Source organism: Gasterosteus aculeatus, chromosome 16, assembly GCF_964276395.1.
Source record: "Gasterosteus aculeatus chromosome 16, fGasAcu3.hap1.1, whole genome shotgun sequence".
In the NCBI taxonomy this organism is placed as follows: Eukaryota; Metazoa; Chordata; class Actinopteri; order Perciformes; family Gasterosteidae; genus Gasterosteus; species Gasterosteus aculeatus.
In genome coordinates this window covers 16,061,629-16,205,807 of record NC_135704.1, presented here as the reverse complement: position 1 = coordinate 16,205,807, position 144,179 = coordinate 16,061,629, and the positions used below count along the sequence as shown (strand labels likewise).

The following is a 144,179-nucleotide window of genomic DNA, read 5'->3' as shown; positions in this document are numbered from 1 at the left end:
GTGACACCATTTGGCAATAAGGCACAAATCACGACAAATTCATGATACTTATTTTAATTTACCCAGTATCACACATTATACAAAGAGACTATGTCAGTGCTCAGGCCCTAATAACAATAATGAACATTTTAAGAACAATTAGGTATAAAAAACAATAACAAATATACATTTGTACTATATACACACAATATATACACCCAATAAAGTTGAAGTTATTCATGAACCAACTTCTTTTTATTGGCCTGAACAAGTCCTTCAAGTACTCGTTTGCGCTGCTTAGCCATGTGCCTTTTTCTTGCAGTCTTGCGTGAAAGCTTTACTCCACTCAGCGCTATCTTGTCTGAAGCTAGCACCTGAGCCAGCTTCACCATCACAGGGGCAAAGGTAAATGGCAGGGAATGTTCCGCTAGAGTAGCGAGAACCATCGCCTATACAAAAAAAAAGTGATTTGTTTTTATTGGCAAAACATATTAATGGACTTCCACTATTACTGTGCAGCTGTTAGAATTGTGACCTATCTTCTATTCACAATTAATATGCATTCAATCCAGTGAAATTAAAATGATAATCTAATCTGGCTAAAGTAGTTTATCAACATTTTATCCAAAGCGACATACAATAAGTGCATTCAACCATAGGGTACAAACTCAGGAGAACAAGAAACAAGAAAGTGCAATTTCCTCAAATAAGCCAATTTACAATTTGCTATAGATGAGTGACGTTACAAGTACAATTTAAGTGCTACAATTTGTTAGTCTTTAGTCGAGGTAGAAGAGGCCTAGTCTGAAGAGGTGTGTCTTTAGTTTGCGGCGGAAGATGTGAAGGCTCTCTGCGGTCCTGGTGTCTTCAGAGAGCTCGTTCCACCATTTCGGCGCAAGGACAGCGAAGAGTCGAGATCTAGTCGAGTGTTTTGCTCTCAGTGAGGGAGGGACGAGTAGTTTTGCAGATGCAGAGCGGAGAGTGCGGGTTGGGATGTAGGGTTTGACCATGTCCTGGATGTAAGCTGGACCCGATCCATTCACAGCACGGTAGGTGAGCACCAATGTTTTGAACTGGATGCGGGCGGCCACCGGTAGCCAGTGAAGAGAGCGGAGGAGTGGAGTAGTGTGGGAGAATTTCGGAAGGTTGAAGACCAGTCGAGCTGCTGCATTCTGAACGAGCTGCAGAGGTCGAATGGCGGTGGCAGGGAGACCAGCCAGGAGGGAGTTGCAGTAGTCCAGGCGAGAGATGACAAGAGCCTGAATCAGTACCTGCGCTGCCTTCTGAGTGAGAAGGGGACGTATTCTCCTGATGTTGTAATTAATCAAGAGTGAAATAACAGCTGTGATTTAACTGCAAGCTTCCAATCTAGTACACACCTTTACATTTGCAATCCGTTGAAATGAAGGGACAGGCCCCTTTAACTCTCTCTCTCATTCCTTCAGGGCCCTTGGGAGCAACTGTTCTTGTGACTGTAGGGACTGTTGGGTGTAGGATATTAGAAATAAACTGACAGCACCGTTCAAAAAATTAATAAAATGCATATAGTGCACACCAAAATACCGCCATGATTCTGAAACTGTGTAATCAATAAAGTAATGACAATATTGTAAAACCACTGTAATTCTGCAACTGTAATAGAATAATACCAATGTACAATGTACTCGTTTTATTCCCAAAAGGGATTTTGAGGGAGTTTTTGTTCTGTGCCAGGTACAAGTTAACAAGGTGTGTCCAGATGCACATCTTATGATTGGAATGTGTAAGATCATGCGTATCATATTGTGTCAGATTATGCTTAAACAAATGATGCCCCTATTCAGAAACAGAGACGACACATCTGACAAAACTGAGGAATTTGATGAACCCCTGTTTAGTTTTTACACCAAAATTGGTGTAAAGGGATGGATTGTAGGATATTCGAAATAAGCTGACAGCACGGTTCATAAAATTAATAAAATGCATATAGTGTACACCAGAATACAGCCATGATTCTGAAACTGTGTAATCAATAGAGTAATGACAATATTGTAAAACCACTGTAATTCTGCAACTGTAATACTGTAGAATAATACCAATGTACAGTTATGATTGTATTTAATGTAATGTAATTAACTGGAATGCATGCATGTAATACTTGCACAACAAATGATATTGACTAAGGGCCATTCGAAATCCGAGTTACATTGAACTCACCAGACGACCAGGTGTGGACACTAACTTTCACACCTTTAAGCATTGGTATATGCTATGTATATACTTGTAACATCACTCATCTATAGCAAATTGTAAATTGGCTTATTTGAGGAAATTGCACTTTCTTGTTTCTTGTTCTCCTGAGTTTGTACCCTATGGTTGAATGCACTTATTTTACGTCGCTTTGGATAAAAGCGTCCGCTAAATGACATGTAATGTAATATAATGTAATGTATAAATACCTGTAGGCAACCATTATTCTCGAGTTCGCTGGTGGAGGCAACAGATGGGCACTTGGGATGGGTCAAAAGGACTGACCTGGGGGCTATTGGTTGCAAAGACCAGCGGCTCCTCAGCTGAGATGTTCTTTTTACCACAACACCATCTCCTTTATTAAATACATTTGATTTTAACGTTTCGATCAGCGAAGCCCTCCGGCGTTTCTTCATTTTTGAACACAGCAAGGGACTGGAAGTACACTGGCTGTGGTCATTATTAGTTAAAACCTTTTGCCGGTGCACTTATGTCTGGCAGTGTGATGAGAGGGCATGTGAGCCCTTCTTACTGTAGTTGATCTCTTTGGAGCACAGGCTGCATTTCGTATACCCTGCTTTATCAATTTTGATAAAATACTGGGACCATGGGAAGCTGTACTGCACTCCTCTAACGTCTGTTTTGACCTCCACCTTCAGCCAGGCCCAGCTCCACTTGCATCTCAGCCCTGCATCGAGCTGCGCTACATATATTGCATCCTCTCCCTTCAACTCTTTCATTCTGAAACGGACCACATTATCTTATCAATATCTGGGCCTCGTATGACCACGAAATCACGTTGTTGTCTAAGTCAAACTACGTGATTTACTTCATTCCAATTTGAGTTTAAAAAGTGACTGCGTTAACTGAACTAGACCGTTAGCTAATGTCATATCAAGCTGACATGCTAGCTTTAGATTAACGAAACAAAGGGGATGAAAAGATGAAAAGTTGGAGGGTGTCACCGTATGGTTTTATTTCCTGTCTTATTTTGTAGTTTTCTGCTTCTTGTCTCCCTGGGTAACTTCACTTCCTGCCTTGTCCTGTCATGGTCTGTGATTGTCTGATCGTTTCCACCAGTGTCGAATCACCTGCACCTCCCTAGTGTATTTAAGCAGTGTGTCTCTTGTGTCACTTGTCGCGTCATTGTCTATCGTCCTGGATATTCCGAGTTCCTGCCTGCCTTTTTCCCCTGGTACTTGTATGCCTTTTTCGCCCCTTGGCCTTTTGTTTGTTGCCTTTTGACTAATAAAGTCTTCTTTTGTTACTTGACGTCTGCGTTTGAGTCCTGCCTCCCCACGCATCCCTGACAGAGGGAAAGTAGACGCTGTAGACAACGCTGATTGGCCAAGACTCGACACAAAGATGTTTTCTTTGCGAAGATCACTCACGACATATACTTTTCTCGGTGTCTCACTCCGATCTCAGAAATGCTGCCCGCCAGATGACCACCCCCCCCCTTAAACTCCTTAATACGCCATCTCCAAGTCCACAAAACACATGTAGACTGGATGAGCATACTCCCAAACCCCCTCCATGATCCTGGAAAGAGTAAAGAGTTGGTCCGTCGTTCCACGACCAGGACGAAAACCGCATTGTTCCTCTTCAATCCTTGGTTCGACTATCAAGCAAACCCTCCTTTCCAGCACCTTGGAGTAGACTTTACCCGGGAGGCTGAGTAGTGTGACTCTGTAATTGGCACACACTCCCTGGTCCCCCTTTGTGACGGGCTTTAATATCCTTACTCCTTATTGGATGAAACCACAACTTACTAACAAATAAAATCACTCGTGATTGGCAGCAAAACCACACGTGGGCAGACCAGGCTTGAGTTTCCTTGTTCATGATTGGATGAAAACAACTTTCAATCACTCGTGATTGGTTGGCAGGTCTGTCGCTATTGGTCACCCGCCTCATTTTATTTATATATTCATATTATGATGTATATTCATTTCATGGTTATCCTATGTAGGCTACTACACTATTATTAGGATACCAACCAGGACATCAATGAATTTAGAGAGAAAATGAACATTTGCCACATGTTTATGCAAAGAAAAAGCTTTATTAACAACACACAAACAACAACTACATACAAAGTGAGGATCTGCCCGCACTTGGGTAACAGCGGTTTAAAAACTACAGCTCAGTAAACTGTCCGTTTGCCTCCTCGGGGTTGTTGACCGTCACTGGCGCCGTGTTTTCCGAGGCAGGTCTGTTGTGCAGGCGGCTCGTGTGCGTGTGGCGACCGTACAATCCACCCGAGACCCCGCCAACAACGCCGTCCTCTCCGTCCGACGTGAGCTCCACGGTGGCGGAACTCCAGGGTTCCACCTCGTCATCAGCCAGCGCACTTTGTCTCGATTCCAGCAGCTGTAAAAACAACAATGAATCAGTACTGTGCGATGCGTACGGACACAACACGTCGATCAATGCACCTGAAACAAGTCAGCAAATAAACTCTGACCCTCTTTCTTCTCGCTCGACTCCGCGCTGAATCCTTCGCAGCTTAATCCCGCATTGAGTGTTCCGGCCGAACCTGAAGCTCCTGCGTCCCGTCTCAAAAATGATCGGTATCTATACGTATATATTTCCTTATACCGCAGAATGAAAGCATATTCTTTAAATCTGACCCTTGCTCCGGTTCGTGGCGCCTGTAGTTCGTCTCGGAGTTGTGAAGACGGCGCACCGCTTCCTGTAAACGACACGGCAAAGAAAATACACTTTAATAAAGCTGTTTCTGCTCACTTGTAAGGCTACTCTTAGCTTAGCTTGAGGCTACGCTACTTTTAGCTTAGCCTGCAGTCATCGAACGTATTCTTACCCTATCGTGGGATCGCGCGCCCGTCTCCTCTTCTTTGAGTCGGTTCCTCTCCTCCATGGACAGAAACCCGCAGAGTCCCGAACGCTCCAGTGGAGCGAACCGCTCGTTGATATCGGTGGTTTGTTGTTGGAGTTGACGAGACGATCCACTGAGAGCTTTCAGCAGCTTCTTCTCGTCTGTCTGCGGACTGGCCGAAAGTTGGTGACCGCGGAGAGGAGTTGAAGGCGAGTTGAACGCGAGACGTCGTGCCGCCATTATTCACGAACCAGCAAAAACCAAACAAAGGAACTGGAGATACAGTTCTTCTGAATATAGTAACACACACGTGTCTGTTTGTATGCTCGTCTTGCAGGTACTGCTGTCTGAGTCATGCCTATGACCTCACACGTGATTGGACGAGGAGTCTAAGGGTCCTCCAATCACATACGAGGTTATTGTTATACGGAAGGACCAGTATTTTAGGAAGACAAATGGTTGGGACTTTGAAACAGCTGATATGCTTCATGTAAAGCAGTGTTTTGGTGTCAGCAGAACGACTTTCCCTAGAAATCTGTACAGTGGTGCCTCTTTCTCCATTCCACCAGACAATCTGGGATGAGTCTGACAGACATGCAATGTTGACAATGTATCATCAGATGTACCCTTATGTCACTGAGGTTGAATGTTTTGCCATGACATGTAAACGGGTAACATATATGAATGTAACTTACTCAATCGATAGATGTAGAGCATAAAGGTCAGCATGTGTTCATGCTAAGTGGTGTGGAAACACTAACAGTTTTGAGGAACCCGTCCTTGACCCTCTAGCAGAACTACGACCAGCCATTATAAAGCAGTTTATAGTTGTTAATGTTGTGTCAAAGGGTACGGCATTTAGACATGTCCTTGCACAAGTTTCCTGGCTTCATCTCCACCCGGACAGACATTTTTATGGAAAGCCAATAGAAGTTTGGGGCTTGCAGGGAACAGGCATGTCATACCCAGCATCATTTCTGCCAGTTGAGCGCATTGCTAGAAGATGTGTGGTTAATACATCCTCTGTGCATTTAAGTAAGACCAAAGAAAAGGTCACTGTAGTCCTGCCACTATGCACTGTAGTTGAGCTCTAGGAGACTGTGATCTCTGCAGACCCCTCATGCTGATTCAAATGTTGTTTGAATGGAATGCTCATTTTACCTTGATTAAAACAATTTTTTTAAAGAAGTTATTTTGTGTATCTTTTTTACATAACATTTGCCATTGCTAATGGCGTACACAGTAATCTAGCATATTTGAATTAAATAAATCAATTCAAGCCAAAATGTAAGAGTCTATAATTAGGCTACTGAGCCTGATCTATTTGTACCAGAGATTTTCTTACCTTTTAAAAAAATGTCACCTGGGCTAAAACTCCCTCTGCGACCCTGATTTGCATTTGTATAGCTCACAGCATTTTCATTTACATGTCAAAGCCTCCCCTAGAAATAGGAGGAGGGGGTCATGGGGGGACAACTGCCAAGGGAGGCCCACGTCAATTTCTGACAATTTACGGCAGTTTTCGGCGTTGCCCGCAAATTGCCGCAAACCTGAAATTCCACGACAATTTACAGTGCCGCATACTGCCGAAAATCCCACTTTTCATGCAGTGCCTTGCCCCCCCCTCCTCCTAATTCTCACACAGGTGGAAACAATCATGACATGACAGAAAATCACAGAGGAGGACAGGACAAGGCAGGAAGTGACATGACCCAGGGAGAACAGAGGCAAGAAACTACAAAATAAAACCAGACATTAACCCAAACCGTGACAACACCTCTCTATCTGGACCGGATTACTTTCCCTGATCTCAGGGTTAACTTACTCTGAGTTTTCACAGTACCCTCTTTCTGGAATACCCCCCTGAAAAAAGGCAAATTTCTGCGGTTGCTGTATTTTTATGTCAACTGTTGGCTCGTTAATTACTGTTGAATGAAGCCTAATTGAGGAAGCCTGTTTTCCTGTCCTACGGCGTCTCACCGCGTGAGTAAAGGTGAGCGCACCTTTGACTAGAATGTCCAGTAATTCCTCCGAAGAAAGAAGAGAAGTTGGAAGTTCCTCAGATGTTCATGAGCTCATCTCTAGAGAAAGATCTCTGGGAATCCCACCCGAATACAGAAATAACAAAAACAACAAAAAACAAACAGCATCGACGCTCAAAGCAAAATTCAAGATGAAAGACATGGAAAAACACGTTCTTGGCATGTGTTTTTACCAGGGTGCTACTTTTACAAGATATATGGAGTAACTTGAATCGTGTGATTAAATGTTTCTTTACTTGGTTGAACAAAATATCTATGGCATCAGGCATCTAGAATCAAGTTGTTTACAAAGTTCATCCATTGGAGAGTTCAATGAGATCCATGGAGGATGAAGTAGTAATAAACCTCCCACCGACTCTCACAGATCACTTTTCAGTCCGCGTGTTTGCTGGATCACACCAGAGCATATCAAGGTCAGGTACTAAAGACTGAGAGACAATCTAGTGCTGTTTACGTCATATTAAGATTGTTTGTTATCATCTCACTGCATACATTATCAATGGATTATAGATCAAATGTGACATATATAACTTTTGGTGGGCATGTGGAAGTGCAAAAATATAGATATCTTTATTTTGTGATCATGTTTACGATGTATATTTTAATAATTAGCTGTAATGTCATAATTGTGTGCATCATAATGATTCACAAAAACCTGCATGAGCCAATGTACATTTTCATTGCAGCTTTGTTAATCAACTCTGTTCTTTTCAGCACTGTTATCTACCCAAAGCTTTTGATTGACTTCTTATCAGAAAAACAGATCATATCTTATCCAGCATGTCTCTTCCAGTGGTTTTCATATTACTGGTTAGCTGCTTCAGATATCTTGCTCTTGTCCATCATGGCCTATGACAGATATGTGTCCATATGTAACCCTCTGAAATATACAACCATCATGCAAAAAAAAACTGTTAACATCTTTCTTATTTCGGCTTGGGTTCTGCCTGTTTGTTTGTTGTCAGTAGGACTATTACTAATTGCTAAAAAAGAAATCTGTACATTTAATTTGAAAGGAATACTTTGCAACAGCACAGTTCAAACACTTCACTGTGTTAGATCAAGAATACTGAATATATATGGCTTGGTTAATTTGGTTACTGTTTTAATTCTCCCTGTTCTCTTCATACTCTTCACATACAGCAGGATACTTGTAGTATTGTATCGATGTAGAGGAGTCAGGAGAAGAGCTGCACAGACCTGTTTACCCCATCTGCTGGTTCTAATCAACTTTTCCTGTTTAACTGCATATGATGTACTTCTTCTTCGACTGGAACTCAATTCGCCCAAAATTGTACGTTTAATAATGACTTTACAAGCTGTAATATATCACCCCCTTTTTAATCCAATCATTTATGGACTAACAATTACGAGGATTTATGATAACCTTAAAAGGCTCTTCTGCTGAATGGTGTAGTGTCTTCACACTGATGACTGTCATTGTTTTCTTTTCCTAATACAGATACTTTTAAAGACTTTTTTCTAAAACAATCATGAACAGATAATTTTTCATTTCCTAATGCCATGATCTTCACTGAGCAATATACTGTGGTTGTCCTACCTGCAATGATCAAGTTGAACAGATAACCACAGTGTTAGGATTCTTTTGTCAGTTTGATTATAGTTACATTACTTTTGTCTTCAAGTTTATTTTTGAAGTGTATAATAGCTTTAAAATAAGCATGAGATAAACCCTTGGAGGGAAACACAGCACAAAACCGAAATAAAAAGAAGTGTCGAAATATAACATGTGCGGCAATGTTGTGATCTGACACTTAATCCGGAGTATTAGACTGTCTCTCTGTCAGTGCATTTCAGGGTGAGGTATCTGCGAATGAATAAGTCCAGTAGAGGCTGAATGTAAAAAAAATGTTCTAGTTACTACATGATCCAAAAAATTTCTGTACCTTTTATTTTTGACATTATTGTACAATGAATACATATAATTATTGATGGACTCGTGACAAATACAGATATCTTCATTTAGTGATTATATTTACAGCATATAGTTTTTTTAATCATCGTTTGTCCATTGTGTACCTTATCTGGTATATTTTTATATATATATATATATATACATATATATCATAGCTGCAAAAACAATGAGGGGTGAAAAAGGTGACACCACTACTTATTTTAATTTACCCAGTATCACACATTATACAAAGAGACTATGTCAGTGCTCAGGCCCTAATAACAATAACGAACATTTTAAGAACAATTAGGTTTAAAAAATAATAACCAATATACATTTGTACTATATACACACAATATATACACCCAATAAAGTTGAAGTTATTCATGAACCAACTTCTTTTTATTGGCCTGAACAAGTCCTTCAAGTACTCGTTTGCGCTGCTTAGCCATGTGCCTTTTTCTTGCAGTCTTGCGTGAAAGCTTTACTCCACTCAGCGCTATCTTGTCTGAAGCTAGCGCCTGAGCCAGCTTCACCATCACAGGGGCAAAGGTAAATGGCAGGGAATGTTCCGCTAGAGTAGCGAGAACCATCGCCTATACAAAAAAAAAGTGATTTGTTTTCATTGGTAAAACATATTAATGGGCTTCCACTATTACTGTGCAGCTGTTAGAAATGTGACCTATCTTCTATTCACAATTAATATGCATTCAATCCAGTGAAATTAAAATGATAATCTAATCTGGCCAAAGTAGTTTATCAAGAGTGAAATAACAGCTGTGATTTAACTGCAAGCTTCCAATCTAGTACACACCTTTACATTTGCAATCCGTTGAAATGAAGGGACAGGCCCCTTTAACTCTCTCTCTCATTCCTTCAGGGCCCTTGGGAGCAACTGTTCTTGTGACTGTAGGGACTGTAGGGTGTAGGATATTAGAAATAAACTGACAGCACGGTTCAAAAAATTAATAAAATGCATATAGTGTACACCAGAATACCGCCATGATTCTGAAACTGTGTAATCAATAAAGTAATGACAATATTGTAAAACCACTGTAATTCTGCAACTGTAATAGAATAATACCAACGTACAATGTACTCGTTTTATTCCCAAAAGGCTTTTTGAGGGAGTTTTTGTTCTGTGCCAGGTATAAGTTAACAAGGTGTGTCCAGATGCACATCTTATGATTGGAATGTGTAAGATCAAGCGTATCATATTGTGTCAGATTATGCTTAAATAAATTATGCCCCTATTCAGAAACAGAGACGACACATTTGACAAAACTGAGGAATTTGATGAACCCCTGTTGAGTTTTTACACCAAAATTGGTATAAAGGGATGGATTGTAGGATATTAGAAATAAGCTGACAGCACAGATCATAAAATTAATAAAATGCATATAGTGTACACCAGAATACAGCCATGATTCTGAAACTGTGTAATCAATAAAGTAATGACAATATTGTAAAACCACTGTAATTCTGCAACTGTAATACTGTAGAATAATACCAATGTACAGTTATGATTGTATTTAATGTAATGTAATCAACTGGAATGCATGCATGTAATACTTGCACAACAACTGATATTGACTAAGGGCCATTCGAAATCAGAGTTACATTGAACTCACCAGACAACCAGGTGTGGACACTAAATTTCACACCTTTAAGCATTGGTATAAATACCTGTAAGCAACCATTGTTCTCAAGTTCGCTGGTGGAGGCAACAGATGGGCACTTGGGATGGGTCAAAAGGACTGACCTGGGGCCTATTGGTTGCAAAGACCAGCGGCTCCTCAGCTGAGATGTTCTTTTTACCACAACACCATCTCCTTTATTAAATACATTTGATTTTAATGTTTCCATCAGCGAAGCCCTCTGTCGTCCGGCGTTTCTTCATTTTTGAACACAGCAAGGGACTGGAAGTACACTGGCTGTGGTCATTATTAGTTAAAACCTTTTGCCGGTGCACTTCTGTCTGGCAGTGTGATGAGAGGGCATGTGAGCCCTTCTTACTGTAGTTGATCTCCTTGGAGCACAGGCTGCATTTCGTATACCATGCTTTATCAATTTTGATAAAATACTGGGACCATGGGAAGCTGTACTGCACTCCTCTAACGTCTGTTTTGACCTCCACCTTCAGCCAGGCCCAGCTCCACTTGCATCTCAGCCCTGCATCGAGCTGCGCTACATATATTGCATCCTCTCCCTTCAACTCTTTCATTCTGAAACGGACCACATTATCTTATCAATATCTGGGCCTCTTATGACCACAAAATCACGTTGTTGTCTAAGTCAAACTACGTGATTTACTTCATTCCAATTTGAGTTTAAAAAGTGACTGCGTTAACTGAACTAGACCGTTAGCTAATGTCATATCAAGCTGACATGCTAGCTTTAGATTAACGAAACAAAGGGGATGAAAAGATGAAAAGTTGGAAGGTGTCACGGTGTGGTTTTATTTCATGTCTTATTTTGTAGTTTTCTGCTTCTTGTCTCCCTGGGTAACTTCACTTCCTGCCTTGTTCTGTCATGGTCTGTGATTGTCTGATCGTTTCCACCTGTGTCGAATCACCTGCACCTCCCTAGTGTATTTAAGCAGTGTGTCTCTTGTGTCACTTGTCGCGTCATTGTCTATCGTCCTGGATATTCCGAGTTCCTGCCTGCCTTTTTCCCCTGGTACTTGAAAAATACCAGAAATATTGGATGGCCCCAAGCAAGGACCCCCTCACCCCGTACTCCCGCAGCACCTCCCACATTTTTCACTCGGGGACCCGGTAATACGCCATCTCCAAGTCCACAAAACACATGTAGACTGGATGAGCATACTCCCAAACCCCCTCCATGATCCTGGAAAGAGTAAAGAGCTGGTCCGTCGTTCCACGACCAGGACGAAAACCGCATTGTTCCTCTTCAATCCTTGGTTCGACTATCAAGCAAACCCTCCTTTCCAGCACCTTGGAGTAGACTTTACCCGGGAGGCTGAGTAGTGTGACTCTGTAATTGGCACACACTCCCTGGTCCCCCTTTTTGAAGAGGGGTACCACCACCCCGACTGCAGAACTCTGACGCTAAACGCTGTTGGAGTTGTAATAAATATGTTATGAGATTAAGAAGAAATGAATACACGCTTATAACAAATAGCTGCTGCAGAGTTCAGCTTGAAGTACACTGCATGAAAAGTGGGATTTTCGGCAGTATGCGGCACTGTAAATTGTCGTGGAATTTTAGGTTTACGGCAATTTGAGATCACAGTCTCCTAGAGCTCAACTACAGTGCATAGTGGCAGGACTACAGTGACCTTTTCTTTGGTCTTGCTTAAATGCACAGAGGATGTATTAACCACACATCTTCTAGCAATGCGCTCAACTGGCAGAAATGATGCTGGGTATGACGTGTCTGTTCCCTGAATAATCTGGCCATCACATGGACCCCGCAGAGAGCCGTGGAGAAATTCAGACTGGCACTTTAATCCTAAGGGAGTCGAGTGGGGCAGCATGAGGCAGCCTTAAACGAGGTAATGGAGACGCTCAACAGGCTTACCTCCACAGTGGCGCAAATCGGCAGCCGAATGGACCAAGGGTCTACTCACCTCTCCACGCTGACTGCTTCGTCTCCCGCTCCAGCTCCGGTCCCGGCCCTTGCCCCACCACCTCCTGCGGCTCCGCCGAGCTCTTCCTCCACTCAACCCCGGGAACCCATCATCTCCACACCCGCTAGGTTTTCGGGTCAGTCAGGGTCCGGTAGAGAATTCCTTTTTCAATGTAATCTCGTTTTTGAACAACAGCCCTTCACTTACGCTACCGACAAATCGCAGGTAGTGTTTGTTATGAGTTTCCTATCTGAGAAAGATGCGGCTTGGGCTGTAGCGCTCTCGTTTAGCCAGTCTCCGGTTTGTTTTTCCTCCTTCTCAGGAGTTTCTTAAAGTGTTTGACCACCCGCTGCATAGCAAGGAGGCTAGCAGCGGGCTCCTGTCGCTACGACAGGGAGGAGACTCCGTATCTAAGCATTCGGTGAATTTCCGGATTCTAGCGCTTGAGGCCGGGTGGGATGAAAGAGCGTTGCAGGGGGGTTTTCTCCGGGGATTGAGAGAGGAGTTGAGTGACGAATTGGCTGCTCGGGATGAGACATCCTCTCTAGATGAGTTAATTTGTTAGCTATTCGTTTAGATTCTCGTCTTCATGAGCGCCGCAGGGAGAGACTAGGGAAAGTTAGTCTCCCCCTTCCCGTGACTCAGCGTGAGCCCTCCCCAGTGGGGGCTTGTGCCTCCTCCTTGTCCCGACAGGAGGTTTTCCCGGACCGCGTCTGCTCCCTCCATGCAGCTTGGAAGGACCAGACTCACTCCACGGAAGTATCAACGTCGCCGGCGCCATGGTCTCTGTCTTTGCTGCGGGCAGGATGGACATCTGCAAATGCACTGCCCGCTGCTGCCAAAGGGGGGGCTCACCAATTTCTGGAGGAGCGTTGGTGAGCCTGTCCTCTGTTTGTTAGTCTCCTTCCTGTTTGACAATTAAAGGGACTGTGTCTTGGGATCAGTCCTCCCGTTCCTTGTCCATTTTAGTGGACTCAGAGGCCGATGACAATTTTATTGACTCTAGTTTTGCTTCTCAGGCAGGTATCCCCTGCAAGCTGCTTTCTCACCCTAAGAGGGTTTTTGCTTTAGATGGCAGGCTGTTCGCTCAGGTCACCCACCGCAAGGCGCCCGTGAACCTGATGCTATCCGGTAACCACCGGGAGATTATTATTTTTTTTTAATTCCATCTCCGGCTTCCCCTGTAGTGCTAGGGCTTCCTTGGTTGAAGTTGCATAACCCTCAGATTGACTGGTCCTCCGTCTCCATTTTCAACTGGAGTCTATTCGGTCATTCTCATTGTTTACATTCTGCCATCCCGTCAACCATGTCTTCAACACCGCCACCCCCCAAATCAGTGGACGTCAGCTCTGTTCCCTCAGTTTATCACCACCTCCGGGAGGCGTTTAATAAGGACCACGCTCACACTCTCCCCCCCTCACAGACATTATGACTGCTCCATTGATTTAGTTCCGGAGGCTCCTTATCCTTCCAGTAAGCTGTATAACCTATCTAAGCCGGAAAGAGTGGCCATGGAGACATATATTACTGACTCCTTGGCCACAGGACTATTTCGACCTTAGTCTTCTCCGCTAGGGGCAGGGTTTTTTTTTTGTTGAAAAGAAGGACAAGTCGCTGCGCCCTTGTATTGACTTTCGGGGCCTAAATGACATTACTGTTAAGAACAGATACCCCCTCCCGCTTATAGACTCGGCGTTCAGACCCCGTCATGAGGCCTCTATCTTTACAAAGTTGGACCTCCGAAACGCTTATCACCTAGTGAGGATCAAGAAAGGAGACTAGTGGAAGACTGGTTTTAACACACCTCTGGGACATTTCGAATACTTGTGGATGCCCTTTGGTCTCACAAATGCACCTGCGGTTTTCCAAAACCTGATCAATGACGTGCTACGGGACATGTTGAACTGTTTTGCATTTGTTTATTTAGACGATATTTTGATTTTCTCTCTCAATCTCCAGGAACATGTGCAACGTGTTAGTTTAGTCCTGAAGAGACTCCTGGAGAATCGTTCATATGTTAAGGCGGAGAAGTGTGAGTTTCATGTGTCTTCTGTGAGTTTCATTGTGGAGAAGGGGCAAATGAAGACCGACCCTGCCAAGGGTATGGCAGTGGCCGACTGGCCTACTTCTACATCAAGGAAGCAACTACAGAAGTTTCTCAGGTTTGCCAATTTCTACCACAGGTTCATCCGGGACTATAGTAGAGTTGCCACACCCCTTACGCAATTGACTTCTGTTAAAGTGCCATTTGTGTGGTCCCCTGTGGCCGAGGCTTCATTTGCGAAATTGAAATAGTTATTTTCTCCTGCACCTGTCCTTATTCACCCTTACCCCGCGCTACGGTTTATTGTGGAGGTGGATGCTTCCGACTCCGGGGTGGGAGCTGTACTTTCACAGCGCTCCTCGGCTGATCAACAGCAGCACCCTTGTGCCTTTTTCTCCCGCCCTCCTAACTCTGCAGGAGTGGAGACACTGGCTGGAGGGATCCACTCACTCTTTCATTGTGTGGTCGGATCACAAGAACCTCTCCTACCTCAGATCGGCTCAGAGGCTCAACTCACGCCAGGCCCGATGGGCTTTGTTCCTGGGGCGGTTTCAATTCACCCTCACCTATCATCCAGGATCCAAGAACATCAAACCGGACCCACTGTCACGTCAGTTTGCTCCCCCGGTTGAGGACACCGCTGGAAGCACCATCCTGCCGTCGGCCTGTGTGGTTGGAGCAGCTGGGTGGGAGATCGAGGGTGTGGTCCAGGGGGCCCAGAGGGACCAGCCGGTTTCACAGGGTTGTCCTCCAGGCAGGTGGTTTGTTCCAGAGGTGGTGAGGTCTCCTGTCCTGCAATGGGGACACGCCTCCCGGATTGCCTGCCATCCTGGTTTACGTAGAACACTGGCTCTCCTACAACAACGGTTCTGGTGGCCTTCCATGACAACGGATACCAGGGGATTCGTCGCTGCCTGTTCCGTCTGCGCCCGGAGTAAGGCCTCACACCAGGCCCCCGCCGGATTGCTGCACCCCCTTCCCATCCCTCACCGCCCGTGGTCTCATGTGGCGGTCGACTTCATCACTGGCTTACCCCCCTCGGAAGGCAACACAGTTATACTGACCGTGGTTGACCGGTTCTCCAAGGCAGCCCACTTCGTCCCCCTTTCCAAGCTACCTTCCGCACTGGAGACCGCCAACCTGCTGGTTACCCACGTCTTCCGCCTTCATGGCATCCCGACGGATATAGTCTTTGACAGAGGTCCGCAGTTTTCCGCCAGAACGTGGAGGGCGTTCTGCCAGGCGCTGGGGGCATCAGCCAGCCTTTCTTCGGGTTACCATCCTCAGTCCAATGGCCAGACGGAACGGGCAAACCGGGATCTGGGGGCGGCCCTGCGTTGTGTCACTGCTCGACATCCTGCTTCCTGGGCCACACACTTCCCCTGGACTGAATATGCTCACAACTCCCTGGTCTGCTCCGCCACAGGTATGTCCCCTTTCATGGCAGCTAATGGTTTCAAGCCTCCTCTGTTCCCTTCTCAGGAGACTGATCTGGCAGTGCCATCCATGGTGGAACATCTCCGGCGTGTTCGTCGGGTCTGGCGCGAGGCCCAGGCAGGCCTCGTCCGCACTGCGGCCCGCAATCAGCGAGTGGCGGATCGGCACCGCACACCGGCCCCGGACTACCAGCCGGGACAGATGGTCTGGCTATCATCCCGTGATCTGCCCCTCCAGACTGAGTCTCGTAAACTGACTCCGAGGCATATTGGGCCATTCGAGGTTGACCGGATCATTAACCCTTCGGCTATAAGACTCAAACTCCCCCTGTCGCTACGGATTCACCTCACTTTTCATGTCTCTCCTCAAACCAGTGTCCACCAGTCCATTAAGTCCCCCCACCCACCCTTGACATTGATGACCACCCGGCGTACACAGTAAATAAGGTTTTGGACGTACGCCGGCGTGGTCGAGGCTACCAGTACCTCGTGGACTGGGAGGGTTACGGTCCAGAGGAGAGACAGTGGATTTCTCGTTACCTCATCCTTGACCAGTCTATTTTGGATGACTTTTATGAACAGTTCCTGGGCAAGCCGGGTCGGCCGCCAGGTGGCGTCCCTTGAGTTGACATGTTCAGATTATTAGCTCCGTCAATCACTGTTTTCCCACCAACTTTTAAACATTTAAAAAAAAAAAAATTGAACATTGGTCTCCAAAGGAGGCTCCGACAATATTTGCTTTTATGCTTTTTCTCCCCATATCTAATCTCAATTAATACTGACCCACAATGGATCCTCCTTCAGCGTGGGAACCGGCCGTGCTAGAGGCGGCCGACCAACATCCCTCAGACACTTGGATAAACTGCCAGGAGGTCTTTGGCCCGGGGTAATGGCGGCCTCAAGCTTCGGTGGGCAGTGGTAGCAGACCCACGCCAATGTCCGGGGTGGCAGACCCTTCAGATGTGCTCATGAACTACTTACAGGCACGTTGTAATTGTCTCTTTGCGTTCCATTTATGTTCACAACACTCATGATCTGGCTGGAAGTTGTGCATGATCAAGCACCCACACTGACATGACTGAAACTACTGACTTACACACCTCATATTTGCTTTACTTTTGGTTTTGCCTCTTTACTTAATTAATATACTTTTATATCTGCTTTGCACTGTGTCTCTCCCGTTTTTGTCATCTCAGTTGATCTGGGTCATGACAACTCCCGCATGGCTTCCTTCTCCGGGCCAGAGAGTAAAGTATAGGCGGCCCTTGGGAATGATGGAGCCCAAAAGCAGTTATATGGCACAGTCATATGGCGGATGTGGAGGAAGAGACATGGCTTTGGTTTTGCTAAAAACCTCCCGAAGACGGTGATAACAGGAGGGCACGGTGGTCATGTCCAGGTACTGAGGTCTGTGGGGTTTTTAGCGGAGGCAACGTTAAACATTGCAACATCTTTTCCCGGAGTAGAGACATCAAGGCAGTCAAACACAGGCCTCTCTCCACCCTATAATTTCTCCCGTTCTCCAGTTCACATGGAGGTTGTGGTGAAACAGCCATGGCTGTCCCTAAACCAGTGCCTGAGAAGGTGATTTGAATAAATAAAAATAAATGTCTTTATGACAGTTTGTGTAATTTGAGAGGTTCAGAGATGTGAGTGACTGAACAGTTCCATTCCGTTAAGAGCCTTGGCTTTGATAGGCTTTACCAAGAGTTCAGATTTGATACCCAGTTTCTCTGCTAATCCCCAGTCCAACAATCTCTCATCAGCCCCTGAGTCTAAGAGCGCATCAAGCTCTGTGGCGGTGCAGTGCATTACCTTAACTACTGTAAGAGTTCGTGAAGCGGAGCCTGAAGCAGAGAATTGTCTTACCACTGTGGGTCTCTTGGCTGAGCAGGCCACGATGAGATTACCCGCATCAAAAGCACCGCCCTTCTTGTGCCGTCGCTCTTCTGTAGTTAGCCGGCCTTCCCAGCTGCATGGGCTCTCCCTCTTCTTCCGTTGCGGAAAGCCAACGTTGGTCAGGCGGAGAACAGTGGGGAGCCGGTCAGCCCGGTGCGCGGGGATCTTGTTGTTGCAGATCTGTTGCTCCGCTGTTGTCAGAGTTGGCGGAGCCGGTTATCCGTCCGGATGGCGAGCGCAATCAGTCTAAATCTGGGGGTAGATCAAAGAGAACCAGAAGGTCTTGAATAGGGGCAGCCAGGGGGCTGTAACATCCACCCGCTCTCCGCAGCAAAGCTGTGGAAATGGATGACATAGTCACAGACAGAGCCACTGCCTTGCCTCAACCTGCTCAGCTCCTGAGCCTTTTCGTGATCGGTCGACACTGGGTCAAAAACCCTGTGTAACCCTGTGTAGGGCTGCTTTAAAGACTGTGAAGGAAAAGCAGAACCCACTCTGCCGAGGCCCATGCTTTGGCTCTGGACGGAACCCTGCGACAAGGTTCCGACACAGATCCTCTCCAGGTTACCCGGTAGGTGCGGCCGTCGAGGTAGGACGAGAGAAGGGAGAGAGCAGAGCCTGAGACACCAAGTTCCTGAAGGGAGGAAATAAGGATCTGGTGGTTGACTGTGTCAAATGCAGCAGAGAGGTCCAGAAGGATGAGGACCGAGGAGAGAGAGGCGGCTCTAGCAGTGTGGAGTTGCTCTGAGACAGCAAGGAGAGCAGTCTCTGTGGAATGGCCTGCCTTGAAGCCTGACTGTTGGGGGTCAAGGAGGTTGTTATGGTGGAGATAGGAGAGTTGGTTAAAGATCGCACGAGTTTTGGACAAAAAGGTAAGAAGAGAGACCGGCCAGGAGAGGGTTAACTCTTGCCTCCTTCAGAGAATTGGGAAAACAGCCAGATAACAGCATTGTTGATGAGGCAGGTGAGGAAAGGAAGAAGGTCAGGTGCGATAGATTGTAGAAGATGAGATGGAATGGGGTCAAGAGGGCAGGTGGTCGGACGGGCAGAGGTCACTAGGGTAAGAATTTGGTTAGGAGACAGGGGGGTAAAAGAGGAAAGTGCGGGTGATAGAGGTGAAGCCAGTGGGATGCAAGAAGTAGGTGGGTTTGAGAAAGAGGAGCGAATGTCAGCTATTTTCTTGGTAAAGTAGTTGACAAAGTCACCCGGAAGAAGGGCGGAGGGGGGAGGAGGACTAGGGGTTTCGAGGAGGTTGGAGAAGATCGAAAAGAGATTTTTGGGGTTAGAAAATGAAGATTCGATTCTGGATTGGTAGAAAGAGCTTGAGAGATGAGATTGAAATTCAAGCAGGTCGTTTATATTTACGCCATCTCCTTTCCGATGCTCGCATGGTGGCTCTCATGGCACGCACCGGTTGAGACAGCCATGGAGCCGGAGGGGATTTGCCAGTCAGTTGGGTCGTCAGAGGGCAGAGAGAGTCTAGAGAGGAGTTGAGGAGAGTCTCCGCAGCAGCGTTCGGATGCAAGAGTGAGAAGGAGTCGGTGGAGAGCTGATGGAACAGAGGATGCTAGGGAGGAGGGAGAGAGGGGGCGAATGTTGCGACGAACAGGTACGGAGTCAGTCAATGGGGCAGGGTCGAGAGTGGGAGAGAGTAAGCCGGCTTTGTGAGTAGGAGGAGAGGGACTGAGTGACAGAGCGAAAGAAGAAAGTAGGTGTAAGAGGTCAGATGACTTCTCTGTCTGGATGTTGAAGTCACCCAGGAGGATGAGCGGAGGGCCATTTTCAGGGAAGTTGGACAGGAGAATGTCCAGTTCTTCCAAGAAATGACCCAAGGAGCCTGGCGGGCGGTAAAGGACAACAATGGTTAATAGCACCGGGTGAGTAACTGTTACAGCATAGAATTCGGAAGACAGTGGGGTGGATGGTGGAAGAGAAAAGCTCCATTTTGGTGAAATGAGTAGACCTGTGCCACCACCCCTACCAGTGAGAGTGAGAGAGCGGCTGGGGTGGATGCGTTCTCAGGTGTGATCGAGGTCTCGGTGAGAGCGAGGAAGTCAAGCAACTGCTAGATAGCGAAGACGGAGATGAAGTCTGCCTTGTGAGTAGCTGTGTGCTCCCTGGTGGCTCGACCTGGAGCGCAACAGGTCAAGGAAAGTGAGGCGCTAGCCACACAAAATCCAATACACAAAATGCAACAAAAAAGTATTTCTTTTTCAAAAGAGAAACACAGGGATCAACAAGGAGTGTCAGTGGCACCAAAGAAGAGAACATAAACACCCCCCTGCCCCCTCCCATTGACCGGTGCTTAGCACCAAAAAATACAGTGGGTGGTGCTCACTCTAGCCTAGGGTACTAACAACAGGTACACCTACGTGTATGCAATATGTAAACCCCGGAGCCAAGATAACCTCAAACAGAGAGAACTGGCAGTAAAACGGCAAGAACTAAAGCAAATCAGCAATGAAATTAACTTAAGACACTAGAATCAACAACAAATTTAGCAGACTAGCTTGGTTTAAAGAAAAAGATACTTAGTCCGATTGCAGGTCGCCTGGATGTCTGATGGCCTTGAAGAAGAGATGCAATCGTCTGATCCAATTGGGTCCAACTAAACCCACGTGGAAATGACCGACAGCTGCCATAGCAACTCAGACGCCCAAATGGGTAGAACGTAAAATGACGCTCGAGAGTGAGGATTGCCAAAAAATATTCCGCCTAGCAGAAAGCGCTGAAACTGCTTGTGGTGTACATTCTTTGGTAGATGGCAAAGCTTGTAGAATTAAAACCGAATTAATTTCATAATTTTGTTCAAAACGTCAAAGGTAAGGGACACCATCTTCAGCACCGTCCCGGCTTGCTCTTCAGTGTGCCAAATTCCATCTTTTGCATGTGGATTCACTGAAAAATGCACCGCCGAGTGCAGATTTTCTGAAGTAATTATCATAAAAATGAATAGAATTCTGAATAAAATTAGATGTAGTTTTTTCATGTCGACTGTTGGCTTGTCAGTATTTGTAGAATGAAGCTTGATTGAGGGAACTCACACAGGGTGATGTCGACTGAAGCTGTGTCAAACAAGGACATCCAATAGCAGGGTACGGCAGCTTGTGTCCCCAAAAGTTACTTTAGTTTAGCATAGAAAACATTGATGACTTCAGCCCTCTAGAATCAAGTTGTTTATAGAGTTCATCCTTTGGAGAGTTCAATGAGATCCATGGAGGATGAAGTAGTCTGATAAAAAACCTCCCACCGACTCTCACAGATCACTTTCCAGTGCGTGTGTTTGTCAAGGTCAGGTACTGAAGACTGAGAGACAATCTAGTGCGGTTTATGTCATAATATTATTTGTTATCATCTCACTGCATGAATTATTAATGGATTATAGATTAAATGTGACTTATATAACTTTTGGTGGGCATGTGGAAGTGCAAAAATATGGATATCTTTATTTTGTGATCATGTTTACGGTGTATATTTTAATAATTAGCAGTAATGTCACTATTGTGGGCATCATAATGATTCACAAAAACCTGCATGAGCCAATGTACATTTTCATTGCAGCTTTGTTAATCAACTCTGTTCTTTTCAGCACTGTTATCTACCCAAAGCTTTTGATTGACTTTTTATCGGATGAACAGATCATATCTTATCCAGCATGTCTCTTCCAGTGGTTTTTATATTACTGGTTAGCCGCTTCAGATTTCTTTTTCTTGTCGTTCATGGCCTATGACAGATATGTGTCTATATGTAACCCTCTGAAATATACAACCATTATGCAAAAAACAACTGTTAATATTTTCCTGTCTTCAGCTTGGATTCTGCCTGCTGGTTTGTTTTCAGTAACCATAATACTAAGTGCTAAAGCAGAAATCTGTCCGATTAATTTGAAAGGAATACTTTGCAACAGCACTGTTCTAACACTTCAGTGTGTGAGATCAAGAATACTGCATATATATGGCTTGTTTCTTTTTGTTACTTTTTTATTTCTCCCTTTGCTCTTCATACTTTTTACATACGCCAGGATACTTGTAGTATCGTATCGATGTAAAGGAGTCAGGAGAAGAGCTGCACAGACCTGTTTACCCCATCTGCTGGTTCTAATCAACTTTTCCTGTTTGACTGCATATGATGTACTTCTTCCTCGACTGGAACTTGATTCTCCAAAAATAGTACGTTTTACTATGACTGTACAATTAGTAATATATCACCCTCTTTTTAATCCAATCATGTATGGACTAAAAATGAGGAGAATTAATGGTCACCTTAAGAATCTCTTCTAAAGAATATTGTAGTGTCTTCAGCTGTTAGGTTAAACAGATACCATGTAAGTGTCCCTTTTTCAGTTTGATGTTTACTACACATTTGTGGACGTGACCTTTGTCGAAAAGTGTTTTGCTCAAATTCATAGAAACCCCTAAATAAGCATGAATTTCAATGATAAGCCTGTATAAATCCTTACAGAGAAATAATATATACATACAGATGATAGAAATAAAAAAGAGAAACAAAATAAAGTGGTGCAGTGACTTGTGATCAGACAAAGGTTGTTATATTATGGAGGAGGGTGGGGGGGGTTTGATGAAATGAATCCATGTCAATATTCTAAACAAAAGACAAAAGCAAAAGCTCGAGCATTTTTCTGATTCAATTCAAGTTATTGTTCTTCTTTATTACTGCATCAGGACTAATAGGCAGTCTCTGTCATGAATCAGACATTCCAATGGAGGCTGAATGTTAATATTATTTACTAGTTACTTGATCCACACGTTCTATTTCTGTAATATTTCGTTTTTGACAAAATTATGAACATATTACATAAATCATTTTTGATGGGCTTGTGGAAGTGCACAAATAGATATCTTCCTTTTGTGATCATGTTTACAGCATATATATTTAATAATCATCTTTAATTTCACCATGGTGTACCTTATCTGAATACACAAAAACCTTCATAAGCTTATGTACATTTTAATTGCGGCCTTGCTACTGAACTCTGTGGTTTTAAGCAGCGCTTTTTACCCAAAGTAGTTTGACTGTTTATGTGAAATACACATTTCATATTTACCTTGTCTCCTTCAATTCTTTTTGTGCCACACCTTAAGTAGTACATACTTCTCTCTGATGTTAGCCATGTCTTATGACAGGCATGTAAACCCCTGCAATACGTAGCTTTACCAACAGTGTTTTTCTGTTTTTAGCTTGTTTTCCGCCTGCTTGTCAGACTATGGACCAAATCATTGAGTGCTGATAACTTTAATTTGTAAAAATGAACTTTACAGTTAGCATAAGTTAAAAAGCTCAGACTGTCAGCCCGGGAGGAAGATAGGAAGCAGGCGCAGGGTTCTCAGGTAGGAAAGGAGATCTTTATTTATGCAGCGAAGGTCCTCCAGACAGAGTCTAAAGCGGGCTATGAAATTATCCTAGGTCACACTTCTTCCGATAAAATAAACCAGGAAGAAGTGTGGCTATAAAACTATCAAAAACAAAATCACTCCGCTCTAGGAGGAAAACAGAAGGCTTTTAAATTTATCAAAGTAACCAACGCACTCTATTGACGGAGGCAACGTCTCAAAACAAAATCACTCCTTATAGGAGGAAAAACAAAGAACTATGAAAGATTAATGTTGCATCTAACCTAGGAATACAAAACTTAAGCAAAACCAAAAAACAACCTGCGTGGAGGTGAAGGCACTGGGCCGATCGAAGATCCTGAATAACAACAAAAAGGAACCTGTGACGTGGCAGAACGAGGTATAACACATGGGTAATGACGAACACACTGGCACAGGACAAAGGGAGACGCAGACTATTAATACACATGGAGGGGAATGGGGAACAGGTGGACACAATCAGGAATCAGGGAAGACAATCAGACTGGTGACACATGAGGAAGGGTAAGTGACCTGAAACGAGAGGAGTTATTATTTCAAAATAAAACCGTAAATGACAAGACAAAATGCCCCACAGAGTAAAACAACAGACAATTTCACCGCGGTGTGACACAGACAATATATTGCTTTGTTGCTCTGATAAACCTCTTGTTTTTCATACTTTTTACATACTCCAAGATACTTGATATCATATATAAGTTGTAGAGGCAAAAGCTGCACTCACTTGCTTACCTCACTCACCTTTTTTAAACTTTAATCTTTGCATTTGATATCAAAAAAGTTTGCCTGGGTTCTGATTCTCCAAAAATGCACTTCTACATTGTTAGAAAGTACACAAATAAATTTATGATCGCCTTAAGAAGCTCTTCTGCTGAATGGTTTGGTTTCTTTAGCTGTTGAGAGGTAACCACAGTGTAAGCATCCCTTTTTACAATTAAATTGTAGGGGTTTTTGAAGCGAGATGACAATTACAAAAATTACCCTGTCTCTCGCCTGAAGTTAGATGGGATTGACTCCAGCCCCCCCACAACCCTGAATGACGGATAAGTGGTGTGAAGATGGATGGAAAAAATACAGATATATTTATTTAGTGATCATGTTTAGAGCATATATTTGAATTATCTTTAATTTAACCTTAATTGGATACACAAAGGCCTCCATGAGCCTTTTTACATTTTAATTAGGCCATTCCTCTGGAACTAATTTGTCTATCTAAGTTATTTTTTGCTGGTAGGGGCACACACCGGTAACACCTGTGGGTTTATTCTGATGTGTAAATATCAGTATATACAGTGCATCCGGAAAGTATTCACAGCGCTTCACTTTTTCCACATTATAATGTTACAGCCTCATTCCAAAATGAATTAAATTCATTATTTTACTCAACATTCTACACACAACAACCCATAATGACAAAGTGAAAACTGTTTTTTGCAAATCTGTTAAAAATAAAGAACGAAAACATAACATGTACATAAGTATTCACAGCCTTTGCTCAATACTTTGTTGAAGCACCTTTGGCAGCAATTACAGCCTCAAGTCTTCTTGGGTATGATTCCACAAGCGTGGCACACCTATTTCTGGGCAGTTTCTCCCATTCTTCTTTGCAGAACCTCTCAAGTTCCATCAGGTTGGATGGGGAACGTCAGTGCACAGCCATTTTCAGATCTCTCCAGAGATGTTCAATTGGGTTCAAGTCAGGGCTCTGGCTGGGCCACTCAAGGACCATCACAGAGTTGTGCCGAAGCCACTCCTTTGTGATCTTGGCTGTGTGCTTCGGGTCGTTGTCCTGTTGGAAGATGAACCGTCGCCCCAGTCTGAGGTCCAGAGCGCTTTGGAGCATGTTTTCATCGAGCATGTCTCTGTACATTGCTGCATTCATCTTTCCCTCAATCCTGACTAGTCTCCCAGTTCCTCCCGCTGAAAAACAACCCCACAGCATGATGCTGCCACCACCGTGCTTCACTGTAGGGATGGTATTGGCCAGGTGATTAGCAGTGCCTGGTTTCCTCCAGACGTGACGCTTGGCATTCAGGCCAAAGAGTTCAATCTTTGTTTCATCAGACCAGAGAATTTTGTTTCTCATGGTCTGAGAGTCCTCCAGGCGGGCTGTCATGTGCTTTTTACTGAGGAGTGGCTTCCGTCTGGCCACTCTACCAAACAGGCCTGATTTGTGGAGAGCTGCAGAGATGGTTGTCCTTCTGTAAGGTTCTCCTCTCTTCATAGCACAACGCTGGAGCTCTGTCAGAGTGACCATCGGGTTCCTGGTCACCTCCCTGAATAAGGCCCTTCTCCCCTGATTGCTCAGTCTGGCTGGGTGGCCAACTCTAGTCCTGGTGGTTCCAAACGTCTTCCATTTCCGGATGATGGAGGCCACTGTGCTCATTGGGACTTTCAATGCTGCAGAAATCTTTCTGTACCCTTCGCCAGATCTGCACCTCGATACAATTCTGTCCCGGCGGTCTACAGATAATTCCTTGGACTTCATGGCTTGGTTTATGCTCTGATATGCACTGTCAACTGTGATACCTCATGTAGACAGGTGTGTGCCTTTCTCAATCATGTCGAATCAACTGAATTTAGCACAAGTGGACTCCAATCAAGTTGTAGAAACATCTCAACGATGATCAGTGGAAACAGGATGCACCTGAGCTAAATTTTGAGTGTCATGGCAAAGGCTGTGAATACTTATATACATGTTATGTTTTCATTCTTTATTTTTAACAGATTTGCAAAAAACAGTTTTCACTTTGTCATTATGGGTTGTTGTGTGTAGAATGTTGAGGAAAATAATTAAATTAATCCATTTTGGAATAAGGCTGTAACATAACAAAATGTGGGAAAAGTGAAGCGCTGTGAATACTTTCCGAATGCATTGTATGTTACCGGCAAGGAAATATATGAGGAAGGCCGACAAAAAAAAATTCTAATTTTAAGGATCACTTGAAAGAAAATTACTTACCCAAATTACCCAAACCTATAAAACAGGGATCCCAAAACCTCCGGACCACTTGTTACCGGGCCGCCGAGAAAGACATTTTTTTTTTGTTTTTTTATTTTGAAAAATGACCAGATTCTCTCACAATTACAATCGCTTTTTCCATCTTTACACAATTCCCAAGTGCCATCCAAGAGTTTTCTTCCTCGCCCCTCTGTCGGCCGGTTATTTCGTTGTGTTTATCCGCCGAATCTTGGACATGGAACCAGTCTGTGAGGCCAAAAAAGGTTGGGGGCCCCCCTGCTATAAAACATGGAGATACCAGGCTAGAAACTCATGCAAGTCACAGCCCAGTGTGTTGAAAGTTTAACTTTGATAGTGATGCAAAATACCATGTAGATCCAATTTTGCAAGTTTTAATTTCATATCTTTGTTAAAAACGGCAAAGTTGAGGAGCATTTATGAATAATACGATTCGGGTGCTGGGTTTACCATAACCTTTGTGTGGCGAGTGGAACTCTTTTGGTGTGGAGCGCCTTTTTGGCCCGCTCAACACTGATGACACCGGCAACGCCACCCGTGGAATTTCACCCCGAGAATAGGATTTTACTATTGTTAAGTCACCAAAATACAGAAAGCACACAGGTTTGATTTATGCATGAAGCCAGAGACGTAAACATCAAATTTAAAATACCAGACCTACTAAATATGGCAAGTAAGTGCTGAGGCCTTACCGGTAGGAGGGACAGGGTCAATGGGGTGTGGGGTCTCAGGGAAGGATCACCCCAATCACACGTGAACACACACACACACTGCGGCGAACAAAACTCAAATTTAACCAAACTGGGGAAAACACAGCACACAGGAGAGAGACACCACCACCTTCGGCACTCCGCAACTATGGGAGAAGAACATCCAATTATTGGGAGGGAAAATAAATCAATAAACCAAAAATAAATGAGAAAAACTTCAATCTCAGGCAAATCTAGGCAGCAAAGGGGTCTTAAATGGCTGCCTAGAGCCTACCAACCAAAATAACAAAAATTAATAGATAATAGAATTAACAAAAATTAGTCTTTTTATCAGAACTTCAACAAAAGAAATATAAACAAATCACTTAAATCATATTTTAAGAAATAAACCCATAAACATAAACCCCAATCTCCATACATAGTAGCAAGCACGGGAAAACCAAAAAAACAAACTATCATCCGGGTCGCAATCAGACAGCCGTGTCAGACACTTGTAAGCAACAGATCTGGGCACTGTGAGGCGCGTAGAGATGTTCAACGCCTGGAGTAAGATTACAACCCGTTGAACGTAGTTGGAACACAAAGTCAGCGGAGACAAAACAGCAGTGTGGCAGGGAAGGGAGGGGCTGGTGCAGATACCAGCGCACGCGAAGCAATTTTACAACCGCGTCAGGGAGCTTCGCACCAATACACCTGCAGTGCCGAAAGTACAGCTACACAGAGCCAGCAGCAACACTCAACCCGATTCCGTTAAAGGAAAGATTGGGTTTGTAACAGGGAGACACTGTTGCACAACCGTGACTGCACCGCGAACGTGAGAGGACCCAGAGCGGAAATGTACCTCCAGCAACAAAGAGTAATGGGGTCAAGATGTCAAACCCCCCGCCTATATAGCATGCAGTTACTTCCTGATTGGTGCAGAGAGAGTGAAGTGATTGAAACCACCTGCGACCAGTCAACCTGCTACAATTGGCATGGTTTGGGCATTGCGTAATTGGTGTGAAATGCGCTTGCATTCATGAAATGCTGTTTTGTTAGCTGCTAACTTTGACCGATAAGTGTACTTTTGCTGCATTTATCGCTCTATGCACAATTTTTGGATTAATTTGCATGAAATATTTTCTTCTAGGGCACGTTGCAGGTGTGTTTGAAGCATTTTCAAACGGTTACGTTTATGTTGTAGCTAAGACTCCACTCCACTTTGTCAGTGTGCGAAATTGTTATATTTGTTGGTGATGAGTATCTCTTTGCTGGCAGAATTCTCCAGTTGGTCCTGAATCCTATCTGTTGTTAGCCATTTGTTATGAGAGTGCTTCTATGTAAACCTTTGCAATATCCAGCTATATTGACAAAAAACACTGAATGTTTCCCTTTGTTTTGCTTGGCTTCAGCCTGCTCATCATATCGCAGTCCCAAAAATTCGGAGAGCTAACACAAAACATTGTAGTTTTACTTCAAAAATATTTTGTAACAATGAAATTTATGGACTACAATGCGACAGACTAAGAATAATCAAGCTTTCTTTTTATTAGATCTTGTGATTGTGTTTTCCTTGGCCACATCTACCAGCTCTGACTGGGGGATTTCAAGGTGTTCCCAGGCCAGTATGGAGATATAATCTCTCCACCTAGTCCCGGGTCTTCCCCGGGGTCTCTTCCCAGCTGGCTGTGCCTGTAAAACCTCCCTAGGGAGGCGCTCAGGGGACATCCTCACCAGATGCCCAAACCACCTCAACTGGCTCCTTTCCACGCAAAGCAGCACAGCAGCAGTGGCTCTACTCAGTGCTCCTCACGGATGGCTGAGCTGCTCACACCATCTCTAAGGAAGACTGAGGAAACCCATTTTGACCGCTTGTACCTGCGACCTAGTTTTTTCGGTCATTACTTATCATTCATGAATATATGTGAGGATAGGAACAAACACTGACCGGTAGATTGAGAGCAGCTTCAAGACGTTGTTTTTCCCAAGCTAATAGATAACCCTTGCACTTGAGTCTGAGTACTGCCTCTCAGGCCCTTTGTGGCCATCAGGACTACATCTGCAAAAAGCAACTCTGAGATCAGCAGCACCCCGATCTGTAAACCCCCTTCCCCTAACTGCTCCTTGATATTCTGTCCATGAATACCACAACCTGGATTGGTGACATGGTGTATCCTTGGTGAAGGGCAACCCCCCAAACGGAAACAACTTGGACTTACTGTCGAGAACCGAAACACAGCTCATACTCTTGGCATATAGGGATTGGACGGCCCCAAGGAGGAACCCTGTAATCCCTTATTCCAAAACAGCCCATGAACACCCATAGCCTTCACCATCTCTGGACGGATCTCATCAATCACTGGGGCTTTGCCACCACAGACTTGTTTGACTATGGTAGCGACTTCCACCAAGCAAATTGATAATGATCCTTCCTCAGCCTCCAGCTCCGCCTTTACCAAAGAGGACATAGTATTTGGATTCAGGACTTCCTAAAAGTGCTCTTTCAACAGGCCAATAACCTCCTCGTGTCCAGCCAACAGGGTCTCATTCTTAGTCTAAAGAGAGTAAAAAACTAACTTTGTTTTCCACTCCTGAGGTGCGGGCGGGATGGTTTTACAGAAGCACTTTGGTACAGACCGAAAGTCCTTCTCCATAGCTACCCAAAACTCCAACAATCAAAGATTTGCTTCCTTTCGAGCCTCTCAGGGTACTTGTTGAGATGCGTTACTCACATTCTTGCAGCTAACGTTGCATTTGGAGGAAAAGAGCGGACGATTCTGATGAGCCATCTTTAGCCATCTTCGGCACATTTATTTCACGAGCTGCCGCTGACACATCAGTCTCACGGTCAGACAGCCTTCATTACTTCTTCATATAAAACAGCAAAACAGTTTGGGACAAACAAAACAGCAATACAAACGAGTGCCCCCTTGTGGCTCATGCACAACACAGATCAGCACTGTGCTACACCATCACCACAACTGAGGACATAATGAACATATCCCAACAGTACTGCAGCTGAATCTGGGTTCCACCGGATTTCATAGCCCGAAAGAACTCTGTGGTGGTGGGGTGGGGTTAGCTCAGCTGGAGAGGGGGGAACCTAGCGAGGGGGTGGTCCAGGAACGGTGCCGGGATGAGGTATAATCAGCTTCAGCTGGGCTTAACCTGTGTGTGTGGGTGTGTCTCTCTCTTCAATAAAGTGCAGTGACCTCTGCTCTACGCTCAGCCTTGGACTAAGTGATAAGAATTGATGGTCAGCTGGTGCACCCTGACGCAGCACAGTCATATAAGCACTTCTCATTGATTATAGACAGACTGTAGAGTAAGTTGTGACACTAGGATGGGGCAGGAAAACACCCAGTTGGTGGGCTCAATATACTGTAACCCGATGGCGGGTCACATGAGATATGAGAAAACACTTGACCGTATTTTATTAGCCAGGCATCCAGGGGGCGCCTCTGGTGTGCGTCCCTTTATCGGGCCATTTCACCGGAGCGCACGTGGACATCGCTTTGTGTTAGTCCTTGTGGATTACGCAACACGTTATCCAGAGGCAGTGCCGTTGCGCAATATCTTTGCAGAGAGTGTCGCGCAGGCTGTTTCAGGTCATCTCGTAGTCAGAATCTCGAAAGAGATTCTGACAGACCAAGGTACTTTGTTCATGCCGCTTTTTACGGGTGACTGGGTATTAAGTCTATTCGGACCAGTGTGTACCACCCACAGACCGATGGTCTGGTGGAGGTGGAGCGTCTGAATAAGACTGAAGTCCATGATCCGTGAATTTATTAGCGAAGATGAACATAATTGGGATAACTTCCTTGATCCTCTGTTGTTTGCAGTGCGGGGGGTTCCCGAGGCCTCCACAAGTTTTTCTCCCTTTGAACTGTTGTTTTGCAGGACACCGCAGCGGGTGCTGGACCTAATTAAAGAAAACTGTGAGGAAGGTCCGAGCCCCTGCAAAAACAATCTCCAGCACGTCCTGGACCTATGAGCAAAGCGCCACACACTGGGTAGGATGTCATATGAGAAGTGTCTCCAGGCCCAGGGACGTCAACAACGGCTGTACGACAGAGGAGCCATGCTGCGACAATTCACACCAGGAGAAAAGGTACTTGTATTGCTCCCTTCATCCAGCTCTAAACTCCTCGTCAAGTTGCAATGGCCCATTTGTGGTCACACGGCGGATGGGGGATGTCACCTATGAGGTGGTGGGTTCTGACAGGGGTGGAGCTACACAGATATACCACCTCAACAACTTAAAAGCATGGAGGGAGGCGGAGCCTTTGTCTGGTGTCCGCATCTGAGAGAGAGGAGCTGGGGCCTGAGGTCCCAAAATCGGCTAATTGGCCTCGCTCCTTTTATGAAGACCATCTCTCCCGCCAGGTCGCACCAACCTCATTGTGTGTGTGTGTGTGTGTGTGTGTGTGTGTGTGTGTGTGCGCGTGGGTGAGTCTCTCTCCTCAATAAAGGGCAATAGGGACTGAGAAGCAGGAGGAAGGATAGTGAAAAGCGTGACCTGGGTTGTACACTGTAACCACAAATTGCTTCCTAATAAAACTGGTTAACAATCTGTGTCGCTGCTTATCTCCGTCCTAAACTCACAGGGTAACGCAAAAATCGTTGTAGACTGTTTCCCTGACCACCGGCGTGCACCTCGGTGTTCAAAGGTTACTGGCTTTTAATGTATCCAAGACCTTGAGGGCACAACTCATCACCAGTTAATTACATAGACCATTCTTGTTCAATGCCCCTAACCTCCACAGGAATTCAATAGAAGCTTTTAACCCGCGCTACACATTTGGGTAACCAGGTCTAGTCTTCCCCATTCTCTGACCCAACTCACTTTCGTACGGTGATCGGATCATTTATTATGAGCTTTAGAATCAGCAAAAACACCACAAGTGCAACAACAAAAAGGTAAATGAACAAGGACATACAACTTGAAAATCTTAGATGTTTCTTTAATTTAGCATTGAAAACATCTATGACTTCAGCCCTCCAGAATCAAGTTGTTTACAGAGTTCATCCTTTGGAGAGTTCAATGAGATCCATGGAGGATGAAGTAGTCTGATAAAAAACCTCCCACCGACTCTCACAGATCACTTTGCAGTCCGTGTGTTTGTCGGATCACACCAGAGCATATCAAGGTCAGGTACTGAAGACTGAGAGACAATCTAGTGCTGTTTATGTCAGATTCATATTTTTTGTTATAATCTCACTGCATACATTCTCAATGGATTATAGATTAAATGTGACTTATATAACTTTTGGTGGGCATGTGGAAGTGCACAAATATAGATATCTTTATTTTGTGATCATGTTTACGGTGTATATTTTAATAATTAGCAGTAATGTCACTATTGTTTGCATTATAATGATTCAGAAAAACCTGCATGAGCCAATGTACATTTTCATTGCAGCTTTGTTAATCAATTCTGTTCTTTTCAGCAATGCTATCTACCCAAAGCTTTTGATTGACTTTTTATCAGAAAAACAGATCATATCTTATACAGCATGTCTCCTCCAGTGGTTTTTATACTACTGGTTAGCCGCTTCAGATTTCTTTCTCTTGTCCATCATGGCCTATGACAGATATGTGTCTATATGTAACCCTCTGCAATATACAACAATCATGCAAAAAACAACTGTTAACATGTTCCTGTTTTCAGCTTGGATTCTGCCTGCTTGTCAAGTTTCAGTAACAATATTAGTAAGTGCTAAAAAGGAAATCTGTACATTTCATTTGAAAGGAATACTTTGCAACAGCACAGTTCTAACACTTCACTGTGTGAGATCAAGAACACTGAATGTATATGGCTTGGTTAATTTTGTTATTGTTTTACTTCTCCCTGTACTCTTTATACTCTTCACATACAGCAGGATACTTGTAGTGTCGTATCGATGTAGAGGAGTCAGGAGAAGAGCTGCACAGACCTGTTTACCCCATCTGCTGGTTCTAATCAACTTTTCCTGTTTCACTGCATATGATATACTTCTTGCTCGACTGGAACTTGATTCTCCAAAAATTGTACGTTTAATAATGGCTTTACAAGTTTTAATATATCACCCTCTTTTAAATCCTCTAATTTATGGACTAAAAATGAGAATAATTTATGATCACCTTAAGAAGCTTTTCTGCACAACAGAGTAGTGTCTTCAGCTGTTACGTTGAACAGATAACTGTATTGGTAAAATATAATGATGACATAATGTTTTATTAGATTAATGTCTAAAGCTAATGACTTGACTTTAATTCTGAGGAGGTTCCACAACACCAGCTGTGTGAGAACTGTCTTAGCAGAAGAGTCTCCGAACACCTTTCCTCTTTGATCCCATTTGTCTTTGCATAACATGCTGGGGAGGAAGGAGAAGGTGTGAATTTCTCCGGTCCTAGTCCTAAATCTAATCAAACATGTGTTGTAACTGCCTTGGGTTTTCGCTCAAGTCTGGGACCTCGTTGCCTGCCTCCATCCCTTCAGCATAACAAAACCAAGGTGTTAACCCTGTCAATGTATAAATATATTTTTATTGCTCTCAAACATCAAGAAGCTTGCCAATGCCTGTCCATGTATAGCTGTTGTAGACTTCTTCTTTCTTGCAAGAAATAAATGGAAAATAGATTCTCAAGAGACTTTATAACTAATTCCTAATTGTATAAGAAAATCTCCCACCACATAACCACAGTGTAACCATACATTTTCAGTTTGATTTTACTTACACAATTGTCTTCAAGTGTATTGCTCAAATCATAGTATCCCAGTAAGATAAGCCTTTATCATCCTTGGAGGGCAACCCAGCACAATACAGATACACATACAGATGCCAGAAATAAAAAGATGTATTAAAATATAGAAAGTTGTGCAGTGAGTTGTGATCCGACAGAGGTGGTTTTATTATGGAGGAGTGTGGGGGGTTCTGAAATGAATTCATGTCAATATTTTAAACAAACAACTATTAAAGCAAGAGCATGATCCTGTTTGTGATTCAAGTCAATTGTTCAAGTTATTGTTTCCTATTCATTACTTCCTCTTGAGTAATAGGCTGTCTCTCTGTCAGTGTATTTCATGGTGAGGTATCTGTGAATGAATAAGACAGTCTAATAGAATGTTAATATCATTTGCTAGTTACTTGATGTTCTGTTTAATATTTTTGACAACATTAATAGTTGATAAACATTATGTACCAAATATAATTATTGATGGACTCGTAAAAGTGTACAAATACAAATATCTTTATTCTATGATCATGTTAATCATACATTATAATAATTATCTTAACCTTTTTCTGCCTTATCTGCATACACGAAAACCTTTCCATTTTAACTGCGGCTTTGCTACTGAACTCTCTCTTCGCTAACTCACTTTTTTTCAACAGTGCTACGTCATGTAGTGAGGCGCTTTTCAGTCTGCTCGGGATGACAAACACAGGACTTGCGGCGTTTGTGTCTCTCTGCGGCGCGTTGATGTACCGTCATCTAGGTGGTTTTGTGTTCAAAAGTCTTCAGACTGAGATTAAGAACTTCAGGATTCATTGAGTTATAAGGTTTCTATGGTTTTAGTCAAATAGAGGTTCCCATAGCTTTTGCAGTCCACAGACCACCACTGGCTTTGCTACAGCTCAAAGCACACTGAATGAAGGAGTACATAAAGGTTATATAGGTTTCATCACACACAAAAGTTACTTCTTATTGGCTTTAACTTGCTGCAAAGGAGTTTTCACACCATTTTTACCTTGATGTCCCCACCCCATTCCGTTGCTTAAAATAAAGTTTCATGTCAAAAGGTTAACTGTGCTTTACATTTTGGGAATTTCACAGAGGTTTTTCTCCCGGATCCTCCTCTTACTCGTGTCTGTTCTTTAAAATGGCAGATCTATTACAGTTCGCACAAACCCTTTTAACCCTCTTAGTACGGACCCAAGACGCCGCCGTCATACCACAAACATCAATAATAGGCACTCATCATGAACCAATAATAACGCCACACACCGCTGGACAGTTTACAGTCTGGGCTACAAAGTCAAGCAAATCCAAAATTTGGCCAAACACAACTCTGACAAGTATTACCGAGTTATAAAATAACGTTTCCAAATTTTGGCCAAAACTGAACAAGTGCACATCTCTGCACTTCAATCAATCTAAGCTAGAAGCTAACGGTGAAGCCGAGACACAAAACAACACCGCCGTTCCACCCTGAATCCGCTGATATAATTTACATTTCTCTCAGTGAAAAACCTTTCCAGAGCTAGGGGAAAGCCTGCATTAGGACTTTTCAATCATAAATTACCTCACCATGGGAGGTTTTAAATAAATGAACGCATAGCGAATGTTTGTGTCTCTTTCAAAGCTCAGGGTCTGATTTCATGGGAGTGGGGGGGGACTTTTGACTTCACCCTCAGAGCGGAGCACCATTTCTTGTTCTACTAGTTTCCTCCTTTTACTGGCTAAGAAAGCTGCCGCTCTATTTCACGTGGGTCTGGCACCAAGAATCTTCAAGACAAACCTTTTTGGTTTCATTAATAAGTGAGTTTTAGTGTATAAAAGCATGAGGACAAAAAACGGCTAGTACCTAGAAGGTTAAACGTTTTTAAAAAGGCATCCGTTCCCAATCCTTTTCCCATACGGTTGCATGTTAAAACAGGCGCTGGGAATAAAAAAAAAATAAAGTTTGAACACGCGCTGAGGTGTTTTTTTTGGCCTCTGCTCCGAAAATGGCATACCCATAACAAATAATGTAATAACTGTAATAACTACTTTGTCTCCCTGAACAATTTCTCTTCTGTGGGGATGAAGGGGAACACCTGTGAAAGTTCTGATCTGTAAAAATCAGTTCATATGTTTGTTGGGCTCAACCACTATGTAAAAACAAGGCTGACTTTCGAATGCAGTGTTCTGCTGCAGGACAAAAAAACCCGAAAGGAATCTGCCTTCACACCTAGGTGTGATTTCTTCCTCTGGGTGAAACAGCCCTGAGATCTGATTGGCCAAGCCACAGACACCACAGGGGTCCCCCTGGTGTGTTCTGTGAGTTCTCTCTCTCCAACTTTCTTTCTAGCCTGACCTCAGGTCGGTGTGAGGTTAAAGGCAGCCTCTCCTGAATGTTTTCTTTGCGAACCGGCCTTTGCCAGTGTAGGATATTAGAAACAAATTGAAGATCCGGTTCATAAAACTAATAAAATGCATATAGTGTACACCAGAATACAGCCATGATTCTGAAACTGTGTGATCCATAAAGTAATGACAATATTGTAAAACCACTGTAATTCTGCAACTGTAATAGAATAATACCAATGTACAGTTATGATTGTATTTGATGTAATGTGATCAACTGGAATGCATGCATGTAATACTTGAACAACAACTGATATTGACTAAGGATCATCCGAAATCCGAGTTACACTGAACTCACCAGAAGACCACTCCCAGAGGTGTGGACACTGACTTTCACACCTTTAAGCATTGTTATTAATACCTGTAGGAACCATTGTTCTGGAGTTCACTGGTGGAGGCGACAGACGGGCACTAGGGATGGTCAAAAGGACTGACCTGGGGCCTGTTGGTCGCTGAGACCAGCGGCTCCTCAGCTGAGATGTTCTTTTTACCGCAACGCCATCTCCTTTATTAAATACATTTGATTTGAACCTTTTGATCAGCGATGACCTCTGTCCGTCCGGCGTTTCTTCATTTTTGAGCACAACACCAGTTAAAGACAGTATCTCTCTAAAAATCCCTTTCCTAACTGACTCTGGTCAGTGCAAGAATGAGACAGAGCCTCTTCAATTTCTCAAATCTATTTTCCCAATCGGTTGGCGTCGAGGACAGGATTTAGGCCTCTCTACCCTAAACCATTTTCTAGTTGCTCCAGAGAAGTTAGGCTGCCCTGGTCTCTACTTCCGGCCCAAGCGGCTCCCCAAGAAGACACTACGCTACCGCCAACGGAGGGTTGAAGAGGAACCAACACGACTCGGACCGATTTATTTTATTTTATTTTATTTTTGCGTGAGAGATTGGATGTGTGGCGGGAGTGCGTGACTAAAGACCGAAATGAGTGAAATGTGGGAAAATGTGAAGAGGTCCAGTTAGAAAAAATTTGTAGTAGCAAAGGTCCGGAAGATCATGTGACTACTTATTGTGATTAAATAGAGGATTAGAGTTGTATCAACATTTGCATTTAATCAATACAGGAACAAATCAAATGAATTCAGGACGATTTAAAAACTCTTTTGACAATATTTATTGTCACGTAACAAAGAACTGAACATATATGTGTTACTGCTAATATAAACAAGGTTCTCTCAATTAACTAAATAAAGGTTTCTGCAAGTTCAAATGAAGTGCTTTGATTCACAAAAAAAAAATCACGGGAAGAAAAGCTTGAAGTTCACCTTTTCTGCTTCATATTTGGACTTGACAATCTCGATTGGTCGAGGAGTATCACGTTGGTCTGTGCTTTAAGCCACCATCGTAAATACGACCAAAGCTGCACGGTCGAAAAGTGCGCCTGCACGTTTAAATCACAACCGTCTTCTTTTAGCCTTTGGTCCGGTTCTGGATGGGACGGCTTCTGGGTCTGAATCCGGCAGCCTGATATCCAAAACCTGTTCGTAAAAATGTATACGAAAATCTTGAAGATACAAATTCGTAGTGATACATACTAAATAAATACGGACTGGCAACTGATGACGTCACCCTATTCAAAGTGAATGGGGACCTGCACCCCGTAAACACACTTCGTAAAGTCTAACGATGTAAAATAAACATGTTATGATTGCATTTTTAACGAGAAATCAATGTTAAATTGTAAGAATACAATACTAACCCTAACCCCCTCAAAAAATCCAACATGGCGGAGAGACGTTCACTCAAGAATCCAACATGGTCTGCCATGTTGTTCACTAAGGGGCGTCGTTAACCACCACCAGTTAGTATGTATTGTTACGAATTTCTATGTCAAATATTTCGTATACATTTTTCCGAACAGGTTTTGGAGATCACGTTGGGATCCGGACCGCGGTCCGCCAGTTAGTGACCTCTGCCCTACGCCGTGCCCAAATAATGGGGCCTCGCGTAAGGCTATTATATACACACAAAAAACTTTAGAATTTTCAAATTCGCCTTGTATTACGATCCAAGATGGCGCCGTTGATGGCCGCCACAGTGCTTCGGTGCGCTTCGTTTTTTGTTGTTTTTGGTGTTAATTACGTTTGCTGCTGCGATTCCCGGAGCTCTTTCACCAGAGATGAGCTCTTGAACATCCGTGGAACAACTCCAGCGGAGTTACTTCCAACTTTCCTGCTTTCTTCTGTGGAATTACTGGACATTCTAGTCAAAGGTGCGCTCACCTTTCGTCACGCGGTGAGACGCCGTAGGAAAGGAAAACGGGCCGGCTCGCTGGTGAGACTCCGTAAGTGTGGTTCTCGCACACCGCTGCCAGGCATCTTCCTCTCCAACGTGCGCTCACGGTGCAACAAACTGGACGAAATTCAGCTGCTGGTGAGGAGAGACATCTCTACATCCTCCGTCTTGTGCTTCACGGAGACGTGGCTCTGCGGATCGATACCGGACTCCGCGCTCCAGCTGGCAGGCTTCCAGCTGCTACGAGCGGACCGCGACACGGAGCTCTCCGGCAAGACAAAGGGTGGAGGAATCTGCTTCTACTTCAACAACAGCTGGTGCAACGACGTAACGGTGATCCTTAAACACTGTTCTCCTGATCTGGAAACTTTCTTCATCAACTGCAAACCCTTTTATTCCCCCCGTGAGTTCGCTTCATTCATCCTGGTCGGTAATTACATGCCGCCGGTGGGAAACGTGCACGAGGCACAGCGGACACTCACCGACCAGATACGGCGTGTGGAGCGGACCAACCTGGAATCTTTAGTTATTGTCCTCGGGGACTTTGACAAAGGTAATCTCACCCATAAACTTCCTAAATACAGACAGTTTATTAAATGCCCCACCAGAGAGGAGAACACGCTGGATCACTGTTACACCACAGTAAGCAGGGCTTATCACGCCGTCCCTCGTGCTGCACTGGGACACTCTGATTCCTGCATACAGGCAGAAACTAAAGCTCTGCAAACCTGTGGTGAGGGAATTCAAGAAGTGGACCAGTGAGGCACTGGAGGATCTTCGGGCGTGCTTTGACTGCACAGACTGGGATGTTTTCAGGACTGCTACTGACAGTCTGGATGAGTTCACAGAGGCTGTAACTTCCTACATCGGCTTCTGTGAGGACAGCTGTGTACCATCATGCACCAGGGTGAGTTACAACAACGACAAACCCTGGTTCACAGCGGAATTCAGAACACTACGCCTGCAGAAGGATCAGGCATTTAGGAGCGGGGACAAAGACTTGTACACAGAGGCAAAATACAACTTTAGCAAGGCGGTGAGAGATGCTAAACGACTGTACTCTGAGACCCTCCAACAACAGTTCTCAGCAAGTGACTCTGCTTCGGTTTAGAGAGGCCTCAAACACTTCACCAACTACAAGCCCCAAAAAAATCCACTCCATGAATGACCTCCGCCTGGTAGACGAGCTGAATGAGTTCTACTGCAGACTCAAAAGGCCTGATTCCATCCCCCACAGTTCGACCAACCTGCTGCAGTCCCCCACCCCTCCCTCCCCCAGCCCATCAGGTGCTCACACCAATTCATCTATATCACCTTTCCCTCCCCCACCAGCAACGACCCCCTCCATTCTGGAGAGAGACGTTAACCGGCTCTTTAAAAGACAAAAAACCCGTAAGGCAGCCGGTCCGGACTCCGTCTCCCCTCACACCCTGAAGCATTGTGCTGACCAGCTGTCTCCGGTGTTCACTGACATCTTCAACACCTCCCTGGAGACATGCCACGTACCAGCCTGCTGGCCTCCACCATCATCCCTGTTCCCAAGAAGCCCTGGATCACAGGACTCAATGACTACAGGCCCGTCGCCCTGACCTCTGTAGTCATGAAGTCTTTTGAACAGCTAGTCCTGACCCACCTGAAGTCCCTCACCGACCCCCTCCTGGACCCCCTGCAGTTCGCCTACAGAGCCAACAGGTCTGTGGACGATGCTGTCAACATGGCCCTCCACTACATCCTCCAGCATCTGGACTGCCCAGAAACCTACGCCAGGATCCTGTTTGTGGACTTCAGCTGTCAAGCTCCTGAAGTTTGCGGATGACACCACCCTCATTTGACTGATCTCTGGTGGGGATGAGTCCGCCTACAGGTGGGAGTCTGACCATCTGGTGTCGTGGTGCAGCCAGAACAACCTGGAGCTCAACGCTCTAAAGACAGTGGAGATGGTTGTGGATTTCCGGCGGAACAGAGCCCCACCCTCCCCCATCACCCTGTGTGACTCCCCCGTCACTATTGTGGATTCCTTCCGTTTCCTGGGCTCCATCATCACCCAGGACCTCAAGTGGGAGCTGAACATCAGCTCCATCACAAAGAAGGCTCAGCAGAGGTTGTTCTTCCTGAGGCAGCTGAAGAAATTCAACCTGCCAAAGACGATGATGATCCACTGCTACACGGCCATCATAGAGTCCATCCTCTGCTCCTCCATCACCATCTGATACGCTGCAGCCACAGCCAAGGACAAGGGCAGGCCGCTCTGCAGAGAGGGTGATTGGCTGCAATCTGCTGTCCCTGCAGGACTTGTTCGCTTCCAGGTCTCTGAAGCGAGCTAAAAAGATCGTGGCCGACCCCTCTCACCCCGGACAAAAATTGTTTGTGCCCCTTCCTTCTGGCAGGAGGCTGAGGTCCATCAGGACTAAGACCTCCTGCCACACGAACAGTTTCTTCCCGTCGGCAGTCGGGCTCATCAACAGAGCCCGGTCCCCCACTGACTGACTATAACATTCCACCGGTCACTCCCCTTCACACCGCACATGTCACTTTAACTGTAATTTATCACTTTGTCGTCACTTTGTCACTTGTTCGCTAGTGCACTTTATGCTTAATATTTTTTTTAATTTAATATTTTACATTTTTAACTCTAACTTTATTCCCTTGTTTTATACTAACCCATTGCATTAGCATTTCATTTTACTTTATTTTATTACTTGTGCACTGCTGTCTTGTTGTCTATTGTCGCACTGTCTCCTGTCGCGCACCAACCGCCAAGACAAATTCCTTGTATGTTTGACATATAATAAATGTTTCCTGATTCCTGATTCCTGAAATAAAATCACTAAGAGCCCTAAACTGGCTAAAACCACAAGTGTAAGCCCTTTTGTGCAGGGCTCACGGCTAACATAAGGCAGCAGTCAGAATCTGGATATTTTGTTTAACTGATCTGCCACTTTCAACCACTTTTTTGAATCAACGTGGAAATGATCGACGGCTTCCTTAGCGACTCAGAAGCGGAAATGGGTAGAAAGTAAAATGAAGCTAAATTAAGAGTGAAGATTGGCAAAAAGACAAAACTTTCACCTCAAACCTGCGCAAAAAATGCTGAAACTGCTTGTGGTGTGCATTCTTTGAGGGATGGTCCAGTCCAGTAGAGGTTGAACGTTATTATTATTTGCTAGTTACCTGATCTAACTGTACTATTTCTGAACATTTTATTTTTGAAAAACATTAAAGGATGATTAACATAATATAACATGAATTATTATTGATGGACTCTTGTTAGTGCAAAAATAGAAATAATAAATTATTAAAATGTCAGTCAACATCTTCTGCACGACTTCATAAAACTTTGTAAAAAGAACAAATTTTCTATTAAGTAACAGTTTCATGACAACATACGTTAACTTTCAAAATCTCTCCACAATTTAAACCTGTTGTGGCACTTACACTGGCACTTAACAGTTGTATTTATATTAATGATACAATAATTTAACATATATCTGAATTACCAGCCAACAAGGCTGCAGTGGATTATTCTGCCACTTGATGCAGGCCACGTCCCAACTACTGAACTCATACTCTCCGTATCCGTCTGGTAGTTTTACATTTCTGCCAGTGGCGGTTGTGCGTGTTGCCGTCAGTTGTCATTTCAGCACGCTCCAAAGGTGAAGCGTAGTGTAGCGTTCAGTTAGCGGGTCCTACACCACAGTGTTGCCGTCAACTCCGAAGGTCCGATTCGATGTCGGTCGATCGTGCAGGAACTAGCTCAACAAACCGAGCCGCCGAGCAGCAGGCGTGGTAGCACGCGCGCACAAGGCAGCAAGTGGTGTAAGCAACAAGCTTCCCTCTGTCCAGGTGTGAGTGGGTGAGGCTCACAGCTGGCAGAGAGCGAGTCGATCCCTCCCTGCCACCCGCACCAGCACGGGGAAGGATGAGCGAAGCGCAAGCAGCCCATTATGTTACATGTAACGTTCATTCAGCGGAAGCTTTTATCCTAAGGGACGATACGCGCATTCATCAGAGGGTACAGAACCAGAACCACAATAAGCAAAAGCACAAATTAATGCTTTATTAAGAGCGGGCAGCAAACACTCTGCGTGTGGTTAAGAGGTTACCGTTCGCGCTGTGGGGGAGCGACAAGGAAACTACGTCTAACCGGGAGAGCGCAGCACCCGGAGTGTTCTCCCCCAGATGCTCCTGGCCATCGAGGACGGACATCGCCGTCATCTCCACGCTGGGAAACGCGCAGATATTCCGTCCACAGCAAGCAGCCGCATAGCCCTCAACACTCAGCACGGCAAGCGTCACTCCACAGCCACGCAGATAGAAGCGGCTCGGCGTTTCACAGGCGTCCGCAGTCCCCGATCGTCCACCGGGCGGGCATGCAGATACTTAACGGCTCAGGTGAAGCTCCGCGACACAGGCTACCGGCCTCCGTGTGATGCTAGTGCGGCGCCCGGCGCTCCGGGAGGGTGGAGTAGCAGCTCCACGGTTGAGAACGCAGCAGGCGGCTACGATACGTTAGTCGCGCGGTGTAATGTATAATGTAATGTTTACACTGAGAGGTGGCATGAGTCAACGGTAGACTTCTTCATGACTGAGTAGTGATTTCAGCGTGAACTACGGGAGTAATAGTTTACAACTAGTACCGGAGAGGAGCACGGAAGCGCGAAGCAGAGAAGCGCTTCAGAGGGGGACGTTGACTCACGTATTAATGATAACTACTGGTAGTTTGAACTTCTGATTTCCGGGCTAGAAGGATCCACTGCGGGTGCATGGGTGAGGATGAAGTGCTGCTCAGGTGCCGTATTGCTTTTATAATACGGTGCCAGCAAATTTATACCGAATTTATACATAGTAAATAAATGGCGGCAGCACGATCATATTTCGGTAGCCTTTAGCAATGGTCCCGGTACGTGCAGGTAACCAAGGCACGGGGCATCGAGGCGCGTCTGCGACATCTGGTTTACTACGAGCACGTGAAACAGCATCGCAGCCACGGAGCTGCACGCGACAACCTCTGTATGAAAAGTCAACCCTCCACATCCACGCAGAGCGAAGGAGCGCGGCATCGGCAGTGCCGGGTCTACCACGGGGTAGGCCTTCCACACAAGCAGCTAACACTTCGACACGATGCAAACGGAGTTCACGGGTGCTGTTCGTTTTGGCGATCGTCCACAGAATCCTAAGCAATAACAGCAGGCGCCTGTTGCACGTGCGTGCACCAGAGGTGGTAGTATGGGGACGTGTCATGAGAAATAAATAAATAATAGAGAAGAGAAGATTAGCCCTCGGCTGCGTCATTGGGCAAGTGACCGGTTGACAACCACAATTGCAGTCGCCAACTGTGCGACTTCTTCCAAAGGCTAAGCTACTGAGGAAGGTAGGCAGCTTTAAGTTGGTCAGAGCAGCAGCGCAATGGGGTTGCTTTATTGTCGCCATACGCATCACATGCTGCTAGCTGGACATGCCGGCTTATTTGTCCCAACCTCCTCAACTAAGCTGGGGACAGGAGCCGTGCTGACAAGAGCGTTGGATGGCAGTGGGTTCAATGGGATAGTGTCACGGCTCCAACAGCGGCTTTCGGGGGCAGCAATGTTGAGACAGATGCAGGCCATCTGTGTGTTTTGGGGGGTTCTATCAAGCCACGGCAGGCCAGACCATGGCCCCCCTTTTTCAGTTGATTCCTTTTGGTGTGACAGTCCAGCGGGGTTGTTAATATGCGTGGTAACTTATATGCGTCAACCACGGGTAAAAGGCTTTGCCTTACTGACTGTACCACTTAAGGAACTTAGCCCCAACAGTACTCAGGGAATTATTTAGGGGCAGCTACTGGAACTACAAACCAAGGTATTTCCTATTCATCCCTGCCACCAATGGGAAGTTGGGCTGCTGCAACCCCCACATTCACCAACTTCAAGGATGATGAGTTTGATTCAGGAAAGCCTTAAAAGTTCGGTAAGTCATGCATTTATTGAGGTCATCATTCACATGGCTTCTTGTATATCGGCATTTCGTTTGCCCGGTGGCCCGTGGTACCAGATATCATTCATGGAGGTTTGTGTCAGCCCTAAGTAGTCCGCACCGTTTTATTAAAGGGGATCTTCGCTCGTGACCCTAAACGTCCTTGCATGGCAGTGATAGACTCTGTAATAATAAATATTCTGGTCTCACCTGACCCGTTTGCAGTTTTGAAGGAGGTCCGTCAGTTGACCTGCCAACCTGGGATCAAGTTAGGTTTGTGGTCCTACGTGACCAGTCCAGCTGACTTCATGGAGAGTTGCGGGCTAACCGGACCAGTCAAGCTAACACCGCGTTTTCTAGCCTAACGCTAACTGTTAGAAGACTCCAGTCACGCCTCATGAATAGAGGGAAGCACAAGTCGGCATGTTTCTTAAAACTGGGGTCATGAACAGAGTGGTGATATACTTTGCTACGGCAGCCGCTATTTGCTGTTCTGCATGTTAACTGCCATATCTTCGCAGGTTGAGCGCCAGCTATCGAGTTTGATGTTACCTTCCTGAGTTCTCTGAACACTCACCCTAGCTTCACATCACCGTGGCAGGTTAACTGTCTCTGCAATTCTGATCTCCAGACGTCCTACGGCCAGCCATGCTGCTTCGGACGTGGCGCGTACTCCGAGCTCTAATAGAGGCGGTCCTACACACTCCCAATATGGAGGCCCTCGCTGGCTGGTGGCTCGCACTGATTGCCGCCGTGCCGGTTTTGAATCTATACCACAACATCTTAGGATCCACCTCCCCATTATTCTCAACCTAGAATAACTTCTAGAGCTGCAGCAGCTAACCAAGGCATTCCCGTGACAAGCTGGCAGCTGATAGGGTGGTGGTCGCCGTCTGCTGTGACGTTCCACTTCCGCCCTGACCATAGCAAGCAAAGCACTTGCAAGCAAGATCTGTGAAGCCATAAGAGCTGGTAAGCATGCATATAACTGGTGCTGGTGGTGGCGTTTTCCCTTCTGGCAATGTTGGAAGGTCACTTCAGTGTCCCTTGGCAGGGGACCACCATTGTTCCTTACAGTCTCCCTTAAATCTAATCTTCTAGGTGAACGTGACCTGGCTTAACGTGTCTGTTTCCTGGTCTAACGGGACCACATCCATTACCCAAAAGATGTCCGGATGGACCAGTCAAGCTGACAACACTCTGTTTCGCGGTCTCACGGGACCAGTCAAGCTGACTACCTTTCTGCTTTGCGGTCTCATAGGGCCAGTCAAGCTGACTACCTTTCCATTTCGCGGTCCCGCGACCGGTCACTCTAGTTAGTGAAAGTGCCGGCCTGAGCCGACCCGTCAAGCGACGGTCGTCCGTTCAGCACGGCTAAACCCGACCAGTCAGGGACATCCAAGTGACCATCTGTTTCCCGGTCTGAGCGAACCCGGTCAGGTTGTTCTGTGAGGGGCCCTCCGCAACTAAGTCTATTCTGCAGTCCCTCTCTGACCCCAACTCTCCTGTTCTGCGGTCCGCCGTGACCACCCCTATCTGGTCTGCGGACTTACACGACCACAACCTGTCCTTGTCTGCGGTCAACCTCGACCCCCAACCTATCCTGTCCTTTGGTCTGGCAGACCCTCTCTTTTACGTCGGGATATTCTGAAGCCCACCATGCCTTACTGTGGTCCAGCTAGACCCTCGCTATGTGCTGCGGCTTCCCTGGCCCCGTGTCCTTGTCTGTGGTTCAACTAGCCCTTCCTCTCTCATTGTCCTGTTAACCTTTGCCTGGTTTCTCGGCTCTACGTGACTTACTATATGTCCCCTTGTGACACCAGCTCCGGATCAGGACCCGCAGTGGCCGTAAGTATTTATTTTATTCCATCAAATAAACCGGGTTTGGGGGATATGCCTCGTCTCGGCTCGAGATCCCGGCCCCGGGTCTATCCTGCGGCAGGATAGAGTCCAAGCCCCAAACATTTGCAATATCATATTATACCTGTTATAATAAAGCATTGTTCAAATTTCAACAAGTCTCTCCGGATTGAAATGTATTTGTATGATAGCAGAGAGAAGCCTCAAGTAGTTTTTATTACCTCAATAGGTATGTAGGGATTTTAAGAAGAGGGCCCCTCAATAAATTAAAATGAGGGCCGTAACAGGTTCCAAGTTGTACAAAACCTGTAGCGTGTATCCCGTAGATACACGGTCTACAACATCAGGAGAATACATCCCCTTCTCACTCAAAAGCCAGCGCAGGTACTGATTCAGGCTCTTGTCATCTCCCGCCTGGACTACTGCAACTCCCTCCTGGCAGGTCTCCCTGCTACCGCCATTCGATCTCTGCAGATCATCCAGAATGCAGCAGCTCAATTGGTCTTTCACCTTCCGAAATTCTCACACACTACCACCGCTCTCTTCACTGGCTACTGGTGGCTGCCCGCATCCAGTTCAAAACATTGGTGCTCACCACTTTCGTGTGTTGCAGCGGCACGTTCATGTATCGTCAAACTCAGTCGTGGAAGTCGGCAGTCACAAGACCGAGTGCCTCGTATACAATTAACTGCACAGCTGCCATTTCTTTATATGAAATTTTGCAAGAAACATCCTCCAAAAAAAAGCAAAAGTGCAAACATGACTGAGATAGGGACTCAAATTTTTTCCATTTGTAAAACCGCCAATTAAGGCTACTTCTAAACGTAAAACATCAATTGTATACAGTTAATATGATGAGATTAATATAGTAAACATATTGATTTGACCATTTTCTACCATTTATTCCATCTGTGTCTTTTTATCTCAACTGTTGGCTCGTCAATAACTGTAAAATGAAGCATGATTAAGGGAGCTCACACAGGTCGATGTCGACTAAGGCTGGGTCATTCAAGGGTCGTCGTGGCGCAGGGGTTAGAGAAGGTGTGCTGGGAAGCACAAGGTTGGTGGTTCGATTCCAGGCTGCCCCATGTTCCATGTCGAAGTGTCCCTGAGCAAGACACCTAACCCCTAATTGCTCCCCAGGCAAAAATGTGAAAAAGCCACGGGTTTAAAGTGTAATGTAAGTCGCTTTGGATAAAAGTGTCTGCTAAATGACATGTAATGTAATCAAGGACATCCTAACTGGTTCCCAAAGTTTTTTTTTAGAATCCTTGGCACCACTTTCCAGTTCAACCAAACATTAAACACGCACACACAACTTGAATCTTGTTGTGATTAGATGTTTCTTTACTTGGTTGTAGAAAACATCTATGACTTCAGCCCTCCAGAATCAAGTTGTTTACAGAGTTCATCCTTTGGAGAGTTCATTGAGATCCATGGAGGATGAAGTAGTCTGATAAAAAACCTCCTACCGACTCTCACAGATCACTTTCCAGTCCGTGTGTTTGCCGGATCACACCAGGGAATATCAAGGTCAGGTACTGAAGACTGAGAGAGACAATCTAGTGCTGTTTATGTCCTGTTAATAATATGATTCATCGCACTGCCATACATTTTCAATGGATAATAGATTAAATGTGACTTATATAACGTTTGGTGGGCATGTGGAAGTGCAAAAATATGGATGTCTTTATTTTGTGATCATGTTTACGGTGTTTATGTTAGTGATGAGCAGTAATGCCACTATTGTTTGCATCATAATTATTCACAAAAACCTGCATGAGCCAATGTACATTTTCATTGCAGCTTTGTTAATCAACTCTGTTCTTTTCAGCACTGTTATCTACCCAAAGCTTTTGATTGACTTTTTATCAGATGAACAGATCATATCTTATCCAGCATGTCTCCTCCAGTGGTTTTTATATTACTGGTTAGGAGGTTCTGATTTTGTCCTCTTGTCCATCATGGCCTATGACAGATATGTGTCTATATGTAACCCACTGCAATATACAACCATCATGCAAAAAACAACTGTTAACAATTTCTTGTTATCTGCTTGGATTCTGCCTGCTTGTTTGATTTCAGTATCACTATTACTAAATGCTAAAGAAGAAATCTGTCAGTTTCATTTGAAAGGAATACTTTGCAACAGTACAGTTCATGCACTTCACTGTGTGAGATCAAAAATACTGAATATATATGGCTTCTTTGTTTTTGTTAGTGGTGTAGTTCTCCCTGTGCTCTTTATACTTTTCACATACGCCAGGATACTTGTAGTAACATCGATTTAGAGGAGTCAGGGGAAGAGCTGCACAAACCTGTTTACCCAATTTGATGGTTCTAATCAACTGTTCTTGTTTAATTGCATATGATCTAATTCTTCCTCGATTGGAACTCGATTCTCCAAAAATTGTACGTTTAATAATGACCATGCAATTTGTAATATATCACCCTGTTTTTAATCCAATCATTTATGGACTAAAAATGAGGACAATTAATGATCACCTTAAGAAGCTCTTCTGCAGAATGGTGTGGCGTCTTCAGCTGTTAAATTGAACTGTGTAAGCATCCATTTCTCAGTTTGTTCACGTCATAACTAGTAAGTAATATCATAGTCTTTAAGTACATTGCTCAAGTGAGATCTGAGACCCAGCCAATTTACAGAAACAGATATAGATGAGAGAAATAAAAGTATCCAAATATAGTAAGTGGTGCAGTAAGTTGTGATCAGACAGAGGATGTTTTATGGGGGAAGAGGCCGGGGTGTTGTGAGGAAATGAATGCATGTCAATATTTTAAACAAACAACCATTAAAGCAAGAGCTTGAAAATATTTCCGATTCCCTTCAAGTTATTGTTTCTACTCTATTTTACTCCATCTGGAGTAATAAGCTGAGGCAGAATGTTGATATTATTTGTTAGTTACTTGATCCAAATGTACTATTTCTGAAGATTTTATTTTTGACGTTAAAGGATGATTAACATTATGTTAATTTCTATTTTTGCACTAACAAGAGTCCATCAATAATGATTGAACATATATCATTATTGATGGACTCTTGTCAGCGCAAAAACTTGCTTTAAACTTTGCGTTTAACTTCGGTAGTAGCTCTTATTGAGACAGAAGTCTGTGGAGCCCTCACCTTTTCTACATCAATTTATGGTGGAAATGTCTGTAATTATGTGACGAATAATACAACATTCAGGCATTGTAGTGTTACGTTTGGGAAGCCGTTGTATCTTTGGCTAACTTTATTAGCTCAACATTAGCATAACACTTAATGTAAATAAAATAGTACAGTGACATTACATCACTCTGAGTTGTTTAAGACATGTTGCAAAAAATATAATCATGTCTGTCAGCGTCTTCTGCATGACTTCGTAAAACTCAGAACAAATGTTCTATTAAGTAACAGTTTCATGACAACATTTAAAATCTCTCGGCAATTTAGACCTGTAGTGGCACTTCTGCTGGCACTTAGTTTTATTTATATAATGATACAATCATTTAACATAAACCTGAACTTCCAGTCACCAACAAGGCTGCAGTGGATTATTGCTAACTACTGAACTTTCCTACTCTCCATATCCGTCTGGTGGAAAATTGCATGGAAGCTCTGCTTAAAAATTTGGGACCATTGTCTGTGACGAGTTCATTCGGGCACCCCTATCTAGCAAAGATGTTCTTCAGCTTAGCTCTCATATTTTCACCTGACATGTCATTGAGGTAGGCTATTTCTATATGTCATGAAAAATAGTCTAGTAGTTCTGTTTGTTCTCACATATGTCGGCTGCTATTCTTTGTGATGAGTTTTTTTTCTGGGCCGGGACTCCAGTCCTTACGTGCTGACAGCATCCTGTAAGTGTTTGCTTTCTCCCGGCCACCACACACTACACCTAGCCAGCTCCCGGCACATCACATTTCATTGATGTGCAACATGTATGCGCTGTAATATCTCAGACCTTATCATCGTGTTTCTTTCCTGTTTTATTTTATAGTTTTCTGCCTCTTGTGACCCTGGGTTCACTTCACTTCACTTCCTGCCTTGTCCTGTCATCCCCTGTGATTGTCTGCCGTGTCTCTGTTTCCACCTCTGTCCAATCACCTGTACCTTCCCAGTGTATTTAAGCCATGTGTGTCTTTTGTCCTTTGTCGCGTCATTGAATGTTCTACCCTGAATGTCGGTCCTGGTCCTGGTCTGCGTTTTGCCCTTTTGAATTTTGACTATTAAAGTCCTTTTTTGTTGTCAACTCTGGGGTAAAGTCCAGCCTCTGCCTACCCGTTCATGACAATCAGGGCTGTAGTGGAGGGTAAACGCACGTTTACGCACCTCTGGAATTTTGGAAATAAGAGTTTACGCACCTCTAAATTGGGTTTACCCACCTCTAAGTGGCGTTTACGCACTTCAAAGTTCCCTGTGCCTTGTATTCTTCCGTTGGAATAATCCGAAATAAACTTGGTGTAACAGCTAAGACTACGTTTCCTATTGTTGAACATATAAACGCCGTAGTCTGAATTCATCTGCGCTGTATTATGGTCTGTGACCATCGAATCAGTTCCTTGCGGCTGCAGCAGCAACACCAATCAGGATCCAGGAGGTATGTAAACACATACACGTTGTGGATTATCCCAGTGGTCCCCAACCTTTTTTACCTCACGGACCGGTTTCATGTCAGACAATATTTCGGTTCGAGAAGGTCCGACGGGGGGGGATGTAGTAGTCGTTTGCGGGCGGAAAGACCGACGGGGGGGTTGGGGGGGTAGTAGTCGCGCGCTCTTGTGTTCGCTTTACCGGTCGTGCACGGTAAAAGGAGAAAAAAAAAAGAAAAACACCTGGTGACGCGCGCACATAATTAGGAGAAAATCCGATCAATTTTCAAAATAAAACAATATCCAGAAAAAAATATATATAAGCTTTCTGTGGTGCGGCCCGGTACCAAACGGCCCACGGACCGGTCCGGGGCCCGGTGGTTGGGGACCACTGGATTAGCCTGCATGCCTACCTGTTCGGAATGGATTACCGCCGGTAATTAGCAATGGATATCAAGCGATATTTGAAGAGACCATCGAGTGCTCCCACTCCCACAGATGCCCGCAAAAGGCCTCAAGTACAAAGTAAGACTGAAGAACATCAAATCACGTTTTTAAACGTTGTTTTGGTTCGCACAACATCGCATTAAGACAGGGACAAACGCTATTAATAACGTGCTTTCAAATACGATGATGCAGGTAACAAGCCAGCCATCCCGGTCCCATCTAAATAGGCCTAATAAAATTTGTAATTATCCTCACGCATATTGCTGCAGATTAGGCTAATTCATTAAACTAGAAAATGCATTTCCTGCTGAAAATGCGTTGGAATGCAAAAAGCTGAAAGCTGAAACGAATTTTTAAATAAAGTTGAAGGGAATTTAAATACATTTGCTGAAATTACAGATATTAGAAAAGCTGAAATTAATTTGAAATTGCTGACAATACAGAAATGGGAGAAGCTTAAATGAATTTTAAAAAGTACAGAAATAACAAAAGCTGAGATGAATAAAGAGGTTTTACATTTTTTGTAGTAATATTAGTAGTAGTTATAGTTGTAATTGTGGTATTAGTAGTACTAGCAGTAGAAGTAGTAATAGTAGGTTAAATAGCAGATCAATAGCAGTAGAAACAGCTGGAATACTAATATTATTAGTCATAGTATTTGTAGTAACATTAATAGTAATTGTAGTATTAATACCAGTTGAAATACTAGTCATACTTTTCCCTAGTCGTCAGTTGCAGAGTCACTACTAGAAGAAGTAGTATTTTAGTACTGCTACTAGGAGTCATTTTAATAGCAGTAGAAATACTAGTAGTAGTAGTGATAGTAATAGTATCATTTGTAGTAATACCACTAGTTGTAGTTGTAAAATTAGTAGTTGTTGAAGTCTTAATAGAAATGCCGATAGTATTATGTCTGCATGGGTCAGTGCCACAAAGGCAATCAAAGACAGCCTAGCTAGCTATCTAAAGACATGAGAGATTTTCACTGGCTGTTTGAGCCACTCTTCAGCCGCTTGGTACTGTTAGTGATTGTGCAATGTTAGCTAGTGCCGTGTTAGTGCAATGTTAGCTAGCGCCATTTTCCTTCCCACGTAGGCCTGTGTGTTTGTCAGTCTACGTAGGGGAGGGAGAGTAAGTGCTTGCATGCTGTTTTAGCCTCTTGTCAGCCGTTTGGTCATGTTATTGCTGGTGAAAGGCTAGCTAGCGCCGTGTTTGTAAGCCCCATGTTGTCCCCGTAGGTCTGTGTGTCTGTCAGACTACGTAGGGGAGCTAGAGTGAGTGCCAGCAACGAGCCTGTGTGGTCGTCATGGAGACGGCACAGCTGCTGTTTTCGCGGGCTGATTACAGACCGGACAGAGTAAACAGATTTTACACAGAATCCACACCTCAAACAAGTGTTCACTAGCGCTAAACTATAACAGCTATCTAAAAAATGAAATATGTCGTTTTCATGTCTGTCCGGTAATAAATACGGCTCCCGTGGCCGTTTACAAAACATGTACCTTCTGGATTTTTTGAGAAATATGTCGGCAGATTTGTATTGGAGCCTATGGGGCTTTTAGCAGAGGTTGTGTGACTGTTGGTCTCCGTAGTCCAAAACTAAAGAACTCTGGGATTCCATAGCCACATAACTACAAGCAGCACAACCATGCCATCGCGTTAAGCTAAAAATGAAGCCTCAAAAGTGTATATTTGGCTCTGAGGACCGAAGTTCCATATTTTTTTAACCAGATTCTGACGCTTCTCCACACTAGCATCTCCAGCTCATGTAAAATCAGAAATGGAGCGAAGAACTAGTGAAACATAATCAGTGATTATGAAAAAAGTAGAATACATATCAACAAGCAGTTTTTTTCCATAAAACAGTTGAGACTTGTGTCAATGTTTGAAAGTTTAAATGGTGTCTTTAGCTGAAAGATTGGTGAAGCTGAAAAATCTGAAAGTTGAAGAAGTTTAAGAGGATTTGAACACGATCTCCATAGTAAAACCATTAGAAGAAATATTCATGATTACTGATTTATATAAATTAAAGCTTAAGAGGTAGAATGCTGAAAAGTCATAGCTGGAAAGCAGGAAAAGAGTTGAGTATTTTAATATTATATATGTACGTTTTTTTATAGCGGAAAGTGTGAAGGAGTTGAAAGGTGCGACGGAAGAATAGAATACAGATTCGAAGAACAATACTTGGAATGCTTAATGCATTCCAACAATAAAGATTCGAAGAACAATACTTGTAATGCATAATGCATTCCAACAATAAAGAATAGAAGAACAATATTTGGAATGCTTAATGCATTTCAACAAAAATTGTCGACAGATTATGTGCAAGACAGTTTAGACATAGCTAAGAGAAATGCTAAGTGAAATCTTTTAGTTTAGCTATAGAATCTTCCATTTTCACGGTCAAGGTCAAATATATTAGTTTTTTACTTTCATGATGACATGTGAGGCTCTGCCTCCCCTGACCGCATGTCCTGCTCTCGCATAGAAAACGTGAGCGGCGAGCAAAACTGTTCCTTCACTGAATAGGCCTATATGCTTAATCAATTATTTGATGTCATGAAAGTTGTAGAGTAGCCTGTAAGCGAAATACACTGTAAACATAGATTAGAAAACAAGTCAGTTTTCAATGTGAAAAAAAACCCATGCTGTATAGGCTATTTGTGATGACATAGGTAGTACATGAGTGTTCCTTTAACTTATGTTGTCAGTGTAATTGACAGGCTGCTTAACTGGTGTTCTAAGCCCCACAACTCTTAAATTCAAAATATTTTTTCAGGCAGTGAGCACAGGGAAAGGAGAAACACCAGGTCGAATAGAGAGAGGAGAAGCACAGAGGAGCCATGAACCCCAGAATGCGTGTTCCGGGGTTCATGGCTCCTCTGTGCAAGGCAGGACCTGACGTGGAGGACAAGGAGGCCCTCTGGGCACTACTGTAAAAAGGAAACTACATATGTAGATACATAGTTCTTAATCTGCAATTGTCTTGTTGTGTTGACATACTTTTCTTTACTGTTTTCTTAAATATAATAAACTACAAACTACTAACACATTTATTCATTGTCATTGATTGTATATGACTTTTACTGATAACATAATCCAATATAGCTAGGACAGCCTTACAGAGTCGCGGCGCTTTGTGTTGCGTTGCTTTGCATCGCGTCGAGGTCTGTATGATCACAAAATTCAGAGTTTACCCACCTCTAATTTTACCACTACAGCACTGATGACAATCGTTATGTTTCTGAAGCAGGACTCCACCTAAGCCATAAGTACTAGTATCTGCAGTGTTATTGTCTTGATGGCCTCCGCCTGCACTGCACTCCATGCCCATGTTACATCGTTATTGAGTGTATTGTTGAGGGGGTTTGATGACCTCATAAAGGTTTGGCAGGTACCTGCCTAAGTAGTGTATCATACCCAGGATCTCTTCAGTGTGTCCAGAATCTTTTGGTCTCACTTAATGGATGTCTTATGAGTCTGAATAAATACAGTAAGTCGCCCATGTAAACTGTCAGGCCATCTTGATCTTTTCACGTTGAAAGAGTTCTGGTGCACTTGTGATTCCAAAAGACAGTCTATTAAAGAAGTACCTTCCAAAGGGAGTTATGAAGGTAGTGAATACAGCACTCACTGCCAGAAACCACTTGCTGCATCCAAAAGGGAAAACAATTTTGTGCCTGCAGGTTTAGGTAGGATGTCATCTATCGTAGATAGAATAAACTTCTCCCTCTTATGCTTTATTCAGGCGTTTTATATCAATGCAAGTCCTTAGCTGCTTTTTGATCTTCTCGGGTACAGCAACCATCGAAGCACACCACCCTGTGGGCTTCTTGATTGGCTCTATCACACCACTGGCTACCATGTGGTCCAGTTATTTTTTTACTTTAGAGAGCCTAGGCACTGACCCACGCCTTGCTGTAGTCACACTGCAGGGCACAGCATCCTCTTTTAGTCAGATCAGACTACTTCAGTATTGCCCCCTCATGTCTCCCTCTAGCAAACTTCTATTCTACTCTGCCGGGGAAGCCGACGGAGAACATGAACGATGAGGTCGCCCTTATGTTTGTCAAACACTGCCCTGACCCAGAGCTGTCTTGCATTTTGAAGTGCAAACCGCTTTGTGACTGGACTTCGCGTGATGTTCCGCTGGGGCTCAATGATTATTAGAGGGAGCTGGCAACGGATCCACTTGCTCCACAACTGAAGAAGTACATTCCTCCGAGCAGCCCAGTCAACCATCGTCGTTCCAGGCATTGTCTGAGCAGTGCCTTTCTACGGCATCATATGCGCCTCCTTGGTATACCCCTTGGTAACACCTTTCCCAGCCCAAAATGAACTCCCATCAGGTGGTAAGTCATCAATCCGTACCAGCTGTGGCATAAAATCTCCAGCAGTCAGAGGAGAGACTTTTTATGTTGTTCCATGGGATGATGGGGAAAATGCAACAGCTGTACACTTGGCATCCAGTTCAAGGCGGGAGGTTCCACTGTACCTCATGTGATGAACGCTCCAGGGAAGCAGTTTGTAAGGTCTGTAATGACTGGAACCATGCCACCATCTCACACTATATTTCGGAGAGACTGTGTTTTGCAAAACACTTTAGTCGTTAAAATAACAGATCTTATTTTGTTCATGTGTCGAAACTGCGATACTGTGAAATATACCTGATACAGAGTACTTGAATGAATGAGGAAATGAAAGAGCGCTATGTGATTGGCTGGGGTGCTGTCAGAGGGAGAAGACTGAAACTCGAGGTTTATTGAAGAAAACCTTCTCCGGACCAGGTTAGGTTCACAGGATCAGTTACCATAGTGACTGACCTGGAGCTTTAGTTAGCTCCCTTTTTGAAACAGACAAGCCAGAGTTTTCCTCATCTCAGGGTTAACAAACTGAGTTTCCACTAAACCCACTTCGTGAAACGGACCCCAGGGTTTAGTCGCATATGGCGTTAGCGTGCTAGCTTGTTAGTTAGGTTCAACCTGTAACGTCACCAGCCATGTTAGTAATTCACTTGTCAATAACGCAGGACTGTAAATATGGTGATTGTTCTATTAAGGTATATGTTGTAAATGTATGTAATAAATTCTAGTAAATACGTTTACTGAGGAAAGACAAATAAAATCGTGATTATCTCTCCCCATCGCAGGGGCGTAACACTGAGGTGTCCTTTGTTAAAGTCCCCAAAGACAATAACCGAGTCTGGCTTGGTCCGTCCAGTGAGCAAAGATTGGAAAGATAGATGCCTGGCAGCGGTGTGCAAGAACCAAGTTAGCGAACGTCGTTTCACTCTCCTATGGCGCTTCATTGCGTGAGGTGAGCGCACCTTTCACCAAAATGCCAAATAATTCCAGTCAGGTCAGCAGAAAAATAAGTCCGCAAGAGTTGTTTTCCGGATGTTTAAGAGCTCGTCTCTGGTGAAAGAGCTCAAGGAATTGTAGCAGAAAACCGAGTTTAAAACAAAAACCACGCACACCAACACACCAAGGCGGCCATCTTAATCTGTGTTGTTATGTCTGGGGGTGGAAACAAGTTAAAATAATAAACCCGGGAGATCTGAACAAACAGCAAAAAAAAGAAAAAGTATTTAATGATGAAAAACTCAACACAAGGCAACTGAAAACAATCTCCCAAAGGAAGACCAGTATAGCGTATGGCTCCTTTTTCACTGGATCAAAAACTCTTCACAGCAGCAACTGACATGTTCTCTGGCTTCCACTGAAGCAACCCCAACACTCTGGCTTGGCACAGCCATTTAATCCCATGCTGATCAGCTGCAGGAATGACGTCGCCAGCACACCTGAAGAAAATCACACACACTCACACACCCACACAGAAATAATCATATAATCGTTCCCATGTCACTGATCCACCAGTCTAACCAGAATCTCACTTTTATTCCTTAATGTAGTCTCACCCACGGGACAGCGCGTCAGCAACAATGTTGTCAGTTGTTGCTCCCTTCTTGTATTTGACACAGATGTTGTAACCCTGGGCCAAAAGGGCACAGCGCATCAAGCGCTGATTGCTGTTATACATCTGTGCTAAAAAAACAAGCGGGTTATGGTCAGTGTATACAGTGACTGGACATGAACTTGATCCCACGTACACTTTAAAGTGCTGTAGGGCAACGAGCATGGCTCCTGGAGTGGTTCAGCTAATGACGTTTGAACTTTGTGGAAAAGAAACAAACAGGATGCGCAGCCAGCACAGGAGCACTACAAAGGAGAGACTTGCAGAGTTAAAGGCATGGCCACACTCAGCACTGGTGGCGACGCAGAAGCAGTTACCTTAGCATCCACAGGCCGGACCTACCCCTGGCCAACCTGCTTACCAAGGTAGGAAACAGTAGCCTTACCAAACTCACACTTGGCCAAGTTAAGGGTAAGAGAGGCTGCCAGCCGCTGGAGTAGTTTCCAGACTGGACCTGTGACTCTCCCACTCACCAGAGTAGACCACCACATCGTCAAGATACACACTGCAGTTAGGTACATCTCCTAATACACGCTGGATACGGCGCTGAAAAGGGGGCAGGCGCATTCTTCATGCCGAAAGACATCACGTGTACTGCATAAACGCATTAGGTGTGACAAAAGCTGATATGTCACAAGCTTGCTGTGTCAAAGGAACCTGATGTCCAACACTGTCAACACAGTCATCCATACTGGGCAAAGGGAAAGAGTCTGACACAGTAACCGCATTCACTTTGCGAAAATCTGCAGAAGCGAGGACTACCATCAGGCTTGAGCGCCAACAAGCACGGAGAACTCCAGGGACTATAGCTGGGCTTAGCAAGACCATTCTCTACCAGATAACGAACCCCTTTCCCCTCCCTCGCTACCTGAAAGCGAATTAACCCCACCCTTAACCTGGCATCCAGCTTAGACCCCAGAGATGAATCTACCGACATCGGTTCAAACGGCGGCAAGGTGACTGGCTGTCGTTCAGTTCCCTCATGTCGAACAACCGGAGTAACATTACCGGCCTGATCGTTCGCATCAGGTGCACTCACCTCTTGATCCGGGCCGCTCACGGGTTCAGAGAAAACTCCCTAACAAGACCATCAAACACACAAGCTTTTAGCTCAACTTTTCGGAGGGAAACTGACACAGAAATACCATAATATTCTGCTATCACATGCAGATCCTTCTTTCTACACCTATCAAAGGTACCTAAAGTCGGGTCAGACATAAAACGTACCTAGCTAAAAGGCCGCCATAGTCAGGTCACAAGCACAATCACGCTGAACACGCCAAGTTTAGTGTTTGATATTAATACACCCCAACAATAGGCCCCCAGCCTCATCAGAAACAGCAAACTCCTCAGAACCTGCCTAACCAATACTAATCCCTAGCTATCTTCTGGAGCTCGAGGCAACTTACAGCAGGGGTCTCAAACTCGCGGCCCGCGGGCCAATTGTGGCCCTCGGGACAATATTTTGTGGCCCCCGCCTTCATATGAAAGTGTAATGTTAGTGCGGCCCGCGAGTTCTATATTGTAGCGACCTCGCTGTTAGCAGCCACTTACAACCTCCACCCCAGCGCCGACCGTTCCGTTCGCCGGTCGGACCGTCAGTGTCATCCCCCCCATCGGCCATAATGGTCTGGCCCGCGTTCGCTCGAGGTGGGCTGCATCTGGCCCGTACCTGACTTGAGTTTGAGACCCCTGACTTACAGGCAACACATCAGCGGCCGAAACCCTGAAACGCCAGCCCCCTTTGGAGAACGCTGTCTCCGCCCAGGATTGACTGTGAAAACAATAAAGGCAAAACAATAAATTAGTGTCCGAAGGAAAGGCTGATTAGGCCGAGCTGGACACTACCCTATCTAGACGGAGGAGAAGCAGTTTCACAATTACACACTAGCAAAGCACGGAGGCAGCACACAAGTCTATATCAAATTATCAAACAGATAAACCTACCGCAACAGATAATGATGAACGTATGAGAAAACAAGAAGATCTCGGACGAGCCCCCAAAACTGTATTTAAGGTATTTAATGATGGAAAAGTCAACTGAAAACAATCTCCAAAAGGAAGATGAGTATGGCGTATGGCTCCTTTTTCACTGGCTCAAAAACGCCTGGCTTGGTACAGCCATTGAACCCCATGCTAATCAGCTGCAGGAGTGACGTCGCCAGCACACCTGAAGAAAATCACACCCACTCACACGCAAACACAAAAAAAGGCACGTAAGAATATAGTATAAGAATATGGAATATGGAAGAGTGTGTAGAGGTGTTGAGGGTGCATATTAAAACAATAAAGTCTGTCAAAAACCTGAACTCTGTTTGTAGGTGATGTTATCCAAATTTGTATCATTGGCTTTTGCCGTATTGATAATGTGAAATTGTGAAACTCAGGGTTAGGGTTAGATACCATTGAATCTCCATCTATCCTTTGTTCCACATCACATGTGGATCTTGAAAATCTGTCAATAGATGTTATTTTTAAATGTAGAACATTGGCTCATTTGTAAATAACTAATATGATAAGGTATTGATTGAGTATTGCTCAAAGAATTGAAAAAAAGGTGAAAAATGAACTAAAAATCAAAAGTGCGACAACAAAATGGTAAATGGACATGCACATGCCACTTGAATTTTGTTGTGATTATGTTTCTTTAGAAAACATCTATGACCTCAGCCCTCTGAAATCAACTTGTTTACAGAGTTCATCCTTTGGAGAGGTCAATGAGATCCATGGAGGATGAAGTAGTCTGATAAAAAACCTCCCACTGACTCTCACAGATCACTTTCCAGTCTGTGTGTTTGCTGGATCACACCAGAGCATATCAAGGTCAGGTACTGAAGACTGAGAGAGGCAATCTAGTGCTGTTTATGTCAGATTGATATTATCCATTATCATCTCACTGCATAAATTATCAATGGATAATAGATCAAATGTGACTTATTTAATGTTTGGTGGGCATGTGGAAGTGCACAAATATGGATATCTGTATTTTGTGATTATGTTTACGGTGTATATTTTAATAATTAGCAGTAATGTCACTATTGTGTGCATCATAATAATTCACAAAAACCTGCATGAGCCAATGTACATATTCATTGCAGCTTTGTTAATCAACTCTGTTCTTTTCAGCACTGCTATCTACCCAAAGCTTTTGATTGACTTTTTATCAGAAAAACAGATCATATCTTATCCAGCTTGTCTCTTCCAGTGGTTTTTATATTACTGGTTAGGAGGTTCAGATTTCTTTCTCTTGTCCATCATGGCCTATGACAGATATGTGTCTATATGTAACCCTCTGAAATATACAACCATCATGCAAAAAAACACTGTTAATATTTTCCTGTTTTCAGCTTGGATTCTGCCTGCTGGTTTGTTTTTAGTAGCATTAATACTAAATGCTAAGAAAGAAATCTGTAAATTTCATTTGAAAGGAATACTTTGCAACAGCACAGTTCAAACACTTCACTGTGTGCGATCAATAACGCTGAATGTATATGGCTTGGTTAATTTGGTTAATGTTTTAATTCTCCCTGTGGTCTTTATACTTTTCACATACGGCAGGATACTTGTAGTATCGTATCGATGTAGAGGAGTCAGGAAAAGAGCTGCAGAGACCTGTTTACCCCATCTGCTGGTTCTAATGAATTTTTCCTGTTTAACTGCATATGATGTACTTCTTCCTCGACTGGAACTTGATTCACCAAAAATTGTACGTTTAATAATGTCATTACAAGCTGTAATATATCACCCTCTTTTTAATCCAATCATTTATGGACTAAAAATGACAAAAATTTATGATCATCTAAAGAAGCTTTTCTGCAGAATGGTGTAGTGTCTTCACACTGATGATTGTCATTGTTTTGTGTTATAATAAAGATATGTGAATAAATTTAACCTTTAAAGACTTGTTTCTATAAAGATAATACATAGATAACATAATGTAATGATATTAACTGGGCATATCACTTTAACTTTTCAAATACCCATGAACAGTTTAAGCATCCACTTTCACTTTTCATTTTACTTACAGGTTATTACAGACAAGTCTTCAAGTGTAATGCTCAAATTTTATTGTACCCTAATATTAGAATGAGATCCAATGAAATGAGCCTTAATAAATCTTTGCAGTGGAAACCAAGCAAAGTACAGGAAGACATACATAAGAGAGAAGTAAAAAGAAGTATCATAATATAGTAGGTTGTGCAGTGAGTTGTGATCGGACGGAGGTTGTTATATTATAAAGGAGGATGAGGGGTTGTGATGAAATGAATGCATGTCAACATTTTAATCAAACAAACATTAAAGCATGAGCATGTTTGATTCGGCAATGTGTGTAAGTAAAAATGTTTTTTTTTTTTCATTTTTTGTAAAAAAACTAAAAATTAAACTATTTTCTATCAAGTTATTACTTCGTATGGGGTACTAGGCTGTCTCTTTCACTGCATTCAAGGATGCGGTGTATCCATCCATCCATCCATTGTCAAACCGCTTATCCTGCACACAGGGTCGCGGGGGGGCTGGAGTCCATCCCAGCCAACTTCGGGCGATAGACAGGGTACACCCTGGATTGGTCGCCAGCCAATCGCAGGGCTACACAGAGACATACAACCATTCGCACTCACATCCACACATCTACGGGCAATTTAAAGTCCCCAATTAACCTGATCCCCAACGCATGTCTTTGGACTGTGGGAGGAAGCCAGAGAACCCGGAGAGAACCCACGCAGACACGGGGAGAACATGCAGATTCCACACAGAAAGGCCACTGGGCGGAATCGAACCCAGGACCTTCTTTCTGTGAGGCAACAGTGCTAACCACCACGCCACCGTGCCGCCCGCAGCAGTATAAATTTGTGACCATTCCACTAATGACCTTGTTTTTGGCCATACAGTGCGTGGTCCCTTGGCAGTTCTGCGGGATGGCTTGGGTGACACTGATGTCAATGGTCTGAATTGTAGTGGTCAGGGTTAATATTGTGATTATGAAATGTAACTCCTGTCATCCTTCACTTTGTTCTTGTCTCTCTCTTAAAATGCTTCTTTTAGGTACCTGGTTGCAGAGCTGGGGCGTAGTTTCAATGTGGAGGGTGCTAAGGTATGTTTTTTTTGTTGTTGTTTTTTGGAGTTTGCGGTGATCCCTGTTTGGACCCCGTCTTAAGGGGGGAGGTGTGACGACCTTCTGCTGTGGAGGCAGCAGCCTTCCAATGAGATTTGGTGATTGAAGGCACCTGGGCCGGGTGCCCTGAGATTAGAAAGCCCTGTGTTCATTCATTCATGCTGTCGCTCTCTCTTCTCTCCAGCAGACGTCCGGTGTGGTAGGGCAGCCGCCTGTTGAATCTGGTTTCCTTTTGGTAAATGCTCTTGACAACACCCACCATTTACACTTTACCCTCATGCACATCCTACACTACTGATAATACTGACATTCACATCCCATCTGGAATGGTTGTGGTTTTTCGTTGTTTTGTGTGTTAAATAAAGAATGTTACACCTCGGAAACCAGTGCAACTGCAATCTTGTCATGGCCCAAAGAGCCAGGTCGTGACACTATAACATTCCACCGGTCACTCCCCTTCATACTGCGCATGTCACTTTAACTGTAATTCATCACTTTGTCGTCACTTTGTTACTTGTTTGTTACTTGTTCGTTAGTGCACTTTATGCTTAATATTTTTCTTTTTAACTTTTTTAATATTTAAAATTTTTAACTTTATTCCCTTGTTTTATACTAACCCATAGCCTTATTCTACTAACCCATTGCATTAGCATTTCATTTTACTTTATTTTATTACTTGTGCACTGCTGTCTTGTCTGTCTACTAACCGCCAAGACAAATTCCTTGTATGTTTGGCATATTTTGGTAAATAAATGTTTCCTGATTCCTGATTGAGTCCTGTGATCCTGGGCTTCTTGGGAACAGGGATGATGGTGGAGGCCTTGAAGCAGGCTGGTACGTGGCATGTCTCCAGGGTGGTGTTGAAGATGTCGGTGGACACCGGAGACCGCTGGTCAGCACAATGCTTCAGGGTGAAAGGGGAAACGGAGTCCGGACCGGCTGCCTTTACGGGGATTTTGTCTTTTAAAGAGCCGGTTAACGTCTCTCTCCAGAATAGAGAGGGTCGTTGCTGGTGGGGGAAGGGAAGGTGATATAGATGTAGAGGCGTGAGCACCTGATGGGCTGGGGGAGGGAGGGGTGGGGGACTGCAGCAGGTCGGTGGAGCTGTGGGGGATGGGATCAGGACATTGTCTTTCGAATCTGCAGTTGAACTCATTCAGCTCGTCTGGCAGGCGGAGGTCATTCATGGAGTGGGTTTTTTTTTACTTGTAGTTAGTGAGGTGTTTGAGGCCTCTCCAAACCGAAGCACAGTCACTTGCTGACAACTGTTGTTGGAGTTTAGCATCTCTCACCGCCTTGCTAGCCTCTTTTTCTTACAAGGAAGTATGTTTAAGTATTACCCCCCCCACGTTGTGACAGGGGGTCCAGCCTCAATAGTTTCCTCAGCCAGAACCTAAAGTAACTCCTGGCTCAGGGCTAGGGATTATGCTAGTACGGTGATGTTGGTCATCGCGACCCGGCTCGGGGCCGGCATCGGAATTGACGCTTACACTCTTGGGATAGGGTAAAAACCACCCAGGGTTACGATGCATGAACTGCCCAGTCGCCAGTCTGCTGCTGGGAGGAATAACCAAAGGCTGACCCGGAGACCTCATGTTTTGGCCACACTGCTTCTGGAGGCTTTTGGCAACTGTTAGGCCCCAGGTTCGGAGGTTGCCTGGGGGACCATATGGTTGGGTTGCATGGGCAGCCGGCCTCTAGGCGGAACGCCGTGGCCTATGGCAGTTACTCGGGTTAGCTGGCGGCTGAGGAGGGCCTTGGGGGGGGGGGGGGGTCAAAGTGGAACCCCCTAGGTATGCTCTATGTTCCTGTGAAGAAACAGAACTGCTGTCTGCCCTGGCTGAAGCACTTGGTTTAGCAGCTGACACATACAGCTCCTCAGCTTCCATGGGGACATTACGGAGGATTATCCTATATGTCTCTGACAGGGGTGACTGTGCCAGCCAGACGTCCAGGTTCTCTCAATATGAGGCCAAACACCTGCAGTGAAACATATTGAGGCCGGTGGCGGCAGCGCCAAAAGGTAGCCCGCAAAGCTGAGAGGGCAAGCGTGAGGTGGAAAAGGGAGATGCCGATAAGATTGAAGAGGAGCTATACAGGAGGGAGGGAGCTCACACAGGTCGATGTCGACCAACGCTGTGTCAATCAAGGACACCCTAACTATTCAAAGAGGGAGGGGGGGGTGCAACTTGTGTCGCCAAAAGTTTCTTGATTGGGATCCTTTCCAGTTCAACCAGTTCAACCAAACAGTAAAGGCACACGCACACAACTTAAATCTTGTTGTGTTAGATGTTTCTTTAATTTGTTATAGAAAACATCTATGACTTCCTCTGGAATCAAGTTGTTTAAAGAGTTCATCCTTTGGAGAGTTCAATGAGATCCTTGGAGGATGAAGTAGTCTGACAAAAAACCTCCCACCGACTCTCACAGATCACTTTCCAGTCCGTGTGTTTGGCTGGATCACAATTGAGCATATCAAGGTCAGATACTGAAGACTGAGACAATCTAGTGCTGTTTATACCAGATTATTATTATTTGTTGTCATCTCACTGCATACATTATCAATGGATCATCGATCTAATGTGACTTGTATAACTTTTGGTGGGCATGTGAAAGTGCACAAATATAGATATCTTTATTTTGTGGTCATGTTTACGGTGTATATTTTAATAATTAGTAGCAATTTAACTATTGTGTGCATCATAATTAAAAAAAACCTGCATGAGCCAATGTACATTTTCATTGCGGCTTTGTTAATCAACTCTGTTCTTTTCAGCACTGCTATCTACCCAAAGATTTTGATTGACTTCTTATCAGAAAAACAGATCATATCTTATCCAGCATGTCTCTTCCAGTGGTTTTTATATTACTGTTTAGGAAGTTCAGATTTCTTTCTCTTGTTGGTTATGGCCTATGACAGATATGTGTCTATCTGTAACCCTCTGCAATATCCAACCATCATGCAAGAAAAAAAAGTTAACATTTTCCTAATTTCAGCATGGATTCTGCCTGCTTGTCAGACCTCAGGAGCAATGTTACAAAGTGCTAAAAAAGAAATCTGTACCTTTTAATTTGAAAGGAATACTTTGCAACAGCACAGTTCAAACACTTCACTGTGTGAGATCAAGAACACAGAATATATATGGCTTGCTTGTTCTTGTTACTACTGTAGTTCTCTGTGCTCTTGTGATACTTTTCACATACACCAGAATCCTTGTAGTATCGTATCAATGTAGAGGAGTCAGGAGAAGAGCTGCACAGACCTGTTTACCCCATCTGCTGGTTCTAATCAACTTTTCCTGTTTAACTGCATATGATGGACTTCTTCCTCGACTGGAACTCGATTCTCCAAAAATTGTACGTTTAATAATGACTTTACAAGTTTTAATATATCACCCTCTTTTTAATCCAATCATTTATGGACTAAAAATGAGAATTTATGACCACCTATGCTAAATGGTGTAGTGTCTTTCCACTGATGACTGTCATCGTTTTGTAAAAGAATACAGAAACGTGAATATTGTGAACATTTTAAAACTTGTTTCCAAAACATTAATTCACACCGAATCTTACACTTTGGTTCATCATTACATTGTGTACGTGTAAGCATATTGTGGTGGAGGGGCGTGGTTAGCTCAGCTGCAGGGGGGAGAGCGGGGGAGTGGTTTAGGGGACGGTGCTGGTAGGTGAGGAGTAACCAGGTGTAAATAATCTGCACTGATTGTCTCCTACATAAGCAGTGAGCAGGATCCAGGTCGGGGGGAACGTGAGCCGAGCAGAGCGGAGTGGAGCCTGAGAGCAGAGCACGAGAGCTGAGCGGAGCCGGACAAAGCAAAACCGAGCACGCACATCGAGCGACCTCATTCCTGCTCACTGCCTTCCCCTTTTGGAGAATAAAGGAGTGACAGCGAGATCCTCTCTGTGGCAGTGGCAAGTGGGTGGCATCAAACTTGAGAGCCCCACCCCCTACACGGAACCCGCCGGTCCAAACCTAAAATTAGCCTCTGTAATAAGAAGACGGGGGCTCACGTGTCTCAAATAAAATTAAATAAAATAAAATATTTACAGCAGCTGACCTGTCGTACGAATAACAGTTGTTTCTGGGAAAAATTGGCTCCTCCCACCCAGCGTGCCGTTGTGACGCCGACTGATTTACTGGCGATTGCCGCTGCCTGCCACAAAGTTGCCACCCACTTGGCACTGCCACAAGGAGGATCTCGGCCCTACTGGAACGGCCCTACAGGAACCTCATCCTGTGTCCGTGCGTCTTTACAGAACCCGCCGGTGGTAGCGCTATCACGGCTACACATATATTCACCTTTTTGTTTTTACTTACATTCTCTTCAAGTGTATTACATAAGTTATAGCAGCCTTAAAATATGCATCATGACATAAGCTTTTATAAATCCTTGGTGGGCAAAACCAGAAAAACAGTTGATAGGAATCAGGAATCATTTATTAGCCAAAATATGTCAAACATACAAGGAATTTGTCTTGGCGGTTAGTGCACGACAGACAGACAAGACAACAGTGCACAAGTAATAAAATAAAGTGGAATGAAATGCTAGTGCAATGGGTTAGTAGAATAAGGCTAAGGCTATGGGTTAGTATAAAACAAGGGAATAAAGTTAAAAAATGTTAAATATTAAAAAGTTAAAGAAAAGTATTAAGCATAAAGTGCACTAACAAACAAGAGACAAAGTGACAAGTGACAAAGTGATGAATTGCAGTTAAAGTGGCATGTGCAGTATGAGGGGGAGTGACCGGTGGAATGTTATAGTCAGGCAGTGGGGGACCGGGCTCTGTTGATAAGCCCGACTGCCAACGGGAAGAAACTGTTCGTGTGGCGGGAGGTCGTAGTCCTGATGGACCTCAGCCTCCTGCCAGATGGAAGGGGCACAAACAGTTTTTGTCCGGGGTGGGAGGGGTCGGCCGCGATCTTTTTAGCTCGCTTCAGAGACCTGGAAGCGAACAAGTCCTGCAGGGACGGCAGATTGCAGCCAATCACCCTCTCCGCAGAGCGGATGACACGCTGCAGCCTGCCCTTGTCCTTGGCTGTGGCTGCAGCGTACCAGACGGTGATGGAGGAGCAGAGGATGGACTCGATGATGGCCGTGTAGAAGTGGACCATCATCGTCTTTGGCAGGTTGAGTTTCTTTAGCTGCCTCAGGAAGAACAACCTCTGCTGAGCCTTCTTGGTGATGGAGCTGATGTTCAGCTCCCACTTGAGGTCCTGGGTGATAGGAAACAAAAGGAAGTATCAACATATAGTAGTGCAGTAAGTTGTGATCAGACAAATATTGTTATATTATGGAACAGGGTAGCGGGGTTGTGATTAAATAAATGCATGTCAATATTTTAAACAAATAACCATTAAAGCATGGGCATGTTTCTGATTCAAGTCAAGTTATTGTTTCTCTTTACTGCTACATCTACCTGTCACTGCATTTCAGGGTGAGGTCAGGTATATTTATGTAATAATATGTAAACTTCTGCAATACCCAGCTATAATGACCAAAAACCCTGAGTTCTGTTTTTAGCTTGGTTTCTGCCTGCTCCCAGACTTTGGTCGCAACATTTATCACATGTAGATATTCTGGGAGCATGCTAAAAGACAATTAACACTGCCACCTAACTCTTCAGTAGTTTGTCAGCCCATCCGAACATATTAAAAACCAACAGGGAAGGTTCACATTTGACATGTTCAGATTATTAGCTCCAATAACATGACTGTTTTGGGGATTGACTTACTTTTGAAGACACGTAAACCTTTTTTCTCTCCATTTAAAAAACTGTCAATAAAGGTTATTTTTATATGCACATCATTGGCATAATTATATAGTACTGATATAAGAGATGGATATTGTAAATACAATACTGTAACGCCCCTTAACAACGGGTATCATACATTCCAGCAATACATTATTATCTGTTGGTTCTACTTAATGCTTTATTTTTGGCGTTTGAGGAGAGTATTTGTGAACAGCCAAGGCAGCGTTTGTGGGTGCATAAAAAATCTACTGATCTGTTCCCAAATTGACTCTTACGTGTCTGTTGTATCTTTTGCAACTCATGCCATATGACTCCGTACTGTGAAACGGCAATAAAGTTATTCTACCGGTACCTTTTCCATCTTCATATATTTTGGGCGCCTCCATAATACATACCACAAAACATCAATAATAGGCAGTCATCATGAACCAATATAATAATGCCACACAAGTCTGGGCTAATAAGCCAAGCAAATATGCCAAAACGGCATACCCATAACAAATAGTGTGATAACTAACTACTTTATCTATCTTAGTGAAGAATAGTTTTTCTGTGGGGCAGTGTTAATTTTGGCAGCTATTTTTGATTTAGTCTTAGTCTTTAGACGAAAAATGAATATTAGTTTTAGTCACATTTAGTCATTTAATCCTTAGTTTTAGTCTAGTTTTTGTCAACGTTTAGTCTAGTTTTATTCACATTAAATAGCCATTTTAAACTCCTTTTCTTCCCTTCTCAGGTCCAGAGACCCCGTGTTGTGTCTACAGCTACATAATAGTCTAGCTTGCAGTACTTGGTTGTCCAATAGATGTCCCTCCTAGGACAGGTCTATAGCAGGGGTCGGCAAACTTTTTGACTCGCGGGCCACAATGGGTTGTAAAATGTGACGGAGGAGCCGGGCCAAGAACAAATGGTTGAAGTGTTTGTGTGAGCTAATATAAATGACATGTGAAAAATCATTACATGAAAGGATTTGGATTTTAACAAATAGCAAAGCATTTATTTGCAATTTAACAAATTGGCAAAGGTGTAACAACTTCATGAGGACCAGGGACCTAAACGCAACACTTTGTTGTCTTCGTCTGTTAATTGCAATGCTTTTGACACAGCCAACTGACACGGACAAGTCGTATGTTCAGTCAAAAAAAATTTTTTTTACTTGCAAAAAGTAGAAGGTTCCATATCGTTGACAAAACTCAAAATATTCCAAGACAACTAAAAACAAAGTCAGAGCATTTAACAGCAAACTAAGGGTGTCCCAAAGAACAGGCAACAGAAGATCTTAAAAAAAACAAACCGTATTAACAGAGAAAAGTTATCAAGTGTCTCACGCAGCTCTGCTCCAGGTGGTAAGTTCCAAGACTCGGCAAACACAAAGAAACACAGTTGGCTTTTTAAAGGCTAGAAAACGAGGCACAGGTGAACGCAATGAGAACAATCAAGACCACACAGACTCGTGACAGGTGCCATACATAAAACTGGATCACTGAGTACCCCACATGGTCCTTCAGGGTAATTCAGTCCAAAAAACCCTGACAGTGGTGTGCAGTCTTTGGCGGATGGCCAATTTTATTTATACAGCACTTTTAAAGGCCAGTGGCCAGCCAAAGTGCTTTACAGGATAAAAACAATCAGCATCAATAAAACAACACAAGCAAACGTAAAACAAACAAACAACCAAAAAAATTTAAAAAAATAAACAGTAAAACAGTAAAAGGCAAACACATAAAAGATCGATGCAGGTGACTTAACTCAGCCAAAGGCCAATGTGAACAAGTGAGTCTTAAGGCGTGTTTTAAAAGTGGAAAGGCTCGTCGCAGACCGCACAGAAAACGGCAAAGCATTCCACAGTCTGGGAGCCGCTACTGCGAAGGCTCGATCTCCTTTTGTTTTAAGGAACGACCGAGGAACATTCAGAACCAGCTTGTAAGAATACGTGTTCAAGATTTGGAGCCTGGTCGGGGTTATCAAAAATTCAGCCGAATAACTTCTCTCGTTCTGGAAAATTTTATTTGTCAGATCACAGGTCAAGTATCAGCGCTGCGTTTGCAAAGGCAGGAGCAGTTCAGGCAGCACACAGGCCGGAAGAACAACTAACCAACATCAGCAAGAACATCATGTTTTATAACCCTTGAAAGACAGAGAAGGAAAGATTTCTATTGGCCCTAAACTGGCGTAGAGGAGGACCTTCCACCTCCCGCATCTAAGATCCGGTCACATCCAATGTCCAGACTCCTGACTTAACGTAAACAGAGTGTGTATGTTGAATAGTGTTGGTGTGTCTCTAACCCCCCTTTGGCTGGTAAATCTTCTAGTTGACCCGCAGACCTTGCATTCCTCAGCCAGGACATAAACTGACTCCCCATCCTGTCAGACTCGTGTCTGCCTGCTTGGCAGATCCTGCTTACCCCCTTACCTAACTCTTAAATCAAGACAAGACAGCAAACCCCCAACTAAGCCCATGAAAATAACTTTTGATTATCAAGCTGGTCAGCTGACCTCAGGGCTCTGGAGGGTTGATGCACATTAATAAGGCTGGATAAACATTCTGGGACCAGTCCATGCAGAGACTTAAAAACAAATAAAAGATTCTTCAAATCAATTCTGAACCTAACCGGAAGCCAGTGGAGAGAGGAAAGCACTGGCGTTATGTGCCCATGCTTCTTTGTCCCGTCAGGGGACGGGCTGCTGCATTCTACACAAGCTGTAGACGGTTGAGTTCAGACTGGCTAATACCGACATACAGGGAGTTGCAAAAGTCCAAGCGCGAAGATATAAAAGCATGCATGACTTTTTCGAGGTCAGGCCCTGTTTAGATAGGGTTTGACTTGGCTAGAAGCCGAAGCTGGAAGAAGCTAGCCTTAACCACAGAGCTAACCTGCTTGTCCAATTTAAACGCCCCATCAATAATCACACCAAGGTTTCTGGCCTGGGAACCTATGTAAGGTGCTAGTGGGCCAAGGGACCTGGCAAGGACCTGGACCAAGTCAGGGCGACCAAATAGCACAATCTCTGTTTTGTTTTCACTTAGTTTTAAGAAGTTTAGGTCCATCCATGTTTTAATGTCCGTCATACAATTAAACACAGCATGAAGGGATTCCTTGGAGGGGGCCTTTAGTGGCAAGTACACCTGCACATCATCAGCAAAGCAATGGAAAGGGATTCCATGCTTCGTAAATATTGATCCCAGGGGTAGCATATACAAGGAGAATAGAAGAGGGCCTAGAACTGATCCCTGGGGGACTCCGTAGGTCAGAGGAGCCACTGAGGAGAAAAACTTCCCCAATTGTACACAGAAGGATCTATCTGCGAGGTAGGATTTAAACCACTCTAGAGCAGAACCTCTAATGCCCACACAGTGCTCGAGGCGGGACAGGATAGTGTGATCCACTGTGTCGAATGCTACTGTGAGATCTAATAGCATTAAAAAGGCACAGTTACCAGAATCAAGGTTTAAAAGAAGATCATTAAAACTTTTAAAAGAGCTGTTTCGGTACTGTGAAGAGGCTTAAAACCAGACTGAAAATGTTTGCACGACCTAGGAATTCTTGCAATTGGTTAAAAACAGGTTTCTCCAAGACTTGAGATAAACGAGAGTTTGGAGATTGGCCTGAAATTAGAAAAAACCAAAGGATCCAGATTTTTCCTTTTTAAAAGAGGCTGCACTGTGGCATGTTTGAAGGAGGCTGGGGCACGTCCAGAGCTGAGACACAAATTTATAAGAAACAAAATAAAAGGCTCAAATGAGCTGAAGACCTGCTTAAGCAAGTGGCATGGAATGCTGTCCGATGGGCAGTTAGCAGGGCGTAGGTGATTAACTATTTCAGAAAATTGAGACAGTCAGACAGGTTCAAACTGGTGAAAAACAGCTGAGCTTGCTGTAGGATTAGCGGGGTCCTGCACATGCTGGGGGGGTGAGGATCTAAGGGCAGAAATTTTAGTGACAAAGAATTGCAAATCCTCACACAGACGGTTCAACAGAGACAGCATCACAAGGGTTCACTAGTGAGTAAAATACGTTAAAAAGAACCTGAGGCTTGTGAGCGTTTTTGGAGACAAGTGAGGAAAAATATTCAGCTTTAGCAGCTTTAACAGCCAAGGCGATCACGTAGGACAGCGGTTCCCAAACTTATTTTCCTGCGCTCCCCCTTCCATGTCCCAACCGGGTTGGCGCACCCCCAATTCACACTTAAAAAAAAACCCGCAACAAAACTTTGTTTTATTGTCATATAAAGACTCATGTTTAAACATGCGCAAATAACCACAACACGCATGACAATAACATCAACACAGGCTGAATTCAACTGCAATGAATTACAAACGATCCACAACATTAAAAAGAATAGGCTCCGAAATAGATAGCATAACAACGGAAACTTTTCAAGTGCGACAATAAAATTAGCCTAAACACGATCCACAACATAATTAAGTAAGAAAGAGCGGCTCAACCATAAAATAAATTAAGAGACGATAAAAGAGGATCCATCTGGAACTTTTCAAGTCTAGCGAAAAAGTCGCTCAGCCTGCAGAAAGTGAGAGAGAGAGACTCGATCAGCTGCTCCTGCTGTGAAATGACAGCTGTGGGACAGGCAGGGAAACTTCAAATGGATTGCGAATCCAAGCGGCAGATGTGTCCATAGGTGGATAGTGTTTCCGTAGCTGCTCGGCGAGTTGGTTGAGGTGTTCAATTATGAGAGTTGTTACATGCTCACCCAGGTGCACGTCATTTTCCCCCAAGAACTCGTGAAGCGTAGGGAAACACAGGTGTGTGTTCCCACTCACACAACTTGCCCAGAACCGTAGCTTCTTTATCATGGCCTCAACCCTGTCTAGTGTGTTGAACACAGTTACACTGACTCCCTGCAGACTTAGATTGAGTTCATTCAGAGCTGAGAAGATGTCCGCTAGATAGGCGAGCCTTTTCAGAAAATCTTCGTCATGCATACTGGAGGCCAAATGAAACGGATTCTCCTCCAAAAACTGCTGCAATTCGTGCCAGAGTTCAAAGAGCCTTGTCAGCACTTTGCCGCGGGACAGCCAACGCACCTATGTGTGCAGCAGCAGTGATTTGTGTTCGCTGCCCATCTCGTTACATAACAGTGTGAATATTCGTGAATTTAGCGGACGAGCTTTAATGAAGTTCCCCAGTTTGACTGCGTCGTTCAGCGCTGCAAGTAGATCAGCTGGCATGTTTTTGGCTGCGAGGGCCTCTCTGTGAATACTGCAGTGTAACCAGCTGATGGATGGGCAGACTCTCCTAATACGAGCTTTAAGCCCCGTGTGTTTCCCCGTCATTGATTTTGCCCCGTCTGTGCAAATTCCCACACAGCGCTCCCAGTCGATGCCATTGGTCCTCATAAAAACGTCAATTAAATTGAAGATTTCCTGTCCTGTTGTTCGGGTAGGGGCTGACAGAACAAAAACTTTTCTTGTACCAATCCTTCAAAAAGGTAACGGACATAAAGAAGAAGATTGGCCAGATTTGCAACATCTGTAGACTTGTCTACTTGCAGAGAGTAAAACTCACTTTTCTTCACACGGCTGAGTAGTACAGCCAGGATGTCTTCAGACATGGCATCAATGTGGCGCGACACAGTGTTATTGGACACAGGAATCATGTCCAACTTTTTTGCCTCTTTCTCTCCAATCATACACTCCAACATTTCTTTGGCCGCTGGCAAACACACGTCTTCGGCAAATTGTGTGCGGCAGCCCCTCTCTCCCTACTCTGTAACTGAGCAAATATGAAGGCCGTAGTGCGTCTTTCGTAGACCCAACGCATGAATGAAACTGCATTTTCTTTTGGCTTTTCTGCGACAGCTGCTGTCTTCTACGTTTCTATCAAAAAATAATATATTATAGTTTTTATATTTAAAATAAAAGCGATTACAAAGGAAATGTTTTCTTACTTTCATGCTTTTTTATTGTATGGAAAAATCCTTTTATATATGTCAATGGAAAAATCCCACTTAAAAAAACTGACCGCCATTATATTTTTCCTCTCGCGCACCCCCTGGTCGCAGCTCGCGCACCCCTGGGGGCGCATCACACTTTGGGAATCCCTGACGTAGGAGATCCCGAGAAATCTGGAGATTGTCTTTTTTCCACTTCCTCTCCGCCTGTCTGCATCCGCGTCTGAGTGCACGAGTGGACTCATTCAGCCAAGGCTCAGTCTGTGGCTTAACGTACATTAAACTCATAGGCGCAAAGGAGTCCAGGATCTTAGTGCAGAGAGAATCAAAAAACTTCATACAAACATCCACATTGAAGTCGCCAAAGTCCTCCAGAGAATAGGAGTTTTTCCAGGCAGCAGAAAACTGCATAGGAGTCGAGGAGTTAAAAGCATGGCGACAGCGAGCGGGCGCAGTGTCTGTGGTGGGGGGGCGCAGGTAGTGAGAGGGAAAGTAAAACAGGTAGATGGTCGGAAAAAGGAATGTGGCATATTTCAGTTATTTGTACATCCAGTCCATATGACAGTACAAGATCCAAAATATGGCCTTTTTCGTGCGTCAGGTTCCGAAAAAGACTGCGTGAGATTAAGAGAGTCAATTAGATTCAAAAAGTCTTCGACAAGCGGTCTGGTCTCACAGCAGACATGCACGTTAAAATCGCCGACAATTAGAAAGTGATCATACTCGAGAATAATACCCGACACAAAGTTTGCAAAGTCCTGTATAAAGTCCTTGTTAAATTTCGGTGGGCAATAGATCACAGCACAGAGAACAGTCACGGGGATTTTAACCTCAAAAAGTTGGAGCTCAAAGCTGGAGCCATTGACAGCTGGACGCTGCTGGACGTGAAAGGTGGATTTAAATACGGATGCCAGTCCTCCTCCTTTGCCGGTGGTGCGAGGGGAGCTGAGGAAACAACATCCTGGAGGGAGGAGCTCCGAAAAAGGAGCAAGATCACCTTCGCGGAGCCAGCTTTCAGTTAAGAACATAAAATCCAATTTGCGTGAGGTAAAAAAGTCATTCAGTAAAAAAGTCTTGTTGGTGACAGATGTCACATTCAACAAAGCCAACTTGAGGAAAAAAAGTGTACGAAGGTGAAGCACGTTTCATTGGGCGGCGGTTCCGAGGGTCCACGCCGCGACTCCCGGTCCGAAAACGGCAGGTGGTAGGAAGCAGCAACAGCTGGTTGGAGTCCGCCGAACAGCTGACGCTGTCAGAGCCGGCAACGCACGGGAGCACCGGCCGGATCCATTGAGTTCTAATCCTCCTCGGTCGCAGTCGCAGGGCAGGGGAAACATCCAGAAAGTGTCGATTAGTGCCATAATCCAACACACGAGCAGACCTAAGATAGGCCTCCAGCCTGACCCGGAGGCCTCCGAGTATACCGCGTCTTCTCCGGCGTCTGACGGGCAAAATGGAGTGGGGGATGCTTCAGAAACGCCGGGATTTCTTCGGGGCATGGAGAAAAGTACACCAATGAATCATACTTGAGCTGATCGTAGAAGCCTCCTATCTGAAGCAGAGTCTGACGAAGTGAGGAGAGATGATACCTCATGACATAACAGGTAAATCACTAAACACATAGCAAACACAGAGTAGAGCGACAGACGGCCAGCCGAGCAGCATGGCGCCATCTTGAATCAGTTGTGGTTACAGATGAATGAAATGCAAAACATAAGAGTTAGAAATTGGCAGTTGGCAAGATATTCACAGATTCGGACATCCTGGTTCAATAGCTCATGAGCAAGACGTTGTTAAAACACAAACAACACCTCTGTGTTACCGTAGTGACGTCAACAACCAGCTACAAAGAGCCTATAACTGCGCATATCTTAAGACATCATTTCGACTTTCTAACCCTTCTGTAAGGGAAGTGCGTGGTGAAAAAGGCAGGACTCAAACGCCAAGCTTTTTCGGGAAACAAAAGGGACTTTAATAGTCAAAATTCCAAAAAGGAAAAAACGTAGTCAGTAGTGTTGTTACATTTGACCCTCCTGCTTCGAAGCTTGTGTCGAAATATGAACCAGTGCAAGGCGAAGCAAATGTATCGGTGCTTGGTTCGTTCGCTGCTGATCACGTGACCGCTTCGATTTGATTCAAATGGGCTCAAAACCGGGTTCGGGCTTGTCGGTTCGGCACGTTATCTTTTATTGAGCATTCCTGCCTCATCCGTGCAATGTGAGCACGTTTTTTCTAAGGTAGGGGAAATATCAAAGAAAACCGACTCAACCCCAATACTGTGGAGAAAATTGTTTCTCAATAAAAATCAATAATAATTTCATGCCCCATCCCATGTGTCCACAAGCACCTCAATATCCTGTCATAACAAACCTGTCCAAAAGCACAATCACTGCCCCACTGACCTTTCCTCTGTAAATCACTTCCCACATTCCAGATTCAAACAATTCACATAAGTCCCTATGACTGTCATGAACTGCACATTGAGTAGGAAGCACTTGCTGGTATTTTAAATTATATTGCCTACATATAACTCTATACTTATATATATATATATATATATATATTATATATATATATATATATATATATTGTGATGCGTCTGGGTCCAAAACAACCACAAAGTTTAGGAGGGGAAGGGTGAACACGCCGTCAGCGTGGCTTTATTTCCAACAAAACAAAAAAACGATAGGATGAGGACGCCGTCCGCGTGCTGCCGGACCCTCCGGCTCAAACACGTATCAAAGACCAACTTAAAACGTCCTCGGTTTCCCGTCGTTGCCTGGGACAAAAAGGGTGGTCGTTAGTCAGGGGGTGATCACAACATGACTAACAGGGTCGAACAACGTGGAGTCTCAACTTACCGCCCGATGGTGAGAGCTCTGCTCTGGATACGAGCCAGGCACACACAGAGAGGCCAGGGTGCAGCTCCTGTTATGCCGACACCCTGATTGGCAATTCAGCACAGCCGTGCTCCTGCAGGCGGGGCTGGGAGCATATCACCCTGATCAAGGATGGATCTGGGGACATACCTCCCATCGATGACCCGCCCCAAGAGCTGCACCCGGCCCCCTCTGCGTACACCAGTGCTGCAATAGAGACTCTCACCTGATCGGGGGCAGCCTAGGGTAGAGACTCCACATTTCCCCCCCCTAAGCTCCTTGCTTGGTCCAGGAGCTTCATGGTCATCATCTTCGTGCATGCGGGACATGGCATCTGCATGCTGCATCTCTTTTCCGGGCCGGTGTTCGACCCTGAACTTATAGTTCTGCAGCTCCACAAACCACCGCGTGACCCGCTCGTTCCGATCCTTATTGAGGGCCATCCACTTCAGGGGTGCGTGGTCTGTAATGAGGGTGAATTCCCTGCCCCACAAGTAGTACCGTAGGTGATGGATGGCCCATTTCACGGCCAGGCCTTCCTTCTCGACCGTGGCATAGGTCTTCTCATGTGGCAGCAGCTTCCGGCTGATGTAGGTCACCGGGTGTTCGTCCCCGTCGACGTTCTGGGCCAAGACTGCTCCAATGCCGGTCCCAGAGGCGTCCGTGTGGAGGACAAAGGGCTTCGAGAAGTCAGGGGCCACCAACACCGGTTCCTCACACAGGGCTTTCTTCAGGGTCTGGAACGCCTCTTCAGCCTCCCTGGTCCACTTCACATGGTGGGGCAGATTCTTCCGGGTCAGTTCGTGGAGGGGGGCTGCGACTGTGGCAAAGTTTTCCACAAATTTCTGGTAGTAGCCCACTAACCCCAGGAAGGACTTCACTTGCTTCTTCGTCACTGGGTGTGGCCACTGTTGGATCTTCTCGATCTTCCGTACCTGGGGCTTCACGCAGCCCCTCCCTATTGTGTAGCCCAGGTAGTCAGTTTCGGTCCATCCTAGTCGGCACTTCTTTGCGTTGGCCGTTAGCCCGGCCCGTCGTAGTGCGCCCAGCACCGCCTCCAGGTGCTCCAGGTGTTGGACCCAGGTTGCGCTGTGGACCACGATGTCATCTAGGTAGGCGGCGGCGAATGATCGCAGGGGCCTGAGGACTTGATCCATAAGCCTCTGGAAGGTCGCGGGAGCACCATGGACGCCGAAGGGTAGGACCCGGTACTGGAACAGTCCGTCTGGGGTGGCAAAGGCGGTCTTAGGCCTTGCCCTTGGGGTCAGAGGGACCTGCCAGTACCCCTTCGTCAGGTCCAGGGTGCTGACGTACCTGGCCGGCCCCAATCGTTCAATCAGCTCATCGACCCGGGGCATGGGATACGCGTCGAAGGTTGAAATGTCATTCAGTTTCCTGAAGTCGTTGCAGAACCGCAGGGTCCCATCCGGCTTTGGGACTATGACAATGGGGCTGGACCAGGGGCTGTAGGACTCTTCGATCACGCCGAGGTCAAGCATCCTTTTCACCTCCTCCCGTATGGCTGTCCGCCGGGCCTCCGGTATCCTGTAGGGCCTCTGTCTGACCACTTGCCCTGGTCTGGTTTCGATGTCATGCTGGACAACTTTTGTGCGTCCCGGTAGCTCGGAGAAGATGTCCCGGCTGCGACTTAGGAGCTCCTTCATATCCTGGACCTGTCCTGGTGCAAGGTCCTCTCCAAGGGCCACCTCTGGAGTCTGGGGAGAGACAGGGGACAGAAGAGCCGGGTACGGCAGCGGCTCGGCCGTATGCCACTTCTTTAGAATGTTCACGTGGTAGATCTGAAGGCCTTTTCGCCGGCCCGGCTGACTTACCCGGTAGTTGACGGGACCCACCCGCTCAACTACCTCAAACGGGCCTTGCCATTTTGCCAGGAACTTGCATTCCGTCGTGGGGACCAACACCAGGACCTTCTCTCCAGGCTGGAACTCCCGTACGCTGGCGCCTCGGTTGTAGGTGCGGGCTTGGGCCGCCTGGGCCTTTTCCATGTGTTCCCGGACAGTTGGCCACACCTTTTTAGCCCTCTCCTGAAGCCGCTCCACATGCTCGATCACGCTGCGATGTGGTGAAGGCTGGCTTTCCCACACCTCCTTGGCCAGGTCTAGAAGTCCTCGGGGCCGCCGGCCATAGAGTAGTTCGAACGGGGAGTAACCCGTGGACGCCTGGGGAACCTCTCGAATGGCAAAGAGGACGTAGGGGATGAGCTGGTCCCAGTCTCTGCCGTCTACCTCCACCAGTTTCTTCAGCATCTTCTTCAGGGTCTGGTTGAATCTCTCCACGAGGCCGTCCGTTTGTGGGTGGTAAACGGACGTGCGTATTCGCTTTACCTTCAGCCATCTGTACAGGGAACTCATTACTCTTGACATAAAACATGTACCCTGGTCTGTTAAAACTTCGTCCGCTATCCCTACCCGGCTAAATAACATCATGAGTTCGTGGGCCACATTCTTCGCATTGGCCGTACGCAGGGGAATGGCTTCCGGGTATCGCGTAGCATAGTCAACTATCACCAAAATATATTTGTGGCCCCGGCTGGATTTGGATAACGGACCCACTATATCCATTGCAATGCGTGAAAACGGGGTGCCTATGATGGGGAGTGGTACTAAGGGGTTTCGGAAGTTTGGGCGGGGTGCCGTCTTCTGACATTCCGGACATTCACGGCAAAATTGTTCAATGGCACCTTTCACCCCCGGCCAGTAGAACCTGGCCACCACCCGGTCAAATGTCTTTTGAACTCCCAAGTGAGCCCCCAGCTGGTGCGTGTGTGCTAGATACAATACTCGGGAGACATACTTCTTTGGCACCAATAACTGCTCGACTAGATCCCCCCCCCTTAGCTTGGACCCCCCTATACAACAGACCGTTCCTTATGCAGAAATGTGGGTTTGGTAGCTCATTCACCCCAGGGCACAAATTACCATCGATCGCCATCACATTCCGACGAGGCGCCTCTAAGTTTGGATCTTCCCACTGGGCGGTGGCGAACTCACCCCTTTGGCCGGTCGCCACTGCGTCAACCACCGGGAACTCCGCGAAGGCATCCTGGTCAGGCGGCGGGGTCCCGCCATCCTCCTCCTCCGGCCCGGAGCTCGACCCGGGGGTCCCCTCTGTGCTGGGCCGGAAGGTGGGGCAGGCGACTCTGCGCACTGGGGGGCTGGCCGGCCGACGCCGATGTCCCCTTCGGCGAGGTGCAGCAGGTAAGTCTCTTTTGCCACTTCCCCAGAACCGGGGGAAGAGGGGGAAGTCTGTGCCGAGGAGTAGTGGCACCGGCAGATTGGGGACCACTCCAGCGGGGACGACGACATTTCCCTTAGGCGTCCGGACTGCAACGTAGCTCACTGGATATTGCTTCACGTCCCCGTGAACACAGGTTACTGGGACGGTCTCGGTAGTCAGGTCGTCAGCGTAGTCAGCATGGACCAGGGTGATGACACTTCCAGAATCAACGAGGGCGTGGGCGTCGGCGTCTCCAATCTTCACTGGCACGTAGGCATGTCGCTGGTCGGGACCGCCGGTGTGAAGACAGGGCCGAGCAGCGTCTGTGCTGGTGGCGGAAGCCATGGAGACATCCTGGTCTCGGGCCGGGCAGTCCCAGGAGATGTGGTCTTCCTGACCTCATACGTAGCACCTCCGGGGGGCCTGGTGGGCTCTCGCAGCATGGGGAGGGGGCCTCGGCTGGCTTGTGTTGGGTGGCGGCAGCGCTCTGCGGCGGTCGCGGCTGGCTGGCTCTCTCGGGGTGACCCTGGGTGGCTCGCTCCTGCTTGCCCTCATCATTTCCGTGCTCACCTGGTGATTTTCGAGGAGCGCGACCAGCGCATCCAACGATAAGGGGCTCACCTGGGCGGCATACTTGCGAGCATCGGGCGGCAGTGCACGTATGCAACGATCTATCACAAGTCTCTCGATCCATGGCGGTCCCTCGCCCGAGTTGAGCCATCGGTGTGCGAGGCGGCGGAGCCCTGCGACTTGGGCCCGAGGTGCCTCTCCCGGCTGGTAGGTCCAAGCATGGAACCGCTGGGCCCGGGCTGGCAGGCTGTAGCCATGGCTCGACAAAATGGCCGTCTTCAGCTTCTGGAAGTCCCGGGCATCGGCGGTGGACAGGTCACGGCAGGCTCGCTGTGCTTCACCAGTGAGGAAGGGTGCGAGGATACTGGCCCACTCGGCCGCCGGCCAACGCTCATGAGCAGCGGTGCGTTCAAATACTTCAATATACGCTTTTATATCATCTTCTGGACTTTGTTTGGAGAGAACGGCGCCTGGAGGCCGTGGGGCATTCCCCTCTTTGTCTATTCTTCCCACCAATTCCTTCACAGCATTCTGTAGCTCGGCTTGGCTTTTTAGCAAAGCGGCTAACGCAGCCGTATGCTCCATGCTGTGGTTTGCTTGGGTCAGACCGCCCGCATCCTCCACCACTTGTGATGCGTCTGGGTCCAAAACAACCACAAAGTTTAGGAGGGGAAGGGTGAACACGCCGTCAGCGTGGCTTTATTTCCAACAAAACAAAAAAACGATAGGATGAGGACGCCGTCCGCGTGCTGCCGGACCCTCCGGCTCAAACACGTATCAAAGACCAACTTAAAACGTCCTCGGTTTCCCGTCGTTGCCTGGGACAAAAAGGGTGGTCGTTAGTCAGGGGGTGATCACAACATGACTAACAGGGTCGAACAACGTGGAGTCTCAACTTACCGCCCGATGGTGAGAGCTCTGCTCTGGATACGAGCCAGGCACACACAGAGAGGCCAGGGTGCAGCTCCTGTTATGCCGACACCCTGATTGGCAATTCAGCACAGCCGTGCTCCTGCAGGCGGGGCTGGGAGCATATCACCCTGATCAAGGATGGATCTGGGGACATACCTCCCATCGATGACCCGCCCCAAGAGCTGCACCCGGCCCCCTCTGCGTACACCAGTGCTGCAATAGAGACTCTCACCTGATCGGGGGCAGCCTAGGGTAGAGACTCCACAATATATATATATATATATATATATATATATATATAATATACTGTTATTATATCACTATTAATTCTTCTGCTAGTATGATCACAAACATACATGCACAAAGGTGCAGAAAGACATAGATAAGTGTTTTTTTCCACTTCTTCCCAATGTACAGAGAATTGAAATACACAAACTAGGACACAATTCAAACATGAAAAACAATAGTTTTATTCATATAGGAATCCATGTATGTTTTTTAGATGATTTATTGGTTCAACTTTTCCTAATTCTACTTCTACTAACCCATTGCATTAGCATTTTACTTTATTTTATTACTTGTGCACTGTTGTCTTGTCTGTCTACTGTCGCGCACTAACCGCCAAGACAAATTCCTTGTATGTTTAGCATATTTTGGCAAATAAATGTTTCCTGATCCTGATCCTGATCCTGATAATCATGTTCAACCCACAGATACTGGGCCAAAATATACTGTGTGTGGGCTGCGAAGGTACTGCAGGTGGGCCGCGAGAGGTCATGTACAATAAATAAAGTTAATTTTCAATTTGGAAATTAATATAAAAATATTTATGATGCGGCACATTAGTTATGTGAAACATTAATTGATGAAGCACAAACAAACTAACAGATTAATAAAACAATAAGGCTCTCACTCGAAACGGCTGCTCTTGTCCGCCTGTCGTTGTTCAACAAACTGGGCGCCCTCTTTTAGTATTTAGTAGTAAGTAAATATACCGCATTTTCCGCACTCCAAGGCGCACTTACAAGGCTTTAATTTTCTCAAAAAACGACAGTGCCTTATAATCCGGAGTGCCTTAAATATGGATCAATTGGTTAATCGGTTGATCCATACTGGTTGTACACGGCGCTCAAGGCGCTCTGCCAAACATGCAAAGCTCGGTCTTCGACGGCGAGATGCTGAGCGGCGCTCAAGCGTGTGAGATAGGAGCTGCTTTCAGGGCGCGTCAGAGAAACAAAGCTGTCGTTCTTTCCGAGCACTTCATGAGATTAAAGAGCGAGAGACGGTGCCCTTTTCTTTACAGTAGCTGAACCATCTTAACGGGGAAAATAAGTTATTCTAAAAGGAGCCCTTGGCAGGCGGCGTGGCTGGAAAGCAGCCGAAGATTTAGGGCGTGGATGGCGAGGGGGGCGGGGACCATGGTGACTGGCTCCGTCCCCTTACTGTCAAAAAGAAAAACAGCGAGCGCGTAGAAAACTCCTTCGAGCGCGAGCAGAGATTCTCCTCGCGAGCAACGAAGTTCACGTTTCGCAAGCGAGCAAATACCTCGCGGAGACGGACTTTTGCTCATGGATGTTTGATTTTGGTTAAAATTGGTCATTTAATCATCATGTTTTGATCTGAGTTGTGATTAAAGGTTTGGGTGGGCCGCAAAAGATTTTCAGATTTCAAATTGGGCCGCGGCATTCTTGAGTTTGGGAACCGCTGTAGTAGGCTATTCGAAATATTTGCACTACAAGTTTTCAACAGCAGAGGTCCCAATAGTTTGCGATGCATTTAATGAATGAACCTTTTTCCGATACAATTGGCTGGAAAGCTTCACTGGTTCAGAAAGCTTCACTTTGCCCTGACTACTAGTCAGGGCACAGGGCACAGTAGACAAGTACAAGGACATGGACATGCGCTTCCGACAACTAACAATGACGTTTTTCGATTCTCAGTTGAATAACGAAAAAACTAACGGTAAACGGATTCAGCATGTCTCTTCCAGTGGTTTTGATATTACTGGTTAGCCGTATCAGTTTTTCTTCCCTTGACGGTTATGGCCTATGACAGATATGTGTCTAAAATGTAACCCCCCGCAATATCCACCCATCATCAACAAAACAAATGTGAATTGCTTCCTATTTTTCGCTTAGATTCTGACTGCTTGTTTTATTTTAGTAGCAAGACAGCGCTCTCTCAGGGTCTTACACTTCAAAACACATGTAGATCGGATGACACCAATCATGATCATCGCAAAAGTAAATATCTGGGGCCTCAGTTATAAAACCTTGCGTAGGATTTGCGCCAGAAGTGGCGTACGAATGAAACGTAGGACGTGCATAGGCACAGAAATATTTAGACTCCTACGCAGTTTTCCCTTAATAAATCACAATCACTTCTAAATGCAGCGCAGCTTTTGCGGCTTCATGTCACGCCCATAGTTGCCCATATATAGTCTGTGGAACGCCCACAAATGAATATTCATCGATTGCAAAATCATGGCTAACACTGAGAGGAAAACGAAGAAACGTAACTTCGAAGTCGAAATTATCATTGGCGAGGTGTAAAGGAGAAGTCTAATGCTTTTTGGAGGGCCCAGTATGGACATTACTAATGCCAAAAAGGCACTTGAGTGGCAAAATGTTGCAGAGGAACACTGCAGCCTCACAACCTCGTACCGTGGCCGGAATAAAGAAAAAATGGTCCGACATCAAAGTGGATGCAAAAAAAGCATTTAGCGCGCCATCGCCAAAGTCTGTCTGCCACGGGTGGGGGAGAGGGGACACCAGAGCTGTCCCTTCTTGATGAGAGACTGTCGGCAATGATTGGTGATCTGGGACTGGGTCTGGGCCAACACAGCCATCGGCGTCAGGGGGTCGAGGCACATTTGGAAGCTGTGCCACATTATGTAGCACAGCACATGCCAGCACGATTTTGCACACCTTTCAGGAGCAAACAATAGCCTCCCTCCAGTGCAGTCGAGGCAGCGCCATCTGCCCTTAAACAGGCCGATGGTGCGCCGCACTACAGCGCGAATCCTTCCATTTGCCACATCTTCTAAGAGCGCAAGATCAGCCATTTCGTGTCATTACGCATTGTGATGGCATAATGGCATTTTATTACCGTCCGTTTGATTGCATCTGACAAGCAACAGCTGTGTTTTGAGGATGAATTGCATAAGATGCCAATATTATTGCAGAACATATTTCACTTTTCTTTTTGAAAATGTGTTCATTTGTATTTGTTTGTTTTACGCTGCAGAGCCATCGGGTGTGCGTGTTATTTATGAGAGGCAGTATTGGCATTTCTTTTACAACAGTCTAGTTTTTTACACTTTCACACACGTTTGCGTGTTTCTTGCATTTGCCGACGGTTCTCATTTCACCCGTTTTTGTGCGTATGCATGGGTATGAGCTTGCGTGAAGGACCGCACATTTTTCCGTCAAGTTTGCTATTTATAAATACCAACTAGTGCGTAGAGAGCGGCGTACGCAACATTTATAAATAAGGCCCAAGGTCCATTGATCCACGAACAGGACGAAATCTGCATTGTTCCTCTTCTATCCCTGGTTCAATCGGCCAAACCCTCATTTCCAGCACCTTGGAGTAGACTTTACCAGGGAGGCTGAGTAGTGTGATAGCCCTGTAAATGGCACACACTCTCTGGTCGTCCTTTTTGAATAGAGATACCCCCACCACAGTTGGCAACTCCTTAGGCACTGTGCCAAACTTCTACGCAATGTTGAAGAGGTGTGTCATCCCAGAAAGCCCTCCAAAACCCATTGCCTCCTGTATTTCTGGACGGATCTCATTAATCCTTGGAGATTTGCCACTGAGGAGTTTTTTGACAACCAGTCTGTGACCAGGCAAATTGACGAGGATCTTTCCTCAGCCTACATCTCCGCCTCTACCAAAGAGGGCATAGAAGTTGGATGTAGGGGTTCCTCAAAGTGCTCCTTCCACCACCTAATAACCTCCTCAATTGCAGTCAACGGGGTTCCATCCTTACTGTACACTGCTTGGATAATTCCCTGTTTTCCCTCTCTTGAGGTGCCATTCGGAAGTCTTTCTCCATAGCTACCCCGAACTTCCTCCTTTGCCTCCTTCATGGCTAAAGTTGTCGTCCAGCCCGTCGGTACTCAGTCACCGCCTCCGGAGTCTAACCGGATATCAACACCTTTGTCACGGTTTGGGTTCACGTCTCCTTTTATTTTGTTGTTGTTTCATGCCTCTGGTGTCCCTGGGTTAACTTCACTTCCTGATGTGTCCTGTCATCCCCTTCAAGACATCTGTGCCCCTTGTGGCGTCATTGAATGTCAATCTCGAATGCAAGTCTCCAAGTTTTGAATGTCTTCATGTGCTGAATTTCGTTCCCACGTTCGTGGGTTCCTGGTCCCGGTCTGTGTCAGCATTTTTCCCATGTCTGCGCGCCCCCCCTCTGGCATTTTGGGATTTTGAATTTTGGATATATTAAGAGTTACCTTTTGTTTTTCAAAACTCTGCTTCCTGACACACCACCCTGGCTGTTGTGACATCCTTTTTCAGTTGGATGGCTTCCCTGACCACCAGTGTCCACCCTGGTATTCTAGGGCAGGGGTTCTTAACCTTTTCGACCTTGAGGCCCAATTTTTATAGTACAAAGTGGCCCGGGGCCCATTAAATATTAACACTGTATAGGTTTAATTGACTTCACTCTCGGTTTGATTTGTATTCAATAATAAACCAAATCCACTTATTGTTTAACAAGCAAAAAAAATTGTCAAATAAAATGACATGATAAAATGGGATCATCACAAAGACTTTTATTAAACGTTTACATAAACCTGCACACATACATCAAGACACCGAACAGGCTGATAATTCATGGACCAAATCAAGCTGTGATAAGAAAAAATTTCAAGGATCAATTCAGGCTTTTTAATCATAATAAAAAAAAGACCAATAGTAGGATTTTTACTTTAAATTAATAAAAAATAAATTATATATATATAAATAAATCATGAAATCAATAAAAAGGGGGTGATAAAATAAATGCATTCAAATAATATAAATCTATAAATATAAATAAACTGTAAATGAAATTAAAGTGCAAAACTTTGTCTTCTGGGTGGGGGTATCGGCAGGACGTTCGTCTTCATTTTTTCTTTTTAAAAACGTATCCATTTTTGCTGCGAAGTAGACAGTCTTCTTCTCTGTGTATTGGCGCTTTTTAAACAACCGAGTGATGCATTACCGCCACCACATGGTCGAAAGCTGCACGCAGTCCCGCGGCCCTTGCGGCCCACAGGTGCAAAACTGAAAGTTTTTTGCGGCCCTCTAGGGGGCGCTGGTGGCCCAAGTTTGGGCCGCGGCCCTATGGTTAAGAATCACTGTTCTAGGGTCACCGTCCCTTAATGCACCTAAGACTTTCAGGCCACAACATTCTGAAGCTTCACCAAAGGTTTTTTTAGTTTGGTCCACAGAACAATCTGCTTCAATGCCCCCGAACCGCAAAAGAATCTTGTGATTAGAGGCTTCTTTAATTTGGCATAGAAAACTTGTATGACTTCAGCCCTCTAGAATCAAGTTGTTTACAGAGTTCATCCTTTGGAGAGTTCAATAAGATCCATGGAGGATGAAGTAGTCTGATAAAAAACCTCCCACCGACTCTCACAGATCTCTTTCCAGTCTGTGTGTTTGCTGGATCACACCAGAGCATATCAAGGTCAGGTACTGAAGACTGAGAGACAATCTAGTGCTGTTTATGTCCGATTATTATTATTTGTTATCATCTCACTGCATACTAACCTATACTAACCCATAGCCTTATTCTACTAACCCATTGCATTAGCATTTCATTTTACTTTATTTTATTACTTGTGCACTGTTGTCTGTCTACTGTCGCGCACTAACCGCCAAGACAAATTCCTTGTATGTTTAGCATATTTTGGCAAATAAATGTTTCCTGATTCCTGATACATTATCAATGGATTATAGATTAAATGTGACTTATATAGCTTTTGGTGGGCATGTGGAAGTGCACAAATATAGATATCTTTATTTTGTGATCATGTTTACGGTGTATATTTTAATAATCAGCAGTAATCTCACTATTGTGTGCATCATAATGATTCACAAAAACCTGCATGAGCCAATGTACATTTTCATTGCGGCTTTGTTAATCAACTCTGTTTTTTTCAGCACTGCTATCTACCCAAAGCTTTTGGTTGACTTCTTATCAGAAAAACAGATCATATCTTATCCAGCATGTCTCTTTCAGTGGTTTTCATATTATTGGTTAGTTGTTTCAGATTTCTTTCTATTGTCCATCATGGCCTATGACAGATATGTGTCTATATGTAACCCTCTGCAATATACAACCATCATGCAGAAACACACTGTTACCATTTTTCTTATTTTCGCTTGGATTCTGCCTGCTGGTTTCTTTTTAGTAGTATTATTACTAAGTGCTAAAAAAGAAATTTGTAAATATCATTTGAAAGGAATACTTTGCAACAGCACAGTTCTAACACTTCACTGTGTGAGATCAACAATACTGAATGTATATGGCTTGTTTCTTTTTGTTTTTTTTGTAATTCTCCCTGTGCTCTTCATACTCTTCACATACAGCAGGATACTTGTAGTATCGTATCGATGTAGAGGAGTCAGGAGAAGAGCTGCACAGACCTGTTTACCTCATCTGCTGGTTCTAATCAACTTTTCCTGTTTCACTACATATGATGTACTTCTTTCTCGACTGGAACTTAATTCTTCAAAAATTGTAAGTCTAATAATGGCTTTACAAGTTGTAATATATCACCCTCTTTTTAATCCAATCATTTATGGACTAAAAATGAGGAGAATTTATGATCACCTAAAGAAACTGTTCTGCTGAACGGTGTTGTGTCTTCAGCTGTTAAGTTGAACTGTGTAAGCATCCATTTCTCACTTTGGTCACGTCATAACCAGTAAGTAACATCATAGTCTTTAAGTATATTGTGATATAGTGTGATCTCAGACCTAGCCAATTTACTGAAAAAGATATAGATGAGAGAAATAAAAGTATCCAAATATAGTAAGTGGTGTAGTGAGTTGTGATCAGACAGAGGTTGTTATATGAGGGAAGAGGCCGGGGGGTTGTGATGAAATGAACCCTGCCCTGTGCACCTTTTTTGTGTGTATTTGAATAAACTTATTATTTCCCAGAAAAAACTCCCCTGTGTGCTGCTGTGGTCCACTTGGTTACCTCACAGTAACACTGGATGAAAAATGATGTTTTGCCTATGCAAACCGCCAGGCCATCTTGATTTTTCAAGAGTTCAGTTATTTCATGTTGAAAGATTTCTGGGCCCGATTCTGAGAATCCTCTCAGAGAGCTCCTAACTTAACCTAAAAATTCCTTGCCAGGAGTTTTAGCTTAGAAGTGATTCCAGAACATTTTCAGTGAACTCTGAGCAAGGAATGGATGGAAAATCCTATCTTAGTGAGGAGGTGTGGTTGACCACGTTGCTAGATATGAGTCATCATTTCAAAAGCCGTGATTGGTTGATCCTACAAGTTTGATGAAAATGAACTTTTGGTGATAATGAGCAAAGGATGTACCCTCAAATCAATAAACATAATTATACACTCTAATCTTATGCAGACTGTAATTGTAAATAATATTTCACATTCAAGAAAATATCTGGAAAATGAATAGTAAGCTGTAGGGTTTATAGCATAACATTAGAATCTAAAATATGTGAAAAGTTAAGCTCATTACACCCTGTTCAAATAATGATTTGTGTCTTATTTGCTCATATTGATATCCTAGCTGGCATATTTTGTACTTTCACTCCCATATTGACCCCATTGAAAAAAAGATGGCCTATCTCAAGGGGCTGTCCTTAATGAAGTAGAAATTGCAACGTTACAACTCAGTGTGGTCTTAACGAGGGTAACGCGGCTCAGCTTTTATCAATGTCTGTGATTGCTGGCTGGTCTATTTATGAAGGCTTATTAACAAATATCCTAGAAACACAGAAAATGGAGAAAAAAGGAATCGCAAGCCGAACTGGACTGAGGAGCAAGGTTTGTTGCTGGCCCAGTTGGTGAACGAACATAAAGGTATGTTACGAGGAAAATTTGGCCCAACTGTCACCAGCCAAGCCTGGTGCGGACAGGCGACGATTGTGAGAAAAGGTGGTATGTGCTGCAGTCCAAGGCAAAAGATGAGATTGCAGCTCACAAGCGGGAATCCTCACTCACAGGTGAGCAAAATACTATAGCCTACCACATAATCTGGCAACTTTCTTCTCCGGTGTAATAGCGTTGTGGCGTCGAGTTGGTGAAGTAATTGCATCTCTAAGGAGATCCACCACAAACATGATTCCTGCACGATCCAATCTGTAGCGTCTCAATAATTCCCTGTCATCCAGTGTTTGCAGGACATCTCTCCTGCCTCCTCTGTTGGCCATTTTGTGCAGCTGCTTAGGGGAACTCCTAAGCCACTATAAGTCCTCTTCCCTGCTCTTAGCAGATCTCGCCTTAGGAGCCCTTTTAAGCACAAGGAATCTTGAGGAATAGCTTTTATATTAATTTGGATTTTCGTGTCACTTTTAGGGGAAATTCTAAGAAAACGTCATGACTCTGAGAATTTTCTTAGAATTTGGCCGCTAGGAGCCACTTTTTGCACAAAAATTCTTTAGGGATACGGGCCCTGGTGTCTTGAAAAAATGCCTTCCAAAGGGGGTTATAAAGTAGTGAGTTTATCACTCTCTGTCTAGTGGTATCTGCCAAAAACCACTTGCTGCGTCCAAAAGGGAAAATAATTTACCGCCTGAGTTTAGGTAGGATGTCATCTATCGTAGGAAGAATAAACTTCTCCCTCTTATCCATGATTCAGGCAAACTGCGCTTTTGGTGTAAAGATGGAAGTTTAGGCCTTTAAAATGTTTGTTCCCACGCTTGGTGTCCCCAGAGAGCATGATGAGTTGATTCTAGGGACAAATGTCATAAAACACATCCTACATCTATCTAAGCTACTACCTATTTGAAGACAATGTCCCACCGCCACCAAAACAAAGATCCAAACACCGAAGATTTCTTATCTATGCTTTCAGGTCTAAGCCGTAGGAAAGGTGGAGATGTTCCTGACAAGGTTGGCACAGTCAGATGCAACTCAGCAACCTGACTCGAGCTGGGCCGCGAATATCTAATGTAAATTGCACGAGAACACTGCTATTGATATGAAATTTTGCAAGAAACAACATCCAAAAAACAGCAAAAGGCCAAACATGACCGAAACATAGTCTCAAATTAGCCCATTTTAAATTTGTGCATTTTAACATTGGGGTCTATGGGGATCGACTCGCTAGTGAAGAAACATTTACTTATTTATTTTTTTCTATTTGTAAAACCACCAATTAAGGCTATTTCTAAACGTAAAACATGGCTCAATTGTATAGTTAATATAAGAGATTAATATAGTAAATATATTTATTTTACCATGTCTATCATTTCATAAATCTGTGGTCATTGTTGTCTTTTCACCTCAACTGTTTGCTCGTCAATGACTGTAAAATTAAGCTTGATAAAGGGAGCTCACACAGATCGATGTCGACTGAGGCTGTGTAAATCAAGGACCTCCTAACTGTTCTTATTGGAACAGTTAGGAACCCCAAAGATTTTTTTTAGCATCCATGGCAGCACTTTCCAGTTCAACTAAACACACACAACTTGAATCTTATGATTAGATGTTTCTTTACTTGGTTATAGAAAACATCTATGACTTCAGGCCTCCAGAATCAAGTTGTTTACAGAGTTCATCCTTTGGAGAGTTCAATGAGATCCATGGAGGATGAAGTAGTCTGATAAAAAACCTCCCACCGAATCTCACAGATCACTTTCCAGTCCGTGTGTTCTCCGGTTTACACCAGAGCATATCAAGGTCAGGTACTGAAGACTGAGAGAGACAATCTAGTGCTGTTTATGTCCTGTTAATAATATTTGTTATCATCGCACTGCATAAATTATCAATGGATAATAGATTAAATGTGACTTATATAACGTTTGGTGGGCATGTGGAAGTGCAAAAATATGGATGTCTTTATTTTGTGATCATGTTTACGGTGTTTATTTTAGTGATGAGCAGTAATGCCACTATTGTTTGCATCATAATTATTAAAAAAAACCTGCATGAGCCAATGTACATTTTCATTGCAGCTCTATTAATCAACTCTGTTCTTTTCAGCACTGTTATCTACCCAAAGCTTTTGATTGACTTTTTATCAGATGAACAGATCATATCTTATCCAGCATGTCTCTTCCAGTGGTTTTCATATTACTGGTTAGGAGGTTCAGATTTCTTTCTCTTGTCTGTTATGGCCTATGACAGATATGTGTCTATATGTAACCCTCTGAAATATACAACCATCATGCAAAAAATAACTGTTAATATTTTCCTGTTTTCTGCTTGGATTCTGCCTGCTTGTTTAATGTCAGTAGCATTATTACTAAATGCTAGAGAACAAATCTGTACATTTCATTTGAAGGGAATACTTTGCAACAGCACAGTTCTAACACTTCAGTGTGTTAGTTCAAGAACACTGAATATATATGGCTTGGTTGTTTTTGTTACTGTTTTACTTCTCCCTTTTCTCTTCATACTTTTCACATACAGCAGGATACTTGTAGTATCGTATCGATGTAGAGGAGTCAGGAGAAGAGCTGCACAGACCTGTTTTCCCCATCTGCTGGTTCTAATCAACTTTTCCTGTTTAACTTCATGTGATGTGCTAATTCCTCGACTAGAACTTGAATCTCCAAAAATTGTACGTTTGATTATGACCTTACAATTTGTGATTTACCATCCTCTTTTTAATCCAATCATTTATGGACTAAAAATGAGGAGAATTTATGATCACCTTAAGAAGCTCCTCTGCAGAATGGTGTAGTGTCTTCAGCTGCTAAGTTGAACAGATAACCACAGTGTAAGCGTCACCTTTTCAGTTTTATTTTAGTTACAAAACCATTGTCCTCAAGTGTATGGCAGAAATTTATAGTAACCCTAAATTAAGCACAAGATCCAATGATATAAGTGTTTAGCAATCCTTGCAGGGCAACCCAGCACAATACAAATGAGAGATAAAAATACATTTTAAAACAGAAAAAAATCTGCAGTGAGTAGTGATAGCGGTGGTTATATTATGGAAGAGAGTTAGCGGTTGTGATGAAAGTAATACATTTCAATAATTGCAACGATATTGTTTTCTCTTCATTACTTCATCTGGAGTAATACGCTGTCTATTAGTGCATTTCAGGGTTCGTTATCTATGAAGGAATAAGGAAGTCCAGTAGAGGCTGAACGTTATTATTATTTGCTAGTTACCTGATCTAACTGTACTATTTCGGAACATTTTATTTTTGAAAAACATTAAAGGATGATTAACATAATATAACATGAATGATTATTGATGGACTCTTGTTAGTGCAAAAATAGAAATAATAAATTATTAAAATGTCAGTCGACATCTTCTGCATGACTTCATAAAACTTTGTAAAAAGAACAAATGTTCTATTAAGTAACAGTTTCATGACAACATACGTTAACTTTCAAAATCTCTTCACAATTTAAACCTGTTGTGGCACTTACACTGGCACTTAACAGTTGTATTTATATTAATGATACAATAATTTACCTATTCTGCCACTTGATGCAGGCCACGTCCCAACTACTGAACTCATACTCTCCGTATCCGTCTGGTAGTTTTACATTTCTGCCAGTGGAGGTTGTGCGTGTTGCCGTCTGTGTCATCTTCTAATTTTTGCATTAGAAGTAGGTCAGCTCAATTCTAGCAGAGAGAGGCCTCAAGTAGTTTTTATTATGGGTATTAGGTAGGGATTTTCAGAAAAGGGCCCCTCAATAAATTAAAATGAGGGCCGTAACAGGTTCCAAGTTGTACAAAACCTGTAGCGTGTATCCCGTAGATACACGGTCTACAACATCAGGAGAATACATCCCCTTCTCACTCAAAAGCCAGCGCAGGTACTGATTCAGGCTCTTGTCATCTCCCGCCTGGAGTACTGTAACTCCCTCCTGGCAGGTCTCCCTGCTACCGCCATTGGATCTCTGCAGCTCATCCAGAATGCAGCAGCTCGACTGGTCTTTCACCTTCCGAAATTCTCCCACACTACCACCGCTCTCTTCACTGGCTACTGGTGGCTGCCCGCATCCAGTTCAAAACATTGGTGCTCACCGCTTTCGTGTGTTGCAGCGGCACGTTCATGTATCATCAAACTCAGTCGTGGAAGTCGGCAGTCACAAGACCGAGTGCCTCGTATACAATTAACTGCACAGCTGCCGTTTCTTTATATGAAATTTTGCAACATCCTCCAAAAAAAGCAAAAGTGCAAACATGACTGAGATAGGGACTCAAATTTTTTCCATTTGTAAAACCGCCAATTAAGGCTACTTCTAAACGTAAAACATCAAGTGTATACAGTTAATATGATGAGATTAATATAGTAAATATATTGATTTGACCATTTTCTACCATTTCTTCCATCTGTGTCTTTTTATCTCAACTGTTGGCTCGTCAATGACTGTAAAATGAAGCATGATTAAGGGAGCTCACACAGGTCGATGTCGACTAAGGCTGTGTCAATCAAACATCCTAACTGGTTCCCAAAGTTTTTTTTTAGAATCCTTGGCACCACTTTCCAGTTCAACCAAACATTAAACACGCACACACAACTTGAATCTTGTTGTGATTAGATGTTTCTTTACTTGGTTGTAGAAAACATCCTTTGGAGAGTTCATTGAGATCCATGGAGGATGAAGTAGTCTGATAAAAAACCTCCCACCGACTCTCACAGATCACTTTCCAGTCCGTGTGTTTGCTGGATCACACCGGAGCATATCAAGGTCAGGTACTGAAGACTGAGAGAGACAATCTAGTGCTGTTTGTGTCAGATTAATATTATTTGTTATCATCTCACTGAATACATTATCAATGGATAATAGATCAAATATGACTTTTATAACTTTTGGTGGGCATGTGGAAGTGCACAAGCATAGATATGTGTATTTTGTGGTCATGTTTACTGTTTATATTTTAATAATTAGCAGTAATTTCATTATTGTGTGCATCATAATGATTCACAAAAACTTGCATGAGCCAATGTACATTTTCATTGCAGCTTTGTTAATCAACTCTGTTCTTTTCAGCACTGTTATCTACCCAAAGCTTTTGATTGACTTCTTATCAGAAAAACAGATCATATCTTATCCAGCTTGTCTCAGCCAGTGGTTTTTATGTTACTGGTTAACCGCTTCAGACATCTTTCTGTTGTCGTTCATGGCCTATGACAGATATGTGTCTATATGTAACCCTCTGAAATATACAACCATCATGCAAAAAACAACTGTTAATATTTTCCTGTTTTCAGCTTGGCTTTTTCCTGCTGGTTTGTTTTTAGTAACAATAATACTAAGTGCTATGACAGAAATCTGTAAATTTAATTTGAAAGGAATACTTTGCAACAGCACAATTCTAACACTTCACTGTGTCAGATCAAGAATACTGAATATGTATGGCTTGTTTGTTTTAGTTATTTTTTTATTCATCCCTTTGCTCTTTATACTTTTCACATACGCCAGGATACTTGTAGTATCGTATCGATGTAGAGGAGTCAGGAGAAGAGCTGCACAGACCTGTTTACCCCATCTGCTGGTTCTTATCAACTTTTCCTTTTCAACTGCATATGATGTACTTCTTCCTCGACTGGAACTTGATTCTCCAAAAATTGTACGTTTTATTATGACTGTACAATTTGTAATATATAGCCCTCTTTTTAATCCAATCATTTATGGACTAAAAATGAGGAGAATTAATGATCACCTTAAGAATTTCTTCTGTACAATGTTCAATGTTTCAGCTGTTAAATTGAACAGGTAACCACAGTATAAACATTCCTTTTTCAGTTTGATTTTACTTACAAGGTCAAACTGACCTACACTTGTAGATATGACCTTTTTCTACAAGTCTACTGCTCAAAACTGTGATGACCCTGACATAAGCATAAAATAGCAGAAGATGAGATAATCCGTTAATAATCCTTAGAGGGCCACCCAGCACAATACAGATAAACACAACACAACATAAGAGAAATACAAATAAGTAAGTGGTGCAGTTAAATGTGACCGGGCAGAGGTTATTACAACAGGGAGGAGTGTGGGGGGTTGTGATGTAATGTCAATATTTTAAACAAAAAACGAATAAAGCAAGGGCATGAGCATTTTTCTGATTCAAGTCAAATTATTGTTTCCTCTTCATTGCTTCATCTGGAGTAACAAGCTGGTAACTGTGAGTGAATATGACGGTGAATGTTAGTGTTATTTGCTATTTACTTGATCCACATGTCATATTTCTGCACAATTTATTTTTGACAACATGAATGGAGGATGAACATAATGTAACATACATCATTTTGATGGGCTTCTGGAAGTGCACAAATACAGATATCTATCATTTTCTGATAATGTTTACAGCACATATTTTAATCTTTTATTTCACCATTGTGTACCTTATCTGGATACACAAAAACATAAACCTATCTACATTTTAATTGCGGGCTTGCCACTGAACTCTGTTGTTTTTTCAGCAGTGTTATTTTTATTCTATATGTTTTTATTTTATTTCTATATGTACACATCTGAAATACACATCATTTTATATTCAGTTTGTCTCCTTCAATTCTTCCTGCGCTACACCTTAAGTGGTACAAAATTATATTGGTTGCTAGCCATGTCTTATGAATGGTATGTTTCTGTATTTAAACTTCTGCAATACACAGCTAAAATGACAAAAAAAAAACTCAGTGTTGTAGTGTTTTTAGCTGGGTTTACACCTGCTTCTCAGACTGCAGTCCAAATATTTGCTGATGAGTGCTGATAAGGAACTCTAATTTTACCTCAAAAGGATTTCTTTGTAAAAATAAACTTTACAGTCTCCACTGTGTGAGTTCAAAATTATAAACTTTATACAGCTCTGTTGCACTAATAGAACTATGCGCTCATTCCTGTGTTCTTCATACTTTTACATACTCCAAGATGCTTATGATATGATATAAAGGTTTTAGAGAAGTAAAGGCTGTACGGACCTGTTTACTTCACCTGTTTTAATCAGCTTTCCTTTTTTTGTCATCATGATATAATTATAGTTTGACTGGGATCTGATTTTCCGAAAATGATAAATTCCACAATTACTTTACATACAATTTGTTATCAACCTCTTTTTAATCTGATACATGGACTTAAAATTAAAAAAAAATTCTAAAACCCCTGAAGAATTTGTTCTTTTAGGTAAAACTAACGAAATGTATTAAAAGTGATTTGACATCACTGATGTAATACTGACGTTACATTAATTATTCAGAAGTGAGAACATTTTGACCTTTGGGTAGTGATTTTGTCCACGTCATTAATGTCGTCACTCTTTGAAGTTGACGTTCCATTTTAACTTTGGTAGCGACACATATTGAGGGAGCAGTCTGTGGAGCCCTCACCTTTTCAAGTTGATAGTGGACAACAGGAGAGGCAACAGAGCTGGACCGGACCAACACTTCAGGCAACAGGTATACGTTTTCTACACACCTACTTATGAGAAGAAGCTTTTGTACAGCTGCTCCCACCACTCCCAACTAAACTATCCAGAAAGCTACTTCCTGTCTGTTACGACTCGGCAGATTATATCACCAACTCTGTGGAAAATGTTCCTGCGTCAGAAACAACAAGCAACAAATATCCCCTCTAATCCAACTCGTTGTCCCTCACAACTTGTCAAGACCAATGGTTGGTCAGTGTCCCTTGGAGCGCACTTGGCTTTCAAATGACCTCCATTGCAAACCCTCCAAAAATACTCCTGGACAGTAGGAGAGAGTCATGTCGTGAGGAGCTTTTGAGTCTGCTGGGGCCGTGTGGGTCAAACCAACACAGGACTTGTTGCAAGGAAACCAACGTTTGTGTGTCCGTTGATGTATTGTCATCCTGCAAGGAACATTCTCCAACGCAACAACAGAGCAAACACGACCGAGAAGGTGTTAACAGGTGTACTGGATGGTACCGGCCCCATAAGCTGTTGACACATGTAAGCTGTTCAGCATTTCTAGCGCGATTACCCAGTCCTAGCCATGATATTTTCGTAGGGAAATAAAACATCAGTTCTGCTTAGTGGAACTCAATCATCAAAAAGGTAAAACTTTATTGAAACAAAACATAATTGACATGTTCAATGATGTGAATAGTTGTGTGTTTCTGTGTTAGCCCTGCGATTGGCTGGCGACCACTCCAGGGTGTACCCTGTCTATCGCCCAAGGTGGGTGGGATGGACGCCAGCCCCGGCGCGACCCTGTGTGCAGGATAAGCGGTTTGACAATGGATGGGTGGGTGGATGGATTATTAGTTCAAACAACCATGATTGTTTTTTTAGACAAAATCTCAGACATTTAAACATTTTTAATTTGGGGGGTTAACATTGGGGTCTTTAATTTGGCATAGCAAACATCTACGACCTCAGGCCTCTAGAATCAAGCGTACTTCTTCCTCGACTGGAACTCGATTCTCCAAAAGTTGTACGTTTAATAATGGCTTTACAAGTTGTAGTATATCAGCTTCTTTTTAATCCAATCATTTATGGACTAAAAATGAGGAGAATTTATGATCACCTAAAGAGGCTCCTCTGCAAAATGGTGTCTTCAGACTGATGACTGTCATAGCCTTTTTTCATAATACAGATATGTGAGTACTTTGAACTTTTAAAGACTTGTTTATGAAACTATAATGCACAACTATAATGCACGGAGAATCTAACACATACAACATGTAAGGATGTTAACTAATTAATTACTGCCGTTTTTCAAAGACCGACATGCAATGGTTAAGTTGAATAGATAACCAAAGTGTAAGCATCCTTTTTTTCAGTTTGATTTCACTTACGGGTTATACAAATGACCGTTGTCTTCAAGCGTATTGCTCAAGTTCATAGTAGCCCTAATAATCCTTTATCAATCTTTGTGGGGCAACCCAGCACAGTACATGAAAACATTCACTCATGAGAAATAAAAGGAATGTATCTGGTGGTATCTGGTGCAGTTGTGATCAGACAGAGGCTTACATATTATGGATAAGGCTGGGGCATTAAAATGAATGCATGTCAATATTTAATAATATATATATATGAAAGCCAAAGCATGAGCATATTTCTGATTTGGCAGTTTGTTTTATTCAAATTGTAGTAGACAAATTTTGCAGTAGACAAAGTGTTATTAATTACAAAGAGTGTTAATTTTTGTAAAAAGGAAAAATAAACGTTATTTTCCCGTCAACTATAACACAGATCAGATCATATGGAGCCTGTCTCTTTCATTTCTTTCTCTGCTACACCTTAAGTGGTACATAATTCTATCTCTTGTTCGCCATGTCTTATGACAGGTATATTTATATATGTAAACACCTGCAATATCCAGCTATAATGACAAAAAAAAGGAAAAAGGAAAGTTATGTATCTACAGTTATATCAATGGGTGACCGCCAGAGTCACATGGCAGTGTTTCACACCGGATATTGTCAGGATCTCCGATCCCCCCGAGTTGGTTGATGAGAAGAATCGCAGCACGTTGATCAATTAAAGTCAAAAGGTTAACATTTATTTAGAAGAGAAAAAGATTACATGAGCAATTCTCCGCAGATATCTGGCTCTAACTATTGCTTGCAAGCGGGAGGTCCAACACACCAGCGCTTGGCGTAATGACGTCTCCGAGCAGTGAAAACGCTGAGTTTTTATACACATTTGAAGAACATTCTCCGTGCCAGTTACGAGAAGCTACAAAGCAGGTTGAGATAAGAACCCAGGTGAAGCTGAGGGTAGCACACACACACAAGATCCTCCTCAGTGGCCGGTGCAAATCATTATTAATTGACATAAAGTAAAAACGTGGATCCGGAACGAAAGCTCAGAATAAGATATGAACCAAGGCCATGAACAGGAGTCCTTTGTTTTGAAGCTTCTACGAGATCGAGTTAACTGCCCTCCCTTCTCAGTGCGCAGCTGCAAAGCAACATTTTGTACCATGCTGCTCCTTGCACTTCAGGGTCAAATACAGGACACTGGAGACACGGCCTTAGCACAAAACAATGTTATAATATATTTTACCAGTACATGTATCTGACAATATCTTCTGTCTCGCACAAGCGCAGGTTGCGTATTTCATATTATAATACTGGTAGATGAAATCCAGCGTTCTGATTCCTTTAGAGTGAGTCCCGAGGGGTACATTATTGGGCGATAATGTACAGTTGCTGTTGACATTGAACTGAGCGTTCAGTATCACTGCACACTCAAAGTAGCAGGTCAGCTTTTGCGCCACCGTTAGGTGACATTTTAGCTTTTAGCTCGGTGGCGATCGTAGAAAAACGGAAATCTCACAAATGATCGGTTTCCGGCAATACAAGCTTTTGCAACTACAATTTAAGGTGCACGTCATGAGCGATGTGAATGAATGAGATGGTGCGGGACCCAATGCTGTTTACATGCACGTACAGGGACTATATTTTACTAGTTTGGTGGCTAATACTTCTTTGTCCTGAAAGGAAGCTATTTACTTACTAATTATAATTATATTATAATTTCGCTGATAACCCTATTATAAAAGCAATAAGGTACAAGAGGCTGTACTTTATCGTCCAATAATGTAATAGTTCGGGGGCGTTGTTAGGTGCGACGCAGAGCGGAGGCAACCCATTAACAACAAAGCTAATTGTGACCTCTGACCTCCACAGTTTATAAATTCCAGTGTCGCACTGAGATTTGTCTTGCGGAATCTTCTTGAGAGTTCTAAGTGACCCAGAACTCTGGCGCGGACATTGAGCAGGCAGAGAAGACGAGGTGAAACACTACTATGACACTTTTAAGACACTCGTAAAACATCGGCATCTCTCTGTGACTTTCTGCTGCGGGTCTCCTGTTGCGCTCACTTCCACCCCTCATCACAGGCTCTCCCCCGACTGATTTATTGATTGACATAATATCTAGACAGCGGCATTTCTCAGCTTTCAGAATCCGATTGTGCAAAATAGTTAAGGCGTCACGGTAATTTGAATCCTCTGTCACTTTCTGTCGCCGGCGAAAGGCTTCGGATTAAGAGGGATAAAAGACAGACAGTCCGTGTGTCTAATCAGAAAGGTCCGTCCTCTGCTTCCTGCTATAAGGCCCTACCCTTTCCGTAAGAAGTTAATGTCGTTGTGCGTTCCTATTTGCCGTTGTGTTTTGCACTTCAGGGCCACCGTAGTGGTAGGAGCATCCATCGCTCATCGCAATGTTTGGAGTCAGAGCTCACAAGTGACTTTGTTGTTATAAAACACTCCACTTGTGCGAGACGGAGGATATCCAGTGTGAATCACTGCCTCTCAGGGTTAGTAAGGATGAAACAGAACAGTGAGTGTTTCCCTAGTTCAGGCTTCTGCTGCTTGTCATGTATGCTAACAAAAATATGTGCAAAGACAAAACTGTGCAGCTTTACTATTAAAACTACTAATCTTTATGTAATATATTGCTTGTATGTTTGTATCTATTTGTGTTAGATTATATTACATTACATTACATGTCATTTAGCGGACGCCTTTATCCAAAGCGACGTACAATAAGTGCATTCAACCATAGGGTACGAACTCAGAACAAGAAACAAGAAAGTGCAATTTCCTCAAATAAGCCAATTTACAGGTAATATATGTATTGTATTTTATTTTTGTCTCGTAAGACTGCTCCAATAACCAGAAAAGATTCCTGAATGTGTAACCTACGTGGCAATAAACGGCTTCTGATTCTGAAAAGGAGTATTTTGTAACTTGAAATTCACAAGTCAAAGAGTGATGAATATTATGTGTTAACATAACATAACAAAAACAAACCCGAGGGAAAATGAGGAACGTAGCAGCCAATAGTAAAGAATTTATTGTTCTTAAACATGGTGGCAGCCAAACCAGCCACATGCTTCTTTCCCTCTCCCGATCCCCCCTGGATGATGTGTTTTAAAGGGGCCGGCTCTGATGGTGCAGCTAATCAAGATAGACGCTCAATTAAGCCGTCTGCTGGGCTGCCAGCAGATGGCTTGCAAAACACGGAAATAACGGAAATAAAGATACAGGCGCCACAAACAATGGTCAAGGATGTAACATATGCATTGGGTTTTTTATCGGATCTGGTGATTGTGCCTATGCTCTGTTATGCATTTGAGATTTACCGCTTGATGAAAAAAGTTACTTTCACAACAGACAAGTGGAACAAAAAAACAGTAAAGGCACATGCGCAGGCAACTTGAATGTTGTTGTAATTAGATGTTTCTTTACCCTGTTACAGAAAACGTCGATGACTTCGATGACAGCCCTTTAGAATCAAGTTGGTCACAGAGTTCATCCTTTGGAGAGTTCAATGAGATCCATGGAGGATGGAGGAGTCTGATAAAAAACCTCCCACCGACTCTCACAGATCACTTTCCAGTCCATCTGTTTGCCGGATCACACCAGAGCATATCAAGGTCAGGTACTGAAGACTGAGAGAGACAACTTAGTGCTGTTTATATCAGATTAATATTATTTCTTATCACCTCACTATATACATTATCAATGGATTATAGATTAAATGTGACTTATATAACTTTTGGTGGGCATGTGGAAGTGCACAAATATAGATATCTTTATTTTGTGATCATGTTTACGGTGTATATTTTAATAATTAGCAGTAATTTCACTATTGTGTGTATCATAATGATTCACAAAAACCTGCATGAGCCAATGTACATTTTCATTGCAGCTTTGTTAATCAACTCTGTTCTTTTCAGCACTGCTATCTACCCAAAGCTTTTGATTGACTTTTTATCAGATGAACAGATCATATCTTATACAGGTTGTCTCTTCCAGTGGTTGTCATCCTACTGGTTAGCCGTTTCAGATTTCTTTCTCTTGTCCATCATGGCCTATGACAGATATGTGTCTATATGTAACCCTCTGAAATATACAACCATCATGCAAAAAACAACTGTTAACCTTTTCTTGTTTTCAGCTTGGATTCTGCCGGCTTGTTTGTTTTCAGTAGGATTTTTACTAACTGCTAAAAGAAAAATCTGTACGTTTCATATGAAGGGAATACTTTGCAATAGCACAGTTCAAGCACTTCACTGTGAGAGATCAAAAATACTGAATATATACGGCTTGTTTCTTTTCGTTACTGGTGCAATTCTCCCTTTGCTCTTCATACTCTTCACATATGCCAGGATACTTGTAGTATCGTATCGATGTAGAGGAGTCAGGAGAAGAGCTGCTCAGACCTGTTTACCCCATCTGCTGGTTCTAATCAACTTTTCCTGTTTAAGTGCATATGACGTACTTCTTCCTCGAGTTGAACTTGATTTTACAAAAATTGTACGTTTTATTATGAGTATACAGCTTGTAATATACCACCCTCTTTTTAATCCAATCATTTATGGACTAAAAATGAGGAGAATTTATGATCACCTTAAGAGGCTCTTCTGCAAAATGGTGTAGTGTCTTCAGCTGTCATTTTGAACATAAAACCACATTGTAAGAATCCCTCTTTCAGTTTGATTTTACTTCCATGACCATTGTCCTCAATTGTATTGCTCAAGTTCATAGTAGCCCGATGAGATAAGCGTTTATCAATCCTTAGAGGGCAACCCAGCACAATACAGATAAACACACAGATGATAGAAATAAAAAGTATGAAATTATAGTAAGTGGTGCAGTTTTGATTGGATAGAGGTTGTTATATTATGTAGGAGGGTGGGGGTTGGGATAAAATAAATGCATGTCAATATGTTCATTTAAACAACCATCAAAGCAAGAGCATGAGCATTTTTTGATTCAAGTAAGTTATTCTTTCCTATTCATCACTTCATCTTGAGTAATAGGCTGTCTCTCTATCAGTGCATTTTAGGGTGAGGTATCTGTGAATAAAAAAGGAATTCCAGTATACGCTGAATGTTAGTATTATTTGCTAGTTACTTGATTCACATGTTTCATTTCAATTCATTTCATTTTGTATCATCCAAAATTACAAATTTGCCTCGGAGGGCTGTTCTATTTATGAACATTTTATTTTCAACAACAATAATGGATGTTGAACATTATGTAACATTTATAATTCTTGATTGACCATTGGAAGTGCACAAATATAGATATCATCTTTTTTATCTTGTTTACAGCATATAGTTTAATAATCTTTAATTTCACCATTGTGTACCTTTTGGGATGCACAAAAACCTCCATGAGCCTATGTACATTTTAATTACGACCTTGCTACTGAACCCAAAGTAGTTTGGTAACTGTTTATCTGAAACACAGATGATATCATATTTAGCTTTTCTATTTCAATTCTTTCTGTGCTACACCTCATGTGTTGGTCATGTTTTATGACAGGTATATTTCTAAATGTAAATATCTGCAATACCCAGCTATAATGACAAAAAACACTGAGGTTTCTCCTGTTTTACCTTGGTTTCCCCCTGCTTGTCCGACTGCGATCCAAACTATTCTGATTGCTGATGAGAAAATCTGTAATTTTACCTTTAAAGGGTTTCTCTGAACAATGAACTTTAGTCTCCATTGTGTTTAAAATTACAAACTTTATACGGCTTTGTTGCCTGATAAACGTTGCTCTTATTCCTGTGCCCTTCATACTTTCTACATACTCTTGCATACTATATAAGAGAAGAAGTCCAAACAAAAGCTTCACAGACCTACTTACCTGACCTGGTGGTTTTAGGCTGTTTTTGTGCATATGATATTATTATAGTTCATCTTGGATTAAACCTTCTAAAGATTTTAAAGTGATTATAAAATTGACATAAAATGTGTTTATTATTTATTAATTTATCAAATGTAACAAACGTATTAATATTCTCTCTCTTTAATCAAATAATATAAGGACCAAAAAGGCCTCTGCTCTGAAACTGGCATTAATATGATAAAAGGGGCCATATCTCTAGAACTACTTTGTGTATCTGGAATATTTTTTTTTTCAGAATAAAGGGGAAGACATGCTGGAGTGTTCGGATGCATGAATATCTGTTAATGGTTAAGAAGTAAATAAAGATTGCATGCTGAATTCTTTTTTACTTTTTAGATTTGCCTGGAAAAAATCACTTGTGTGGTATCTATTCCTATAGAAAACAGAGATACCAGGAGAAACACAGATCTTAGCCATAGTCCCGTGTGTTGACAGTATTTGTGGAAAGTTTTACTATGATAGAGTGAAGCACAACAAATCTTGAGAGGCTTTAGTACTTGTAGAGAAATTTTGTTTTTCTGGATTTTGTAAGATCTTAGGCTTTAGTGGGCTGATTTTGCAAGTTCAACCCCTCGTTTCAATCATCAGAGCCTATCGGATCAGAGTAGCTCCACGTGGAGAAGATTGCCACGTCCCTAAGCCAATCAGAGGCCAAAACGTATAGAGCGAGGGATTGTTTGTCTCCTTGCACCAAGTCTCAAACATTTAAACCTTTTTTTAATCGAGGTATTTTATCATTGAAGAAAAAAGGTATCCTTTATTAATCCTCTTGGGGAAATTATAATCAGCCTTCAAATAGTTGTTTGCTTATTCCACACCAGCTTTCAGATCTGTTTATGTCATGCATGAAAATAACACATTTTCTGACACACACACACTGATGCGTTTTTGAATGATGTTTCCCCTATTTTCCTGCCCTGAGGTCTGTGCCAGACACCTTGTGGGCAGCGTAACCCACATATAGGGTACTCATCATGGAAAAGCATGAATTCTTCACCTGGTTCAAAGCATTAAAGAGTCCTGGGAGTCTTGATGCCACTTTCCAGTTCAACCAAACAGTAAATTCAGACGCATATACAAATTGAATCTTATTGTGAAGTTTCTTTATTTAGTTATAGAAAACATCTATGACTTCAGGCCTCTAGAATCTAGTTGTTTACAGAGTTCATCCTTCAGAGAGTTCAATGAGATCCATGGAGGATGAAGTAGTCTGATAAAAAACCTCCCACCGACTCTCACAGATCACTTTTCAGTCCGTGTGTTTGCTGGATCACACCAGAGCATATCAAGGTCAGGTACTGAAGGAGGAGAGAGACATTCTAGTGCTGTTTATGTCAGATTAATATTATCCGTTATCATCCGTTATATCATTTGTTATCATCTCACTGTATACATTATCAATGGATTATAGATCAAATATGACTTATATAACTTTTGGTGGGTATGTGGAAGTGCACAAATACAGATATCTTTATTTTGTGGTCATGTTTATGGTGTATATTTTAATAATTAGCAGTAATGTCACTATTGTGTGTATCATAATGATTCACAAAAACCTGCATGAGCCAATGTACATTTTCATTGCAGCTTTGTTAATCAACTCTGTTCTTTTCAGCACTGCTATCTACCCAAAGCTTTTGATTGACTTCTTATCAGAAAAACAGTTCATATCTTATCCAGCATGTCTCTTCCAGTGGTTTTCATATTACTGGTTAGGAGGTTCTGACTTTATTCTCTTGTCCATCATGGCCTATGACAGATATGTGTCTATATGTAACCCTCTGAAATATACAACCATCATGCAAAATACAATTGTTAAGATTTTCCTTTTTTCAGCTTGGATTCTGCCTGCTTGTCAGGTTTCAGTAGTAATATTACTAAGTGTTAAAAAAGAAATCTGTAAGTTTCATTTGAAAGGAATACTTTGCAACAGCACAGTTCAAACACTTCACTGTGTCAGATCAACAATACTGAATTTATATGGATTGGTTGTTCTTGTTACTTCTGTACTTTTTCCTGTACTCTTTATACTCTTCACATACAGCAGGATACTTTTAGTATCGTATCGATGTAGAGGAGTCAGGAGGAGAGCTGCACAGACCTGTTTACCCCATCTGCTGGTTATAATCAACTTTTCCTGTTTAATTGCATATGATGTAATTCTTCCTCGACTGGAACTTGATTCGCCAAAAATTGTACGTTTAATAATGGCTTTACAAGTTTTAATATATCACCCTCTTTTTAATCCAATCATTTATGGACTAAAAATGAGGAAAATTTATTATCACCTAAAGAGGCTCTTCTACAGATTTCAAACTCTGACTTCTTCTGTAGTGTCTTCACACGGATGACTGTCATCGTTTTGTGAAATAATACAGATACTTCAATACTTTGAACATTTAAAGACTTGTTTCCAAAACATTATTGCACACCGAATCTTACACCTACACAATGTAATGCTAAACCAAATTGTAAGCATCTATTTATCAGTTTGATTTTACTTACATGACCATTGTCTTGTGCATTACTCAAGTTATAGTAGCCTTAAAATACACATGATATTCGATGAGATAAGCCAGCGGTTCCCAAACTCAAGAATGCCGCGGCCCACTTTGAAATCTGAAAATCTTTTGCGGCCCACCCAAACCTTTAATCACAACTCTGATCAAAACATAAACTAGGGATGATTACATGACCTTAAGAATTTAATTTTGATTCAAAATGTATTAACCGACAATGTATGTTTTGTATACCATTTTCTCCGGAGCTCATGTGCCGTGTTTTCCGCACAATAAGGCGCATAAGATACTGCAGTCTATCAGCGCAAATCACTGTCAAAATTCGAGAGCGCAAATCAGGTTGATGCGCGCGCGTAAATCAAACATCCGCCAGCAAAAGTCCGTCTCGAGTGGGGTATTTGCTCGCTTGCAAGACGTGAACTTCGTTGCTCGAGGGAGGAGAATCTCTGCTCACACTCGAAAGCGTTTTCTACGCGCTCGGTGTTGTTCTTTCTGACAGTGAGGGGGCGGAGCCAGTCAAATGGTCTCTACACCTGATTGGTTACAAACCCCGTCTTTGGATTGGCTGGAGCGATGCATTCACACAACAGCCCATTTCCGCACTGAAGAAAGGGGATAGAAAGTAGAAATTATTAGATAAAACGTTGTCAAAACACAAACGACACCTTTATGTAACCGTAGTGGACCGTAGATGACAACCAGCTACAACCATAATTTACCAGCATTACCGGGACATTAAGACCAATGCGTCCAGCTCGCAGACCGGCTGGTGATTTGCCGCCGTAGCAGTCAAACGTTTGGCGATGGGGGGGTGGAGACGTTCACGGTCCGATCGATACTGCGAGGTGCGTCCGCTCCCGCCGCCCCCCTCGCCATCCACGACTTAAATCTTCGGCTGCTTTCCAGCCACGCCGTTTACCAAGGGCTCTGTGGTGACTGCAATCTGAACGCAGTCACGTGAGGCTAAGTACGGGAGATTGGTGTGGACTCGTTCCAAACAGACGCTGATTCCTCCTATGAAGTTCATTTGATTTTATTAAGTTAAAAACACATCCAAGCGGGCGAAGCGATACACGATGTGCGCCGATGCAATAAAGTGCGCTGTAGGATACGGTCAACAAAAAGTATCGTCTCCCGACTCACCCCCATGTCCATACAACCATCACTCTGCCAGGGTGCCTACACTCATTCATAAACCACTGCACCCCTGCCCACGTGATTCTGCTGCTAATTACATTTCAGAATAAAGTACCAACACTCACACACAGGAAGTGGCGTTCGGCCGCTACAGGCTCCTTTTAGAATAACTTATTTCCCCGTTAAGATGTTTCAGCTACTGTAAAGAAAAGGGCGCCGTCTCTCGCTCTTTAACTCATGAAGTGCTCGGAAAGAACAACAGCTTTGTTTCTCCGACGCGCCCTGAAACAAGCTCCTATCTCACGCGCTTGAGCGCCGCTCAGCATCTCGCCGTCGTAGACCGAGCTTTGGCATGTTTGGCAGAGCGCCTTGAGCGCTGTGTACAACCAGTATGGATCAAACGATTAACCAATCGGTTCGTTTAAATTGTTTGTGCTTCATCAATTAATGTTTCACATAACTAATGTGCCGCATCATACATATTTTTATATTAATTTCAAACTTTTCAAAATCGAATTTTTTTTTATTATTATTTATTTATTGTAATTGACCTCTCGCGGCCCACCTGCAGTACCTTCGCGGCCCACCAGGGGGCCGCGGCCCATACCTTGTGAATCGCTGAGATAAGCTTTTATAAATCCATGGTGGGTGAAGCAGAAAAATACAGATGATAGGAAATAAAAGTAAGTATCAAAGTATAGTAAGGTGTGATCGGACAAATATTATATATATATATATATATAGTATATTTTGATATCGGCCTTTCTACTGAACTCTGTTTTTTCAGCAGTGCTTTTTACCCAAAATTGTTATTTGGCTACTTATCTGAAACACAGACCATTTTATATTCAGCCTGTCTCTTTCTATTCTTTCTGTTTTACACCTTAAGTGGTACAGAGTTCTGTTCCTAGTCATGCCCAATGATAATCAAAAGTTATTTTCATGGGCTTAGTTGGGGGACGCTGTCTTGTCTTGATTTAAGAGTTAGGTAACGGGGAAGCAGGATCTGCCAAGCAGGCAGGCACGAGTCTGACAGGATGGGGAGTCAGTTTATGTCCTGGCTGAGGAATGTAAGGTCTGCGGGTCAACTAGAAGATTTACCAGCCAAAGGGGGGTTAGAGACACACCAACACTATTCAACATACACACTCTGTTTACGATGTTTACGTTAAGTCAGGAGTCTGGACATTGGATGTGACCGGATCTTAGATGCGGGAGGTGGAAGGTCCTCCTCTACGCCAGTTTAGGGCCAATAGAAATCTTTCCTTCTCTGTCTTTCAAGGGTTATAAAACATGATGTTCTTGCTGATGTTAGTGAGTTGTTCTTCCGGCCTGTGTGCTGCCTGAACTGCTCCTGCCTTTGCAAACGCAGCGCTGATACTTGACCTGTGATCTGACAAATAAATTTCCCAGAACGAGAGAAGTCATTCGGCTGAATTTTTGATAACCCCGACCAGGCTCCAAATCTTGAACACGTATTCTTACACTAATGACACGTATATATCTATATGTAAACCTCTGCATTACCCAGCTGTAATGACAAAGAAAAGTGTTTTCTGGTTTTTAGCTCGGTTTCTGCCCGCTTGTCAGACTGCGGTCCAAACGATCTTGACAAGAGCTGATACTAGATATCACGTGATTTTACAAACTCTGAAAAAGATACATTTATTATCCACTCCAATATAAAATAAAAGTACACATCTCTAAAACCCATGAGGGCTTGTTCTGTTGAGTAAAACTAATCTAATTTGTGATTTGATATCATTGATGTAACTTTAGGCATCAGGTACAAGTTTCCTGCACAGCTATTGATGACAAGAAGGTTTTGTACAGCTGCTCCTACCGCTCACAGATAAACTATTCAGAAAGAAACTGCCTGTTTGTGACGACTCCCGCGGGAGATTATATCACCAACTCTGTGGAAAATGTTCCTGCGTCAGAAATAACAAGCAACAAATATCCCCTCTCACCCAACCCGTTGTCCCTCACAACTTGTGAACACAGACTGTTGGTCAGTGGCACTTTAGCAGCTTCATGCACCGCACTTGGATTTCAAATGACCACCAGTGCAAACCCCCCAAAAAGAGTCCTGGACAGTAAGAGAGCGTCGTGTAGTGAGGAGCTTTTGAGTCTGCTGGGGCCATGTGGTTCAAACCAACACAGGACTTGCTATCAGGAAACCGGCATTTGTTTCTTGCGGTGGGCTTGTTGATGTATTGTCGTATGGGTTGTATTGTGTTCAAAAGTCTTTAGAATGAGATGAAGAACTTTAGGATGCATTGAGTTATAATAGTGGTTTCAGTAAAATAGACTAGCTGTCAATAACTTGCCTTTTGTGTTTAGTGGCCTTACATTGTGTCACAGCTCTTTCACTCCTACCCTTTCATTTCCACCTCTCCCCCATCTAATCCGTTTTTTCAGCTCAACTACTAGTCACATCCAATCCAAGCTCAATCACGCTTACCTGTCTACCCTTCTCACCACCTTCAGTATTTAAATCCCAGTCACTCACTCACTTGTTGCCAGACTTTCCCGCATTTACTCTTGGACTGATTCCCTGTTGCCGACCCTGCCTTTCTTGAATTACCTCGCCTTGTCTCGTCCCCGGTAATTCACCCAGCCTTCTGTCTCTCACCAGGTTCCTTCCCGGTGACTTAGTGCAGTTCAACCATGAGGATACAAACTCAGAACAATAAGAAACAAGACAATTCATCAAAATGCCGATTTACAACTTGCTATAGATAAGAGTCATTACAAGTACAGTTTAAGTGCTACAATTTACTTAAATTCAACCTTTTAAAATTAAATGCGCACATTCACACAACTTGTTTCGAGTTCATCCTTTAGAGAGTTCAATGAGATCCATGGAGGATGAAGTAGTCTGATAAAAAAACCTCCCACCGACTCTCAGAGATCACTTTCCAGTCCGTGTGTTTGCTGGATCACACCAGAGCATATCAAGGTCAGGTACTGGAGACTGAGAGAGACAATCTAGTGCTGTTTATGTCCGATTAATATAATTTGTTGTCATCTCACTGAATACATTATCAATGGATTATAGATTAAATGTGACATATATAACTTTTGATGGGCATGTGAAAGTGCACAAATATAGATATCTTTATTTTGTGATCATGTTTATGGTGTATATTTTAATAATTAGCAGTAATGTCACTATTGTGTGCATCATAATGATTCACAAAAACCTGCATGAGCCAATGTACATTTTCATTGCAGCTTTGTTAATCAACTCTGTTCTTTTCAGCACTGTTATCTACCCAAAGCTTTTGATTGACTTTTTATCAGAAAAACAGATCATATCTTATCCAGCATGTCTCTTCCAGTGGTTTTCATATTACTGGTTTGTCGGTTCAGATTTCTTTCTCTTGTCCATCATGGCCTATGACAGATATGTGTCTATATGTAACCCTCTGCAATATACAACCATCATGCAAAAAACAACTGTTAACATTTTCCTGATTTCAGCTTGGATTGTGCCTGCATGTTTGTTTTCAGTAACAATATTAGTAAGTGCTAAAAGAGAAATCTGTACTTTTCATTTGAAAGGAATACTTTGCAACAGCACAGTTTTAACACTTCACTGTGTGAGATCAAGAACACTGAATATATATGGCTTGTTGAATTTTGTTACTTTTTTAATTATCCCTGTACTCTTTATACTCTTCACATACAGCAGGATACTTGTAGTATTGTATCGATGTAGAGGAGTCAGGAGAAGAGCTGCACAGACCTGTTTACCTCATCTGCTGGTTCTAATCAACTTTTCCTGTTTAAGTGCATATGATATACTTCTTGCTCGACTGGAACCTGATTTTTCAAACATTGTAGGTTTGATAATGGCTTTACAAGTTGTAATATATCACCCTATTTTTAATCCAATTATTTATGGACTAAAAATGATGAGAATTTATGATCACCTTAAGAGGCTCTTCTGCAAAATGGTGTAGTGTCTTAAGCTGTCATTTTGAACATAAAACCACAGTGTAAGAATCCCTCTTTCAGTTTGATTTTACTTCCATGACCATTGTCTTCAAGTGTATTGCTCAAGTTCATAGTAGCCCGATGAGATAAGCGTTTATCAATCCTTAGAGGGCAACCCAGCACAATACAGATAAACACACAGATGATAGAAATAAAAAGTATGAAAATATTGTAAGTGGTGCAGTTTTGATTGGATAGAGGTTGTTATATTATGTAGGAGGGGGGGGGGGTTGGGATGAAATAAATGCATGTCAATATGTTAATCTAAACAACCATTAAAGCTCTTGCTTTGATTCACTTGATTCAAGTAAAGTTATTCTTTCTTATTTATTACTTCATCTTGAGTAGTAGGCTGTCTATCAGTGCAGGTTTCTGCCTGCTTGGCAGACTGCGATCCAAACTATTCTGATTGCTGATAAGAAAATCTGAAATTTTACCTTTAAAGGGTTTCTCTGAACAATGAACTTTAGTCTCCATTGTGTTTAAAAATACAAACTATATATGGCTTTGTTGCTCTGATAAACGTTGCTCTTATTCCTGTGCCCTTCATACTTTCTACATACTCTAGCATACTATATAAGAGAAGAAGTCCAAACAAAAGCTTCACGGACCTACTTACCTCTGCTTTTGGTTTTAGCCTGTTTTTGTGCATATGATATTATTATAGTTCAACGTGGATCAAATCTTCTAAAGATTTTAAAGTAATTATAAAATGTACATAAAATGTATTTCATATTTATTAATTCACGAAATGTATTAAACTTATTGATATCCTCTCTTTAATCAAATAATAAAAAAGGACAAAAAGGCCTCTGCTCTGAAACTGGCATTACTATGATAAAAGGGGCCATATCTCTCGAACTACTTGGTCTATCTGGAATATTTTTTTCAGAATAAAGGGGAAGACATGCTGCAGTGTTCACGTGCATGAATATCTGTTAATGATTAACATGGGTCGTCGTGGTGCAGGGGTAGAGAGGGTGCACTGGGAACCACAAGGTTGGTGGTTTGAGCCCAGGCTGCTCCATGTTGAAGTGTCACAGAGGTCATCCTTTAGAGCAGTGGTTCCTAAACTCAAGAATGCCGCGGCCCAATTTGAAATCTGAAAATCTTATGCGGTCCACCCAAACCATTAATCACAACTGTGATCAAAACATAAACTAGGGATGATTAAATGACCTTAAGTATTTAACCGACTGAAAATGTATTGACCGACAATGTATGTTTTGTATACCATTTTCTCCGGAGCTCATGTGCCGTGTTTTCCGCACGATAAGGCGCACCTTCAATGAATTACCTATTTTAGAACATTTTTCATATATAGGGTGCATGAGATTATAAGACGCATAAGATGCTGCTGTCAAACGTTTGACGTCGGGCCGGATGGATGGGGGGGGGGGGGGGGGGTGTGGGAAGGTGGAGACGGTGCTTTCAGGGTCCGATCGATGCTGCGAGGTGCGTCTTCTCCCGCCACCCCCCTCGCCATCCACGCCTTAAATCTTGGGCTGCTCTCCAGCCACGCCACCTGCCAAGGGCCCCTTTTAGAATAACCTATTTTCCCCGTTAAGATGGTTCAGCTACTTTAAAGAAAAGGGCACCGTCTCTCGCTCTTTAATCTCATGAAGTGCTCGGCGAGAACGACAGCTTTGTTTCTCTGCCGCGCCCTGAAACAAGCTCCATATCTCACGCGCTTGAGCTCCCGCTCAGCATCTCGCCGTCGTAGACCGAGCTTTGGCATGTTTGGCAGAGCGCCTTGAGCGCTGTGTACAACCAGTATGGATCAACCGATTAACCAATTGATCCATATATTAGGCGCTCCGGATTGTAAGGCTTAATGTCGTTATTTGGAGAAAATTAAAGGCTTTTAAGTGCACCTTGGAGTGCGGAAAATGCGGTATATTTACTTTAATACTACAAGAGGGCGCCCCATTTTACATTGTTTTGTTTGGCGGCGCCTTTTGTTGAATAACACAGGCGGACAAGAGCAGCCGTTTTGAGCGAGAGCCTTATTGTTTTATTAATCTGTTTGTTTAAATCGTTTGCGCTTCATCAATTAATGTTTCAAATAACTAATGTGCCGCATCATAAATATTTTGATATTAATCTCAAACTTTTCAAAATTGAAAATTAAAAACATTTTATTTATTTATTGTAAGTGACTTCTCGTGGCCCAGCTGCAGTACCTTTGCGGCCCACTGGTGTGGTCCCACACTTTGGGAATCACTGCTTTACATTACATTACAGGTCATTTAGCAGGCGCTTTTATCCAAAGCGACTTACAATACACTTTAAACCCATGGCTTTGGGAGCAATCAGGGGTTAGGTGTCTTGCTCAGGGACACTTCGACCTGGAACATGGGGCAGCCTGGACTCGAACCACCAACCTTGTGCTTCCCAGCACACCTTCTCTAACCCCTGCGCCACAACGAAGGCTTTAGAGAGTTCAATGAGATCCATGGAGGATGAAGTAGTCTGATAAAAAACCTCCCACCGACTCTCACAGATCACTTTCCGTGTGTTTGCTGGATCACACCAGAGCATATCAAGGTCAGGTACTGAAGACTGAGAGAGACAATCTAGTGCTGTTTGTATCAGATTATTATTATTTGTTATCATCTCACTGCATACATTATTAATGGATTATAGATCAAATGTGACTTATATAACTTTTGGTGGGCATGTGGAAGTGCACAAATATAGATATCTTTATTTTGTGATCATGTTTATGGTGTATATTTTAATAATTAGCAGTAACTTCACTATTGTGTGCATCATAATGATCCACAAAAACCTGCATGAGCCAATGTACATTTTCATTGCAGCTTTGTTAATCAACTCTGTTCTTTTCAGCACTGTTATCTACCCAAAGCTTTTGATTGACTTCTTATCAGAAAAACAGATCATATCTTATCCAGCATGTCTCTGCCAGTGGTTTTCATATTACTGGTTAGGGGTTTCAGATTTTGTCCTCTTGTCCATCATGGCCTATGACAGATATGTGTCTATATGTAACCCTTTGAAATATACAACCATCATGCAAAAGACAACTGTTATTATTTCCCTAATATTAGCTTGGATTCTGCCTGCTTGTCAGTTTTCAATACTAATACTGCTAAGTGCTAACAAAGAAATCTGTATGTTTCATTCGAAAGGAATACTTTGCAACAGCACAGTTCTAACACTTCACTGTGTGAGATCAAGAACACTGAGTATATTTGGCTTGGTTAATTTTGTTACTGGTGTTCTTCTCCCTGTACTCTTCATACTCTTCACATATGCTAGAATACTTGTAGTATCGTATCGATGTAGAGGAGTCAGGAGGAGAGCTGCACAGACCTGTTTACCCCATCTGCTGGTTCTAATCAACTTTTCCTGTTTAAGTGCATATGATGTACTTCTTCCTCGACTGGAACTTGATTCTCCAAAAATTGTACGTTTAATAATGGCTTTACAAGTTGTAATATATCACCCTCTTTTTAATCCAATCATTTATGGACTAAAAATGAGGAGAATTTATGACCACATAAAGAAGCTCTTCTGCAGAGCGGTGTAGTGTCCTCAAACTGGTGACATTGTAACATCATTGTTATACAGATATAACATTATATAATAACAGTAGCTGGTTAAATCAATGCATTAAAAGTAAGGGCATGAACATGTTTCGGAGTGTGTCTAAGTAAAATTGTTTGCATTTTTGCAATGAAGTATTATTAATTACAAATGTGTTATTTTTTGTAAGAATAAAAAATGAAAAAAACATTTTTTTACTTCATAACTATTCTTCCGAAACAGATCCTATCATATGGAGGCTGTCTCTTTCTGTGCAACACCTTAATTGGTACAAAATTATATCTGTTCTTAGCCATGTCTTACGACAGGTATGATTATATGTGTAAACATCAGCAATGTCCAGCTATCATGCCAAAAGGCCCAAAAACTAGTTCTATGGCTTGGTTAGTTTTGTTACTGCTGCACTTTTTCCTATGCACTTCATACTTTTCACACATGCCAGGATACTTGTAGTATCGTATCGATGTAGAAGAGTCAGGAGAAGAGCTGCACAGACCTGTTTACCTCATCTGCTGGTTCTAAATAACTTTTCCTGTTTAAGTGCATATGATATACTTCTTGCTCGACTGGAACCTAATTTTTCAAACATTGTAGGTTTGATAATGTCGTTACAAGTTGTAATATATCACCCTTTTTTTAATCTGATTATTTATGGACTAAAAATGAGTAGAATTTATGAACACCTTTAGAAGCTCTTCAGCAAGTTGAACAGAAAACCACAGTATAAGCATCCCTCTTTCAGTTTGATTTTACTTACATGACCATTGTCTTCAAGTAAATTGCTCAAATTTATAGTAGCCCAATGAGATAATCGTTTATCAATCTTTAAAGGGAAACCCAGCACAATATAGATAAACACACAGATGATAGTGGTGCAGTAAGTTGTGATCGGACAGAAGTGTTATATTATGGAGGAGGGTGTAGGAACCCTTGCTATACTCCATGCGCGACGGTTGCTTTAGACCGCTTTAGACACTGTGGCATCACACAACACTGGCCAGATTAGCGTGTGTATCTTCACAGCCCTAGCTACAGATTAAGCCGCCATGCAATATTACAGTTACTCGAAGAAATCAAAGATGACATTGCATCTCCCACTCAGCGTTCACATTACCTTCCAACACAATTAGCAGGATGTTCTTGCCCAGGCTAACTGGATCAGATGCTACGTTTGACTAGATCAACACAGACATTGTGTCACTGGAGATCTATGTCCTCCCTCAGGCCAACACGGTAAGAGGCTAGCGAGGCAGAGTTGTTACTGAGACCAACATTATGGCTGTCCCGGTTAATCCCGTTTCCTCACTCAGGCTAACACAATGAAAAGATGGCTGGACAAAGCTGACACTAAGACTGTCCAGTTAGCAGAGTGTCCTCAAGCTAACTGTGTGACATGCTAAGTGGACTAAATCGACATTGACGTTGTGTCCACTGAGGCTTTTTAGTCATTGCCCTTGTTTAAGCTAACTCAGACGCCCGCAATAACTAGTGGTCCATGGGTCCCTCCAGAATTGCGGCCATATCGACATGGTGCAGGGGTAGAGAGGGTGCGCAGGGAGTCGCATGGTTGGCGGTTCAAGCCCCGGCTGCTTCATGTCCCATGTCGAGGTGTCCCTGAGCAAGACGCCTAACTGCTCCCCGGGCAAAAATGTCAAAAGCCATGGGTTAAAAAAATGCAATGTAAGTCGCTTAGGATAAAAGTATCAGGTAAATGACATGACAATGTAATGTCAAACTCTCCAGGCTGTAGGACCTGTATAGCTTCTCTTCAGTCTGGAGAATGATGACACAGCAGGTCAGTGAACCTTATCGGCATCTCCCTTTTTTACCTCATGCTTGCCCTCTCAGCTTCGCTGCAGCGGGATACTTTTTGGCACTTCCGCTACCAACCTCAGTGATGTTTCACTGCAGGTGTTTGCCCTCATATCAAGGGAACTGGACGTCTGTCCACTGTGCTCCAAACTCGCACCTAGGTCCCACTTTGCCCCCCACCCCTGAGGCCCTTCTCAGCCCAGTAACTGCCACAGGCCTCGCTGTTCCGCCTAGAGGCTGGATCGGTAACCATGCAACCCTACCATATGTTTCCCCTAGTCAACCTGGGGCCTAACACTTGCTCCTCCCTCCCATTAAAAGCCTCCAGTAGCAGGGTGGCCAGGATATGATGTTCTCTCTGCGCCATCCTTTGGTTATTACTTCCAGCAGCAGATTGGCTACTGGGCAGATGCATCGGACCCTTGGGTTTCCACCCTATCCCAAGGGTATAAGCGCCAATTCCAACACCGGCCTCGGGCCGGGTGGCGATGACCAATATCACTGAACCGGCAAAATCCCTAGCCCTGAGCCAAGAATTAGGTCATGGCTGAGGGAGCTATTGAGGCTGGACCCCCTGTCACAACCCGGCGGGGTAATACTTAAAACTACTTTCTTGTAAGAAAGGGAGGATTTGGACTACGTCCCGTAATAGACCTGGAGGGACTGAAACAAATATCCTGCAGTGTTGCAATTGGACATGTGGAGTGCAGCAGACGTCTTGCGTTCTGTCTTCAATGGAAAGTCCCCATTGGGGATTTCCGGAGCTGATTACAGTTATCTCTGTGCCCTCTTACTTGTGCAGCCATTTGCCTGACCAGCCTTTGGGTGACAACCCAGCCAGGCGTGGCTTCTGCATCCAGAGGGGATGCCTACCCACTGCCCCCACGGGTCCTCCCTGACCGAGAGGACCACCGCGCTTTGTCAAGATGCCTTGTCTCACTCATGGCCAGGATCTTCTTTTTGCCTTTGCCTGATCTTGAGTTCTTTTAAGACGGGAAGAACCTGTTGTTGCAACCAAAGGGCTTTATTGGGCATCCCAATCTCGGCCCCTTTCAACTATGGACTTTGCCCCGAGACGACCCAATCGGGTGCTGGGTGGTTCCATAGAATCGGTCAAACTGACTATTCTGAATCCCAAGGCACAATGTACCCGCCCTGTCATCCCCTGTGATTGTTTGCCGTGTCAATGATTGTTTCCACCTGTGTCCAATCACCTGCACCTTCCCAGTGTAATTAAGCAATGTGTGCCTCTTATCCCTCGTCGTGTCATTGAATGTCGTTTGCGAATGCACTTCTTAAATGTCTGTCTGTCTGTCTCACTCACTCACTTACTCACTCACTTACTTACTTGGTGTTCTTCTTGAATGTCGTCATTAAATATCCTGCCCTGAACCTCGTTCCTGTGTTTTGCAAGTTCCTGGTCCCTGTCTGAGTTTTTTACTCTTGGCATTTTTGATTTTGATTCTTTGGAATCATTCAAAGTACCTTTTGTTAAACTCTGCATTTGAGTCCTGCTTCCTGCCACCCCGGCTCGTGACATTTGAGCTGGCTAATAGGACACATACCCGACTGTCATCGAAAGTGGCCCCATACTTCACTATAATTTACTTCATGTATTGTCAGCTTTAACACGCATGATTGTTTTTTCGCTCAGTCTTAGGGTATTTGGGTTTTTCAACACTGGGGGATATGGGAATTCACTCGCTTTTGGAGACACGTTAACTTTTCCATTTCAAAAAGTCAATAAAGGTCATTTTTAAACGTACAACATTGGATCAATTGTAAAGTACTAATATAATGACAGTTTGATACAGTAAATATATTGATTATACCGTACAAAAAAATCAAAAGACCTTAGAAATAAATTCTGCTGTGGCTTTTCATGTCAACTTTTGCCCCGTCAGTGGGAGGAGGGGGCAGCTTGTGTCACCCAAAGTTTCTTGATTAGAATCCTTGGCACTACTTTCCACTGCAACCAAACAGTAAATGCAAACACACATAGATCTTGTATCTTGTTGTGATTAGATGTTTTTTTAATTTGTTATAGAAAATATCTATGACTTCAGCCCTCTGGAATCAGGTTATTTACAGAGTTTATCCTTTGGAGAGTTCAATGAGATCCATGGAGGATGGAGGAGTCTGATAAAAAACCTCCCACCGACTCTCACAGATCACTTTCCAGTCCATCTGTTTGCTGGATCACACCAGAGCATATCAAGGTCAGGTACTGAAGACTGAGAGAGACAACTTAGTGCTGTTTGTATCAGATTAATATTATTTCTTATCACCTCACTGTATACATTATCAATGGATTATAGATTAAATGTGACTTATATAACTTTTGGTGGGCAAAAGTCTTAAACTTTTAAAAAATTTGGGTATTTCAACACCGGGGGATATGGGAATTCACTCGCTTTTGGAGACACGTTAACTTTTCCATTTCAAAAAGTCAATAAAGGTAATTTCTCAATGTAAAACATTGGTTGAATTGTAAACTACTAATATGATAAGAGTTTGATAGAGTAAATATATTGATTATACCGTACAAAAAAAATCAAAAGGCCTTAGAAATAAATTCTGCTGTGGCTTTTTATGTCAACTTTTGGCGGTCAGTGGGAGGAGGGGGCAGCTTGTATCCCCAAAGTTTCTTGATGGGAATCCTTGGCACTACTTTCCATTGCAACACACATACAACTTCTATCTTGTTTTGAATAGATGTTTCTTTAATTTGTTATAGAAAACATTTCTGACTTCAGACCTCTAGAATCAGGTTATTTACAGAGTTTATCCCTTGGAGAGTTCAATGAGATCCATGGAGGATGAAGGAGTCTGATAAAAAAACCTCCCACCGACTCTCACAGATCTCTTTCCAGTCCGTGTGTTTGTCGGATCATACCGGAGCATATCAAGGTCAGGTACTGAAGACTGTGAGAGATAATGTGCTGTTTATATTAATAATATTATTTGTTATCATCTCACTGCATACATTAGCAATGGATAATAGATCAAATGTGACATATATAACTTTTGGTGGGTATGTGGAAGTGCACAAATATAGATATCTTTATTTTGTGATCATGTTTACGGTGTATATGTTAATAATCAGCAGTAATGTCACTATTGTGTGCATCATAATCATTCACAAGAACCTGCATGAGCCAATGTTCATTTTCATTGCAGCTTTGTTAATCAACTCTGTTCTTTTCAGCACTGTTATCTACCCAAAGCTTTTGATTGACTTTTTATCAGAAAAACAGATCATATCTTATCCAGCATGTCTCTTCCAGTGGTTTTTATATTACTGGTTAGGAAGTTCAGATTTCTTTCTCTTGTCCATCAAGACAGATATGTCTATGACAGATATGTGTCTATATGTAACCCTCTGAAATATACAACCATCATGCAAAAAACAACTGTCAACCTTTTCTTGTTTTCAGCTTGGATTCTGCCTGCTTGTCAAGTTTCAGTAGCAATATTACTAAGTGCTAAAAGAGAAATCTGTAAGTTTCATTTGAAAGGAATACTTTGCAACAGCACAGTTCAAACACTTCACTGTGTGAGGTCAAGAATACTGAATATATATGGCTTGGTTAATTTGGTTAATGTTTTAATTCTCCCTGTGCTCTTTATACTTTTCACATACAGCAGGATAATTGTAGTATCGTATCGATGTAGAGGAGTCAGGAGAAGAGCTGCACAGACCTGTTTACCTCATTTGCTGGTTCTAATCAACTTTTCTTGTTTCACTGCATATGATGTACTTCTTTCTCGACTGGAACTTGATTCTTCAAAAATTGTAAGTTTAATAATGGCTTTACAAGTTGTAATATATCACCCTCTTTTTAATCCAATCATTTATGGACTAAAAATCGGGAGAATTTATGATCACCTTAAGACGCTCTTCTGCAGAATGGTGTATTGTCTTCACACTGATGACTGTCATCGTTTTGTGTCATAATACAGATACGTGAATACTGCCCAGTAACACAATGTAATGGTAATGGCTAATGGTTAAGCTGAACAGATAACGGTGTAAGAATCTATTTTTGCTTTTGATTTCAATCACGTGATCGTTGTCTTCAAGTTCATTTTCAGGCTTTTAGAGGCCCTAAAAAATGATTTAGATCTGATGACATAGGCCTTTATATTATATCTATATGTATTTTTTTGGATGGCAACTCATTGCAATAAAGATGAGAGAAATACAAGGTTGCTATATTACGGAGGAGGGTGGGGAGTTGGTATTAAATGAATACATGCAGGGGTCGAGAGGGTGTGCTGGGAACCTCAAGGTTGGTGGTTTGAGCCGTGGTTTAAAAATACAAAAAAATACAATGGAAGTTTCTTTGGATAAAAGCGTGTGACCTGTAAGGTAAACAAACAACCATTAGACCATGAGCATGTTTCTAATTTAATTTAACAAGTTATTGCTTTCCTCTTTATTACCTCTTGCGTTGTCTTTCTGTTAGCTCGTCTTAAATCTATCATTCGAATTCTTCATCATTTCTTGGTTACATTTTAGGCTTCCTTATCTGAATCAAACTCACACCCCCGTCGACGTTTGTTTTGTTTTCGTGCTGGTAAATTGGATAACAAGGCAAAATGAGAATCCCCTAAAGCTCACACGATTGGGAGAGGAGCTGGCTGGCAGTCTGTTGGCTGGCAGTGCACTTTTAATTTTGGTCTTGAGACCTTGGCCGTAAAAAATTTCATAAAGCTTAAAAAAAATATTGAACTATGTGAGCGTGGTGCTTTGCTCGTGGCTCTCTTTATTGGTGTAAAATTCTGTATTCTAACACGAAGCCCCCCCTTTGGTCCTGTGCTGTACAGAGGGAGAACCTGCTGCTGTTTTGTCATTTTATATTTTGTTATCCCATGTTTTCTTTAGTTTACTTTCTCTAATAAAATTTTCTAACCCCCTTTTTTCTTGTAGATTTCAGCACTGGGATGCCAGCTCACAGCTAATCTTCAGTATTTCATATTAGTAACAACGTAACACAATAACGTGACATAACTAGATAACTTAAAAATGCACCAGAAGGTTACTCAACAAGGAAATTTAATCCGGTAAACTAACAAAGTAATGCAGCAAAGTGGCACAGCAACACGTCCTACGTCCTCCAATGCATTAATATGCCCTACGTTGTCCGTCCTTGCATCACTACGTCCTATGTCGTGCCGTCCATGCATCACTATGTCCTACGTCTGTCCATGCGTCATACGTTTCAGAGTTGTCCGGCCACATATCCCCACGTCGTGCTGCAGTGGGAAGTACAAACCGAAACGAGTCTGTCCATTATTGATTAAATTATATAATGTGTATCTTTGTATTCTATTTTATTCCCTGTACATGCTGCTGTGATACCAAAATTTCCCTCTTGAGAGATCAATAAAGTATATATCTATCATATCACAACTGTCTTTTTTTTAGCTCTTGGTGCGGATGCGAAGGCTTCTGGCACCGCGGTCCGCCAGTTAGTGACCTCTGCTAAACATATTCTGATGCTCTTCATACTTTCACATATACCAGGATACTTTACAAACCTTTTTTTATAATTCTCTTTAATCCAATAATGTATATGAACTAAAATAAAATAAACTCCCGTAGAAGTTAAGTATTAAACAGATCTAATTTATTGAAAGTGATTTGACAATACTCATGTGACTTCACACAACAGGTTTAAATTACCTGCACAGCTACTCATGAGAAGAAGGTTTTGTACAGCTGCTCCGACCACTAGCAGACAAACTATTCAGAAAGCAACTGCCTGTTTGTGACGACTCTCACGGAAGATTATGTCACGACCTCTGTGTTCCTACGTCAGAAATATCCCCTCTCATCCAACCCGTTATTCTTTTTTGTACAGCTGCTCCGACCACTGGCAGACAAACTATTCAGAAAGCAACTGCCTGTTTGTGACGACTCTCACGGGAGATTATGTCACGACCTCTGTGTTCCTACGTCAGAAATATCCCCTCCCAACCCGTTGTCCCTCACAACTTGTAAAGCACCAACGGTTGGCTTTCCTATCCCTACACTTACACCTAGTCATCTTGATTGTCCATCCATCTTCACACCACTTATCCTGCACACAGGGGGGCGGGAGTCTATCCCAGCCAACTTCGGGCAAAAGACAGGGTACACCAGCCAATCACAGGGCTACACAGAGACACACTACAATTGACACTCAAATCCACATTCCTACAGGCAATTAAGAGCCCCCAATCAACCTGATCCCCAGAGCATGTCTTTGGACTGTGGGAGGAAGCCGGAGTACCCGGAGAGAACCCACGTAGACACGGGGAGAACATGCAGACTCCAAACAGAAAGGCCACTGGGCGGAGTCGAACCCAGGACCTTCTTGCTGTGAGGCGACAGTGCTAACCACCGTGCCACCCCACTTTGATTGTACCCTATTTATTTTAAGACAAATACAAACAGGTGAGTTATTCAAAATTCAACCCACACAGTTGACATGTTCAATTTATTAGCTCGAATAACCATGATTATTTTTTCGCGAGTCTCAAACATTCCCGAGGCTTCTACTTAAAACCCCAACACCACAAACGCTACAATGGGAAAGTCAAAGGAGCTCAGCATGGCTCTGAAAAAGCGAATCATTGACTTGAAAAAGTCAGGAAAGTCACTTGGAGCCATTTCAAAGCAGCTGCAGGTCCCAAGAGCAACAGTGCAAACAATTGTTTGTAAGTATAAAGTGCATGGCACTGTTTTGTAGTGATGGCAATGTGAAGCTTTCTGAACCAGTGAAGCTTTCCAGCCAATTGTATCAGAAAAAGGTTCATTCATTCAATGCATCGCAAAATCTATGATGACCTCTGCTGTTGAAAACTTGTAGTGCAAATGTATAACAGCCTGCCAGTATATTTTGGCCCAGTCTCTGTGGGTTGAACATGATTATGAAAAGGTGAACTAATAAATACATGGATTCCTATTCGATTACGTGCTAATTCAAATAGATGTGGGTACACATGTTTGTGTTTAACCCAATATTTTAGCGGGTCTTCACTCCGTGGAATGTTTGGCTCAGCAAAATATCTGGGGCCTGTTTCAGAAAGGAGGTTAAGTGAAAACTCTGAGTATGTTAACCCTGAAATGAGGGAAACTCTGAGTTTTCTGTTTCAGAATGGGAGGTATGTTAAACCTGAGAAAGCAGAGTAAGTCAAGCCTGTTTCAGAAAGAGAGGTAACTTATACTCAGAGTCAGTTACCATGGCAACTTACTCTGTGAACCTAACCTGGTCGGGAGCAGGTTTTCTTCGGGAAACCCAGAGTTTATTTCGTCTCCTCCCCTTTTTTAAAGAGGAAGTGGTATTTAATCACCTCATTCATTCTTTCGGTATTCATTCATTGCGCACATTTCAGTCACGCAGAGCGCATCAAATCAAGTGAATGAAATGGCATGTCCTTTTATGGACGATCCTGTTTGTAAAGTCAGGTAGACTACAACCATGATATGTTCAAGCCTTACCTGATTGAATTATGTTTTTATATTTCATTTTCAGCTGCTGCCATGTTCTTTTAATGCCTGCAGGATTGCACCTACATGAAAATTAAAATTAGGTTGAATAACACACTGTTCTTCCAGTTTCACTTCTGATATTATAACAGTTGGGCAAGTCACTTATATTACTAACTACAACTGGCTTCTTCAACAGTGTAATTAGATTAATGTAATAATGACTATCTCTAGAAAGTATTGGTCTACTTATTACTAATTACTTTCTAAATCCCATATCAACCTCAACCACTTGAACAATACAAGGAGAGACAAGAAACTGCACTTTTAATGCTTTCAAATAAACATTATACAATTGCATGAATTATTCTAGAAAAAATATATCTTTTAAAATTTGATGTTAAATCCACTATTGTTTTATACAGAATTGCTTTATAGTTTATGCAGCATTTAATGCAATTACATCAGATTTTACTTTAAATTACGGAATTAAATTACAGTTTTTAGATTACATAGAAATTAATTACACACAACACTGTATAACAGTAATTCAAATGTAAACTTACGCATTGACTCGAGCAGCTATTTTGCAGCTAACTCATTTCAGCTGTTCTGTAACCGAAAACTCAGAGTTTCCCATCTCAGGGTAAGTCAACTCAGAGTTCAAGTTTTAACTCAGAGTTGGTTGAACCTCCTTATTGAAACAGGGCCCTGGTGGTCTCCACAATAAAAATAAACATCCATAATTACACAATACAAATGACAGACTTTGCCTGCCTATTGACAACCTTGTCAGAGGAACTCAAATTGAAGTGCTCCCACATCTCGGAGCGACCTCTCTTTGCCACAGGTACCATTGTAAATTTGCTCTTTGCTACTACTACTCGCAGCAACACTGACTTTGACTATCAAACAGACATGCCCGAACCCTGTTTGCGCCAGAACGAAGCTTCGGACGTCACTGATCACGTGATCAGCAGCGAACGAACCCAGCACCGATACATTTGCTTCGCCTTGCACTGGTTCATGTTTTGACACAAACTTCGAAGCAGGAGGGTCGGAGGTAACAACACTACTGTTTTGTCACTGCCACGATCAGGAAGAAAACTCAAGCTATCACTTGCTGCTGAGAGAAAATTGGTCAGGAGGGTGAAGAGTGAACCGAGAACCACCAAAAAATCTGCCAAGAATTGGAAGCTGCTGGAACACCGGTGTCAGCGTCCACAATCTAGAGTGTTTTGCATCTCCATCTCCACGGCAAGGCTGCCGTGCAAGAAGGAAGCCCTTTCTCCAAAAGAGGCACCTTAAGGCTCGCCTGAAGTTTGCTGCTGATCACATGGACAAAGATAAGACATTCTGGAGGAAAGTTCTGCGGTCAGAAGAAACAAAAATCGAGTTGTTTGGCCACAATGCCCCGCAATATGTTTGGAGGAGAAAATGTGAGGCCTTTAACCCCAAGAACACCATGCCTATTGTAGGATATTAGAAATAAACTGACGACCCGGTTCATAAAATTAATAAAATGCATATAGTGTACACCAGAATTCTGAAACTGTGATCAATAATGTAATGACAATATTGTAAAACCACTAATTCTGCAACTGTAATAGAATAATATCAATGTACAGTTATGATTGTATTTGATGTAATGTAATCAACTGGAATGCATGCATGTAATACTTGCACAACTGATATTGACTGAGAGACATTCAAAATCTGAGTTACAGTGAACTTACCAGAGGTGTGGACACTAACTTTCATACCTTTACGGATCTGTTATAAATAGATGTAGGAACCATTGTTCTCGAGTTTGCTGGTGGAAACGACAAACGGGCACTAGGGATAGTCAAAAGGACTGACCTGGGGCCTGTTGGTTGCTGGGACCGGCGGCTCCTCAGCTGAGAGATTCTTTTTACCACAAGACCATCTCTTTTATTAAATACATTTGATTTTAACATTTTGATCTGCGATGCCCTCTGTCCGTCCGGCGTTTTTTCATTTTTGAATACAACACTACCGTCAAGCACGGTGGTGTTAGTATTATGCTGTTGGGCTGTTTTGCTGCCAATGGAACTGGTGCATTACAGAGAGTAAATGGGATAATGAAGAAGGATTACCTTCAAATTCTTCAAGATAACCTAAAATCCTCAGCCCGACGGTTGGGTCTTTGGTGCAGTTGGGTGTTCCAACAGGACAATGACCTTAAACACACATCAAAAGTTGTAATAGAATAGCTAAATCAGGCTAGAATTAGGGTTTTAGAACTGCCTTTCCAAAAGTCCTGACTTAAATCGCATTGAGAACATGTGGACAATGCTGAAGAAACGAGTCCATGTCAGAAAGCCATCAAATTTAACTGAACTGCACCAATTTTGTCAAGAGGAGTGGTCAAAGATTCAACGAGAAGGGACATGTAACCAAATATTAGCACTGCTGTATGTATATTTTGGACCCAGCAGATTTGATCACTTTTTCTGTTAACCCATTATAAAGTCATAAAAGAACCAAACTTCATGAATGTCGTTTGTGACAAAGAAGTATCTGTTCCAATCACTCTATAAGAGAAAAATCTGACTTGTAGAAATAACTGGAAACTCGAGAGCCATGACATTATCTTCTTTACAAGTGTATGTAAACTTTTGACCACAACTGTAACTAATTGGCTGTATAATCTATGTACATACCCTATAGCGGTAATTTGTGCCGCTTTCAACTGATACTTTATCAACTGAGTGGAGGCTTTAATTTGAAGCTCCAATATTGGTCCACTTGATCACAGACCAGTAAATGAAGGTGAACCATGCTTCTTTATTTAAGATGTCTCTGAATCTAATGTCACCAGAGTTCTAGGCTCACTCAAGAACTTTATGGAATTGACAATATATTTCTAAAGAATCACAAAGTCACACTTGCTCACCCAATCACAAGCATTGTCAACAACTCTCTCGGGCAATGTGTGTTCCCTAAAGGAATACTTTACAACAGCACATTTCAAAAGACTTCACTGTGTCAGGACAAGAATAGTTAATGTTTATGGCCTTTTAAATTCTTGGCCATTTGCTATCAGACTTTTTTCGATGTAGAGGAGTCGGGAGAAGAGCTTCACAGACCTGTTTACCCCATCTGCTGGTTCTAATCAACTTTTCCTGTTCAAGTGGGTATGATGTACTTCTTTCTCGACTGGAACTTTAATTCCCAAAAATTGTACGTTTAATAATGACTTTACAAGTTTTAATGTATCACCCTCTTTTTAATCCAATCATTTATGGACTAAAAATGATCATTTATGATCACCTTAAAAAGCTCTTCTGCAGAGTCACACTGATGACTGTCATCGTTTTGTGTCATAATACAGATACGTGAATACTTTCTACATGTAAAGACTTGTTTTTGAAATAATTCAAAGATCAAATATTACACAATTTAATGATATTAAATGTTATTTATTGGGTTAATCACTGTTGAAAGACCCCCAGGCAATGGGTAAGTTGGACAGATAACCACAGCGTCAATTTTTTCATTTGATCTTCGTGATATAACCTTTTGTCTTGAAGTGACTTTCTCAAGGTTATGGCAGTCCTAAAATAGGATCAGATCTGATGAGATAAGCCTTTATCAATCCTTGGAGGGGAACCCAGCATAAGAGAAATAAAAATAAGTATCAAAAATTAGTAAGTGGTGCAGTGAGTTGAGACGGCGGTTGATATCTATGAAGGAGGTTGAGGGGGTTGTAATGAAATTAATGCATGCCAATATTTTAACTAACAACCATTAAAGCAGAAGCGTGCATATGTTTCCAATCAGCAGTTGTAGGCGTAAGTTGTAGGTTTTTTTGCATTGATTTTTGTTATAATGAAAAATTAAACCAACTTTATTTTCCGTCAAGTTATTGTTTCATCTTGAGTAATAGTCTGTCTCTGTCAGTGCATTTCATGTTGAGGTGAATGAATAAGATATAGACAATAGACAATAGAATGGATGAACATAATGTAACATATGTGACACAACATTGTGATCATGTTTACGGCATATATATTAATAATTTCACCATTGTGTACCTTATCTGCATACACACAAACTTCCATGAGCCTGTGTACATTTTAATTGTGATTGCTGATAAGAAACTAATACAGTTTCTTATCAGCAATCAGAACTGTTTTAAGGATTTCTTTGTAAGAATGAACTTTACAAAGTCTCCAATGTGTGACTTCAAAATCACGGGCTATAAATGGCTTTTTTGCTCTAAAAAACTTTGCGCTTATACCTGTTCTCTTCATACCTTTTACTCCAGGATACTTAGGATATCATACAAAAGTTGTAGAGTCAAGACAAAAACTGCACGGACCTGCTTACCTCACCTGTTCCACATCACTGATGTAATATCGATGTTCCTGATGGTAATGTGCGTCTTTTCTTACGTGATATTAAGAATTTACAAATGAGAACGTTATGACCTTTGGAACAAGTAGTGATTGTCATGAATATCATCTTCACTCTTTAAGGTTGACGTTTGTTGTTAACTTTGGTAGCGGCACATATTGAGAGAGCAGTCTGTGGAGCCCTCACCTTTTCTGCATCAATTTATGGTTTGAAATGTCATTAACGTGTAAAGGATAACACAACATTCAGGCGTACAGTGATAGTTCTAAATGGAATGTAATATTATGCAGTAGGTTTGAAGTTGATAGTGGACAACAGAAGAGGCAAAGGAGTCGGACCATACCGACACTTCAGGCTACAGGTTTAAGTTACCTGCGCAGCTACTCATGAGAAGGAGGTTTTGTACAGCTGCTGTTGTGACGACTCCCACGGGGGATTATATCACCACTGCTGTGGAAAATGTTCCTACGTCAGGAAAAACAACAAATATCCCCTCTCATCCAACCCGTTGTTTCTTGTTAATACCAACGGTTGGTCAGTGCTCCTTGGAGGCCCCCTTTAGTGGCTCGATGCAGCGCAATTTTTAAATTACCTCCAATGGTCCCGGACAGTAAGAGAGCATCACGTATTGAGGTGCTTTTGAGTCTGCTGGGGCCGTGTGGGTCAAACAAACACAGGACTCGCTGCCAGGAAACCAGCGTTTGTGTCTCATGAGCCAGTGCTACATCCAACTTCAACGGTAACGCCGTTCTTCCTCTGACTTCAGCCATTAATCTATATTGGGCTGACAATAGAAAAACAGTCATCATTTTAATTTAAGATATTCATAATGTCCTTTACATTAGCAAATTACATTATGGTTATTTTTCAAAACGTCCTTCCAGATAAGAGTTTTTCCTATCAAGACTATCAAAGTAAATAATGGTTATCTGAAAATAAAAAAGCCAAAAAAATGAATGGCAAAAGGTGAGGTAATTCTTTTTAGGAAGAATTTAATTGTAGGTATCTGAAATGTTCTTCATGACTCAACTAATGAACTATAGTCCAACATCTGCAATATGACCATTCTTTCTGTATTTGACTATGGCAATATAATTTATAAAATGGCATCAAAGACCACCCTCAGAAAGCTGGACACACTCGATCACTCAGCAATAGCATTTGCCACAAGTGCACTTCCCAGCAGGTAGTAGCTGAGCTCCTGGACTGCCCACTTGACAGCCAAGGCTTCCTTCTCCACGGCGGTGTATCGTATTAATGAGTTTTTTTAGACCATTTGAGATTTACATTAGTGTGTATTGCGTTGCTTTAGAGTGAGAGCTGAAGATCTAGAGTGTACACCAGCGTCAGAATCTGGTTCAAGAAATATTTTTAACTTGCCCTCATGACCACAATATTCACTCTTCAGACTTCATTTGTAGACAAAATGATGGCGTGCTTGTGCTGGTCATACACATGTGGCTATGGAATTCGGACGTTTACTTTTGGCCCCAGACCACCGAGAGTGAGACAAAGTCTCTCTTAAGCTCCATACATACCAATATAAATCTGCTCACATATTAAAAAAAACAAAACAGAAGGTACACGTCTTGGAAACTGCCATTAGAGCCGTATTCATGACCGCAAAGACATGTAAATAACCTGGACGCATTCGTCAGAGTCTTGGGTCTCTTCAAATTCTCTTCTCATCTTTGGCTAATTTAACTTGTTTGAGGTGTGGATTCTATGTAAATCTCTCTTTGAGCAGCTCGTTAATGATGGCTGGTGCGCAGTTACCATGGTTACTCAGACAAACGCTGCAGTCTCTCTCTGTCAGTTTTTTTAAAATAAAACAAGACCTATACAACACTGGTTGCAAATGAACCCTAAACATCACATGAAATGAATAGAATTGAACACATCTGTAATAACCTAGATAAATAACGTAACCACATATGTAATTAAATCTATGGTTTGAACACACATAGTCTGCCACCTACTGGTAGAGATGTGAACACGTTTACACTGTTTCCTTAAACAGTCTCTGCCTTGTTCACCAAAGCAACAGCACAGTACGTGGAAAATAAATATCAGTGCCAACCGCACAAGTGTGCGACAGCAGTTCAGGTTATAGCCTATGATTATTTTCTTGCACCAAGCCTCAAACATTTACACTTTTAAAAATTTGATCATTAGTGTATGTGGGGATTGAGTCGCGTTTTGTCGAGATGTTTACTTCATTTTTCTTTTCCCCCATTTGAAAAAACATCAATAAAATCGACTAAAAGCTGTGTCAATCAAGGACACCCTAACGCAGCGATTCCCAAAGGTACTGCAGGTGGGCCGCGAGAGGTCATTTACAATAAATAAATAAAATGTTTTTAATTTTCAATTTTGAAAAGTTTGAAATTAATATCAAAATATTTATGATGCGGCACATTAATTATGAGAAACATTCATTGATGAAGCACAAACAATTTAAACAAACAGATTAATAAAAAAATAAGGCTCTCGCTCGAAACGGCTTCTCTTGTCCGCCTGTCGTTATTCAACAAAAGGCGCCGCTAAACAAAACAATGTAAAATGGGGCGCCCTCTTGTAGTATTAAAGTAAATATACCGTATTTTCCGCACTCCAAGGGGCACTCAAAAGCCTTTAATTTTCTCAAAAAAACGACAGTACGCCTTATAATCCGGAGCGCCTTATATATGGATCAATTGGTTAATCGGTTGATCCATACTGGTTGTACACGGCGCTCAAGGCGCTCTGCCAAACATGCCAAAGCTCGGTCTACGACAGCGAGATGCTGAGCGGCGCTCAAGCGCGTGAGATATGGAGCTTGTTTCAGGGCGCGTCAGAGAAACAAAGCTGTCGTTCTCGCCGAGAGCGAGAGACGGCGTTCTTTTCTTTACAGTAGCTGAACCATCTTAACGGGGAAAATAGGTTATTCTAAAAGGGGCCCTTGACAGGCGGCGTGGCTGGAGAGCAGCCGAAGATTTAAGGCGTGGATGGCGAGGGGGGCGGCGGGAGCGGACGTACCTCGCAGCATCGATCGGACCCTGAAAGCAAACGTTTACTGCAGCATCTTATGCGCCTTATATGTGAAAAATGTTCTAAAATAGGTCATTCATTGAAGGTGCGCCTTATTGTGCGGAAAATACGGTATATGTTTAATACATTTTTAATCGGTTAAATTCTTACGGTCATTTAATCATCCCTAGTTTATGTTTTGATCAGAGTTGTGATTAAAGGTTTGGGTGAGCCGCAAAAGGTTTTCAGATTTCAAATTGGGCCTCGGCGTTCTTGAGTTTGGGAACCTAACGGTTAAAAGAGGGGGAGGGGGGCAACTTGTGTCCACCAAAGTTTCTTGATTGGGATCCTTGGCGCCACTTTCCCTGTTCAACCAAATTGTAAATGCACATACAACTTGAATGTTGTTGTAATTAGAAGTTTTGTTAATTTGGCATAGAGAACATCTATGACTTCAGCCCTGTAGAATCAAGTTGTTTACAGAGTTCATCCTTTGGAGAGTTCAATGAGATCCATGGAGGATGAAGTAGTCTGATAAAAAACCTCCCACCGACTCTCACAGATCACTTTCCAGTCCGTCTGTTTGCCGGATCACACCAGAGCATATCAAGGTCAGGTACCAAAGACTGAGAGAGACAATCTAGTGCTGTTTATGTCAGATTAATATTATTTGTTATCATCTCACTGCATATATTATCAATGGATTATAGATTAAATGTGACTTATATAACTTTTGGTGGGTATGTGGAAGTGCACAAATATAGATATCTGTATTTTGTTGTCATGTTTACGGTGTATATTTTAATAATTGGCAGTAATGTCACTATTGTGTGCATCATAATGATTCATAAAAACCTGCATGAGCCAATGTACATTTTCATTGCAGCTTTGTTAATCAACTCTGTTCTTTTCAGCACTGCTATCTACCCAAAGCTTTTGATTGACTTTTTATCAGAAAAACAGATCATATCTTATCCAGCATGTCTCCTCCAGTGGTTTTCCTCTCACTGGTTAGCCGTTTCAGATTTCTTTCTCTTGTCATTCATGGCCTACGACAGATATGTGTCTATATGTAACCCTCTGCAATATACAACCATCATGCAAAGAACAACTGTTTACATTTTCCTGTGTTCAGCTTGGATTCTGCCTGCTTGCTTGGTTTCAGTACTAATATTACTAAATGCTAAAAGAAAAATCTGTACGTTTCATTTGAAAGGAATACTTTGCAACAGCTCAGTTCAAACACTTCAATGTGCGAGATCACTAATAGTGAATATATATGGCTTAATTCTTGTTACTTTTTTACTTCTCCCTGTAGTCTTTATATTTTTCACATACAGCAAGATACTTGTAGTATCGTATCGATGTAGAGGAGTCAGGAGAAGAGCTGCACAGACCTGTTTACCCCATCTGCTGGTTCTAATCAACTTTACCTGTTTAATTTCATATTCTTTAATTCTTGATCAACTGGAACTTGATTCTCCAAAAACTGTACGCTTTATAATGACTATACAAGCTGTAATATATCAACCTCTTTTTAATCCACTCATTTATGGACTGAAAATGAGGAGAATTTATGATCACCTTAAGAAGCTCTTCTGCAGAATGGTGTTGTGTCTTCACACTGACAAATCTCAGTGTTTTGTGTCATAATAGATATGTGAATACTTTGAACAAGATTGAACAGAGAATCTTACACTTATATCAGTCCCATTTCAAAAGCCCCATAGGATATGGCGAAGTTGAACAGATAACTACGGAATTCATTTTTAATTTATAATATATGTTTTACGTATTTTACTGTTAAAAATCTCATTTGTATCTGTCTGATGAAATATTGGAAAAGCTGTATCTTTTGCACACTATCGTTGTATCCAATTATTTCTCATGAGTCATTTCATCCTTTATGGATGAAAATAATCATAGCACATTGACTACACATTCAAAATAATTTGATTAAAGTGAGGACAAAATTGATTTTATTTAGAAGGGAGGTCATAGGGGTGGATTCACGCTTATACCCTGAGTTATTTTTAACCGTCTTCTAATTTCTATGACTCTATAGTAGTTCAACAGACAGCTCTCCAACAACTGCATGAGTGGAGGCCAGATCCCTGAACTGGTGGAGAAGTCATGAGGCAAATACTTGAACAAGATGAGAGTAAAACCCCTTACAATGGTAACCAACTTTACTGTAACCACACAGTGCCAGTCAACACCAGGACACTTTTGTGTTGGCCTTCTTTCTTGACTTTTTTTTTCCCCCATGGCATTTTTAATTTTTTTGCTCAACAAGAAATAAAGTATTTTTGTTTGTGATATCTGCGATTGAGTCCTACTTCCGCCACTCCGTCATGACAGGATGGGCTGACTGTATTTGGATTCAGCAGACACATTTCCAGAACACAGGCCAGACTATCTGGATGTAATGAGCGCCTTTTGGCAATGGGAGACCAATTTTGTTTTCGTTTTCGAGTTACCAGAGCGCTTGCCTCAAGCTCACGGACATCCTCAACCCCATAGGAGGAAACAAGGCGAAGGGAAGCAACGCACCCCCGTCCCCGCTGGGCCGCACCAACTTCCCGGCTTCCTGACCCGTGACGCCCGTTCCTGCATCCCGACGCTTGCCTCCGACACCCCCGATTCCGGCCCCCCAACTCCAGACACCGCCAATTGCGGCTCCTCGTCGCCGGTGCCTCCGTGCCTGGCTCCCCACCGGGATCCCGGAACTCAACAGCCGGTCTTTGGTTGCCGGAAGCCCCGTGCCCGGTTCTTGGCCCATGGCAGTGCTGTAGTGGTAAAATTAGAGGTGGGACCTTACAGACCTCGACGCGATGCAAAGCAACGCAGCACAAAGCGTCGCAACTCTTGTAGGGCTGTCCTGGCTATATTGCATTATGTTATCAGTAAAAGTCATATACAATCAATGACAATAAAGATATGTGTTAGTAGTTTGTAGTTTATTAAATTTAAGAAAACAGTAAAGAAAAGTATGACAACACAACAAGACAATTGCAGATTAAGAACTATCTACATACGGAGTCTCCTTTTTACAGTAGTGCTCAGAGGGCCTCCTTGTCCTCCACGTCAGGTCCTGCCTTGCACAGAGGAGCCATGAACCCCAGAACACGTGTTCTGGGGTTCATGGCTCCTCTGTGCTTCTTCTCTCTCTATTGGACCTGGTGTTTCTCCTCTCCCTGTGCTCTCTGCATCATTGCCTGTCCTATCACTGCCTGAAAAAATATGTTGAATTTAAGAGTTAACCAGTTAAGCAGCCTGTCAATTACACTGACAACATAAGTTAAAGGAACACTCATGTACTACCTATGTCATCATAAATAGCCTATACAGCATGTTTTTGAACGGTGATTGTACAATCTACACGCTCAATGTACTTTTTAACTTGGCCAAAAGAGGAAATAATCGGGATTTTGAGGATGTTACTCCGTTAACACGTCGTTCACCGACAGGGTTGCAAAATATTATGGGCGTGTCAAGGAAACTTGGAAAATCGACTCGGCGCATGCCCAATACTACAAAGAAGCAGTTCTCGACAAGTAGCACAAAATGATAGAGCGCCGGCAGATCGGAGCGACACCGGGTGGGAAAAGTGGTCGGTGGAAAGTTAGTATTGGCTGGCACAACACAGCGACTTGCAAGCAGCGTATTAAATAAAGTGATGTGTGTCTTAATGCGGCTTTGGAAATGAACACAAAGGGATTCTGTATTTGCTCATGAAGCCTGAACATACTGGTTAACCAATTGCGTTGTTGAAAAGTGTGATTAGTTGTACACTGTTTCACTAAAGAGATTATGTGTTCATTGCTGGATTACATGTTGCTCTCATAAGCAATTATTTGGATCACGGTAAAAGTATTTCAGTATCTTAGGCCTGCAGTGCAAAGAGTACTATGATTTGTAATGCTCACCGCATTGTTGGATCTATGTTTAGCGATGTTTTATAGCCATCAGTACGTGACGTTAACTCTACTGCAGGCTGCATAATGAACGTGCCAACTAGTAAATTCGGACAAGATATGTTGAGCTTTGCATCCTGACTGCACCTGAAGCCAAGAAGGAAGAAAATAAAGAGCTGCAGCTGTAATTAAACAAAGAGAAAAAGACAGGCAAACAATCGTGGACCGACTGAATGCGAAAGGTTTTAAAAACATGTACTTGCTAGGAAAGTTGTAGACTGTTTTATTGGCTTTTAATATGATTTTTCTATGTGTTGGTGTTATATATGTGTTTATGTGCTAACTGTGCTGGTTTTGTGCAGCTGTGCAGGACACAGCTGCAAACTAACATTTTGTATCATGCTGCTCTTTGCACGTCAGGGTCAAATACGGACACTTGAGACCCGGGTTTAGCACAAGACAATGTTTTAACATATTTTACCATTACATGCATCTCACAACATCAAACACAATCACCCATTTACACGGAATATGTGGACCGTCTTGTGGAAATCTTCTTTGATGTGACACATTCTTCTGGGGCCAGGGAAGGTAATAAAGATGGACTTCAGCGCCAAACACACACTTCTGACAGTACGGCAAATAGTGCCTTTATTTACGGGTTCGGCATATAAAGATATGCCGCGCCATACGGAGCATGTGTGGGATGGTGAGGTGCTTCACGCTGGTCTGATCTGTATCACTCAATATCAGTGCTTCTTCATCCAAAACGTGGTTCAGAAATGGGCATCACGGTGCAGGAAGAAACAGAGGTGAATGAGACTTTATATATCGGCATCATCACGTTGTGTATATATAAAAACCACACAAAGTGAGTTTTGTTGTATTTTGCAAGTTCCTCGACCGCCCTCCGGGACGTCCCCTGGGGACCTGCCGGTGTTGCTTTGTCGAGAATTGCTACCGCTGCATAAATCGATGGCTCTGTCTATCGATTCATGCCACCCTATATGGTTTTCTACCTCTGTTGAAACCAGTGCTTTATTATAATAATGTGAACAAAATCATGTTTACAATAATTTGTTGACACAAAAGAAATAGCAACTGTATCACTCATTAATCTACATGTTATTACTACCTGAAAAAAATTGGGCAGTATGTTTGCGCGCTGTGAGCCCCTCTAGAATCATGTGCATGTCCCTGCGATACAGTAAGCTACATGCAACTATTCCAAATTTAACTTCAAGAGCTAAACCAGTGTGCAATCTAAGCTATATGCTATTTATCTTAAATAAGCCAAAAGCGCAAAGAAAGGGGGTTTTGGTGGATGTTTCTCACCGTGTTTCTGCAAATGGAAAACGGACTACGGATAATACAACATAGTAGACGGAGGCAACAATCCATGCAATTATTTAATATTTAATTTCAAGAGAGCGGTCATTGTACAATCTACATGCTCAATGTACTTTTTAACTTGGCCAAAAGAGCAAATAATTGGAATAATTCGACAGGCTTGCAAAATATTATTGGCGTGTCAAGGAAACTTGGAAAATCGACTCGGCGCATGCGCACGCATGCTCATGATAGAACACCGGTTGCCTGACTTTCGTCCCCAGGTCCTCTCCCTCCCACCTCCTTGTGGGTTCCGGTGATCCCTCTGCCTGTCCCGCACACTCCCGCACACTGAACAATACAATAATGTATTCACAATTAAAAATAAGTTTCATTATTCACTTCACTTATATATATTTTTTGATATTCACTGTATTATATTTTTCGGTTGCAGATTTGATATTTTCAGATTCAAATGTTATATTTTCAACTTTCAAATCTTTTGTTTCCTGCTTGCCATGAATTGCAGAATAAGAGTGCTAAACTATCTGAGATTGTACCATTCAATAACCACACATGCATCTCTGAAGTTTCGCACTTTCACAAATACTTGAAGGCAGCGCAGCATCCGTGCGATGGCGTCTGAGTTCGGTAGGGTTGACAAGATATTCACAGATTCGGACTTCCCGGTTCAATAGCTGGTCAGCAAAACACAAATTACATGTCTCTGTAAAAATGTGACGTCGCTTTGCAGGCGGCGCATATGAAAGTAAACCTCTTTTTAATCCAATCATTTATGGACTAAAAGTGAGGAGAATTTATGATCACCTTAAGAATCTCTTCTGCAGAATGGTGTACTGTAGTGTCTTTACACTGATGACTGTCATCGTTTTGTGTCATATTATAGATAGATCTATACTTTGAACATTTAAAGTTTTTTTCCAAAACAAACAAAAAGAGAATCTTACACTTACAAAATGTATCCATTTTTCAGTTTGATTTCAGTCACACGGCCGCTGTCTTCTAGTGTATTACTGAAGTTTGTTGTAGCACTAAAATAAGCCTGAGATCCGATGCGATAAGCCTTTATAAATCATTGGAGGGGAACCCAGCACAATACAGAACAACGTACAGATGAGAGAAATAAAAAGAAGTATCAAAATGTAGTAAGTGGTGCAGTGAGTCGTTTCCTCATTATTACTTCATCCAGAGGAGTAAATTATCTATTTTAATTCTAATCTATCTAGAAAAAAGCTATAACATAAATAAATAAAAATAAAAAACATAAAAATATGTTTTACCTATTTTACTGTTTCTTATTTGTAACTGATGAAATATTGGAAACGCTATATCTTGTGCACACCATTGTATCCAAGTCTTTCTTGTGAGGCCAGATCCCTGAACTGGTGGAGAAGTCATGAGGCAAATACTTGAACAAGATGAGAGTAAAACCCCTTACAAAAAATGAAGAGGGTTTATGGTAACCACATGCACTGCTTTACTATAACCACACGGTGCCAGTCAACACCAGGACACTTTTGTGTTGGCCTTCTTTCTTAACTTGTTCTGCACTGAATGATATTTATGTTACTATTAGTTTTGGATAAGCACATAAAATGAGTAGAACATTGTTCATGCATCGCTTATTCTTTGACGCCCTTGGGATCCACCATGTACACAGGCAACGTAGTGCACATCAGCAATGGATTCAGGCAGAATCTCGGGAAAATTACATATCTCAACACTGCTGCTATTTCCAAGATAATAATGAATGCACATATGTACCATGGGGCGTTTATAGGATTCAACGAAAGGTGGGGGGGCGGGAGGACTTTTCCCTGTTTGAGCGGTATGTCTGCGCCTTTAGCGGGCGGCAATTCATGGGCTTCTTCTGGGCCGCGGATATCCAATGTTTTAGAAAGATTGGGATTTTGCTCTGCAGATTTGCTTGCATTCAGTAACATGATAACAGCCCAGCAGCCTCCCCAAGGTCCTAGTGCCCGGGGATTCTATAGTTAAGTATGATGATGGGCTATGGGTTTGCAATTTGAAGCGGGAGAAAACATCCAAAGCCACGCACATCTGTTGCAAGTTAGAATTAGAAAAAATGTGTCCATATGAGAAACAATAGTTTAATTTAATTACATTAACTTTATATGGAATTATGAGCAGATGTATCATTAAGGGGCTTCGATAATATTTGAAATATCCCTCAATGGCCTTCATAGTTTTCCTCATTTACTTTGGCTCAATTCTTGAATTGAACTTTTTTCACAACAATATTCCCAAATTGTTTAACAGTTAGTTTGTTGATCACAACAAATCTTTATTTCTCACTTATTGGAGAAATAATAGGCTATGATTACTTAACTTGAACCGAACATATCTGGACAGACTGATCCAACAAAACAAAGACAAAAACTGACTACCATCTTCTATTTCTTTTCTCACTCTCAATTTAATTTTTACAAGCAGTACTCTTTTCTTCATTTAGATTATTTTCTTTTAACAGTTTGTTTACTTTAACTGCTTGCCCAAATGATTTTGCTGGAAATGATAAAAGAAAGAAACTTCACTACCTCTTCTTTTTTCTCTCCGTAGGTACACACAACCCAATATACTGTATTAAATAATATAGCATATTAGTATTTGACAAGGTTGAATCTGCTTAATCCACTCAGCTACTATCAAATTAGCACACAGTAGGAGGCTCTTCTTTAAAGTTCCACAATCAGCCCCTGGACTACAAAAGCAGCTCCTGTCACATCAGCTGCTGTATAGGTTTCTTTTGCTTTTTTTATGCGTGGCAATGATTATTTAATGAATTCACCCAACGTTTTAACTCTCCACTCTGATCTCAGTAAAGCCAGATCAAACAATCACATCTTGGCTTACCTTGTTTTTATGACTGCTGTCTTCAACTTTTCTGGTATTTCCTGTACATCCCACATCTGATGACTTCATCAAAATTCCAATAGCTTATGAGTCATTCTTCTCCCAATTGCTTTAAAATTGTACGAAGTTGTGGCAAAAGTTTGTTCAGGAAGACTATGTTTGTAATCCTCTTCATTAATCATGTGTCATTCTTTCTCTCTCCCTCAGCTTAGTCTCAAAGCTGATTGTGGGCGTTGACTTTGAGTCAACCAACCAGAAACTGCACAGCTTCTTTAAGCCAATCGCATTGCTGCTTTCAAACCTTAAAAACTCTCTACCTGTCAGTAGTAATTGTCACCATTGTCTGGAGGGGAAAAAGTATCTCAACATCCCTATCCCTTGGTTATTCTACGTCATGAAGTACAGCTGGCAAAGACTTTGTACAATTCATGTTTATTCATGTCTAATACATTTATGTTTAATTTGAATCAAGTCTCTGCTGATTGAAATATTAAATTGCATCCTTTTTCCTGCTAGAACCCTCTTGAGCTCGCTGAAGGTAAATGGAACATTTAACTTTTCCTGCGTGTAATTTATCTTTATTCATTGTGACAGCTGGGAAACCTTAACGTGTTTACTGAACTTAAAAAACAATTTGTCGAAAAGTAGTATGTTCCACCTTAAGAATCTCGCTTTTGGCTGAATGGTTTAGATATCAACAATTCAAACTTGTCAAGCAGACGACAGCAGGTCAGAGCTGGTGGACACTGTGAGACTCTAGCAAGTCACAAGAAACAGACTTTACCCTCTGGTTTGGTTAATATTCTGTTTTACACTTTGGTAAGTCACGCTGTTGAATAACTTTGATGAATTACTAGGGTTGTCAGTAGATTAAAAAAAATTAACTAATTAATCGCACATTTTGAAATTCATTAATCTTGATTAATGGCGATAAATGAATGTTGTTGTTACAATGTTGTTTTTAATGAATGTTTTTTATTTATTTTAAAGACTAAAACTTACAAGTCACTTTAGAAAAGGTGTATTTTGGACACTGTTAAATTGTTAATGTTATTTTAAACACAAAACTACACACATTTGATCATCTTGGAGGCACATGGTGCGCTTGGAGGAACCTGAATTGAACTAGCAACTCTTCCAGCTAGCTTAGCCTAGCGGTGCTCTAAGTGGTCTGTCTGCCACTCACTCCTCTTCTGTTGGCGTAATTACTCTGCACAGTTCCGCTGTATGTCGCGCCTCTTTTTAATTTACTTCCAATGCAAAAAGCCCCCCCCCCCATCTTGACCTACCGTCTTGCTTTCTCCAATGTAACTGCAGCTAGCGGCCGTTTTGTGTCCGCGGTCTGCTTTCGGAAGTAAACCGCAAGTAAACAAAGATAAGTTAAAATATTTTGTCGCATTAATTTCAGCCACATTAATTGCATAGATTAACGTGTTTATGTTGACAGCCCTAGGAATTAACACTTTGTATCGGCTCAGAACCGCAGTTTGCTACCAGAACTATTAGTGGTGAAGTATCTCATCCCAACAATAATAACTCTTTCCTGTATTTGCTGAACTCAGGACTCAAACCCCCACAAATGTCTCATAAAGAGATTCAGCTTGGATGAAAATGCGAGGAATCTCCATTTCCTTTTCAAGGAAGCTATGGATATCTGATATTGACTCACTACAGACTATCATTTGCCAAGAATGATTGCCTATCAGAACATTTATGGAGGAAAAAAATAAATCTTAAAATCTTAATAATAATATCCATTTTAAGGTGAACATTGACTCATGCATTTAACAGATGGGAAAAGTGGACTATCCATTAATTCTCCAACTCATCCTGTTCAGGGTCTCTGGGCACAGCAGTCTACCAGCATGCATGGGGTAACAGGCAAACATAACTGGTCTGAGGGAAGTCACGTGTTGGACATCCGGTAGAGGCCAGTCTGATTGTTTCCACCCTGAAACCATACATGGACCAATGACCAAAGCCACAGCGATGTACACTATTGTACCTGTAAGTCTTCCACCTCACGTAGTAAAGCTAAATCCTAGTTTCAAAAAGTACATTCAGATGTTTAGATGGAACATGTTTCAGCAAACCACAATAGTGAATGCTTATGCATCTAAAATATGCAAACACATTCAACCTAAGACAAGGATGATACTGGTTATAAATCATGCATTAAATCTGCTGATTTCATCATAAGTCAAAGTGTGAATGTATCTGCAAAGCTGTCAGCTATGCAGAGCAAATGAAAAAGGACACACATAGAAACTTATGAAAGCGTTGAAAAAGAGAGAGAAAAAAGAGGTCACATTGATGGTCTGTGATGTTGCCTTGTTGCTGCTCTATTAAATATCCGTATAGACTCTCGGCTGCCCGCTCACATGATGACGATCCGTGCTTGTCTGTTTTTTGTGTACATTTGGTTTATTACAGGTATTTTTCCACAATTCTGGTCATTGTCTCCCCCCAGGGCTTCCAATGTCAGTACCGGTGACTGATTTGATGACTGGTTTGATGACGTCACCATCGCCGTGATGTGGCTCTTACATTTATTAAAGGGAAAACTTAATAACAAGCTGAGTACCAGAGGTGGGCACGTCATTCATCAGCATGTTATTATCTCTTATTTACCAAGAAGGGTGAGTAGTAGCTTTTATGGACTGACTGATGCAAGTTTAGAATAAATAAAACTCTGCGGGGGGAAAACAAGTTGGAAAGTGTCTTCTGAGAACCTTTGTTAAGTTTGATCAATTTGATAATTTGGCTTGAGACTTCATAGCATACAAAGGGGGTTTCAAGTTGTCACGGTAGAGAATGAAAGACATTTAATAGTCAGTGAAGGATATTGTTGTGGCTTTTGTGGGGTCTACTAGCAGAGCAAAGGCTCAGCTCTCTTTTCCCTTCACCTCATCCAGAGGTGAAAAAAAGAATCACCTGGCTCGAGTTTAAAAATCAAAAAGGATTTAATACCTAACAGAAGCCAATACAGTTACAAAGTGAAATACCTTATGAATAATTCATATTCTGCAGAATAGAGAATCCTCCATTGCTTGTCTAATATGACCATCAATAATGGTTCTCAGGAGGCATCCAACTGTCCTCTTCCCAGTTCATTTTTTCAAAACTTGAGGGGCGCGTCCTTTGTGTTGCGGCCGTATGTGATTGGCTGCACATCGAAACGTAGCTCCTCCCACGTGAGTCGTTGTTGCTTTCCTCTGTGAGTCAATTCAGGAACCGAACCTGACTTTCCTCTCTCTCTCTGACCAGTCCCTAAGCTTCATCACATAACATTCAATGAACAAACCTTTGCCGTTATCACCATTATCACCTAGTAATAAGACATCTTAAATCATCACATTTGATAAAATCTTAACCACTATATTTAAGTCATTTTATATCTAAATCAAATGGTTGCCGCGCATGGCTTTCCTATCTGTGCACATAGGACATCCTTTACTCGTAAACAATATGAAATAAATCGAGGAAAGTTTGAGCACCCCCAGGCTGAACATTACATTATGGATGGATGTCATGTGTACAGTATTTAATGGCTTACAACATACACAATGTGTTTAATTCAGGGGTCTCAAACTCATTTCAGGTTCGGGCCAGATGCAGCCCACTTCGACCGAACGTGGGCCAGATTTACGGTCAAGGGGGGGTGGGGGGTCGACAGGTGGCGGCGCAGACGGTCGGATGTGGCCCGCGGGCCGGAGTTTGTGACCCC

The 144,179-nt window shown here is 42.8% G+C and overlaps 13 protein-coding genes and 3 pseudogenes across 14 annotated transcripts; 15 read left to right on the top strand and 1 right to left on the bottom strand.

Moving 5' to 3' along the window:
• Positions 1-4,253: 4,253 nt before the first annotated feature.
• Positions 4,254-5,635, bottom strand: LOC144388836 (uncharacterized). 2 transcript variants are annotated; one of them, XR_013453105.1, is made up of 3 exons: positions 5,033-5,635; positions 4,676-4,903; positions 4,254-4,581 (listed from the first exon to the last, which is right to left on the bottom strand). XR_013453105.1 is itself a non-coding variant. In XM_078091243.1 (3 exons), the coding sequence occupies exons 1-3, from the start codon at positions 5,285-5,287 to the stop codon at positions 4,395-4,397; spliced, it is 504 nt and encodes a 167-aa protein (XP_077947369.1). In that variant the 5' UTR covers positions 5,288-5,635; the 3' UTR covers positions 4,254-4,394. The 2 variants fall into 2 exon arrangements, 1 of the variants encoding a protein (XP_077947369.1); XM_078091243.1 differs by having other exon boundaries at positions 4,842-4,903.
• Positions 5,636-7,588: 1,953 nt separating this feature from the next.
• LOC120834044 (olfactory receptor 11A1-like) lies at positions 7,589-8,497 on the top strand. The gene has a single exon (XM_040201783.2). It carries the CDS (start codon positions 7,589-7,591, stop codon positions 8,495-8,497), a length of 909 nt encoding a protein of 302 aa, XP_040057717.2.
• Positions 8,498-21,349: 12,852 nt separating this feature from the next.
• LOC120834384 (olfactory receptor 6Y1-like) lies at positions 21,350-22,255 on the top strand. The gene has a single exon (XM_040202345.2). It carries the CDS (start codon positions 21,350-21,352, stop codon positions 22,253-22,255), a length of 906 nt encoding a protein of 301 aa, XP_040058279.2.
• Positions 22,256-32,270: 10,015 nt separating this feature from the next.
• On the top strand, positions 32,271-33,188 carry LOC120815144 (olfactory receptor 11A1-like). Its single transcript, XM_040170156.2, has one exon. It carries the CDS (start codon positions 32,271-32,273, stop codon positions 33,186-33,188), a length of 918 nt encoding a protein of 305 aa, XP_040026090.2.
• A 14,633-nt stretch (positions 33,189-47,821) lies between these two features.
• On the top strand, positions 47,822-48,758 carry LOC120834293 (olfactory receptor 10K2-like; annotated as a pseudogene).
• Positions 48,759-60,123: 11,365 nt separating this feature from the next.
• Positions 60,124-61,041, top strand: LOC120834300 (olfactory receptor 1M1-like). Its single transcript, XM_040202221.2, has one exon. It carries the CDS (start codon positions 60,124-60,126, stop codon positions 61,039-61,041), a length of 918 nt encoding a protein of 305 aa, XP_040058155.2.
• A 4,013-nt stretch (positions 61,042-65,054) lies between these two features.
• Positions 65,055-75,028, top strand: LOC120828676 (olfactory receptor 6C65-like; annotated as a pseudogene).
• A 12,526-nt stretch (positions 75,029-87,554) lies between these two features.
• On the top strand, positions 87,555-88,463 carry LOC144388787 (olfactory receptor 11A1-like). The gene has a single exon (XM_078090630.1). The coding sequence runs from the start codon at positions 87,555-87,557 to the stop codon at positions 88,461-88,463; it is 909 nt and encodes a 302-aa protein (XP_077946756.1).
• Positions 88,464-91,583: 3,120 nt separating this feature from the next.
• On the top strand, positions 91,584-92,501 carry LOC120834383 (olfactory receptor 11A1-like). Its single transcript, XM_040202343.2, has one exon. The coding sequence runs from the start codon at positions 91,584-91,586 to the stop codon at positions 92,499-92,501; it is 918 nt and encodes a 305-aa protein (XP_040058277.1).
• A 2,058-nt stretch (positions 92,502-94,559) lies between these two features.
• On the top strand, positions 94,560-95,504 carry LOC144382985 (olfactory receptor 10J5-like). The gene has a single exon (XM_078091423.1). The coding sequence runs from the start codon at positions 94,560-94,562 to the stop codon at positions 95,502-95,504; it is 945 nt and encodes a 314-aa protein (XP_077947549.1).
• Positions 95,505-102,226: 6,722 nt separating this feature from the next.
• Positions 102,227-103,144, top strand: LOC144388785 (olfactory receptor 11A1-like). The gene has a single exon (XM_078090627.1). The coding sequence runs from the start codon at positions 102,227-102,229 to the stop codon at positions 103,142-103,144; it is 918 nt and encodes a 305-aa protein (XP_077946753.1).
• Positions 103,145-105,805: 2,661 nt separating this feature from the next.
• LOC120834299 (olfactory receptor 6M1-like) lies at positions 105,806-106,756 on the top strand. The gene has a single exon (XM_040202220.2). It carries the CDS (start codon positions 105,806-105,808, stop codon positions 106,754-106,756), a length of 951 nt encoding a protein of 316 aa, XP_040058154.2.
• Positions 106,757-111,111: 4,355 nt separating this feature from the next.
• Positions 111,112-112,149, top strand: LOC120834385 (olfactory receptor 10K1-like). Its single transcript, XM_040202346.2, has one exon. It carries the CDS (start codon positions 111,112-111,114, stop codon positions 112,027-112,029), a length of 918 nt encoding a protein of 305 aa, XP_040058280.2. The 3' UTR covers positions 112,030-112,149.
• A 2,549-nt stretch (positions 112,150-114,698) lies between these two features.
• Positions 114,699-115,616, top strand: LOC120834046 (olfactory receptor 6K3-like). The gene has a single exon (XM_040201787.2). The coding sequence runs from the start codon at positions 114,699-114,701 to the stop codon at positions 115,614-115,616; it is 918 nt and encodes a 305-aa protein (XP_040057721.2).
• A 4,822-nt stretch (positions 115,617-120,438) lies between these two features.
• LOC144388796 (olfactory receptor 11A1-like) lies at positions 120,439-121,441 on the top strand (annotated as a pseudogene).
• An 11,569-nt stretch (positions 121,442-133,010) lies between these two features.
• Positions 133,011-135,151, top strand: LOC120834298 (olfactory receptor 11A1-like). The gene has a single exon (XM_040202219.2). The coding sequence runs from the start codon at positions 133,011-133,013 to the stop codon at positions 133,962-133,964; it is 954 nt and encodes a 317-aa protein (XP_040058153.2). The 3' UTR covers positions 133,965-135,151.
• Positions 135,152-144,179: the final 9,028 nt, after the last annotated feature.

Coding starts and splice junctions, on each gene's coding strand:
- LOC120834384 (XM_040202345.2), top strand. CDS start 21,350: ATGGATTATAGATTAAATGTGACTTATATAACTTTTGGTGGGCATGTG.
- LOC120834044 (XM_040201783.2), top strand. CDS start 7,589: ATGGATTATAGATCAAATGTGACATATATAACTTTTGGTGGGCATGTG.
- LOC120834046 (XM_040201787.2), top strand. CDS start 114,699: ATGGATTATAGATCAAATGTGACTTATATAACTTTTGGTGGGCATGTG.
- LOC120815144 (XM_040170156.2), top strand. CDS start 32,271: ATGGATTATAGATTAAATGTGACTTATATAACTTTTGGTGGGCATGTG.
- LOC120834299 (XM_040202220.2), top strand. CDS start 105,806: ATGGATTATAGATCAAATATGACTTATATAACTTTTGGTGGGTATGTG.
- LOC144388785 (XM_078090627.1), top strand. CDS start 102,227: ATGGATTATAGATTAAATGTGACTTATATAACTTTTGGTGGGCATGTG.
- LOC144388787 (XM_078090630.1), top strand. CDS start 87,555: ATGGATTATAGATTAAATGTGACTTATATAGCTTTTGGTGGGCATGTG.
- LOC120834385 (XM_040202346.2), top strand. CDS start 111,112: ATGGATTATAGATTAAATGTGACATATATAACTTTTGATGGGCATGTG.
- LOC144382985 (XM_078091423.1), top strand. CDS start 94,560: ATGGATAATAGATCAAATATGACTTTTATAACTTTTGGTGGGCATGTG.
- LOC120834383 (XM_040202343.2), top strand. CDS start 91,584: ATGGATAATAGATTAAATGTGACTTATATAACGTTTGGTGGGCATGTG.
- LOC120834298 (XM_040202219.2), top strand. CDS start 133,011: ATGGATTATAGATTAAATGTGACTTATATAACTTTTGGTGGGTATGTG.
- LOC144388836 (XM_078091243.1), bottom strand. CDS start 5,287: ATGGCGGCACGACGTCTCGCGTTCAACTCGCCTTCAACTCCTCTCCGC. Junction 4,904..5,032: donor GCGCGCGATCCCACGATAGG/GTAAGAATACGT, acceptor TGTCGTTTACAG/GAAGCGGTGCGCCGTCTTCA. Junction 4,582..4,841: donor CGCCACGAACCGGAGCAAGG/GTCAGATTTAAA, acceptor TTGTTTTTACAG/CTGCTGGAATCGAGACAAAG.
- LOC120834300 (XM_040202221.2), top strand. CDS start 60,124: ATGGATAATAGATCAAATGTGACTTATTTAATGTTTGGTGGGCATGTG.